We start from the raw sequence: 143,160 nt of genomic DNA on the forward strand, positions 1-143,160 counted from the left end.
TTAAGTGAGCCTGTGCAAGTTTTACAGAAGAGCAGCCACTCTGGTAGAGAAGAGTCATAGCAAACTGACTCAGTAATGTCTCTTATACGGCAATATGTATTTAAAGTTGGCTAACATTAGCCACCTTAAACTACTAGTCAGGCTGTAGCAGCAAAGAGTGTAGGAATCAACCAACAGTGTGGATTATTGCTTATGACATCAACTTGTCCTTTGTAGAGGAAGACAGTTTTCATAATTGTTGTCTACTGTACATATCTCATTTAAGAGTTAGTAGTACACCAGGGTTAAAAGGTGCTATGATTGCCCCTCAGATAACATTGTATCCTTCCACCAGAATCTCTGTCTAGCAAAAACAAACTTTGGGATTAAAAAAGTAACTTCATGGTCAAGTGAAATGACACGAAGACAGACTTCATAATCTCAATTGATTTAAATAACTTTTTCTCCTTCCCGACTCCAGACGAAGATGAAGCGGGGAGTTCTTGGGCAGAGGGATAAGCTTGTGCACATTTATAAAGTTAAATTTGCATTTATTTATGTCATATCACCTTACGTCCTCACTGCAGACGTCTTGCTTCGGCCAAAGGTGTCTGTTTTCTCCATGATGAGAGGGCCCTCTGACCATCAGCAGCAGGATGTGCTGCTCTCCAGGAGCCACAGCTTCACTGTAAACTGCTCTGTGGAGCCACAATACCCCGGAGGTCACTTCAGCCTCATCTTCACTGGCTTCAACCAAACCCACAGCCAACCAGCTGTCAATCACTCTGCCCGCTTCATGTTTAGTGCTGCAGATGAAGCCTATGGGAACGCCAGCTGTGTTTATCACAACTTTGTTTTCAATCACAACTTCTCCTCTGAGAGCCAGAGCATCTCTCTCATTTTCCAAGGTAGGCTAATGGAATGCTGTACAATTTATGCATATACACAATACATAACAGTATATATTAGAAAATACAGCAATAAAACAATGAAAAGTTGTTAGAAATCTCATCCTACTGGAACAAATGTACCTGCTTGTCCTGCTTCTCCCTGACAGAGTCTATGGACATCATTTTGGATGATGGAGTGCTCAGGGAGGATGACAGCGACCCCTGTGCTGGCAAACTGTTTGTGTCTGTGGAGGACCAGTGGGCACTGCTGAGCGCAGAGTCCACAGTCTGGGACCTGAAGCATGCGTCCATAGCATGCAGACAGCTGGGCTGTGGCTCTGCCGTTTCAACCAAAAAGATTGATCTTCTTCACAAGACACATGTGGGGCGATTTTTCTCTGACTGCGATGGATCCGAGTCTGCACTGCTGGACTGTGGAGCTGTGGAGCTGTGGGTTTCCTCCTCTGCTGTTGAGCTGGTCTGCACAGGTGAGATCTCAGGCCACATCCACACTAATACATTTTCAATTTATAATTACTTTTTAATACCAAAACAATATTAAAAGTTCAGAGAAGCAACAACTGTACAACTGTGTGGGAAACTGCTCACCGCTATCATTGTTTTCTTTGAGTGGAATGGATTGCTTCACACTCACTGGACTGCTGCAGTTAAACCTCCATAAGAAACCACACCTTCCTGCAGAGTCTTGAAAAGAATGGAAGGTTCTAAAGTATTTTTCTGCGTAACTTTTGGCCCAACTATTTAATCTTTTTAGTCCACATTCAGAAACTGCACTTATACAAGTGGAAATGGATATTCTGCTTACCATGAATTCAGATTCTACCTCAGAGCTTCTATGGCTGGATCTCAGTAGAGCTTTTGACACCACTGATCCACTATTGATTCCTAAACCGCCGTAATGTATTTGATGTCTCTGACCTGCTAGTTCAAGCTTTAAAACAGATTATTTGTTTCCTCCTTGAAGATTGCAACTGATGTGCTTTAACTTAAACGCTGTTGGAGAGCACACTAAAACCACTCATTTTCCTCCTTCCCTTGCAAATGTAAAATAACTCTGTGCTATATCTTTTCAGGCCATCAGGGGGCAGCAGAGGGATTATGAAGCTGGAGGTGTCCTCACCCTGAAGACACGCAGAGATACCGCCACAATGCACATGTGTTTTATCATTAAGGCAGATGTATTAAGTGTGTACGCTGGGACAAATCCACAGGGAAGATGCGATTATTACGCAAAACAAAGTTCACAAATGTATTCTTCATATTTGAATATGCAATAACAGTAACAACAGAATAATCAATTCTAACTTGGTGGGAAGTTGTAAATAATGTTGGTTCATTGTTTTAAGCCATGGATCCTTTTGCGTTAGCCTCAATGTTTTCTTTAAAGCATTTTCAATTTCCTTTACTGAAATAAAGGTACCGTGCAGACTTATTATGCATTTCAGACCTGTGCATACACTGTGGTTTGTGTATGAATATAATTGAGATGATTTGGTAAATATAACATTGAATGTTTAGTCTTCCAACACTATACTTTGATTAATTAAATGGAAATGTAGTAGTGTGAACTACTTAACAGAAAGGGCCATTCATACACTGATGACAGGGCAAACATGGTCAATGGTGCACTTTCATACTACTTGTTATCATTCACCCATTCATGACAGAGGCTAAGGTGCCACCTGCCCATCAGGGACATCATACACATATTCATGCGCCACATGGTCTGTGGGAGACAGCATGGCTGTCTAGCGGAGCCGGGATCGAACCACCTATCAGGTGCACCTAAGAGACAGAATGACAGCGAGGGAGAGACAGACAGGAGGCACTACAGTGCCTGAATATCTCCAAGTCTTAGTGTCAAACTTCACTTCTTAGCTCATATCATGTGTGCTGCTGAATCAGCATGTCAACAATGACCGCCACATTTCTTGAACAAGGATTCAGTTGGTAATTTAAAAAAGAAAATAAACGGTTACTATATCCTGATTAGTGCATGAAACACAATCGTAGTGCTCCTCATAGCATTGCATGATTCCACAGCTCCGTGCACATTTGTCACTTCAAATGTTAAGTCTGTAAAATGACAGTGAGCTCTTTCTCAGTTTAAACACACGGTGAAGATTTCTATTTCAAGTGTCGGCTACTAACTGAATCCTTCTCGCCGTTCACTGCGCCTCTCTATCGTCCCTCATTCCCAAAACACTCTCTGTAACCATAACATCATTTATTCCCATGTACTTACTGAAGCAGACGCACATGTGTGGGGTTGTTTAATATTGTGAATGTTACAAAGCCTCGGCGTGTTCGGGTTCATCATGTAGCATTTCTGTTTGGCCCAGCTGAGCAGTGTGGCCAGATGGTCGATCCTTCACGAATTTAAAACTTCTCATAATCAGACAATATGAATTTGAATTCACTTCGACTTTCATGAATTTGTACTGAAGAAGCATTTGTATTTATGCAAATCCTGGAGATGGTAGAGAAGATGGCTATCTGAGGTCTAAAAACATTCTGCTGCTTTATTAAATAATACAAAGTCTGAAAGACCCAATACATTGATGTCTTAAGCATTACTACATAATATTAAGACATTCACTGTTGTATTTCCATTTGAGTCAGGTCCCTTTAAAATACAATCAAGTTTAAAAAAGTATAAAGCACTAAACATGTATTTTCAACTGATGCTTCTTATTAGAAAACATTTGGAACACTTAAGTAAGGCCATGGGATCTTTTGATGGCTAATCCAGTTAAAGGGTCACCAAACACCAACATTTAAACAAACTCTAGTCAGTTCTATCAACCACATGCGTTTTCCGTGTTATTTGTTTGAGGACCTTGAGTCGGCTTCTGTTGGTTCTGAACACGGTTTCAAAACAAGAGAACAATGGGACTGTGGAGTTAAGAACAGTCATGAAAACGGGTCAGGGGTGAAAAAGGTGAGAAGGATATTACCCCTCTAGGGGGGTCTGGGGGCATGCTCCCCCGTAAGAAAAATTTAAATATTCCATATTTTAAAGCATCAATCTGATGCATTTTGAGATGCTTTTTTTGCCAACCTGGGGAGAGCTGGAGAAACTTAACTTCAGCCATGAGTCAAAAATGATTATGGCCTCCTTACTAAGTATTATGCAAGCCATTTCATGCCAGCCTGTCACTGGGTCTAACATTTACAGTCAGACCTGCAAACTCATAAGGGGTGAAAAAGGTGACACCAGCGGGGCGGGGCGGGGCGGGCGGGCGGGGGGGGGGGGGGGGGGGGGGGGGGGGCAGTGACGGGCGAGTCAGAGCCGAACAGCGTCACTCGTCGAGAAGCTGACAAACTATGATCATTATGGGTTTTAATTCTTCTTTTGTCAATACCCAAGTGTACATATACTGTACACACACACACACACGTTCAAAAGTTTGGGGTCGCCCAGACAAATGTTCAGTGTCTTCGCAATTTCTCGCATGAAATAGTCTTCATTTCTAAGAACAAGAACAGACTGGCGAGTTTCACATGAAAGTTCTCTTTTTCTGGCCATTTTGAGAGTATAATGGAACCCACACATGTGATGCTATGCATAGGAAAGCCAGTTGTAAAGCTTCTCTCACCAGCATAACTGTTTTAAGCTGTGCTAACATAATTGCACAAGGGTTTTCTAATCATCCATTAGTCTTCTATGTGATGAGCAAACACAATGTACCATTAGAACACTGAGTGATCGTTGCTGGAAATGGGCCTCTATACTCCTATGTAGATATTTCATTAACAACCCGATGTTTCCACCTAGAATAGTAATTTACCACATTAACAATGTATAGTGTATTACTGATTAATGTAATGTTATCTAAAAAACAGTGCTTTTCTTTGAAAAATAAGGACATTTCTAAGTGACCCCAAACTTTTGAACGATAGTGTGTGTGTGTATATATATATTGTAGACTTAATACTTACAATATGCAATACTGCTATACTATACTGAATATTGTTTTGCTACTACTACATTTCACTTCATAATATTACACGTATATGCCACAATATGTAGAATGTACCAGCCTTTTTATTTTATGTGACCATATTATGTCATACTGTTATACCACTTTACTTTGAGGAGACATCACTGTTAGTCTAGAACACTGAATAATGTTTCCACCAGTAAACCTGAACATGCACATCTCTCTCTGTGACAGTGATTATAACTGCATAACTCCATAGATTATAATTAACTAGAGGATACACTTTTTCCTACACGTAGATCTTAAACCCTTAAATATAAACAGTAGCCCGTCCACCCTACGGAGGAAACTCATTTCGGTTTTTTTATTAAACTAAAAGTTGGATAAAATCTCCATTGTCCTCTCCTTATATGTAGTGAGGTGTCTGTAGGCAGAACTGCAGCGCCGCTGACTCGCCGCTCTCCTGTCTGACGTCACACGCTGCCACGGACTCTGCGCTGCCAGTAATCTCACTCGCTGTCTCTCCAACAACGTTAGCTAACGTGTTAGCAAGCTGACTAGTTTGCTATTATTAAACTGGTGGGAGGGAAATGAAGCTGTAGACATCTTAACGCTGATTGGCCAAGACTCGCGACGTCAAAGATCTTTTGTTGCTAAGATGATCACGACCTCAGTTTTTTTCTGTGTCCCACTCCAATCTCAGAAACGGCGGACAGTTGACGCCCCCCCCCCTCCCCAAGACAAAAACTCTTCGGATCTACACCATTCACGTAGGTTACCTATTTTGGTTTCAAAACGGCGAATTTCGCCGAAAGGTGAGGGATTTTCATGTCTGTAAGAAGTGAGCCCAACTCACTCTGTAGCCGGCTGTTCATCTCTGCTTCAGGCCAGAGGCTACATTAGCTGCTACTAGCATAAAACCCAACTCTTTCACTAAACTACTGTACGCAGGCGATTTGCACTGAATACACGACAGAAGAATGCTGGGGGGAAACGACATCTCTGGTTCTGATGGTTCTTTTTTATATATAAACTGTCCATTATGAGTGTGACAATGTTGGAAGTGAAGCACTTAATGTATCACAATATTTGGTTCTATACTGTAAGACTGGACTGAAACACTACAAATAGAAATACTTTTTAATTTGAAGGTTCATCACAGGCATAATTGTAAACAAGATATTTAAAAATGCAGATTTTATTATAGTTGTCTTACTGTCTGTCCCTCATGCACTGCCACTCATTCACACACACACACACACAAACACACACAGACACACACAGACACTCCAGAAACTAAAGACAACGAAAAACAAGTGACAAGAGATTCTGCGGTATTAAAATTCAATCCACAAGAGATTCATCTCAAGAGCACATGCGCACACACTCTCGCACACACACACGCACACACACACGCACACGCACACACACACACACACACACACGCACACACGCACAAAGAAAGGTCTGCAGGTCTGTGAGGAGGGGGTTGTGTTGATATCGGTTGTAACTTCTAACTGGACAAAGAAGTGATCCTGTGAGTGAAAAGAACAAACTATTAGTATTTATTTTCATATTCATACGTGTGCACATTGTGTTACTATGTGCCACAACATTGAAATAACACGTTAATTCAAGGAGCTGGTTGCTCTGACGTCAACTGTATGTGACCAGTAAATAACTAAATTAAATAAAGCGCATGCTCGAACTCACAAAGAAGCAACATGCCACCTTTTGTGTGCGTTGATGAACTCACTGTAGCTTGTCCTGCAACAGCTCCAGCCTCTGCCGATCCACGTAGCGCGAGAAGAGGGAGAGCAGGTTGGGAGGCGTGAAGAGGGGAGGAGAGAGGGAGGAGTTGGGGACACTGAGCAACTCCCTCGTTACTGAAAACACCAACTCAGTCCTGAACGGAAGGGTGGTGTCAAAGAAGTAGAGCGAGAGAGAGAGAGAGAAGAAGAAGAAGACATGAAGGAACAACTAATAACTGATGGCAGTGTTTTGTCTCAGGGAACAGAACCATTTTGGGATGAGTCCGTATGACAACATTACTGACGCGCCAAAAGCTTACCATCGATTGTCATCCATGAGTTGACAGTTGGGATCCGTGCTCTGCATCCTCTCTCCTTCACTCAGGATCAGGTACAGCAGCGTCACACCGAACTAGACGGAAACAAACAACGGTGTGTGTATGTTTGGTGTTTTGTTGATATTTTCTCTCTTGGTCATCTACAGCTGCTGTTAAACTCATTTTATGTGGCCCGCGAAAAAGTGGGTCGCCCTATGCTTTTATTTTGAAGGGGATTTTTAATGCAGCGGAGTGCCATCTATTCACACTCCTCAATGCTGCGTTCACAACACGCTTTACTTGCATGAGTTTACATGACTTCTGATAGTTTGCGTCATTCCCGACTTAAAAAATAAAGTTTGTGCATGAAAGCACTGCTGAGTCAGTTTAAAGGCTGAAGTTATAAAAAAAATATGTGTGTTGTATTACCTTGTGTTCTTATGATGCACTTTGGGTTTAAAAGGGATTATTTCTACTAGTTTATTTTTTTTCTGTTGGCATATTGTAATTATGCTGTAATATCTCAGGCTCATTCTCGGCTTGTCATTCAGGGGTGATGGTGGGTCAGCAGCCAGACCAGGAGAACCGCTGGCCCAGACCAGGAGAACCGCTGGCCCAGACCAGGAGAACCGCTGGCCCAGACCAGGAGAACCGCTGGCCCAGACCACATGCATGTTCTTATTTGCTCACAATTATTTGTTAGACCAGAGTTATGTCCTTCTCAACTGTGACAAAAAAGCTTTGTCTTTGTTATTTTCTTCTGTTTTAAGTTTGATAGAGTAATGTGGGTTTCTTCACCCTAAATTAAATGGATGTATATCATAATAGAGAAATGTGCTTACATATATTTTTAAATTAATGAATATTTTGTACACTTATTGAATAAACAATAATCAAATACAAAGACAGACCCTTTGAGGGCGACCATGATGCTGTTGGGGTGAGAATGAAATCTACAGTATTCACCCCACCGTGCTGTTTTTTTTCTCTTTTGTTGTATTACAAATCCATTTTGATTACAGGTTGCATCTGAATTTTATGTTTTAGACATACAAAAAATTGTTTTAAAGCACTTTTATTTTTTAGAAATACAAAATGTGCATATTTATTCACTCCGTTTACTATGACGCCCCTAAATAAGATCTAATGCTACCAGTTACCTTCACACATAGATTGCTCACACATGGACTTTATTCAACTTAGCGTCACATGAAGAAAAGGTGTTGGGAGTTTGCCAAAAGGCCTGTGGGTGACAAACATGTTTTCTGATTTTATTCTTTAGTTATTGGCTTTTTTTCTGGCCACTCTTCTATAAAAAGTTCCATCTTGTTTGAGTGTGCAGCTTAAAGTGTTCCCATGGACAGATACTTTGTAATAATGGATCAGGTAGAAATTTCAACTGGAAATTCCGGACTTTCGGCTATAGTCAAAGCCGAATCTTGTTCTCCATTTTTCTTACCGTCAACAAATACCAATTTTTCTTTATTTAAAAAAAAAAGAAATTCCTATAACAGCTGGTCACTTTGGTTTTTAGCAACTGCTACTCAAATGGTAAATAATGTAATTGCTGGGTTGATTAGTAAAAAAGGCGTATTAGTGAGTATATACACCGCATGTGGAATTCACACAAAATAATGGTAATGAAGGAACATGTCACCCAGTGCACCAGTTGTGTTTAATAGTGTCTGGGAAACAATATGGAGGAATACATTTACAATAGGCAAGCGGTCAGTAGTCTCCTAATGGCACACAGTTTGTTTAACTAGTGCCGTGTAGCTCCACTGTTAACTAGTAGTCAGTTGGTTTAATGTTAGCGAGAACATTACCAACCAGTTTGACCAGAGGATCAACTTTCTCTGATCTTTGCGCCGAAGTTAATGAATGAGTTGTTTTAGATCATTTTGCTGTGTGTGTGTGTGTGTGTGTGTGTGTGTGTGTGTGTGTGTGTGTGTGTGTGTGTGTGTGTGTGTGTGTGTGTGTGTGTGTGTGTGTGTGTGTGTGTGTGTGTGTGTGTGTGTGTGTGTGTGTGTGTGTGTGTGTGTGTGTGTGTGTGTGTGTGTGTGTGTGTGTGTGTGTGTGTGTGTGTGTGTGTGTGTGTGTGTGTGTGTGTGTGTGTGTGTGTGTGTGTGTGTGTGTGTGTGTGTGTGTACCTTGTTGTGCAGTACTGTAGCCAGTTGGCCCTCACTGCCCTGAAGCTCCTGGAGCAAGTCTGTAAGGGCGGAGCTCGACAATGACTGGATCACTGCGGAAACCGGCTCCACTAACCAGCACAGCACCTAAACGGGAGAGCAGAGACGAGGATGAAAGCAGCTGATGGAAGCAGGAAGCATGTCAGAGTTTACTCCATTGTGTAGGAGACATGTTTTAGTGATAGAATGAGAATCTGCAGTTCAAGACAAACATTGAATACTTCTTAACTGTGGAACATTGCTGTCTTTAAGTGGCATTTAATAGATCAAACCTTGCAGTGCAGGTTGAATTGATTCGTTTCATTTCATCAGATTGTAACACAATGTCGTTTATAATTACGTGACACCAGCACAGAGTTTCCCATGGAGTTTTAAGATGGCTCACCTGAAAGTCTCAACTGCATGCATTTACTGAAAGTGGCTTTTGTTTAGGCCGTTAGTTACTTTGTAATGATCATGAGAGAAGGAGCAGCATTAAAAGGGTTTCTATTAAAAGTCAATAAAAACCCTGCGACATGAAACCGAATCATGAGGGAAGGAAAAATCTATAATGAACACTGAATCAAAACAGTTCCTATATTTTTAAATACTTCGATATAGTGCTGTATGCTGTAATTAAATTAGTTAATGTTTCTATCCAAATCGAGATGACCCATCAATCCTTTATATATAAAAAAATCATAATTTTAAAACATGTAATTTCCAAATCACAAGATGTTGAAAGGATTTTAATAATAATCTGAATATTAAAAAGGGTCTTAACAAGTGAAAGTTTAACCTGGTAACAAATGTCACACAGCTGTAGCTAATTAACAACAAACTACAAAAAAACTCAAGACCATTTGAAGTCAGCTGACTCGGGACCTCAACAGAAGCCCTGCCTTATTTAATCGGAAGTTTGATTTTGCTTGGGATAAAATGTATCTAGTGAACAAAACAAATACAGGTCTGGAGTAAAATTTAGAGTAATATATTAGAATTTAAATCACAATACCTGCATTACACATGTATGTATTACATCCTGTCCTCCTACATAGTGAGAATAAATAGATATATGTAGGACAACAGATAAGCAAAGAGCCTCTGTTAGGACCTGGCGTTTTCACTGGAACGGTCTGCATGTGTGACTATGATGTTGCAGCAGTTACCTGGTCCTGCTTGTCCTTCTTGGCCAGGGCCGGAAGGTTGCGGGAAATCGCCATGACAATGGCGGCAGCCTGCGGCGAGGGGAGGAAAGGGAGGAGCCTGGAGATGAGCCGCTTGCCCTTCCTCACTGACATGATCATCACACACTGCTCATCACTCACTCTTATCGAGAGAAAGAGAAACATCATTTATTTTAACATGCGTTTTTACTGAATAAGAACGCTCATGTAGTTAAGGCATTCTTATTTATCAATGTTATCGATCTCTCTCTCTAACCTGTCATCCCACTCCTTCTCTCGGAGAGAGTTGCACAGCTGCATGGTGTTGGCTTTATGCCGCTCCAGAAGAGCCTCCCTGTCCTCCTCGGGCGCCTGGACAAAACGTTTCTCAAAGTCTTGAACCTCCAGCAGCATACTGTACATCTGGTGGACAGAAAGGACAAGTGTCACACAAATGGTTACAGAACATCCGTAAGTCTAAGTCCCATCTTATTTCAGGTAGAATGACATTTAGGATTTTTACAGAAACATGTTTCCTAACAGCATTTAGGGGATATTTAGGTTATTATAGAACTGTACTAATTTAAGGATTACCCAAGTGAGGAATCGGCATAAACCCGGTCCTAAAATCAAAATAACTGCCAGTGCAGCAGCCGTTAGGTTTGTCTTGCAATGACAATAAAGATGAGGAACAACATGAACCCCAAAATATAATGATTTTAAGGCTACTCAAACATATGATGACTTTAAATTCCCCAGAACATGTATTAATTAGTGGTGTCAATTAGATGGTTTATTGACTTCAGAGCGATTGAAATGATTTTTGGGAGTGGCAAAAAAATGAAAGTAAAGAAAATAGTCCTGATCTTTGTAGATCAGCTGTATAATCAAACAAAGGGATCATCACCATGATGGGCAATTACTATCAGCGACAAACTAAAAACTTGATCAGGGATCTCTAAAAGTTTATTTTCTCCCTTTTTCTTTAGTCACGATTAATCACAAAATTAAATTGTGACCATGAGCTCAACATCCTACCTTCTCCACAGTGTAGAGAATTTGTCGCCTCTTGTTCCAAACCTGTTTCTCTCTTTTCTCCTGGAAGTAGACAGACAGGACTTAAACATGCAATTGTATTGTTACTTATGATTAAAATAATGAATCATACACCAGGATCTTGGAAAAAGATCTTCAAAATTAACAGGAATTACAATTTATGTATAACATGTTTTAAAGCAGCAATAAATTGCTCAAAACTTAAAACGGAACTAACATTCTAGCAAACAATGTTTATGAACACAGTATTCAACAGATGGTCACTAATAACCAATCAAGCTGTTTGAGTAGGTATCGGTCCAAAGAGAGACACAAAAAAAAATATCAAGGTTTACTGGATTATGGGTCAATAAATGTGGTCAACACACATCTCTCACTCGTTCCCTCAGTTTCGTTGTAGTTGCTCGCTAATCGCTCCCATAACAGCATGTCAGCAGTAGTAGAAGTATAATATGATGAATTTAACAACACGATCAGCAACGCCTGTAATGAGGTGTCTATGTTGAATTAACCACTCTTAGTCAAACGATAATCAAGGCAGGGTCAAGCGATAGGGGCGTGACTGCCAAGTCCCAATCAAGTAGCGACGGTGGGTGTCTACGCCATGTTTACACCCGTAAACTAGGAGTAGTTACTAGGAGTAACCCCAGAGTCTTGAAGCTTAGCCATCCACAGAAGCGTATTGTTTCCGGTGCTCTAAAACTCCGGCCGAGTGCGGACACTCCGTGTAAACGAAGCAAAAGATATGCGTTTAAAATGGAGACGTTGTAGTTTGGACATGGTCTCGATAAAGGCTGATCAGAACGGAGCGTCCTGGACAGCTCCATTGAAGCTTTCTTTGACACCCATTTTAAAATAATGTAAAGACCGCAAATTGACCTATATAGACAGACATGCATATATGTTCAGGTGGTTAACTGGTTTACCTTTAACATCCCTACCAAGAACCAATCCTGGGGCAGCTGTCTGGCTTTTTTGTCCATGAGGCAAACAATCAGTGTTTTGTGCAGCAGGGAGTTTCCACAACCTTTTAAACTTGCATTTGTTCCCCCAACTGCCTACAGAGAGTCGCTGTGCTGCTGATGTAAACTCAGCAGCCTCACATTGAAAGACAAGTTTATGACTACAACTGAACATTTCCTGATGCTGCTTCAGTAATGAACACTGAATTTGTTCTACACTATAGAAAATATTGCTCTTGAATCGATGTCTTACAAAAAGAGAACATTGTGTTCATGAAAAGAAACAATGAAACGTGCAGACAGACCTCGTCGTCTGTGCGGGTCGTCACCACAGCATCGATCATCTTGCGAGGGTTGTTGACGCTGGAGACAGTCAGCTTACCCAGCGAGCCTGCAAACTGAACTGTTGGCAAAAACATGAGCATTCAGTAGAGGTCTCCAGGATCATGCGTGTGATCACGTACTCTGGTGTGTTCTGTTGTCGTTTACCTGGTCTGTAAGTGTGTTCAACCTTGGCGACCTGTGGAGTGATCAGTTTGGTGGTGTATTCCTTCTTGCTGCTGTCCCGCTCTCGTTCCTGACGTTTCTCCATCTTTTCATAGTAGTTCTGCAACACATGCATCACAAGTTTCAGTGATCCTGAACCAACTTTGACTTGCCCGAGTAAATATATACATCGCCATGGTGTGACTATTTTCATTATTGATTAAACTCCCGGAAACCGGTGGATTGCTCCCTCCAGGTGGGGACAAACTGCCTACCCCAAGCGAAGGAATTCAAGTATCTCGGGGTCTTGTTCACGAGTGAGGGTAAGGTGGAGCGGGAGATCGACAGACGGATCGGTGCGGCTGCAGCAATAAAACAGGCGCTGTACCGGTCCGTCCTGGTGAAGAGGAGCTGAGCCGGAAGGCGAAGCTCTCCATTTACTGGTCGGTCTATGTTCCAACCCTCACCTATGGTCACGAACTCTGGGTCGTGACCGAAAGAACGAGATCTCGAATACAAGCGGCCAAAATGAGCTTCCTCCGCAGGGTGGCCGGGCTCACCCTTAGAGATAGGGTAAGGAGCTCGGACATCAGGAGGGAAAGGAAAGGAGTCGTGTCGAAAGGAGTCAGCTGAGGTGGTTCAGCATCTAGTCAGGATGCCTCCTGGACGCCTCCCATTAGAGGTTTTCCAGGCACGTCCAACTGGTAGGAGACCCCGGGGAAGACCGAGGACACGCTGGAGGGATTATATCTCCCGGCTGGCCTTGGAACGCCTCGGGATCCCCCAGAATGAGCTGGAAAGTGTTGCGGGTGAGAGGGAAGCCTGGGTCGGCCTGCTGGACCTGCTGCCACCGCGACCCGACCCCGGATAAGCGGCTGATAATGGATGGATGGATGGATGGATTAAACTCCCAATGATGATAGATTAAACATTTAGACTAGAAATTGACCATTTCAGTTCCAAAATGTACCATGACAATAAAACAGAAAATCAAATCCTCACACCTCACACTAGATCTATATTGAGCCATCTAAGCTTTAAAACAGTGTTCATGCGAAACGATTTGCATCCACACAATGTTTTAAACTTGTTTTTGTAGAGGGCTTGTAACATTTAAAAAGATGCAGGTTTAAAATAATGATCACAATAGAAACAACAGAAAGTCTTCTTAACTGAAATGCCCGTGCTGATCTAACCACTCAGTAAAAGCCCAAATGCAAGCACCTTTGTGGTACGATGATGATCATTTAAAAAAGTAAATAATAATCATTTCATTCTTCTTTCGGGGCCAAATATATTTCAAATGTTGATACTTTTGGTACCTGAATTATACACCAGACTGGATCTTTAAAAAGGAGGGTAGTGCTTGAAATCATTGTTCTGCCTCTGTTAACCATGGTTGCATGCAAGGAAACACGTGCAGTCATCATTGCTTTGCACAAAAAGGGTTTCACAGGCTGCTCATGAAACTAAATCAATCATTTATCGGATCATCAAGAACTTCAAGGAAAGAGGTTCTATTGTTGTGAAGAAGGCTTCAGGGCGCCCAAGAAAGTCCAGCAAGCGCGCGCTCCCGTCAGTCCAGTATCATGCCGACATTAAAGCATCCTGAGACCATTCATGTATGTGTGGGGTTGCTTCTCAACCAAGGGAGTGGGCTCACTCACAATTATGCCAAAGAACACAGCCATGAATAAAGAAGGATGCCAAAACCGAGAGCATCCAGGATCAGTGTGGTGACGAACAATGCCTTTTCCAGCATAATGGAGCACCTTGCCGTGAGGCAAAAGTGATAACTAAGTGGCTCGGGGAACAAAACACCGACATTTTGGGTCCATGGCCAGGAAAACCCCCAAACCGAAATGCCATTGAGAACAAAAACCCACAAATTCTGACCCCAAGCATTGATTATGCAAGAATGGGCTGCCATCAGTCCAGATGTGGCCCAGAAGTTAATTGGCAGCATGCCAGGGCAAATTGCAGAGGTCTTGAAAAAGAAGGGTCAATACTGTAAATATTGTTGACTCTTTGCATAAACTTAAGGGAATTGTCAATAAAAGCCTTTGACACTTGCTTGTAATAATACTTCAGTACACCATAGTAACGTCGGAAAAAAGAGCTAAAAACACTCAAGCAGCAAACTAATACTTGTGTCACTCAAAACCTTTGGCCACTGGTGTATAATTAAAAAAGGTTGGATATTTTAAGCTCCCTACATGAATGCAAACAACAGGGTAACTACAGCCTCTAAAAACCAACCTGATAGTAGTAGTCATCCAGATAAGGGTCGGTACTTTGCAGCTGCATCATCTGGATCTTGGTTACCCATTCCTTCTCTTTCTGAGTCATAAGGTTGCTGTAGGGGTCCCTGCTTCGCCGGTCCCCTCCCGTCCTGCCACGGTCCCTAAAAGGAGACAAAGAGACAAGATGACCCACTGGCCTTTGGAATGTAACATAAAAGCAACAGCTGCCATCTCTGTTCCGAGTGTGACCTTAACCTGCAACCTGCTCAGGGATGCGTTTAGGCTAATGTTGATGGTTGGTTAGCGACCCAGGTCAACAGTGCTGTGTAACCCTGCAGTACCATCATTGTTGACATGTACTGTGTGAACACAAACATACACATTTGCTTACCCTCCTCGGTTTTGCATGCGCTGGGTGAGCATGCGGCGGTGCTGGGGGTGGAGGTGGGTGGTGTTGTGTCGGATAGGTGGTGTGTGGTTGAGGTGGCCATGAGGGGGAGGTCCCATTCTGTGACCAAGTGGAGGAGGGGGCCCCCCGAAGAACGGCCTGAAACCGCCACCACCCGGTAACAAAGGAGGCGCTGGTCCACCATGAGGAAAACCAACCACCTGGAGAGAGACAGAGACAGTGTGAGAGAATGACTCATGTGATTTCGGGGGAAACTATTGAAGTATTGGAGATGGTGTGTCAGTATTAATCTGAGAAGCACTTTCTGCTTTATATAATGTTGTCTTAGTCTGAACAAACCCAAGCCTACTAGCTAGCTAATGAGACTATTTTACATTTTGATGGAAGTGAAGTGTCTTCTCTGGTTTCTAGAGCAAAGCGGGGCTTAAGAAATACCACACTAACTTGTGAAACACGGAGAAGAAGATTGACATTAGTATTATTTGTAAGTACAGCCTGGACAGCATTCACATTCTCAGTGTCAGCGTAGTCTTCCCCTAGTATTGTAATAAAAAAAACATCCTACTCTTTCATCTTCTTTAAGTGCTGTTAGTGTTTTGTGCATTGCCTCCAATTCGACTTTTCTTGTCCAATGATTTTAGTTTTCTGGATTTCCTTATCAACCCCATTTCTCTTATCCCAATGTTATTACCCACGACCAAGTTGAAACACTTAATTAAGAAACCAGGATGTATATGCAGCAATCTAAAGACTATCTATGATACCAACCTGAGAGTTGAGCAGCTGGGCGCGTTGAATCTGAGACAGGACCGTACCGACTCCAGGAGGAAACGGACCGCGACACAGCGGCGAGTTCTGGACAAAACAGCACACATTCACATACCCATGAATAATGAAAATTGAAGTTGGTTTGTCTCTCTTGTCTAATCCATTTTTCCATTCTTATTTGTTTACTTTCCAAGAGTTTTATGTGAAGATCAATAACACGTTTATGTCTGTACCACAAATATGAAGCTGCCATCAGCAGCTGGCTAACTTAGCTTAGCAGAATAGGACCAGCACCCTGAAGCTCACAAATTAACATAGCATGCCATATTTGTTTAATCCTTCAAAACCACAGTGTAAAAATGACAGTTGTTTTAAGCAGAGGTTATATAATTATTGGCTGTGACCAGTTACCAGGCAACGGTTGGAACGTTACTGGTCCCAGCCAAGATCTCATTTGGCACATAATTACTCTTCCATTAAAAAAGCAACTAATATCACATTTTTTTAAAGCTTCATTTCCCGACCTAACATTAAGAGCAAATCGGTTAACGAGGCGTGGCTATCGGTCAGGGGAAACAATCATAATTAGCATCCTTAGTTTGCAGGCGCAATGTTCAAGCGGTTCATGGATGAAATCACAGAAACAGATTTATTGAGATGTGTTGTGCCATTTCACTTTAAGGAACCCTAGAATATTTGAATCTACAAAGCTGACAAATCGAGGGAAGGATGGAGGAGAGGAAAAAAACACTCACAGCTATATTGAGGAGGGTGTTGGGTGACACGCGCTCAGGGAAAGGAGGAGGGTATCGGTGGTGAACCGGGGCTCTCACATGAACTGCCGTGGGATGGTGGATCTATACAGGACAGGGTTAACAGAGACAAAGCCAACTGCATGTTAAGTATAAACAACATGACGCAGCACGCAAAGTACTACAACTAACGAGACTGCCAGACACACTAAGATGTGAATAACTATAAAAATGGTTTTCGAGACATGACTTTTAGTGTTCATTCTAAATGAAATGTGGAACTTGTTAAAAGAGTGAAATGATGGAGGAAGAACATCAGTAAAACAGTGTAGCATAAGAACAACGTCTGTTATTCACCTGATGGTTTAGAGCGTGGCTCATTGGCTGTTTGGGCGGGGTCCCAATAGGCACTGCTCTCACCGGAGGAGAGCCAATCACCGGGGAAGACGAGCGTGGAGGCGGTACCCTCTCCGACAAATCTCGTCCTTCATCATTCCTACCCTGATGAGGTCGATTTGGAAGGCCCACCTCCTTGATTATGGACATCAGAGGATTATCCTGAGGGGGACAAAAGGACTAAATAAAAAAAAATATCTATCAACGCTTGGTTGAGCTCTTTCCACGTTGAGCCTACTATACACAATTGAGAGAAAAACATGTGTACAGTCGGTACACCATGTTAATTAACACTATTCAGAAAAAGAGATTTAATGTATTATGTGCATTTATTAGGGCCCCGGGCACCAAAAGCCAGGTTGAACGAAGGCCCTGTTGAAACTGTACTGTTTCTTAGTGATGTGTCGAGGCTCCGATGCGAGTGTCGAGTAATCCAGGTAGATTTTGGTGAAGCGCGTATCGAGGCTTGTGTCGATGACGTATGTGGTGACGTTGGAAGCCTCTGAGCCGGCCGTACCACGTGACTGATTCAGAAAATGGTTCGTGGGTTTGCCGTGCAATTTGAAATATAAGGGGCAGCGAAACTCAATGGATTCCCCCCTTCCTCTCTGTACCCAGCTTCATGTGTGCCTGTGAAAGGGTATTTTATAAAGCAGGCAAAATAGTCTCAAAAAGCCCAGCACAGTGGAAAAGTTCTTATTTTTACTTAAAAAAATTGGACACATCAACATGGACTAACGGAGCTGAGGCTCGAATCACCGATCCTCTGACTGAAAGTCGGATATTCTAACCACTGACCCACAGTCACATCACAACCCTCTCCCTATTTGTTTCGAGTTTCGATTTTGACCCCGCCAATATATTATAAAGATAGACACAATATTAATAAGTTAATAACCGATGTATTGGCATCACAAACATAATTTATTCAATTTAAAGCTTCACACACCAAAGCCATGGTGTCGTTATGATCACTCTGCCTGTTTTACATGTATTGTCCACTTGGTGGCGCAGTAGAGCAAATGAAGCTCCGTGAAGCGTCGGGACATGAGCGAACCAATTGGATGGAAAGCTTCAATGCTTCAGGAAGCTTCATCTCGCCATCACTACTGTTTCTTCTTTCGCTAAATTAATTGGGCTTTGGGGGCCACCCACCACTGTTCTCAAACAAATGTAATCATCTCATGTCTCTTGATTTAAATCGGCAATATTCTTTTTACCATGTACGTAGGAGTATCACACAAAACTGTCCTCTTTTTATCTTAAAGTAACAACTTCTACCAACACACTTTGATGCCTGCTATGTAAAATGCATACAGGTTCGAAGGTCTGCCATCATATAATTATCAAACAGTTACATGTTTATGGATTTAGATCAGGGGCTGGCAAACTACGGCCCGTTGTGTGTTTTAATCCGGCCCGCCGAATATTGGTCAACATTTGTTTTCAAATTATAGTAAAGACCGCATTCATTTAGCCTTTTTCCTGCAATACCCGGCGTTTCAGTTGATCCCACCTTGGATATGCACTTTGCATGGTAGCCCTTGCCATCAGTGTGTGAATGGATGAATGATGACATGTAGTGTTGAAGCACTTTGAGTGGTCACAAGACTAGAAAAGCGCTATTCAAGTACAATCTACTTACCATTCCCATTTAAAATGTGTTGCGTTAGAGATATGTTAAAGCAAAATAAAGGCTACATGTTCCATTAGGTTCATCTGAATCCATGCTTTAGTTATGCTGTACTACACATGCATGCTCAGTGTTTTGTAGAAGAGTGAGCGTCCCTCACCTCCATGTGAGTCACAAGTCCAGGGGTGACACTGACCGGCCCAAAACCCATACTGTTCTCCCAAATACTGTGAGAGTTCATCTAGAGATAATGAGAAATAATTTTTTCAAGCAAAAATATTTTACACAAACAACATTTAAATAAATGTTACTGCAAAATAGAAATATAGTTCACAGCTTTAACTCAAATCCAGACAAGAATCTGCGGATTAGTAAATTGTGGAAATATAAACCATGAATCCATCCTTCATTAATATCTTGGAGCTTTATAATAATACTTTATTTATAAAGCATTATAATTAAAGCACCACTCAACTGAAGCAAGGTTCTTCTCACACAGCATAATCCAACGTTTAATAAATATGGAGGTGATTGCATATTTACAAACTGGCAGGCTTTAAAAAATACTGGTATACAGACACCGATCTGTATAGTAGACTATAGTACCGATAGTGAGTTAAAAGCTCACCTGGGCCATAGGAGCAGTCCCTCTGCGCAGTAAGTGCTGCTGCTGTTGGTAGCTGAGCATTGACGAGAGAGGAGGGCCGGGAGGAAAGCCTGGAGGAGAACAGCAGGACACAGCAGATCTTATTATTTTTATTAGTCTTAATTAAAGAAGGACCATTCACAAAAAACATTAATCTCTCTCGGCAGGTACACACAGAACAATTCTAAGACACTTACACATTTACATTCAATAGATTACAGTCTCTATCTCACTATGCAGACAAATCTCAAGGTAAAAGTTGAGAAACTTGAACTCAGAAGATATACGTTTAGGTGTAAGAACATGTTTTAAGCGTGTATTTTGTATACATTTTGCTTTGTCATGTAGCAAACTAGATACTCGCACGAAAAGCATGCTGGTACATATCGGCACAGCCACAATTGCTAAATCAGCCGTCTGTCAGCACGCACTGGAGATTATATTTCTTCAGTGTACATTTACCATCAGCACCGATTGGACGTCTACATAAAATTTGGCACATTTTGTGTAATGTATAATACTTGGCCACATGCTCCAAACAAATAGAGGGCAGCATTTCATCCACTTCTACTATCTCTGTAACACATGGACTTCTTTAGCAAAATGCCAACACAGAACTGTAACATTCTGTTGGTACTGTTCAAAGTTCATGTTGCAGGCCAGATTTGACACATCACACCTTTAAGATGGCTATCTGATTGGTAACTGAAGTCACCAATACAAAACTATTGCGCTCATTCTCACCTGAGACAGAGGGCACAGGAGACAGCTGGTGCTGGGGGTGAAGGGGATGCTGGTGTGGTTGAGTGGGATGAGGGATGGAGGAGGATTGGGGCAGGACTCTGGGTTGGTCCAAGCCCTGCAGAGCGGACAGGCTGGAACGTGATGAGGGGGATGGCCCCGGCCTCTCAGCAGCTCCAACCCCAGCGATGGCCGGGTCAGCCTCCAGGATGAGTCGCGCCAAGGACTCAGCCAAGTCACCTCCTCCTCCTCGATCCTCAACATCTGAAAAGACAGTTTTAGTTCAGATTTTTCAACCAGGTATATTTTTTTTTATCCCATGTATATTATTGCTCTACATATGATATATTAAACAATATATATTAAACAATCAGTCAAGGAAACAAATCTGTGGCCAGTTATCCAATCAATTTGGCCTGTTGCCAAGCCAATTTTAAACTCTCAAAAATCAAACTAAGTACTTCAGATGATCTCAAGACCTAAAAATCTGAAGACAACTGAAGAGGATTCCTGAGTCGAGTCCATATTCCTCTAATTAGAAAACTGACCTGGAGGCAGTCCAGAGGAAGACAAAGAGAATTGTAGTGAAGGGAGGGAAGATGGAAGGGGGAGATGTCCCGCTGAGGAAGGGAGACGGGTGGAGGGTGAGTCCTCAGCTCCGCCTAGATCAAATTCTCCTCCAGTTCCTCGTCCTCCCAACCCCGCTCGTAGGCCACCCCTCTCCAGCCCAGCAAGGCGTTTGTGTTCCTCCTGCCAGTCGTCATCTGGAAGAAGAGAGGAAACTGAGTGGTTGTTTGTTCTATGGCGATATATATATATATATATATATTTATTTATTATGTCACACATACATATCTCCACGACATCGGTTTTGCAAAACTGTCTTTATCGTGATAGGTGTAACTGACCCGTTGGCTTGTTGTGCTTCGGGTGTGAACGTCTTTACATTCTAACATGAGGTGTGCTTGTGATACTTTTTTCCCCAGGCAAAAATACCATATTCTCTATGTCGTATAACTGCACAGCAATTTGGTCTATTGAAGTTGATTGAAATGTTTTGAGATTGAACAAAGAATCTGTTCACGATGAATTTGCATACATTTCTAATATAAGTGTGACTTTCGTTAGACCGCCTTCTTGAAACTAAACTTCACTGAAAGTGAATACTTATGAATGTGTATAAGAGCGATTATTTTGCACTCCCTGAAGTATCGTGATTTAATGCAAACGCATTCAAATTGTCTGCAGAACTCACCGATGGCTCCAGCTCCGAACGTGTCATCGTTGAACTGATCGATTTCATCTTCCCCTACCAGTCCCTCGTCTTCTTCCTCCAACGTACAGTCTTCATCCAGGGACTGCAAAGACAGCAGGGAAGACCGATGAAGGGACAGAGGAAGAGGAAGGTGGGGCATGATGATGTGGTCAAGGTTGTGGGAAGAAAATGACAAGAGAAGATAGGAGGAGGAAGATTAGAGTTGGCTCAATTTCTAGTTTTGCCGGCCAAATCTGGTGTTCAATCTTAAACCAATTTAATTTTAAGACATTTGGACATGTTATAAAAGCAAACATTTTTGATTTAAGCCAAAAAACATTTTAGGATACACTAAGTCTCTCTCTCTCTCTCTGACTCTCTCTGACTCTCTCTGACTCTCTCTCTCTCTGACTCTCTCTCTCTCTGACTCTCTCTCTCTCTGACTCTCTCTCTGACTCTCTCTCTGACTCTCTCTCTCTCTCTCTGACTCTCTCTCTCTCTGATTCTCTCTCTCTCTGACTCTTCAAAGCACATTACTAGCTCTACTCCTTCCTGGAAGCCTCTGTGCTTCCTCGCCTCAAGTTTCCATGGATCGTGGCAGGCTGGAGCTGGAGCTGGTCCTGCCTCCTGCCATGGCGGCCCTCCTGATGCCCCCCCTCTCTACCTCTTTCTGCTACATGGATCGTGGTTATCTGGATCATGGTCCATGGTCCTACCACTCATTATATGATTAATTTCTGTCATATTCATGTAATGTGCTGTAAACTCTGTTACGTTGTTCCTTTTGGTCACATGACATCTATTGCTTCTGTCCATCTGGGGAGAGGGATTCTCCTCTGTTGCTCTCCTGAAGGGTTCCTCTATTTTTGGGGGAGTTTTTCCTGATCAGATGTGAGGTCCCGGGACAGGGATGTCGTATGTGTACAGATTGTAAAGCGCTCTGAGGGAAATTTGTAATTTGTGATTTTGGGCTATACAAAATAAACTAAATTGAATTATGTATACTGGCTAATATGCCATATTTGTCAGATGGCCTCTGTAACGGCCTGTTATCTGTGCATATGACAATAACAATATCTTGAATCTTGTAAATGAACACAGGCTCCCAGGGCAACATTACACTATAAAAGTGTTTGAACATTTTGACTTAAATAGCAGACATAACCATTCACAGTATTTGCACAGTAATAAGAGTGGTGATTTGATAGCAGTCCCAGCTGGTGACCATGAGCCAAAACATCGAACTAGCCTTAGAGATAACGTGTTAGATTAAAACATGTTAAGTAGCATTACACTTATGGAAAACAAATATCGTGCTAAATATATTTTACAAAGTGAACATTGAGTCGCGTGAGAATCAGAATGACTTTACAGTCAAAGCACAGCAGTGAGTTAAACGCTGTTAGCCGTGACTGTAAATACATCTACGTGGTTTCCAGGTATGCTAATAACCGTTTCATTAGCTGGCCAAGTCAGCAGTAGCAGAGAATGATTTCACACTGAACACATAAGACTAGAGACACGTTAACTGTACAAGCTAGTAGCTCCTCTTTACTCATTTAAAGTCTCCAGGACCTTCTGCTGTGTCGTTAGCTGAATAACTAGTTAGCCGCAATGCTAATGCTGATGTTATATCACGCAGGACCACGTCGATGGAAAACTGGCACCGCTGCACGATAACTACCCAATATAAGACCGTTTAGACACCGCTTAGAACCATCACACATGTGCCTTTCACACAGGGCATCCATTTATTCAACAATAAGCGAATCCATGTCTCCATTGGGAGGTAGCGCTCACCTTCCTCCTGGCTCATGTCACCAGGCTAGCGGGCTGCTTCACAGGCCACCGACCGCATTGCATTACAGGCGCATAAACAAAAGACAACATTGCTCTCTACATCCCGCGCAGTCCATCATCACTACCAGTTCTCTCTAGCACATCTACAATGATCTTCAGGAAAAGGGCACATTTGTCTTGGGGTATACTCACTTGAAATCGGAACATCTATCTTTGGGCTTTCGGGAAAAGAAGTGCATCGGGAGCGAGCGGCGCGCAAATGACGCAGAAGGGACGTCGTCCACTTGAACGTGCGCTGCGGAACGACGTGAACGCGCACGCATTTGATACGGCACTGCGACTGTTGTCATCTGGTGAAAGAGATCAGACAGAGTTGCGACCTATTCAACACAGACAACGTGAGCACGGGTTCAGAGCAGGCGTGCCTTTTTCTCCATCATTGCCCACGTGAGCCTTGAAGTCCCAGATGGCGTCACCCAGAGGCCCCATGGGTTCTTTGAGGTGCTGTTTGGTGCATAGGCAGAAACAAGGTGACCCTCTTGTTGCCCACGATGGAAAGTCCAAACCAGCAGTGCTCAGCCGAGGCGTGTGAGTATCCTCACCCCTGCCTGGTGCCTCTCACACTGGGTAACTCCAAAAAGAGTGCAGCCCCTCTCCACACGTTTAGCCCCAGAAGTGCTCTAATGGAGGAAAGCTCCCTTTCCTTCCTTCTGTGACAGCAGGGCTGTTCCAATAAGTGTTAGGCCGTACATTTCCCTGAGCTGGTATTTTCATTAGGCTAAGTTTATTTTGATTGCAACACGAGCTGTGATATAAGAAAACGCATATTTGAAACTAGTAAGGCGCACTCAGTAGAGTGCAGTCTTCCCTCTTTGTTTCAGTGCAGCACTTTGTTTGTTATATCCCGTCTTGTTCCCTATTGAAGTTTCTTCATTTTTATCATTTCAGTATTTCCTGTTTTATTTTGTATTACATACCTCTCCGCTTGTTTCAGAGACGTCACTTCCTGTCTTTGTGTGTTTTCCCACCACTGCGATTGCCCCGCCCCTGATGACTCTACCTCTGCCCAGCTCTACATACCAGTAAACCCAGTTCGTCATCTTGCGGTCTGGGTCGTGCAATTGAGTTCGGTTTCAAACTTAAAATCAAATGCAGGCGATCTGCTTGAAGCCATAAGACAATTCATACCTCATTCATTGTGCAATATAAATCAAATGTATACATTGTGCAATACTGTTCAATCCACTAAGTAATATTAACAACCATTCAGTCGGATTACATACTATTTAATTTTTTAATTTTAATCTTTACTGTGATTATGTATTTATTATGTTTTAATCTTGTTTTTATCCCTATGTGCCTTGCTTTTGTTTATACTATGCTCTAATCCTGCTGTGGGACTAATAAGTATTAGTTATAATTATTAAAGTATTATTTTATCTTATCGCCAAAAACAAAAATGCTCACCAAGCTGTCAAAGTATAATATATGTTCATATGCAAATATACATATTCCTATTTGGGTACATCCATACATGCACTACTGTATACAGTAATATTCATAGTAGGGTATTTTATTGAAGGAGATTTTCACATTATTTAACATTTTGTGAAAGCAAAACACATGGACACCAACCAAACTGACTCGGGAAAGCTACTGACAATTCCTGGCACCAAGTACATTTCTGAAGTGTATATATAAAACCCGACGCTCAGGAATTATTTCCCTTACGCGACTGAATGGAAAGGATATTATGTAAAAAGTGTTTCTTGCTGACAGACAGCGAGGCGCTCCTTCTCTCTCTGACTTCACTGCATAATGAAAGTTAATGGGGGAAATAACAGATCACGCAAAGAGAAATCTTTCTCATAAATAAAGATGGGGTTTGTCGCCCTTTTGTTTATTAACAAGATGGTTAATCAGGAAACAACTTTACAATTTGGGAATAATACACTTTAGTTTAATCTGTAATCTGTTTTCGCTATGATTTATTACTGAAAGATTACAATTCTTCCTAAAAGGACAATGTCAAACTGATATAGCACCAACCTTATTATTATTGTGAATATTATCTGCTTATATTCTTTTGTTATTTGTAACAGTAGCAATGTACTTAGAAACTCACTTTAAATGGTAAATGTGGAAACTTCTTAATTTCCTAAACAGTCTGAGCTCTAACCATCTATTTCAATGCAGCGATGTCTAAGGACAGAGACCACGCAAATCATGTTTTACACTGGTCACACTAGTATGGCTTCTCACCAGTGTGGACACACAGGTGTTGCCTTCCAGCAGACTGAAACCTTTCCCACATTGGTCACGGCGGTGTGGTTTCTCTCCGGTCTGGACATGCAGGTGCACTGTGAAATTAGCCCACTGACTGTGTTTTGGGAAAGGGGTTGTTGTGGCTAGTGAATCTGGCTAATCCAGACTATCAATTGTTTATACACTGCAGGGACGCTTTGTCCTCGTCTGTGCATGAAGGAGTATCGGCCTTTCAGCTGAAATCCTTAACTTTACCAAATACTCGTTGCTTTTATAAAGGACAAACCTTAGCAACCTTTGTATTTCATACTTTTATTTAATTCTGCGGACTGAAAGTACTGAACGGGTGGAAACCTCAAGTTCCTCTTATTTTAACAAAGAGTGTGTATTTTGTCAAAAGTGTGTGTTAAACCGGGATGAAGAATGATGTCATTTGAACAACTGTAGGAGCCGAGGAGGATGAGAGGGGAGAATGAGTCTTTATCTTCCAGCTGACTGTCAAAGCATTGAGTGGGACTTCTGCTTTGGACAGTGCCTGACCCTCAGCTGAGGGCATCGTCCAGCACGAGCAAGGGAGGACTGTCTGCTCACGGCTCAGGATACCGAACGTGGGCAGGAAGTGGCTGACGGAGGCTCTCATATTCCCTCCTGCCAGTAAGGTGGAAGGATTCTGTTTTCTGTGACGTACGGAGTTTGGAGACGGTACTTCTATTCCTGGCAGGAGTCCGAACGGGTCAGTTCCCGCCCAACTACCACCAAAAGGACTCTTCCACCCAGCCTCGACTCAGTAGTAAATTAATGTCATGATCAATCGGTTATGTAATTAAATAAAGTAGAAGATAAGATCATGGAAATAGTCATTGTAATGCTATGTGACACTATATGCAAAAGTATAGATAGGATAGGGGAAGATGACACCATCTACACACTCTGTACAGGAGGTGGCGGTATGCACCTACTCAAGTTGGTTGCGATCCGCCATTTAAACTGAAGAAGAAGAACTTTATGGAACTTTCACACTCAACATTATTTCTCCAAGAATTTTATTTCTTGAATCAGGGTGGAAACAGTACAAAGACCATACAACTCTGCACTTACAGCCAAGATATTAACAATAATCCATGTATCTGGTGTGGGACATCAGAATGACGCTATCTGCAATCAGTGAACAGCACTGATGATGCCACAGTCTCGTGGGACTGGATGATCACTAACTGGAGCCTGCTGAGGGAGCTGGACTGCTGTACACTCATCACACAGACAGCTATCATTCTACAATAAATATGTAATCCAAACAGTGCCATGGTAAAATCAGAAACACATCAAAGTATATTCATTATATCGGAAGGGGACGACACTGAAACCAGAGGAAATGTGTTGGGGATGTTTGATTTGAAATAGAAGATGCATTGGCAAATTCAAATCCGACCCTGAAGCACATCCACAGCTGAGTCCGTCTTACAGCAGGTACAGTATGGACGTATGTGTGTGTCAGAGAGGTTATTCTTGTATGTGCTAACTGTACACTGTGTGTGTGTGTGTGTGTGTGTGTGTGTGTGTGTGTGTGTGTGTGTGTGTGTGTGTGTCTCTCTCTATCGGTAGAGGTAATCAGCTTGTATGTTGGCAGCTATCTCTGCTTCCCACTTGTCGCCATTGTTGAGGAGCTTCTCCTTGTTGTACAGCAGTTCTTCGTGGGTCTCAGTGGAAAACTCAAAGTTAGGACCCTGAAGAAAGAAGGAAAGATAGCAGATGGAGAGGGGAGTATAAGAGAGAAGAATGAGATCAGAGCAGGATTAAAAAGGAAGAGAGGAGAGAAGCAAAGATGAGCACATTCAGCACAGACAAACGATGGAGCTTTACCATGGAGCTGGTTCACCATTTGTCCTCCTACAGTACCTAAACAAGTTGTGACTTATCATTATACTCGGTAAGCATTAGTATCACAAGTGACCATACACGCACCTCTACGATGGCGTCCACAGGACACGCCTCCTGACAGAAGCCGCAGTAGATGCATTTGGTCATGTCGATGTCGTAGCGAGTCGTCCTCCTGCTGCCGTCAGCTCGAGTCTCTGCTTCGATGGTGATGGCCTGGATACACACATTGTTGGAGATGAAGAGACACACAGAGCTGCATCTCAGACTTTTCTCTGATCTGGTATTGAGATGGAAATTAAATGGCTATATTTATTCACACCAGACATTAAATGCATATTTATCATACATTGTGTGTTACTTCGCAGTAAAGACAGTTGCTTATGGTTTAAACATACATATGGCCAGAGTAGTTTTGTCCAGGTGATATTAAAAAGACAAGACGCAATCAAGCCACGTCTAGTTTGTGTGTGTGTGTGTGTGTGTGTGTGTGTGTGTGTGTGTGTGTGTGTGTGTGTGTGTGTGTGTGTGTGTGTGTGTGTGTGTGTGTGTGTGTGTGTGTGTGTGTGTGTGTGTGTGTGTGTGTGTGTGTGTGTGTGTGTGTGTACACACCTGTGCAGGGCAGATGGCTTCGCACAGCTTGCAGGCGATGCAGCGCTCCTCTCCTGAAGGATACCTGGTGAAACATCAAGGACAAAGACTTTGTTTAGGTTTGATCTAGAGTGCTGCACAAATGTAATTCACCTGGAGAATTTCAAAGACGCTTGCAAAATGTTTATCCTTGAATTAGCGGCGCTTTGTTAGAAGCTACTCCTAAATACAACAAGTGTAAAACAGCAGGGCGGAAGAGTAAGCAGCAGTTCGATCCCTGGCTCTGCTAGTCCATGTGGATGTGTCCTTGGGCAAGACTGTGCCTGCTGTGTATGAATGTTAGTTAGTCCTGATGGGCTGCATGGTAGCTCCTCCATCAGTGTGTAAATGATGACATATAATGTTAAAGAGTTTGAGTGGGCACAAGACTAGAAAAGAGATACACAAGTCCATTTACCATATATTTCGCACAGAACTGCACTGCTCAGCAGCACTTTACCACGGCTACCTGCCACCTTGTCAGATTTTTTTTGTTAAATGTTCATTTTACACCCATTAGTTCCTTTTTAAGAAAACCTATTTGGTTCACAGTGGTTATGAAGCTCTCCCTAATCTGACAGTGGAAAGGTTGGAGGGGAGGGGGTTTCCGGAGCTGTTAAATCTCCGCACAAATATTTGCATTTCTCAATTTGGAGGAAGAAAATGTTCACGCCCCACCAAAATGGTCCATGTTGTATTTTGATTGAAATGTGATCATTTTGTGACTCCTCCATCCGTGCTTTTTAAAATAATAGAATAAAGAAAATTGCAATCACTTTCAAGTTACCCATATTGCTCTATCAGACAAAACAAAATGTACAATCACTTTGTAGAACAATGCAAATAAAATTCCATCTGTGGAAAAAATTACTTCTTGTGGCTGCAATTAACGTGTTTTACACTGGATATCTTTTCGAAACAACAATAACGTGCAACCTGTGCAAAACAAAACAAAATTAGTACAGATGTGTGAGCATCAAGTGTGATCAGTATTAGTGGCTGCAGTGAGCTACTTTCCACTACAAAAACGGGGTTGTAGATTTGATACGGACGCTCTCAATTCATGCTCAATATTGAGCGTACATCTGTATTCTGTTCTGAGAGACGCAACAGCAGAAAAGCCGACCTCACGAAGGTAGGATGGGGCGAGTCGCCAAGAATCTTAGTCCTTGCATAAGCGTAACCTGTTAACGGCGTAACAGAAACATTTACATGAAAGTACAGGCATGTCATGTATTTATTAATGACTTAGTTTTATGTAAGTGTACTTTTGTAATATGTAAAGTTCTCAAACAATAATAATCTGCATTTCCCCCGGACCCACCTGTAATACCATAGTTTGAGTGGTCGTCCTCACCTGCGCAGTGCGTGTTCTCCTCTGAAGCGGGGCGACAGTGGCCCTTTCTCAAACGGGTAGTTGATGGTGGCCGGCTCTCTGAACAGGTAGCTCATCGTCATGCCCAGACCTGACATCAAAACACAAGCATTCATGCTTGAATGAGAACAAAACAACATTTATTTAACTGACATACAGAGTACATGGACAAAGAACATGTTCCAGCAGCCTCCAGTGGTGGAGATCCATTTGGTCCGATTTACTGTGTACATACAATAACCTCCTTATGAAGCATCTGACTGCAACACTTAGTGATAAAAGAAACAGTCAGGAAAGGCACCGGATAAACAAATAGCTCAGCGGTCACATACCCGTATGGGAATGTGACCCATCAGTTTCCTCATGCAAAGGAACATCACAATAATGTAAAATCTGCGCTATATGATTTTGTGCCATATGTATTGAAGTAGCCAATGTCTGTATGTAATCTGCCACCACTGACTTAAATTAAAGAAAGAAAGTTCAATTGAATAACATCTAAACAATATTTATTATTATTACAGATTTCTAATTTAACTGGATTAATTATAAACAATACATACATAATCTTCTCTTATTTGAAGTAAATAAAGGCTGGATTTAAAACGGAAAGCTTTTGAAAAATGGGACTCTTAAAATAAAATACTTAATTTTAGGAAAATTAATTTGACTGAATTGTCCTGCAGCTTTAAAATCAGTTTATTTGGGTGTTAAGCGAAGTCAATCAAGAGCCAAGATATTATATTCTTGTCATCTAAAAAGAGAAATGTGAGAAATCTGTTGTTATTAAACCACTTTCCTTTCTCCTCTCTGTTCACATCATTGTTGGTCAGTTAATTAATGCTTTAAGGTTCTGATCATATTGGCCTCTTAGGTTTATTTTTCTGTGCCTTAATTTTGGATGCGAGTCGGTCCGTTTGCTCTAAAGATCTGTGTCTCGTGGTGGCGCTTCACGTCGCTGCTTTTAATATCGCTGAACATGAGACATACTGCTCTTGAACTGGTTGCGATAATGATAAACATATACGAGTCTGTCTATTCCTGGTTCAAGGCTCTGGATAAGCGGTCCACATTTCTCTTTTTGCAGCGCCAAGTGAAATAACTTCTGACTCACGTACTTGTTTCCAACTATTCGCGCTCTCTCTCTCCTGTCGCTCCCGTGTGTGAATATGGCACGCGAGTCGAGGGCGGGGCTTATCGGAATACACACACGTGATTGGCCGAGTAGCATCAGTGAGATGATTTACAACGCCTGCAATTGGTCGGTGTGTTTCCTGGACCACTGAACCTAGAAAAGCTGCGCCGGTTAAATAGAAGTAATCCATGAAAGTGTACCAATTCTCAATTATCTATCAGTTTTTGGTCCAGAGACAACGGCGTCCGGACCCGGACCAGACCGCCTGTTAGTGAGCCCTGCCTTATGAGATAGAATTCAGCTTGCATTCATTATCTTTGGCATGCCTACTAGCAAAAATTAAGATAAATGCAAGATTAGTAGTTTGTGCTATACTATGTGTGACATTCAGCTGACCTCTGAAGAGCTCTGTCCACAGCAGCGTCTGAGCAGCCCGGTCTGTGATGGACTTCATATCTGTGGGGACCTCTTGGGCATTCACATACTCTGGACACACAAACACAATTAGGTCAATACGCTGGTGTTGAGAGTTGTTAGTGTAAACTGTGAGGGGATTAAACAGATTACCATACAGCATACATCACAAAAGATTAAATCACTTTCATCAATCAAGTCATTTGGTCAGATGGTCTAAGCTTTTTTTTTTTTTAATACATGTTACACAGCAGGCTGCGTTGTGATTGGGTACATGTATGACATATCCCTGATGTATACCATTTAATGGAATCTTCATAATTAGTGGATTCACTTGCAGAGGAAAAGACAAATACATGCACATTTTCATTACCAACCTATAGTAACCAATATTGAAAGTGTGGATGTGATTGTTTGTCAACTGCTTCAAAATTCTCTGAGACAAAAACTGGTTTCAGGAAAAATGATGCATTGAAACACATCTTTCAGGAAATGAACCACACTGTTATGTGCCACAATAGAAAAAGAATAACTGCACAAAAATAAATGGAAATAAGTTTAGGAATTATCAGTAGTATATGCCTTTTTAAATATATGACTTTTTCAACATGTTCAGTTTTTGTGCCTTGCAATGAACACACTATTATGAATAGTTAGTTAGAAAAGTTAAAAGGTACTGCAAGACTGTTTATGCTGTCAAAGCAAAGTGAACAGCGGAGGAAAAGGCCGTGATTGGGTCTTTCTGACCAAATGCTGCATCTATAATTTATTGAGAGCTGAAAGGGTGTGATTCTTTCACCTCATAAGAGACTTACTTTTGATTTCCAATACAACACATCAAGCTGTGTTTTGTGTGTTGTTGTGGTACTTACTGAATCCTTCCCTCTGCATGGACACACTGAAGGACCTCACTAGAAGCTGTCTGGCCACAGAAGTGCCTGAAAGAAAAGATAAAGTGCATATCATTAAGATGCTACATCCCATTGACATACAGCCTGGTGTGTGTGCTTAACAACAGCAACTATAAAGAAGATGCATCTTCTTGTGTTTGGTCTTCTGCTGAGAGCAGGCAGATCTGTTTTTGTAATCCGACATCGTATTCTGTCAATCGTATTGACACACCTGTGTGAACAGTTCTGTTTTGTTTGTTATTTCTTTCTTATTTTTTTTATTTGTAATTGTAATCGCACTGGAAATACTAGTATTTTGTTTTAAGTACAACTGTTACAACTGAGAAATCTTACCTGGCCTTGGCACGGAGTAAAGTAAACGCAATGTTGCAGCCATCACGTCTTTGAATCTGGAACCAAACAAGAAACCATTAGGAAACCATCCATCCATCCATTATCAGCCGCTTATCCGGGGTCGGGTCGCGGTGGCAGCAGGTTCAGCAGGCCGACCCAGGCTTCCCTCTCACCCGCAACACTTTCTAGCTCATTCTGGGGGATCCCGAGGCGTTCCAAGGCCAGCCGGGAGATATAATCCCTCCAGCGTGTCCTCGGTCTTCCCCGGGGTCTCCCACTAGTTGGACGTGCCTGGAAAACCTCTAATGGGAGGCGTCCAGGAGGCATCCTGACTAGATGGAAACCGTTCACAAATAATGGCTGCATGAAAACATAATTGAATTATTTGAAGCAAACATGCATCTCTACATATTAAAGTAAACAGTCCTTCGATAGTCCCAGGGTACATCCCAAGTCTCTTATTTGTCAGTTATTTGATTGGACGCTGCAGCTGATGTACTCTCCGTGCATCCCTGGTGGGAGGGACTACGATGCAGGGAAAAGACAAGTAAGGAAATTCGGAGATTCAATTCAGACTCGAGATGTACCTCCGTCAGGAAAAACATCCCACCAGGGATGCATGAAGAGACGCAAGGAAACCATGCGAGGAGAGGGGAAACATCTTTTAAAATATATGAAAAGTCCTTTCCTCTAAGTCTAAAGTGTCATGTGAAGCGACTTCTACTGGTGGAATACGTTTGTATTATTTATTTACAACATCTGTATGTTTTGAAATTCTGATTGCGAAGCCATTACTAAATAACCCATAATATGATTTGGTTTTCTCTTCAACACAAACACATCAACTAGGCTCAATGTGTCGGGGGAAATTTAATTTGCCTTAAAAACAATCAGATCAGTCTGATCTGCTCCAGCGTCCAATCAAATAACTGATGAACAATGAGGGGGCGTGCTAGATGTTATTGCAGTGGGCAGGAAGTATCTCCTTATCTCTCCTTGTGACAACAAAGCTGTGTACAGGCATGAAAACGGGTCAGGGGTGAAGAAGGTGAGAAGGATATTACCCCTCTAGGGGGGTCTGGGGGCATGCTCCCCCGTAAGAAAAATTAAAATATTCCATATTTTAAAGCATCAATCTGATGCATTTTGAGATGCTTTTTTTGCCAACCTGGGGAGAGCTGGAGAAACTTAACTTCAGCCATGAGTCAAAAATTATTATGGCCTCCTTACTAAGTATTATGCAAGCCATTTCATGCCAGCCTGTCACTGAGTCTAACATTTACAGTCAGACCTGCAAACTCATAAGGGGTGAAAAAGGTGACACCAGCGGGGGGGGGGGGGGCAGTGACGGGCGAGTCAGAGCCGAACAGCGTCACTCGTCGAGAAGCTGACAAACTATGATCATTATGGGTTTTAATTCTTCTTTTGTCAATACCCAAGTGTACATATACTGTATATACACACACACACACACACACACACACACACACACACACACACACACACACACACACACACACACACACACACACACACACACACACACACACACACACCCGTTCAAAAGTTTGGGGTCGCCCAGACAAATGTTCAGTTTCTTCGCAATTTCTCGCATGGAAAAGTCTTCATTTCTAAAGAACAAGAACAGACTGGAGAGTTTCACATGAAAGTTCTCTTTTTCTGGACATTTTGAGAGTATAATGGAACCCACACATGTGATGCCATGCATAGGAAAGCCAGTTGTAAAGCTTCTCTCACCAGCATAACTGTTTTAAGCTGTGCTAACATTATTGCACAAGGGTTTACTAATCATCCATTAGTCTTCTATGTGATGAGCAAACACAATGTACCATTAGAACACTGAGTGATAGTTGCTGGAAATGGGCCTCTATACTCGTATGTAGATATTTCATTAACAACCCGATGTTTCCACCTAGAATAGTAATTTACCACATTAACAATGTATAATGTATTACTGATTAATGTAATGTTATCTAAAAAACAGTGCTTTTTTTTTTTTTTTGTAGACTTAATACTTACAATATGCAATACTGCTATACTATACTGAATATTGTTTTGCTACTACTACATTTCACTTCATAATATTACAAGTATATGCCATAATATGTATAATGTACCAGCCTTTTTATTTTATGTGACCATATTATGTCATACTGTTATACCACTTTACTTTGAGGAGACATCACTGTTAGTCTAGAACACTGAATAATGTTTCCACCAGTAAACCTGAACATGCACATCTCTCTCTGTGTGACAGTGATTATAACCGCATAACTCCATAGATTATAATTAACTAGAGGATACACTTTTTCCTACACATAGATCTTAAACCCTTAAATATAAACAGTAGCCCGGCCATGAGAAAACTCATTTCGGTTTTTTTATTAAAATAAAAGTTGGATAAAATCTCCATTGTCCTCTCCTTATATGTAGTCAGGTGTCGGTAGGTAGAACTAACAGAGCCGCTGACTCGTTGCTCTCCTGTCTGACGTCACACGCTGCCACGGACTCGCCCTCTCTCTCCCAAAAACAAAAACTCTTCGGATCTGCACCATTCACGTAGGTTACCTATTTTGGTTTCAAAACGGCGAATTTCGCCGAAAGGTGAGGGATTTTCATGTCTGTGTTTAGTCTGTTGTAAAAAGTGCTCCGCTGTCCTGCAGAAAGTGGAGTACGGGTTTTCCAAAATGGATCATAATTTAGATGTCCAGGCTGCAGCCAGTGATGGAGCCTTCCTGGAAGGCTGCTGTCGCGCATCACTCCTCAGAGCCAAAACAGGTTTGTTGGAGATGAGCCAGTCCTGCACAGAATCCATCACCAGTGATCGTTGCACAATGCATGCCGGTTAGATTTGAGTTTGACTTGATCTGACGTCATGAATACAAAACAAAAAACAAACAAAAAAGACTCAGAGGGCTTTACAATCTGTACACATTGGACATCCTCTGTCCAGGGACCCTGGCATCAGAACAGGAAACACGTACCCCAAAAATGTTTTAACGGGGAGAAGGAGGAGGAGTAATGCCATGTTCACACCAAAACAGTGGAAATATTCGCGCGTCCAGATTACATGTTAAGTCAATGCACAGCCGTGTTAGGTTGCGAAAAAGCGGATTTTTCGCCGGGCGCCGCGATAGAGGCGAAACGGCGTTGCGAATATTCGCAACTCCGCTTTTTCGCCGGCGTTCAAATATTTCAACTCCAGCGAATAATTCGCATGACGCGGAGTTGCGAAAGCCAATCAGCGTTGAGAAGCTCCACCCGGCATCACCGCCGTTACTGAATCAAACTGCTGGTCCGCTAACTCAGACACTCGTCCTGGAGGAGTCGAGCTGTGTGCGACTACGGATAATGTTATGAACCCAGACACGGGGGTGGTTGATGTTCCGACGTGTGTGGGACTTCCTCAACAAGTATAAAGCAGAACTAATGGTTATTTACCTGGTGGATGAAGGAAATAGTAAATGTTTTCAAGACACAGCGATGGTTGCGAAAAAACGGATTAACCACAGAGCGAATTTTTCACCTGCGGCGCAATATAGGCGAAGTGGCGTTGCGAAAATTCGCAACTTTTTTGGTGTGAACACGGCATAACAGGGTGGGGTCCTGTATCAGGGTGGACGGAGGGGGGGGTCCTGTATCAGGGTGGACAGAGGGGGGGTCCTCTATCAGGGTGGACAGAGGGGGGGTCCTCTATCAGGGTGGACAGAGGGGGGGTCCTCTATCAGGGTGGACAGAGGGGGGGGTCCTCTATCAGGGTGGACAGAGGGGGGGTCCTCTATCAGGGTGGACAGAGGGGGGGTCCTCTATCAGGGTGGACAGAGGGGGGGTCCTCTATCAGGGTGGACAGAGGGGGGTCCTCTATCAGGGTGGACAGAAGTGAGATGGATGTCGTGTCCTCGTTTAAGCGAGGAGCGGACAAATAAGAGACTTGAGATGTTCCCCCAATTGTCTGCCATAACCCGAAATGGCGCAAGGTTGATTCTGACAAATACTATCCGGTGACATTGCGACATTTTGGACTATAGTAGGAGCCCCATTGCGAACTGTTAACGTAACTGTAACGTTAGGTTCTATCGTTAAACCCGCTGAGACGTTACCTGTCATGAGGTTACATTGGTGTTTAACAGCTGTTAACGTTAGCCTCATCTTACTCACTATATGACAAACTTTAATATTGAGTCACAGCAACCTAATTTTGGTGTTAACTCTTAAAGTAAAATAGCGATTCCTGACCTAAGTTTAGCCCGACGGAACTCGCAACTCGCGCTAACTTACGCCAGCATGACATTGTTTAGCTAACGTTAGCCAGCAGTACCTCGCTAAAAACACACAATATTGTGACCACTCAGCGCATCATAACTGTGCTGTGAGCAATACAGGTAGTCTGGGTTTAATTTGTGTAAAGTAAAGGCGAAGTATTAGTTAATCAGTAGCCAAGTACCAGAACATAAGACACTGTCAAGGACTTTTGCACAAAGGTCGCGTGAGGTGATTTAAGGGCTATTCTGTTTCTTTCGAGGTCAAATAGAAAATATAATTAATCAACAATTCGATGTGACGCAATAACCCTTGTAATAAATAACATGTTATCAATTTAAATGGTTTTAAACTCACCGAAAAGTCGCTATTTGGCCTTCTAAACCAGAACAGCGGACGATTTGCGGAACGGACCCTGCGTGTACAGGAAGTGCCCCAACGTCATAGCGTCATAACGTCACGGCGTCATGGGCGTGCTTATCTTCTTTGGGGTTTAATAACGACCGCTTGCGTCCTTACTATTTAATTACTGCCATCTTCTGGATTTAGTTTGCTCCTACAGTGACCGGTGTGTCGGATTTTCAGTCAAATTATCCTCGGGAAGATGAACAAACGTCTTGTGCCATGTCCACAACCAGAACTCTGCAGGATGCTCTTTGCTCTGCTCATGTTAGCCATCATCCTTTCATTCATGTCCACTACCAGAACCCTGCAGGAAGCTCTTTGCTCTGCTCATGTTAGCCATCATCCTTTCATTCATGTCCTTTTCTCTGCTACATGTTTCCTGCAACTAGTTTCTAGTAACACTTACACATAGACTGGTTGGATATTTCCAGATAATGTGAAGTGTGCTGTTCAGATTACTGTTTCCTATTCCTAATCTAGTCATTATACCTCCTATGTTGTATTCCTGCTGCTTCCTGGGCTCCACCATAACCCAAATCCTCAAATGGGAGCTAAACATCAGCTCCAAAAGGCTCAGCAGAGGATGTACTTTCTGAGGTAAGAAGTTCAACCTGCCAAAGACCATGATGGTGCACTTCTACACTGCCATTATTGAGTCCATCCTCACCTCCATCACCATCTGGTGCACTGCAGGACAAGGGCCGACTGCAGCGTATCATCCGCTCTGCTGAGAGGGTGATTGGATGCAATCTGCCTTCCCTCCACTTGTTCCTTGTTCAAAGTTACACACCTTTGCACAACTTTTCTCTATTAATAAACACATGGGCTTTAATAACATACTTGTTTACCTCTTATTTGTATGTTTGTTTCCCATATTTTATTGTAACTTTTCACCCTCTCTCTCCCTCTCTCTCTCTCTCTCTCTCTCTCTCTCTCTCTCTCTCTCTCTCTCTCTCTCTCTCTCTCTCGCTCTCTATCTATCTATCTATCAATTTCGGTTCAAAGTTATTTCCATAAAATCTCAGATTATTACCAGTCCTGAGATTGAGATACATAACGTTTGGTTTTCTCCACTGAAAATTGAAATCTCACTTTTTGTCCCTTGGCAAACCCTTCTTCTTTTTTTCCACAGAGCCCTGCCATCAACGATCTATCCATTTTCATTAGGATATTTACAAATATATCAATAATGTATCATCACAATGCAAAAGCTAATGGGGATCTTAATAAACAAATAAACAAACTCTCTGTTCCCCCTGACCTGGCTGCGTCCTTTCTCTTTCTTTTTGGCTAGTCGCCTCAATGAATCATCTTCCTCTCACCACCTCTTCCCACCAACTCTCCATCCTCTCATCACTACAGATGAATCTTCCTCACTAAACTTCATGCATTGCTGTCACCATCTGTCTCCCTGTCTGCCGTCCTGTCACAGCTGTAAAGAACTGTATCAGAGTATTGTTGCAGGCCTGCAGACCGTGGGTTGGTATCCAACACAATGTTCCCACAATAGCCAAACCGAAAACTATTAAGTCCAGATGACTGCAAATCCGAAGTCAATAATAAAAAACAGCATACATGCAACATTTCAAACCTTCCACAAAAATTTGGGTTCCACAAACTTCTTTTCCCCATAGCTGATCTTTCTACTCCAACTATCTATCTTTCTGCTTGTCTGTCTCTTTACCTCTCCCTCCCTCTCCACTCTTCATGGGCTGTGAGTTAACTCTACTTATCCGGGAGTTTATTCATTATTATTTAGAAAGAGACATTATACTTATTACAAGGTTATCAGTGTAAACCTGCAAGCACTGATATAAGTGGAAAGTATTAATAGTTGTAATTCTGGCATAACTTAAAATACAACTGCACAGGTGTTTAGAGAGAAATAACTCCATATTCCTGCTATACAATATTTTTTCTCAACACATTATCTGCATCTGATTCCAATAGAAGCTTCTTTTCTGTACTGTTGTTATTGTCACCCACAGGATAATGAAAGCCGTAGTTAGTAATAGAAGCTGAATTACAGGCACACACAACGTGCGTCAGAGCAATTATTGTTGAGTTAAATGAGGCATGTGAATTTTAATTGAAAATGCTTTTGATGACACTTGCATTAGAGCTCTACGCTATAACACCTGTTGTTGAAGGCTGTGGACTGACGGCTCACCGTAAAAGTAAGTGTGTCCTTTTCTTTATCAAACAGAAAATATTGTCAGATTGAGGTTTAACAATGTGGCTGTACAAGTTTACATACATATTTTAACTAGGGTGCTAAATGTAGAAGTCAAGTCAACTTTATTTACATACCCCAAATTCTCAAATCCTAAATTCACCTCACAACACCTGTACAACATACAACACCCTCACCAAACGGTGGCTAATTACAGTTAGAAGAAGTATTGACATTGGTATTGAACCTCTGTTCGCATGCTGGTGGCTACTTTATAATAAACTCTGATATGCTCTGTTTCCCTCATCTTCCAGTGAGCGACTGGTTTAATGGGACGGTGTTCATGGAACGTCCGTGGCCAGAGGCAGAGAAGTGGCTGCTGGTTGTTGTGTTGGGACTGGAGATGGTCATGGGAGTTGTGGGAAACTGTCTTGTTCTGCTGGTCAAGGTCAAGGTAAGGTGTTATGGTTGTTCCTTATATTGGTGTGACATGGTATTCATGTTAGTTGTGTCTGTAAGTACAGAAGATCAGAATGGACCATAGTGGGAAATAATGTAAAAATGTTTTGGTTTCGTGTGATCTCTCATTTTTGTGTCATATCATCATATGTTCACTTCTCCTCTTCTGTCTTTCTTTTCAGTGCAGGGGTCAGTTCTGCTGTCGTTATTGGCTTCCTTTCTTCAGCCTCACCATGTCAGATCTAGGTACAATTCACATTGACACCAATGCCAGTGCATTACATGATTACATGCAGTAATGTACTTTCTTGGTGTATAAAACTATCTTACAAACCCACCCTGTTTGATTATAAATATATATAAACATATAAATATATATATATATATAATCACATCTGTCACAGTTTGACATATAATCTCAGTGAGGGAAGTCATCATTTCTGATAATGAACCTTGTGTTGTGAAGGCTGCTCCCTCCTCATCATCTCCGGCTCTCTGTTGGCTATGCTGACAGGAGGTCAGAGGTCACCGTGGTGTGAGGTCGTCAGCCTGCTCAAGTTTGCTTTCATCACCTCCTCCATCGGGAGCATAGGTACTAGTTCACTCTGCACCAGACAATATGAAACAAAAGATGACAAGCTGCCCGTCACAGAGGCTAAACAACACAGTATTGTTGAATCAAGCTAATACTGAACGCAGCATCACTAGCATCTGAAGCATCTAACCACTTCACTCCACCAGAACTTGATTACTGTCCTTGCATTAGTACTACAGTAGTAGCTGAAGTACAATGCTGTATTAACGCTATAGACCATTAATTGTCCCATAATGCCTTTGAAACAGGTCTGTTTTCCTTTACAGCTATCCTCTGCGTGCAACAGCTGATTGGCATGGCCTCCACAAGAAGTCCTCTCTTTGTTGTCATGGTAACGGCCTGCTCGGCTTCTTGGGTAACAGGGGTGGTGTTTGGGAGTGTCCCTGTTGTCTACGCCTGGATCAGGTATGACGCTTGTTGAATGCTTTCACTTGGTGCTCCAGGGTCAGCATGTTGTTTCATCATCATGTCCTCTCCCTCCTTCAGGTACGACCCTGCAGAGATGCTGTGCGCTGTCTTCTGGGAGAACAGCTACTCAGACATGTTGGTTTACATTCTCTGCGCTTTCTCCATCTGTATCTTCCTCCCCTTCCTCGTCATTGTCTTCTGCTCTCTACTGAGTGCCACTGGCTGCCGCTCGAGATGGAACAGGTGAAATACCTGAGAAAAGATCATTTCAAGTGACATAATATAAGATGGAAACTGGTCAGATTGAGGTTGTTTATGTCGGTCATGTCCAATAAAAAGTTCCACTTCCCTGCACACAGCTAAAGTCAAAGACTCTTTAGTCATAATTAGTTTGAATTAATTGTGAGAATTGGATGCTTTTTGTGGTCATATAGGGTTTTTAAATGTAATGCGTTTGGCACCGTTGGTCGGATAAAACAAGCCGTTTTAAGTTGTCACCTGGGACTCTTTTCTGGCACTTTGAAGACAAAGCTATAATCAGATAAACAATCATCTTACTAATCAATAATGAAAATAATTTTCCAACTGCAGACCTGACAACGTTGACAAGTTAGAACGCCTTGGTTTGAGACTGATCCCTGGGGTTCGGGGAGGCGGGTTTACCAGAAAGCCTCTATTCCCACTACTTTAATACAGACATGTGAATAAAATGCATGAAGTTTAAATTAGTACGCTGAGAAAGGAGAAGTCAAAAGAGAAATTCTATGTCAATCTAACAAAAATGGAAGGACTGTCAACAACTGTTCAGCCGGTCGACTTCACACTTAGCAATGTATTGTCAGTGTTGAGTACGAGCTCTTGAGATACACAGGACATGTGCATTAGTAGTGCGTTATGTACACTGTGTGTATTAACGGTTACACCACCAAAGGCATGCTGGGTACACATTCTCTCCATCTTGTCCCCCCTTTGTGTCAGTGATGAGGAGGCAGATCTGTCAGCAGTCAGTCCTCTGCTGGTTGCCTCCTACATGCTCTGCTACACCCCCTTCGTTGGGTCTGAGGTGAGACATGCACTCTCTCAAGAGCTTTTGTATCTGCATGTTCACACATAAAAGCCACAGATGAACACATTCTTTGTTTCTTTCTCTCCATCAGCTGATCCTGCTGGGTAGGATGGACCTGTCCCCGGCACCTGATTGGTTAAGGACACTGTCATCAGTAATGTCATACCTGGACTGTAGTCTGAACCCTCTTATTTACTGCTCCAATCAGAATTTCCGGGAGGCGGGCCTGGCACTGCTATGGACCAGAAGGAGACCATCGGCAGAGCCGGTCCTCACTTCGATCACGAGAAATGACGTGTTCCACAACTATTCCCCTGAAATATCAGGAACTCAACAATGAGACATCTCACAAACAGCTGCATTTATCTAAGGTCAGTATGTGTTACTGGCATGTTTTTATTTTTCCAACTTAGTAATCCTTTTAATATATATCGAGTCATTTCTTTTCGGCATGTTGAAAGTAAAGAAATACATATTCTAATTGCTACATTTTGGTTTTGTTGTGATAACTCAACTAAAAGTTGAAATCATAAACCATAGATTACATATCGAAAGAGTTCAACTTCCCTCAGTGCACATCCCGTGAATTTGTGTTAAATATTTAGATTTTTCAAATATTTTATTCATTCAAGTCAAGTCTTTTATTCTTTTTCCCCAACTTGAAGGGCAGAATGTCTCCAAGCCCTCGCCACATTGCCCGGAACAATAGTTGTGTCTGTACAATCTGTATGTTTGTACAACACAAGTTCATTTATCACAAGAAATAGCTCAATTCAGCACAACACATTGTAAATCATGGTTTATGGTTAAATGTGTATATGGCTCTGGGCACCAGAGTAGTTACAAGTGTGTGAGTGCACTTAAGACTCAGCTAATTTCTATAGCAGGAAGAGTCAACAAATAAGTCTTTTGGATCTTTATCCTTAAAGTGTGTGGGGCCAAGATGTGGAAGAGCTTCCCAGATGTCAGATCTTCTGAATCCATTCGTGCAAATACAAGAAGACATTTGTTTTTAATAGAAAATGAAAAGAGGTCAGATGGGTGAATGGATTTCAAGTTTAAATGCACCATTTGCATTTCGATTACAATCTAACATTACACATCACAGCTTTCATTAAATTGAGCAGGCTATCAAGACATGTGGTCTTTGGGCTTGTGGGAATATTTACTTTCACTCTTTTTTGTTGTTCTGTGTTTCTTTGTTCTACACTGTGCCATGTTGGACCCAATCTGTGATTTTGGTTTTCTTCCTCTTTTTTCTTGCTATGTGAATAATTGGACAACTACACTATGTGTATCAAGGCATTAGCACATATGATGTTGGTGCTATAATCAGGCCTGAGAGTCAAATCACACTGTGAACGCGTCTCTCCACTACTTCTCTCCTCGGCCCGGTCGCTCACTCCTGCGCGCGGCGCGCAGCGCTCCGCGGCAGCGCGCTCAGGAAGCAGAAGCTGAAATGGAACTGCATCACGTCGCACACTTTGGACCAGAAGTGTCCGGTGAGCCGCTGGAACAGCCGGTACCGAGCGAGACAGTGGTCCAGCAGCTTCAGTACCACAAATCCCGCGCATGACAGCACCGCCAGAACGAGATATCGCCGCGTGCGAGAATCTCCGTGAGCGAGCTGCACGCGAACCCCCTTGTAGACCGCGAGGGCCACGTGACAGCCCAGCGTCAACTCGAAGCCGCGCTCGTGCACCAGCGCCAGCCCGTAGCTGAGGATCGAGGACAGCACGTGCGCTGCCGCGTGTGGCGCGCTCCACTTCGCTGGCCCGCGTTCGATGAAGCCGATCCACACCGGAACCCACGCGAAGATCGGCAAGGTGAACCACTGGTCGAGCACGGCGGGCGCGCGCCGCAGCAGCGCCAGGCGCGTCCACTGCACGGGTCCGTACAGGACCGCCATGAGCGCGAACACCTCTCTCATGTAGCGGCTCCGCGACGTCTCCGGGCCGCCGCCGGGCCGCAGCAGCCAGTACAGCCCCATGCAGGAGTACGCCAGGTTCACCAGGCAGTTGCAGGGCATCGCCAGGAAACCCGGCAGGCCAGCAACCCTTTGCTCTGCGTAATGCTCAGAAGACAAGTCCACCTGGACGCCGTCGAACAGGCTGGTGTTCGCCCAGGCGACGCACAGCACAAAGGGCACCGACACGTGGAGCAGAGCCGACTTCATGCCTGCTTCTAGACAACACAACATGGAATGACTGACGCTCTAAACGCTGGAAGGTTTTCTGAGAGACTGGGGTCAAAGTTGGAGCTGTTGTTTATATTCCGGGTTTCAAAATCACATGGTTGAAGGTGGAGGGTTTTGATTGGCTGCATTGCTGTCATGCAGTTATAACAGAAACTATTTATTTAACCCTAGCACACTAACGTCAGGTGGTTTTCACCCGAGCGATTGTTGTTACGTTATATTCATTGTGTTGCTCACTGACGTTAGTGAAGGTGGGCGTGTCTTCCTGCTCCAAACGTTTGATAAAAACGTTGTTTTATGCATGCACAGACATGAAAATCCCTCACCTTTCGGCGAAATTCGCCGTTTTGAAACCAAAATAGGTAACCTACGTGAATGGTGTAGATCCGAAGAGTTTTTGTCTTGGGGAGGGGGGGGGGGGCGTCAACTGTCCGCCGTTTCTGAGATTGGAGTGGGACACAGAAAAAAACTGAGGTCGTGATCATCTTAGCAACAAAAGATCTTTGACGTCGCGAGTCTTGGCCAATCAGCGTTAAGATGTCTACAGCTTCATTTCCCTCCCACCAGTTTAATAATAGCAAACTAGTCAGCTTGCTAACACGTTAGCTAACGTTGTTGGAGAGACAGCGAGTGAGATTACTGGCAGCGCAGAGTCCGTGGCAGCGTGTGACGTCAGACAGGAGAGCGGCGAGTCAGCGGCGCTGCAGTTCTGCCTACAGACACCTCACTACATATAAGGAGAGGACAATGGAGATTTTATCCAACTTTTAGTTTAATAAAAAAAACGAAATGAGTTTCCTCCGTAGGGTGGTCGGGCTACTGTTTATATTTAAGGGTTTAAGATCTACGTGTAGGAAAAAGTGTATCCTCTAGTTAATTATAATCTATAGAGTTATGCGGTTATAATCGCTGTCACAGAGAGAGAGAGATGTGCATGTTCAGGTTTACTGGTGGAAACATTATTCAGTGTTCTAGACTAACAGTGATGTCTCCTCAAAGTAAAGTGGTATAACAGTATGACATAATATGGTTAAAATAAAAATAAAATAAAAAGGCTGGTACATTCTACATATTGTGGCATATACGTGTAATATTATGAAGTGAAATGTAGTAGTAGCAAAACAATATTCAGTATAGTATAGCAGTATTGCATATTATAAGTATTAAGTCTACAATATGTATATACACACACACACACACTACCGTTCAAAAGTTTGGGGTCACTTAGAAATTTCCTTATTTTTCAAAGAAAAGCACTGTTTTTTTTAGATAACATTACATTAATCAGTAATACACTATACATTGTTAATGTGGTAAATTACTATTCTAGGTGGAAACGTCGGGTTGTTAATGAAATATCTACATAGGAGTATAGAGGCCCATTTCCAGCAACTATCACTCAGTGTTCTAATGGTACATTGTGTTTGCTCATCACATAGAAGACTAATGGATGATTAGAAAACCCTTGTGCAATTATGTTAGCACAGCTTAAAACAGTTATGCTGGTGAGAGAAGCTTTACAACTGGCTTTCCTATGCATAGCATCACATGTGTGGGTTCCATTATACTCTCAAAATGGCCAGAAAAAGAGAACTTTCATGTGAAACTCGCCAGTCTGTTCTTGTTCTTAGAAATGAAGACTTTTCCATGCGAGAAATTGCGAAGAAACTGAACATTTGTCTGGGCGACCCCAAACTTTTGAACGGTCGTGTGTGTGTGTGTGTGTGTGTACAGTATATGTACACTTGGGTATTGACAAAAGAAGAATTAAAACCCATAATGATCATAGTTTGTCAGCTTCTCGACGAGTGACGCTGTTCGGCTCTGACTCGCCCGTCACTGCCCCTCCCCGCCCCGCTGGTGTCACCTTTTTCACCCCTTATGAGTTTGCAGGTCTGACTGTAAATGTTAGACCCAGTGACAGGCTGGCATGAAATGGCTTGCATAATACTTAGTAAGGAGGCCATAATAATTTTTGACTCATGGCTGAAGTTAAGTTTCTCCAGCTCTCCCCAGGTTGGCAAAAAAAGCATCTCAAAATGCATCAGATTGATGCTTTAAAATATGGAATATTTAAATTTTTCTTATGGGGGAGCATGCCCCCGGACCCCCCTAGAGGGGTAATATCCTTCTCACCCCTGACCCGTTTTCATGCCTGATGCACTATTGACAACGTATACACATGTTAATACTTAATAGTTCAGAATTCATGTGCTTTTACTTTTGAGAATGAGAACAAAAAGCAGACCTTTTTTTATTATTTTTATTAGCTAGTTACCAGAATGTCATACATCAAAACAATATGGTATCTTAATAAAACACTTAAAATGTTCAAAATGCTATACATGTTTTAACTTAGTTCATTAAATGAAGGCAAAGGAGCACATAAAGAATGATAAATGTGAAGAAAAACAAACCTTTACGGGTTCAGTAATTTGTCATGATTCTTGCCTCTGGTGTGTGCATACTCTTTCCTATATCTGCCTTTTATTTTATGTGAATGCAAAAGGTGCTACAGTTTTCATAAATATCATGTCAACAAGTCCTTAGAAAAAAGACTGCAGAGAGAAAACATGGACTGCTATTTTACCCAAACAGACTGCATGAAAACATTGATTAAATGAAATGGTGAAATGGTGCTTTTGTCCCATTTGACCGTCCATCCAGCCAACACCGAGCCCGTCTTTTAATGTTCTTAGTTTCATCCATTAACTGTCCACCTCCACAACTTTTATCTTCTCTTGGTTCCTCCAAAACCTGGCAAACAAAGATGTTAGTCAGCCAGCTGCACCGCCAGCATGTCTCTGGATGCTACTGAGACATTCATTATAAACTCATTGCATTCCCCAAAGAAAACTTCTTAAACTGTATGTTCTGTATGTACTGCTCTGATTAATGCTTAAAATGTTTTGTTTTTTTCTCAATAATATAATAGACTCAATATAATATTCATTAGGGGTGGGTGACATGAATAACATCACTGAATGGTCGACAAACAATCTAAAAGGAAAAAAAGTCAATGAGATATTAAGGGTGTTTTCCTTTCAGCCCTTCTAACTTACTCAGAGTGATTAGTCGGCATTTCTTTGCATTTCTTTTGGAGTGTTCACATATGCATGTGAACACTCCAAAAGAACTCGGGCCCCTCTGCAACTAACCATACGAGAACAAGCTAAGAATCGGACATATCTGACATAAAGACAGTCAAAAGCCGTCCCTTTTTTTGGTGGTCCACTTTAGGCAGTCCTACCTGAAGCAGTGCGCATCCCAGAGGAAGATGGGGCTCCAGCAGCAGGGCGTCTGCTGCTGCTGCTGGAAGCGAAGTGGTCATAGTTGTAGGGCTGGCTTCTGTAAAACACACACAGCACAAATAACCAGAACGCTCTGAATAGAGTAGCAGTGGAAGAATTCCTGCTTTGCCAATACAAGTCATGTATTTAAATGTTTTACTCATTTCTCTCTCTTTACAGACCTCTGACGACCAAAGAGATATCCCAGCACCCCTCCTGTTCCCATGCCGGTCCAGAAGCCACCGCCTGTGCCAGGACGGGCTTGGCCTCCTGGGTACTGTTGTCTTTGAGTGTAGCCGCTGTAGAAACCGTAGCTTGGGTTGGCACCAGGTGTGTTGCCTTAACACAAGAACAGATTCAAAATTTCAGCAAGGTAGTTAGAATCTGTATTCATACTACTTATTCGCTTATTGCGAAGAGCGCTTATTCAGCTATTTCCACAATAAAAGAAAGCATAACAATCCTGCACATTCTCCTTGTGTTACTTTTAAGGAGCGTTTTCCAAGGAGCAGTGCAAAGCAAAACATCTATTGTTACTCTATCCTCACTTTTTTCTATCTGCATCAGCTACCTGTGAAGTCCGGTTTGAATCCCGGGGGCGGCGGTCCTGCGGTGGAGCCATGGTGATGATCGCCGGGGTAACCTGCCTGTCCCTCAGTCGGCCCCCACGGGGCCGTGTTCCCACTGAGGAACAGCTTGTAGACGCCGTACGCCAAGAGCAGCAGCACGCCGACCACCAGCAGACCTCCTGAGTCCCCGCTGCCTGAGGGGTCGGGGCTCTGATGGCTCTGCTGGCTGGGCTGATGGCGCTGGTGCTGGTTTCCAGAGAATGCGCTGAAGAAACTAGAGGCATAGCCACCGAGACCTCAGAGAGAGAAGAAAAGAAATCGCATGTTTCTAAATATCTAGTCTTTGTATGAAGATTAAATCTCATTAATTTCACATCATCCGTCCTCTTACCTCCAAATCCCTTGGATCCACCTTGGGAACCCCCGCGGCCTTGTGATGTCCTCCGGCCCTCTTCAGTCAGCTCGAGTGTGTACTCCAGCCCGCAGGAGCCCTTCAGGATGAGGGCGTCAGCAGGGTGGCTGTAGCCCTCACAGCTCACCTCAATGCGACCAAACCGGAAGCCGTTGTCCATATCAGTCTTACACTCCCACTGTGGGGGGTGACCGCATCATTCAATACATATTCTCATATTCAAATACACAAAGGATGAGGGTTCTTTAAACAATTACACACAAATGCTTACTCTATAAACAGCAGATATGAGTTCTATTACAAGTATACCTCAGTTTACACCTATCTGCGTTGGGGGAAACTAGAATGAAAGTCTGAATGAGCAGCACCATGACTGATGCAAGGACAAGTTCCTTCACTGGCTTCCATCAGCAAATACAGCTAATGTTAGTACACTATTTCTCATTACTTTTCGGTTGACATATACATTGATATTGAGGCCCATATATCAGGATTATCAGTCAGGGGTGGCCAAACGTTTTGGATTGTGGGCATATACACAAAATTATAAGCAAAAGGCCGAACAGTAGTGAATGTGTAGTTGTCAACCAGTTACACTTAAAGAAGATCAATGTCCTCGACCAGAAAACCCCATGTGTCATAGAAAACTAATTTTCTGTCAAAATAACTACACAAACTTTTCTAGTTTATTTTCTTCCACCTTTTTCACCGCAGTCCATTTAAAAAACATATTCAATCTATGGTTGTCTGCAGGCTGTAGTTCTTTTACAAAAAAGTTCAAAAAAGTTTATTTTTTTGATTTTCATTAACTTCTTTGGGTTTTAGAATGCCGGTCGAGTAAATTTAGCTATATCAAAACATCAACTTGGATTTTGGGAAGTGTGACGGTAACTTTTCACAATTTGATTACATTCTGTACCACATTATTAATCGAGAAAGATATCTTTTGCTTTAGCCCAAATGTTATACTCCATAACCTCGTCTCCTTGCTGCCCAGCAGACCCTCCTCCCTCACCTGTACGTCCACTCCGTCCCAGCCTTTGTTCTGACATTGAACCACTTCTGGGACGAAGGCCTGGCATCCCGCGGAGCCTCCAACACACTGGAGCTGAGGCACTGGGCTGGAGCGCCTCGCTATGGCGTATCGATCCTTGTACAGAGTCAATGCCTGGACGTCACGCAGCAGCACGCTGCCTGCAGTGGGAGAGGAGAAAACGACTGGTTTCCATCATGTCATACGTCACATTACAAATACAGGGCTCTCAAGTGTCACGCATTGAGCGTGACTGTCACGCATTTCGGTCTTAAGTCACGCCCTCCCGCCACACATCGTATTTCTCACGCTGAAAAAAACTCTAGGCTATTTAATGTGCCGCAGCGCGCAAACATGACCTGGTCGCGCTGCCCTCACCATGGGGGAATCAAGCACGTCTCCCCCGAATCTCCTGGAGCTCTGCCGCGAGGTGCCACTCATCAGCCAATCAAAAAAAAGAAATGGGCTACACGAATAGCCAATCAGAAAAACGTAGGAGAGAGATAGAGATAGAGAAAGAGAGAGAGAGATGTCACTCTTACCTGTCTTAAAAACTTGAGAGCCCTGCAAATATATATATATATATATATATATATATATATATATATATATATATATATATATATATATATATATATATATACACACACACACACACACACACACACACACACGTATATATACTATATACTATATTATATATAAAATCCCGCTAGCATTACGAATAGACGAATGTACATTAGACTAGTCTGTAAACTATTTAATGAACATATTACATTTGATTTGGTTGAAAAGCTGTTTGCGGAAGTTGTGCGCTCTGGTCGGCGCGCATGCGCAGTGTTACGTTGTTACATTCACACTACTATCAACTATCAATTATTAATTAAAATATTACTGAAACAGAGGTTCAGCAATGAGGTTACTTACCGTCATCCCAACTCTTGACGTGTCCCAACAACAACAACTGCAACACAACTATAACGTCACGCCGAGCCATTCTGGTCTTCTTGAGTTGTGACTGAAGCGGAAGCGTCAAACATCAGTTACACCTAACGTTACTGCTGGTGCACAACACAACAACCCACAGGAACAGATCATTTATTTTCCGGGTTGCGTCATCTGTTGCTGCCCTCGCAACCAATGAGGGACGTGCACGACTGATCCGGAGCGGAAGCAGAGCAGAGATCCCTGTGATGTAAAAGTGTGAAACCTGTAACAAGCACTTTCACATCTGGACGGAATGCAGTTGTGTTCTTTATCTTTAGTAAGTTCCTTCACTACTACTTTTGATAAAGAATTGAGGGCTTGAATCTCATAACTGTTGTAGATAGACCGGTAGATACATTGTGAGACTACACATTGAGGGAATGAGGGGCTGAAAGCACAATGAACACTTAAAAAAAGAAAAAAAGGTTGAATATAAAAGCTCTCCTCACCAACTGAATCATAGCACAGAGCAGGGGCGTTTCTAGGATTCAAGGAAAGGGGGACACACACCGGACGCGACGCAAATTTGCGGCGCCGCATCCACCGCGGAAGTTTACTCGCGCGAGTAGAAAGAGGGTGTTCACACCAAACGCGAATTTGCGGCGCGACCAAAGGGGCGTGGCTTAGCTCTGTTGCTTGCCTCTGTGAGAGACAAGCGACGAAGCTTTCATTTCCGCTATCGACCATGGAATAAATAACCACTAGTTCTGCTTTATACTTGTTGTGGAAGTCCCAAACATGTCGGTACATGAAACGCCCTCGTATTTGGTCCATAACATCATCCGTAGCCGCACACAGCTCGGTGAATTTAACCGACTCCTCCAGGAACAGCATCTCGCGTATCTCCGTAAAACGATACCGATTATGCCATCCACCATGGAAATAACCACCAGTTCTGCTTTATACTTTTTGTGTAAACTCCACATATGTCGGAACATCAAACTCCATGGTGTCTGGGTTCATACTATTATCCGTAGTCCCACAACAGCGTCTCAATCAAGCCGCTGTCAGCGCTGGTTCAGCGGAGCAGCAGCAGTTTCATTCAGAAACGGGGAGACGGCGGTGGTGACGGGCGGAGCTTCTCAACGCTGATTCTCAACGCTGATTCTCAACGCTGATTGGCTGCCGCAACTTTGCGTCACGCGATTTCTCCGCCAGAGTTGGGATAATTCAACTCACGCGAATTCGCGCCGCGTCCTTCGCTTTGTTCGCCCCAGGTCAAACGTTCTGTTCGCGCCGCCTCCAACGCGTCTAACTCGCCGCACATTCACAAATTCGCGCCGCAGCGCGTCTGTGGATTGACTTTACATGTAAACTGGTCGCGCCGCAAATTCGCGTCGCGTCCGGTGTGAACACGGCATTAGAGTTATAACTAACTTGTCCATGTGAGAAACAATAGTTTAATTTTATGACTTTATGAATTTTAACTTTAATTTTTTTTAATTTTTTGGTGATAACTTTATCACCAAAAAAATAAAAAAATAAAAAAGATTTTCTTTTTCAAGCCAAATTATTTGGGGAGGCTGAAAAACATTTTAGGGGGGGCTTCAGCCTAACGACGCCCAACGACGCCCCTGGCACAGAGGATCAATACCATGGCACTTTTAATGTTACTTCCAACCTGAATGAACATATGGACAGCTACTGGGAAAAACCATAAAAAGAAGAGAAAAAGTAAAGTGTGCCTAATGTGCTGAGTACTTGCATTTGCAAAGCTTTCCTCTGGGTGGCAGGCCTCACCGTCAACTTTAGGGCTATTTTGCTGTTTTTGTTGAACAGCAAAATAGTTCAAATTCCATTGAACTACATTTGATTGGGTTAAAGTCAAAAATCTTCTTTTTTTATGATTTGGGTTATGATTTTCTAAGACCAGCATGACCCCTCATGTAACTTATTTTCTTGAAAATCACAATAACAAAGAGAGAACATAGTAGTAGTAGTAAAAACCAGGTCTTTTATTTGCTCAATCATCCACCGTTCAGCCCATATCATTAAATTTCTACTATAAGTTAGATATTTACAAAATCATTTAAGGCCCTTCACAAAATGCACCATGATCGTCTTTACAGAGAAATATATTTACATTGTACAAAACATCGCATACATGTTCATCCATACACCAAACCCTCTTTCCCCTGCAAAAGCAAATAATAAAACCCACACACATTTTCTTCATTTGTTGTTTTCCCTAACATAAGTTGTGTATTTCTCACTGGTTTCATTCCCCACAAACCCCATTTGCACACAGGCAGTTACTCACAGACAACTGGTCAGCTACTGAATTACTCATCAAGACTGTCAGTAAGGCAGGCCGTTCAAAAGTCCTCAGTCAGTCAGATCACTATTAAAGATGTGCTCTCCTTGAAATGTTCAGGTTTCTCAAAAGCATCTTAGTGTCTGTGGAAGTTGATCAAACTAAATTCAAGCCAATGTAAATATCAACAGAAGTAAATGGCAACCATTTGAATTGAACAAAATAAAAGAAGTTACTTGTATTCATGCTATTGTGCATTTTAAAGCATATTCTAGGTATGCTATGGTTTCAGGCATAGAACACAAGGAATGTCTTGTTTTGTTCTTCCTATTTTCTGTCCTGGTCAGACTTTTTGATATGCTGTGCGGAATTGAATTCTGCTTCTTCATTAAACAATGTAAGCCTGTTTTATTAGCTTCAGGCTAGAGGATACAAAAAAAAAGTCCTTTCACAGACTCTGGAGTGTAAACATGAAGAAAACATATATATAATTGAATATGATAACATTTCAGTGTCCAGCCTATTCAACATGTGCCAGTAAGACCTTTACATACATCTCACTGCTGAAATTTGGTCAATTTCGCTCTTTAAGAAACAGATGACCGAACAGGACAGAGCAGAACAATGCTAAAGGTTTGTCCTCTTCATTTCTTTCTGTATATTTCCAATCCGTGTTGATGGTAAATGTAGTTGATTCCTCAGTGCCTGCTATATTGACTGAAAATACCGAGTGTGTGACGTAGTTGGAGGCAAGAAAGAACAACAGGCAGCTTTCTGCGGGGCCCACAGGCTCAAGATGCCGCTCAAATAAACCTATTGTAAATTCCATTATATAAATAAAGTTTTAAAAAAAGTTTTAAAATTGGTCCTGTTCTCTTTGCTTGTATTGGTAATTAGCTAGGTTTCCAAGTGCAGAGGACGTTATGGACGAGGCTACATTTGACAGAGTTTACGCTGACTGGATTTTTCCGAGGCAGAAGGAATGCAGCGTCGAGGCTGCAGGACAGGATGAGGCTCTAGAGTCTGAGCTGCCAGGAGCAAACACCGACTGGTGGTGCCTTTGCACAAATTACCCTCCCATGCCAACAGAAATGGAATCATTCTGTTGTAATAATGCTAGCGTGGGCTAGCTGTTGTCACACAAACCCGAGACTGAGTGCATTACTATGCATGAGAGGTTTATGAGAGATAAGCTGGTAGAGACAACTAAGACCAGCAGGGGAGGAGAACCCGGGACAACTCAGAATTCTCAGTTAATATAGCATGCACCGAGGAACCTATTGCTTCAATGAACTACATTTACCATCAACATTGATTGGACATCCATATTTAAGGTGCAGGATTTCCCCTTTAAAGCCAGAAAGCCTTCTTAACCTGGCTTGTAGACAAAAGCAAGCATTATGCTTCACTGAAGGTATGTAGCAAACACTTGATTTTAAATCAAGTGTTTGCTACATACTTTCAGTGAATCCTCCACAAAAAAAGGACTCTTTAGTTGGTGAACTAATCAGTTTGGCCAGCAGTTGATGAAAAGGTCTAATAAGAGCATGACGGTTCAAAAGTCAGAGTTGATGTGATAAATTCAATAAATCAATGGAGTGGTTTAGAAAAGACCTGAGAGCCCAAAAGAACAGATAAAGAGAAACGGTGTAAACAAAACCGCTATGAAGGACAGACAGAGCCAACGTGTTTCCAGTTCAGTGTTCAACACCAAGTCATTCGGAGGACCAGTAGCGTCAGCCTCCAAAGCAACAAGTTCTCTTCTGCTGCCACCTGGAGTGTCTATGTGTTTGTATAATGCCTGACCATAAGACCAACAGTACCAACCAACAGTTTGGGGTTGGAGCTGTTCATTGTCGATACTTAGTATCTTTAAATTGGACCATTTTGATTCCATCGTGTTGGAGGCACTGATGCTAATATCAAAACACATTTTCATTAAAAGGACAGTATCAGTTTGATATATCTGTAAACGTGAAGAATGGATGTATTTCTTGGTGTGTCCTCATACAGTCCCATATTTCCCTCCATGCTGCCAGTGCTTTTCTTTGTGCGAGTTGTTGAGTCTTCACACAGCCACTATGTTGTTCATCTCCCATTTCTGAGTAGTTTTACTGGTGTCACACTCTGATATGAAGACTTTGTGGAGCAGGTCGGAGCGGTCAAGACATTGTCCTGTTGGAAGCAGACAGATCATTACTATTAATGCTTGTTACAGGGTTTGAGAAGCCCCTCCCTTCATCCAACGGGGGTTGTGGTCCAATCAATATCAGAAAGATGCCTTCAAAAGGCCCCAAATTATGGGACTAACGACGTTTGAGGTGGTTTCCGGCTTTAAAGTTTTTGCACCCTCATCTTGGTGTGAGCTTCAGACACCTTAAAGTAGATTATGGCATTTCTGCTGGAGGCTGGGAACTACGCCTCTGCAACAACAATTGTTGGAGAAAATTGTTTTCAAACAAATACAGGATTATTTTATTGTGAATAACCTCATTATTAGCTCCCAGCATGCATACAGACCGAATCACTCAACAGCAACTGCCCTTGCCCAGCTAACTGATGACTGGCTGATACAGATGGACAATAAGAAAATGGTCGGCACAGTCTTGCTGGACTTTAGTGCTGCATTTGATGTTATTGACCATACAATTATGATTTCCAAACTTGAAAGTTATGGATTCAGCAATACTGCACTCTCTTGGATGGTCAGTTATCTTTCTGAGAGATCGCAAAGAGTCTTTTATAATGGCAGTTTATCAGACTGTAGTTACGTTAGCTGTGGAGTTCCACAAGGAAGTTGCTTAGGCCCTTTACTCTTTTCCATTTTTACAAATGATCTCCCTTTATCAATTAAGAATTCCAACATGGTAATGTATGCGGATGACAAGACTGTACAGCCAGGCTTCAAGCAAACTAGAACTCGCAACCATTCTTAATCAGGATCTGGAGAGAGTGTCTGATTGGGTGAAACTTAACAAATTAGCCCTGAACATTTCCAAAACTAAATGTATTGTGTTTGGCTCAAGGAACACACTTAATGGTGACACACAGCTTCACCTGTCAATGTCAGGTTCAGCAATAGAACAGGTCAGGAAGTCCAAACTACTGGGTGTAGTGTTGGATGAACAGTTGTCTGGTCTGAGCACATTGATGGCTTTGTTACCAGAATGGGCAGGAGCATAGCTAGGACCAGAAAGTGCTTTACTTATTTAACACTCTATTGTTTGTCAGGTGTTACACTCCCTAGTCTTTTGTCACCTGCTATACTGTCCACGCATATGGTCAGTAGCTGCTAAGAAGGACATACACAAACTACAAATCGTTCAAAACCGAGCTGCCAGATTAGCACTCCAGTGTTCAATTATAACTAATATAGCATATATGCACTCTCGCCTGTCATGGTTCTCAGTAGAAACTCTACTTCACTATAGCCTCCTCACGTTTTTCAGAAAGGTAGTATTTAATCAGACCTCAATATTTCTTCAATCAATCTGTCTTGTCTTCAATCTCACAAGGAACGCTAGCTCAGGTCACTTGATCCACCCCCAAGAACAAACCTCCTCAAACAAACAGTTATTTTTCGTGCAATTAATGCTTGGAATTTGCTACCTCCTCATATAACTCACACTGGTAATAATCTGTCATTCAAAAAACAATTAAAGGCGCACCTCAGGACATCAATCACTTAACGTTCTCCTTTGCTTTTTAGTCATCTGATTTTCTTGTATTAGTTATGGTTGAATTGCACTAGGTATCTGACTGTACTATTTTTATTCTGTTTGTATTATTTTTTAACTGTTTGTTTCACGTTATGTTTTGCATGTTTTTGTATGTATTTTGTCCTTTTCTTTCCAGGAAGATTAGCGGCCGCTAAGGCGTCAGCTAATAGGGATCCAGTAAATAAACTAAATTAAACTAAACAACGCCGTGAGTCGGAGTGGGGCTATCAGCCAGCGGCACAACAGAGACACTCACATGCACACATGTCAACAAAGCACATAGGTGAGCGACTTCATTCTCTGGTCAGGTAGACATTACTACACTATATCGTCACATTGACAATAGTTGTTTTGCTTTTACTGTTAAAAGAATATACTTGTCAAGTTCAAAACACACACATACTAGTATATACCTGCAAAGTGTAAACAGTAAACCCCACTGGAAATCAATTTAGTATCAAGAACTAAGGACAACACTAGCAGTGTGACACCATCAGTGACTGATTGTTTATTAGAGTGTGTGCAGGTTTGATACAACTTTATTCAAATGAAGGCTTCCTAATCTTCCTTCCACTTGTGACATGATGATTGCCCACGATGACAATAAATCACTGTGTGAGAAATCTGTGGTGCGTGGTAAAAGGTGCAGATATTTACCTGTTGTTACATGAGTGAACCGATGGAGATCCTGGAAAGAGACAGAGAGTGAATTCTTCTTCATTCCAATACTTTCTAACTAGTCTGTCTCAGATTTATCAGTGTGCTTCCATCCTTTTCTGTTTGTACACACTGCTGAGTATAGCAAGGTCAAATACAAGCACTAAAGAGATGTTTAGTTTTGATCAGTAATGTGTATTTGTGTGTGTGTGTGTGTGTGTGTGTGTGTGTGTGTGTGTGTGTGTGTGTGTGTGTGTGTGTGTATACCTTGAAGTACGTCCACTCATTGTGCTGCTTTTGATCACAATGTGTGATGATGACAGCTAAGTTATCATCTCCTCTCGTCAGGCACTGGTCATACTGCATCAGCTGGTTGGCTTCATTGATACGAAACAACTATACACAAACAAATGCACACACACAGTTTACACTGCAGTAATTAACATATCACAGACTCAAGTGTAAAGTACTATAATTCAAAACCATGTCTGACCAAAACAACCACTACTACTGTACAATAAGTTCTTGTGAGAGTTAAAACCAAGACAGAGTGTGTGTTATTACCTGGTTGCCCCCCATCCTGTGGCACGGTCCTATTTCTACATTGCCCCCATTGGTGTGTCCCATACTGTCAATACAGTAACTTGTCTCAAAGCCTCGAACCTACGCAGACACAGATGCACATACAACACCTTAAGACACAGGTACTTCACAAAATGAAAAAAACAGAAACGCGTGTGTGTGTGTGTGTGTGTGTGTGTGTGTGTGTGTGTGTGTGTGTGTGTGTGTGTGTGTGTGTGTGTGTGTGTGTGTGTGTGCCTACCTCCCCCCATTCTACATTTTTAGGAGGCAGAGGGTAGTACTGTGGAATGTCATAGGCTATTTCCTCCATGAACCACTTGAAGCTCTTGCATCGATGTTCCTCCCTGACAAAATTATTCAGCCAAAAAACAGCACAGTCAGTGTACAGGGGCTTTAAGGTGGGTAACTAGATTAATAATAATAATAATAATAATAATAATAATACAAAGTATGCATATTTAGATTGTATATTTGTTATACCTGAAGCGTTTAAGGTCACTGATGTCTCCGTAGGCTAGAGTGAGAGTTTCAGGACGGCTGGCGTAGAAGTAGTCCTTATAGTCATCCCACCATGTCTCCACCACACGGACATAGTTCTGTAGACACACATATATTATACTTAATATGACATTAAACATATTTTTCCACATTCTGACCTATAATATTATGCTGATATTATCTGCTGTAATAACCGAATACATCTAGTAGTTCTAATTACACCAAATAATATACAGCAAGTGTTGAAGAATACAACATGTTACCGTACAATTGATTTGTGCTACACTGGTTCTAAAACCACACACCTGGGTTCAGATGAATAAACAATGCATTTGCACACAAAAGATGCCATTTACCACAAAAAGTATAATGGAAGAATGAGAAGTGAGAATGTGTGCAACTCACTCAGACTTCAGACCAGGTCAGCACACATATGCTTTATTACTAGAGCAATCGGGCTGATGATAACATGGAGACTAAAGTAAGATGGAACATAATAATATGAATTGTTTATTCGGGTTGATACGCAGTTTTACTGACTACACAAAGTAACATGTATAAACTTCTTTACATTGGAGGTATCATGTTATTCCTCCCGTTTATGAGCTTTACAAGTTATCTTATATTGTGAAACTGCTCAGAAAATCTGTTTTGATACGAGTGCTGTAAACGTAATAACCAATTACCTTTCTGACTTTAAATGATTGTTAGGTCGAAAGACAAGTGAAGCAGATACAGGTAGTACGTATTATATACATATCATGTAACATGATATACAGCTTACACACAGCTTTATACATCTGATAAAACAAATGCATGTGCACATTTCTGTCTTTGGGTTTTTCTGAGTTTTAGTCACGAATCGACACGTATCAAAGCACGAGCCACTCTACCTTCAGAGTAGGTGACGATCCAACATGTGCAGGTGGAGGGTTGCCTTGCCATCCCTGAAGTCTGTAGATATGTCCGATACGAGAACAGGGTACAAAGAGCAGCTGGCCACCACACTGCCAGATCTACATAAAAACAGAAATAATAATATATATAAATAAAAAGGTGAATATTGGTCTAAATGCTTAAATGGGTATGTGGCCATTCAGCCTCAGTCTGTATAAAACTGGCCTACCTTGTATGATATTTCAAAATTCTCTCCTCCCCATATCTGCAGTCCTGGGTCATACAGACCCAGCTCAAAGAAGAAGTCTCTCTCTATAGCAAAGAGACCACCCGCCATTGCTGGAGACCTGCAGGCACAAAGACAGATAGACACATCCAGAAACAGACACACGCTCAAACAGGTGCATTCCTAGCCGTGTTTCCATTCAAATTTTAAGTAAACTTTTGAAATGTCGCAAAAAGACAAAGAAATGCACATGTCCATCAATAGGTTTACAGAGAATAAACTTGGCTACATCGTAATTTGGTCAGAAGATGGCGCTATAGGCTACAAATGGCTGTCATCCACCAGTAAACAGAGTGGAAGAAGTAGAAGTTGTGAACCAGAAACAAAACAAGTCGCTTGGCCATTTGTACCATAGAAAAATGGAGAGGTCTTTGAGAATTTGTTTCAATTGGGCTAGTTTTACATGCTCTTTTATGTCAACTAGTACTGACAATGTTTCATGCTGTCCGGAGACAAGATACATATTCACACATTATGGGAGTATCTAAAAAGACGCCGATCAGTCATGAGAGCTAGATGTTCTCTACGTCAGAATTTATTCGACAAATGCGTTTCAGTAATCCATTTAGTGGATCTACTTTTTTTCAACTGTTTTGTTGAATTCTGCCATTTCCATCAAACTTCCTAAAGATATGGAAACACGGCTACTGTGTAGCTCAACATTAGTTTTCACACTAAGGTTAAAAAATAATAATAATCATCATCTATTCTTTTAAGTTTGGTCTGAAAGTTACACATAATACATTTAATTTCTGAGTAGACTTTGGCATCTACATTGCTTTTAATTACAGGTGTGGAAATCTATATTCAGAGCATGGTTATGATTGAGGGATTACTCTCCACATGGCTCTCATCAAAGGCCGAACCGGCAGCTATTAACAAACGGCACGAACAGCGTTGACAGAGCCAACAGTGTTTACCTTGGGAGGAAAGTGCTATGCTCCCATGACTACGTTGTTGACCAGGACTTTGACTTCCTTCTCTGCTCAGGATGACATTACTTCACTTGCCTTTACATAGCTAGAGCTTGTTTGGTGCTATATTCATGCTCTGAATTTAAGATTTAGCACCTTTAAAGCACATGCAGTTAGAGTATTAATAACAACACAGAGAACATAAGATCAGACTGACAGAACAATAACAAATTCGCAGAAGTAAAGTGGAGGAAAAAAGACTGACAAGACACGATGCATGAAAGTGATTGGGAAAAGGTGGGGTAATGGTTCCCCAGTCAGAACCCGATTCACACCAGAAGTTCCCCTGTAGACCCGACAAAATGTCCCAACACAAACTCATCACTTCATCACCTCTGCTTTTAGATTCAGACCCAATCATTTCTCACTGAAGACCATGCCGTAGATTCACAGATCCCCAGACTCCCAAAAACAGGAACTGAGTTAGCCTAAATTACAGTAGTTACAGCAAAAACATCAAAGTCAAGTTGGAGTAGAAGACATACGAGAGTAAATCCCAATAAATGAAACAAACGGGGCGAAACATTGAAGCACAGGAAGTCAGTAGTTTGGGTTTAGTTGGTGAGTTTAGATATGCAGTATTATATATTTGATATATTTAAAGTTTTACAAATGTAAATATTTAAAGAGAGTTGGTATTAAATATCAGATGCACCATGGTACATTTCCGAAGTTCTACTGAGAGGAGTTGGTTTTCTGTATTTTCATCCCTATGGTTTATGATTAGCATTTCTTCTCATTAATTGAGGCAGTCATAGTCTGAATGTCAGACATATCATTAGCACCTGTCAAGGTTAGTTGGGATATGTTTGTTTTCTGTGTTGATGACACTATCCAGATTAGTTGGTAGGGATTGTTTTTCCTGTACCTATATGGCTCAGTCTTAGTTTTTCTGAGTTTTTTTTCTGCTTCTCCCAGAGGAACTCTCTTCCAGAGCATGCTCCAATCCCAGGCTCCTCTAGCGAAGCCGTCCCCGTCTCCTCCACCCTGGGGCTCGATGGTGAACTTCTGGCCGTGGATGGAGTCAATCAGAGGCACGGTACACACCGTTCTGACAGAGTGGGGGTGGGGTCATGCATACAGAATACATGGGGGAAGAGGTGGTGTAGATGAAGGGAAACAAACGGACAGCAGTGCCAGTAAAAGACACAAAGACATTGGGTGGGGTGTCAGAGAGAGACACAGTGGGAAATAGGTGAAGACAGGTGGGATGGAGGGATGGGAGATGGAGAAAACAAACAGAACAGGGATGAGTGTTAGCATGCTGGCTGCGGTGAATTTACCGGTAGGGCTGGGTGGTATGTTTTCTCTGGGCCTTCTCTCTCTGGCTAAGCGGGACTCTCTTCCAGAGCAGGCTCCAGTCCCATGCTCCTCTAGCCAGGCCGTCCTCATCGCCACCTTGCTGGGGCTCCATACTGTACTCATTACCGTCTATATAGTCTATCAGTGGTACTGTACATACTGTCCTACACACACACACACACACACACACACACACACACACACACACACACACACACACACACACACACACACACACACACACACACCTGTATTGGGCTGATTCCTCTCATGACCTGTTCAAAATGTTGAAGATGCTAGTTTGCAGCTGAGATATGGAGCAAAGAGCACGTTGACTGATTTTTTTTAACAATCTAGAGGCGGACTGAAGGACCAAGAGTTGGACTTGTTCAGTGCCGGTGCCACAAGTGCAGAAGGGGCACATGCTGCAGGGTTTCCTCCCTGAGGAGGGAGTGCTTGCAGGTTAAGGAAATCCCATATTCAGAGAGTATGGTGATTCCATCCTTTTCAAAATTCCACGTCTTAATCCATATTTGTTGGAATTTAGCCATTAAAAAACAAAATTTTCACTGCTATCAAAAACAGTTTGCTCTCCCACATACACAAAGGGAGGCGTGCAACGTTGAAGCTCCATTAAAAAAACTTTAATCAAAGCTTTGAATGTAAAATACAAACAAACGGTTCAGTGTGAATGAACACACAGAACTGACAGCTAGCGGCCCGTGAAGAGATAATTAGACAAATAGTATATTGGATAAGAAACACAGGCTCCACCTTTAAATAGGCTATGTTGTATAATAATTGATTAAAAATGACGGGTAATAATAGATTATGAAGGAATTTTTACAGCCCTGTAAAACGGAGAACAAGTTCCATGTGTCTTGTGTCACAACCAAATCTAACAGCAGGGTTTTTGTTTTGCGCTCCAGATCAAACAGTTCTCTGGCTCACACACAGTGAAACCTATTGTAGAAGATAAGCAACAGGAAATACACGACACATTAAGTTGCACGTCATATCACACAATCATTCCTGGAATATGCAAGATCGATGCAGCACTCAATAAGGAGAACCTTCTTATGCATAACTATACTGTATTCATGGTACAGAATACTGTATGCATGGTACAGCATCAATGCTTTAGTACACTGTTGCAGCTGAAAGCAGAAGCAGATTTAATGCAGTGAAACATCTGGAACAACTGATGGATATGTACACATCTGTAAAATACAAGCAACCCATAGATCTCTACCACTGGATCAAGACAGAAAAGAAACTCTAAAAAGTGATAATTATGTATTTGAATGAGCTGCCTTTGGACAGCTCAGGTAAGAGCACAGATCTTGATGGCATTGCTGGCATCCAGCACCACCGTAAAGTATCTCGGAGTTATCTTTGAACAGGACTTGTCCTGTAGCTCCACGTAAAAATGTGTTCACGCATTTGTTACTTCTAGACTACATTACTGTAACTCCTTATTATCAGGCTGCTCTAATAAATCTCTTAAATCTCTCCAGTTGATCAAGAATGCTGCAGCTCGTGTACTAACATAAACTAAGAAAAGAGATCACATTACTCCTGTATTAGCTGCTCTGACTGGCTCCCTGTAAAATCAAGAATCACATTAAAAATCCTTCTCCTCACCTACAAAGCCTTAACTGGTGATGCACCATCATATCTTAAGGAGCTCAACTATAGAGCTTATAGTACCATATTACCCCACTAGAGAGCTTATAGTACCATATTACCCCACTAGAGAGCTCATAGTATCATATTACCCCACTAGAGAACTCATAGTACCATATTACCCCACTAGAGCGTTTATAGTACCATATTACACCACTAGAGAGCTCATAGTATCATATTACCCCACTAGAGAGCTCATAGTACCATATTACCCCACTAGAGCGTTTATAGTACCATATTACACCACTAGAGAGCTTATAGTACCATATTACCTACTTGAGGTTCCTAGAGTCTTAAAAAGTAGGATGGAGCAGAGCCTTCAGTTATCAAGCTCAAATTCATGTCTCTTCAATGCACATTACCTGGATCATGTGTGTGCCGCTCAACAGGTGTGTGTGTGTGTGTTACCTGTCTTTTGAAATGGGAGCAACTAGTGGAGGATACCAGTTGATTCCAACCTCACAATGCGCATCCAGGTAGATCAGCACCTAGAAAACAAACACAAATCCTTTGTTTGACAAGTGAACTATTGACACACTAGTGACAGTAGGAGCAGTAGAAGCATTATGATCTGATACCTGTCCTTCAGTGGCCTTGTTGGCTCCGATACTCCTAGCCTGGATCAGTCCTTCTCTCTTCTCATTTCTGAAGAGTTTTACAAGACCGTTCCATTGCTTGATGTACTCCTCCAAGCGCTCCTTCAGATGGACTACACACACACACACACACACACACAATTATTTTGTCAGGGAGGAACATCGATGCAAGAGCTTCAAGTGGTTCATGGAGGAAATAGCCTATGACATTCCACAGTACTACCCTCTGCCTCCTAAAAATGTAGAATGGGGGGAGGTAGGCACACACACACACACACACACACACACACACACACACACACACACACACACACACACACACACACACACACACACACACACACACACACACTTTATAGTTTGTTGGCTGTGTGTGTGTGTGTGTGTGTATGTTGGCTGTGTGTTGGCTGTGTGTGTGTGTGTATGCAAACGAAGTAAGCAAACATAATTATCGTTTTTGTGCCTTTGTACACAGCTCTTACTTTGGTTTTGGGAATTTATCAATACATTTGAAATCATCAGTCATGTGCAGGACTATCTTTCGGAGGGGTATGCGACATTATATATATTGTAGGAGCTATTTACTAATATTATAAGTTATTTTTCTTTACAGGTAGTATTTTTTTTTTAATAGTTGTTTACTTAGTCTTTAGTTTGTTACATGGGTAATGCTGTGGGCACCTGGTGTACTTAATGGAGTAGGTGGGTACAGGACCGGGAAGCACCTGGGTAGGCGTATGGTTTTTTACCCGCGACAGGGACAGGTCAACACGAGAGAGGCAGCATGGGGCATTTGTTTGTTTATTTGTTTGTTTGAATATTTGAAGTTACAATAAATAGCAATAAAACCGGACTCCCGCTTGGACCCTGCATTATTTTGGCTGCGTCAATAACCAAAGCTACGGTGCATCAGTGGCTTTTGATATGGGTTTATTTTCTTTGATTTATATTTATTTCTTTGATTTACAGGACAAATGGCCACTACAACATATATATATATATATATATATATATATATATATATATATATATATATATATATATATATATATATATATATATATATATATACACTGAATTGTATTAGTAAGATGTCCTTATTATGTCAAAGTGTTGGAATAAATGTTAAATATTTAACTGCAAAGTAGTAATGCGTGATACTTTTTTTTTTGTTGCATTGAATCATACAGGGATGTTTGCTGAAATTGATTAGATGGCCCTACCAAAAAAAAAAGCCACCAGCCGCCACTGCTGTAAACCAATAATGGAGGCACTTGTTTGACACCTGACAATAGTTGGATTGAATAAAGTGAATCCAGAGCAGAGATCTATCATCTTAACCACACTGCCACTGTTAGAGTTACACAACATCACACACATCCATGGCCATTTTGTCTCTGTCAATAAACCAGCAACACGCTCTACACTGGATTTTATGATAAGTTGTTTTCCATTAAAGCAGTGTGAGAAACTGGAGATTTAGCGAGACTATGAATCTCATGGTCCACTTGAATGGCAGCCCTGGAACACAGTGTTGTATGTGTACAGATTGTAAAGCCTCTGGGCTATACAAGATAAACTGATTGAACACCTAATGATCTTCCTTCTTGGGGCACAAAATGAAACATATGTTGCTTTTGCACCATGCAACAATCACAATCGGTTAATACACCAGGTCATACACTAGTACTAAGGGAGCTCTCCTAAATTTCATTACTTATTTTTGTGCTTTGGTGCTGAATTATTCAAGAGATAATCTACGATTACAGTTCCCCCCACTCGTATACAATATGTAAGAAGAGTGAACCCACCTTTGTTGCTGAAGTCATCTATCATGACTATCTCAGCCAAGTATTTCCTGGGAGTCCTCTTGATGAGACTGTGGACAGTTCTCATCAGTGTGGACCAGCCTTCATTATGGAAGACTATCACCACACTGGAGGTCAGCAGTCGGTCATCATAGTCCCAGTACTTACACCTGGAGAGGTGGGACAGAGTACCAAGTCAGTTAGACTCATTAATTACAGCTTCCCATAAGGAATGTTGTAGCTTTGAACTTCATGTCACTCATATGATGTGTGGTTGTGTCCAAAATGTTGTTAGTGGAGAGGTGTGTGGGTACTGAGGTGTGTGCTATGTTGTATTCTGTTCTGTATTAGTTGGGTTTTTGAGTTGCATGGCATGCAGAAGATATTAGGGGAGTAATATGAAGCTTCTATTGCATCCGTTTCTGTGTCCGTTTCGGTCACAAATATATTTGGATAATACTGTAAATGGGTGGGGCTTATATTGGGACTCGTTCGAAATTGTCTGATCTGCAAATGTTGTTGCATTAAAAGGATAGCTTGGGTGTTTTGAAGTGGGGATTTATGAGGCTCTTATCCATTGTCTGTATATTACCGCCAGAAGATGGCAGTCAACCTTTTCAGAGAAACAGGCAGGAGTACTGACACAAGTAGCAGAAAAACATATTTTTACTACCTCAAAAAGGTCCTAAAAACCAATAACCGTTTAAGTGTACAATATAGAATATTTTCCTTGCTTTATCTGGCCGTCAGACAGCTCTTTCTGACAGGGAACTGAAACTTATCTATGCTCTCTTCGAAGCCACCAACTCCGTTGACAAAAGCAGTGTGGTGAAACCTTTAACTGGTCTTTAACAGTCTTGATTTAATATGAATGCCTCTATATGACCTACATTATTAAACAAGACCATCAGCAACAAGATTGGCTATTTTGAATTAGTCCTTCTTAATGCTGATCATCCTTGAATTCCACGCAAAATCTGATGAAATCAAGCAGGTTCACCAGAAATTCCTGACCTGATAAATGTGTTTAGTGGGGGACTAGTATGCACTCCAAACACAATGAGTGTGCGATTGTTCAACATACTTTTGTGGAAATAAACAGTAGTATTTATCTTTTCAGACGGATTGATTGTAATTATCACGTCACTTCCTGAGAGCCTACTTGCTGGATGGGGACACATTACCATGGTAACCCGTGAAAACTTAATTTGAGCAAACGATGATTTGTGAGAAATCTGAACTAATTCTAAAGATATAATATGTCTATCTTAGTAAAATCCTATTTGTACACTTTAATTGACACGTTACTGACATAACAGAGCTGTCCACCATTGTCTTTTGTAAACATTGTTGTCACTAGTGCATTGAATTGTGAGATATTGTAGTGTCCAATGTTTGCATATACTGTATTATTTCCCAGAAATGAAAAAAGAAGCCAGTCGAATTAACAATCTGTATAGCTCTGTCGATCTCATCCACGCTTTTCAGAAAATTCTTATTCTTATTCTCACTCAAAGGCTCTTTTTGGCTGACTATCTCTCAAACTGGTGGAACAAATTAGAGAACCATGTTTATAACTGCTTTCTGTTAAGACTACTATGTAATTTAAGGCCTGCCATAGTTGAAAGTTGAATCACAAAAAACCTGCTATGCAGAGGGATCCTCTGCATAGCAGGTTTTTTGTGACGCACGTCTGCCGTTTGTCTGAAGAGGCCGTGGAGTATGTTGATCCATAAATTTAAGGTAACAGCAATCTAATGAAAAACAGTGATCTTGTAATATAAAAATGTGATAAACAGTAAAGAAATATTGCTGAAATACATTGTGAGCCTTTGTTGGAGTTTCTAACAAGGCTGGGTAAAATAAAGAAAGATGGCAAACATGGTTCATCCGTCATGTTGTAATGTAAAGAACTGGTTTGGCAATGTGTAATCTACGTCAGTCAGACCGGTTAAAGGGAGATTGTTTAGTGGGGTGTGTACGAGTCACACCTGCTGTGTGTCTGTGTGCCAACCAAGTCACGACTGTTTGTGTCCTGGCTCCTCAATGGTGGAATGAGCTCCCCATTGACATCAGGACATCAGGAAGTCTCTACATCTTCCATCACAAACTAAAAACACATCGACTACACCTTGAATAAGGAAGGTAGCGCCGTAGTAGCACTCTAGTAGCACTTAAATGTTACTTACTGATAGCACTTTGTAGTTTAACTTTATTGAAGAAATTGTACTTTCTTGATTCTTGTTGTTCTGAGTTTGTCCTCATAGTTGAATGCACTTATTGTAAGTCGCTTTGGATAAAAGTGTCGGCTAAATGAAATGTAATGTTTTCTTAATCTATCATGAAGTGTTTGGCCTAGTTTGGTGCTAGATAAATTAGGCCCTGTTCAGACCTGCCATTACATGCATCTTGGGTGATCCGAAGTGGATGGCTCTCGGTATGTCAGTTCACACCTGGCACTAGAATGCATCTCCACATGACCCACAAGGGAGCACTTACGATTGGATCTCATACATTAACACTTACAACATTTCAGTTTGTAAAGACCAAATGCGTAATTGTTGAAAAACAATTACGCAGTTAGCAAGTCAAATATTGCTAACTTATTGTCGTTTTTACTATGATATTCATATATTTTCTTGCTAATTAACATGTCAGGAATGATATATTTAGTTCTGAATAGTCCTTTTATGAATGTCAATTATAGTGGACAGCAGGACAACATTAATGTATTTAATGACTCAACATTGTTGTCGGAGACAGAACTCAAGCTGTATTATAATAATAATAATAATAATATTGATGCTGTACCAGATAGTTGAGGGAGAATCAGATTTGGAGCTTTCAGATGATGAGTGAGATGAGAAAGAGTTTGAGCCTGATGAAGAAGAAGAAGAAGAAGAAGAAGAAGAAGAAGAAGAAGAAGAAGAAGATGATACAGGGGGCTCAGATGAGCAGACTCATAGACAGACAGGGTGAGCAGGAGTAGCACGTAGGCCGATGTTTGATCCCAATGATGCACTACGACCTGACTGCATTTAATCCAAATAGATTTGTGTGAGGTTTAATTATTATTCCTGTTATTAGCTTTCATTTAATGGTGTTATTTTCCATCATAATAGATTCACACCTGTGCTACCTGGGCTTCCATACTGTCAAGATGACTCTACAACCCGTGCAGACTGGAGGCCAATTCAGTACTTTTTCAAGTACATTGACTACAAAGTATTTAAAGATTTAGTAGTATTCATTTAAAGATGAAGAATTATTTTGTTTTAATAATTTGCAAAAAGTCTAAATTGTAAAATGTTTTTTTTTTTTAATATGTAGGAAATCACAAAAATATGAATTTGGAAGACACTATTTCCCCTCAGTTCCCAGGAGGATGTGCTGCTGTTGACAATGTGGGAGTTAGAACGTTTTTGCTATCTTGGTTCAGCTCTTCCATATTATCATTTTATTACCTTCATAAAGTATAGGCGCAACATTACCCTCGGCTACAAAAGCCACCTTCGAATGTGGTCTGAGCAAACAGACCTCAATGAGTCCTCAAAGGATTTTGGGTGCATTTGTGATCGGCTCACCCAGTCATGTTAATGCCAGGGCTGAACAGGGCCATAGACAAACAATGTGTTTGCAGATAATGCATAAATTAATTCCTCTTCATTTTGACTGAATCCCTGTCATTCCTCAAATGAACTATTCAAAATCTAAATAGCGAATCAAAGCTTGCTTTGATGTGTTCACTTACTTAAACTAAACATGCAGAGGGATATCATTTATCTTTGCATTCAGTTCGCTTTCCTTTGATGTTAAAAAAACTTGGCTGTTTTTTGTGTTATTTCATCTAGGATTTGGGAGAGATCATTTAACGGTTCCTATAAAACACAGTGTGGTGGTAAATTATTATGACATGTTATGACAAATTAGGATTAAGATGCAAATTGATGAAGTGGTGTTGTAATAGCAATCTAGGGTGGATTCAGTTCAAGCACAGTGGCAGAATTGTAGTCATTATGAACAGCAGTACTCACTCTTCGTGCCGTATATCCTTGATGGATCTGTCCAGTGAAATCATGTCACTAGCTACCATGTTGAAACCAAACTCTTTGATGGAACTCTGGACGGCGTCTTTGTACTCTGGACCCAGGACAAAGGGCACGGCTACCTCTCCAGGACCACCGAGGACCCCCGGAGGCTCAGGTTCCTTGGGCTCAAAGTTTCCCAGGATACCTTTCTTCAGGACGGGGCTGGTGTAGGCTTGTGTATGGGGCTTGAATGTCACATACTGCTGCTGGATCACCTGTTTTTGGTTTGGCTGCTGGTCAGGATTATGGGGATGGTTGGCCCCACCTGGAGACGACAACCAGACACCAAAAGTAAAAAGTAAAACTGTACCTAATGTCTTTTGGAAAATGTTAGAAAACAAATTGTTTTATCCAGAGTGAGATGTCTATAGGGTTTCTGCAGGCTAATCAAGTTAAATTATTTACTTTTAATACCTTTTTAATACCACAAAGGATGTAATTTAATACCTGTTTCACCATACAAGATTGCATTACATTGACACTTTCATTTGAGTTGCCTTCATATAATGAAATATCTTAACTTTTGAAAATGTATCAAATGATAAAAGTAGAACAGATCTTTGTTAGACCATGCACTCATTGTTGTAAACAAATCATAAACAAATGTAAATGCAACAGTTTCTAGCCTGCATTTACTCTCTTAACCTGTTTTGATACAGTGTTTAACAGTCTAACTACCTTGTAAACACTCTTTCCTGGAAAAAGGCATACATATACAACTTGTACATGTAATATATGCATCAGGATCTTTACAATTTAAGGTAAAATGTACTGCCTAATAAAAGCTTGAGTCTTTTTCTAGAGAATGTAGAAGCTGGGTTTGTTTATGAAATGGAACTGTGCCTCACCATTTTTGAGTCTGATGGAGTTAAGGTCGACCTCAACCCCTTCTACATGAGGCCAGGGCACCACAGGCTTAAACTGATCCGCTAGGTCTCCTTTGGGCAGCACACCATCCTGCTGTATGGAGGATACGACAGACATTACACAGAATGCTAATTATTAACATTACATCAGAGAAGAATAATGGTGGTTGAACATGCTGGGATAAAGAAATGAACAAGTAATAATAAAACAATATGATTAACCAGCTACGTGTATCACTCGGGAAGATTAATTAGAGCTGGTAAGAGCCTATCACAAGTAATCGCTAACAGGTGGATAAGCAGGCTACATGGTGCTCCGTGGGTTTGTCACTAGGAGCTTTTAAAGTTAATTTTTTTTTAATATTTGAAATATTTAAAAATGTGCACATTTATTGTATGGTTGAGTCCGACCCAATTAACCATTTAGGGAACCATAGGCACGTTAAAAAAGGTACCTTGTGGATTTGTTTACCCCTCGCAGCATTATGGGAGTAATGCATTGTTATCCGTTTTGTTTGTTCTCATGTACGCACACAAGGTTTACACATGCACATTCCAACCAATGGTGTTACACAACATCTACAGTAGTTCTTTTTGGCATCAAATTTGTTTGGTGAGCTGTTTAGTGACCTTGATCTTTGACAAACAAATAATAATGGTAAATGGACCTGTATCGCGCTTTTCTAGTCTTCCGTCCACTCAAAGCACTTTAACACTACTTGTCATCATTCACCCATTCATACACTGATGACAGTGTCTAGGTACCACCTGCCGATCAGGAGTAACTATTATTCACACACATTCATACACAGTAGGCACAGCTACGGGTGCAGTTTGGGGTCAAGTGTCTTGACTAGCGAAGCCGGGGATTGAACCACCTGATTGAAGGACGACCATGCTCACCACTGAACCACAGTCACCTATAATAAGTACATCTTTGAGTCCAAGTGGCCGTTGTTGCCAAATTTGAGGGCATTTGCCAGTACTTTTTGTGAGTACAGATGATAAAGTCTAAATGCAAAGGCAATATTGTGAATCAATATTGTACTATATAGCATGTGTCCTCCACCCCACCGGTGGCATCGTAAAGGTGGGAACAGTACCAAACACAACCAGCTCAATGTCAATGTCTAGTAAATGTCTACTTCAATTTGAGTAAGTAAGTATTGCTTTATTATCAAATGTTTAGATCGTTATAGACTATTACACTATGCTACTTAATATATGTTGGAAGTAGGAATCTATAATATGTTATAGGCTTTTAGGAATACTAACATATGTTGGTAGCACAAGATTCTGTATATGTTGACTCAAGTACCTCTTCAGAAAATACTCCCTACATAAACTAATCGGCTGTATCGATAGTTCCTCATCTGCCATTCATGCTTTGAAGCAAATGCCAGTGGGGACGGATTTTCCTTATCAAAAACAAAAGACAACAGAACGAGACGGTCCAATTGGTCTTTTAAGAAAGTTATATCACAGGACGTACTTGCTTTAATAAAACTAAACCAAAAATGTATATTCCTGGTTGAAATAGCAGGACTTTTAGCAAAGGCAAATGTCAACTTTCAAGACATTTCCGCCTCAGCGAGGCGTGACACCATGGTGACATATGCGGATATGTATCCGGGTGATTTAGGAATACAGAGCTAATGGGAACAGTAACAGTTTAATAGAGGTACTGTACTCGTATTAAACGTCGGGAGATGCAACTGTTACGTTACATACAAATGTGTGAAATTACTCCAGAAACAAAACGTATCGAAGCAGCCAAGTTAGCGTTAGTATGCTAGCTAGGAACAAATCTCCATGACAACCGATGGAAGTCAGTAAAGCTAACCAAACAGCTGCATTAACGCATTTCACTGCAATAGAAATGCTGTCTTTACTATTGAAGACACACAATCTGCTCCTATGACCCCGCTATCATTATCAGTTCCCAACCCTGTTACTCATTTCACATAGTACACGTTACGTTAAGTGATGTGTTGGGTTGGAGTTATGCTAGCACGGAAATTGTTCCATGCACTTCCCCGCTGGACACTTCAGCTGAACTGGGTTGCTGTTGTCAACTCACCCGTTTGTCAAAGGGGTTGTCGTCGTTGGGTTTCGGCGTCAGAGAAGACCAGAGCACCAACAATCCAAGAAAGGTCCCAATGAAAAGCAAACTCCGTATAATAAATCCAACCTTCAGCCTCATTTTAGAAGCTCTTCCCGGGTAGCGAGGCTGGAAACAGCTACACTAAGATAACTAGATTAACGCTAGCTGCTAACGTTACTGTCCCTAGCGAGGCTAACCGGCTGCAGGATAGCCAGCTAACAACTAAGCTAACGCTAGTTTCTAACGAGACTGGCACTAATTCGACAGGCGGTGGTGCTTTCCGCTGAAATGATACTTTGTATTCCGATGGAAACGGCTCCTTCCCGTTTCTTAACGTCGTGTCCTTCTCCACAGTCGGTCTCTCTGACTTGCTACCGCTGAGACAGCCAGTGCGATCACTGACAGTGGCAAGTCTGTGGCAAGCGTCAGGTCGGTGTTAGGACAGCAGCAAGCGAACGGCACTTGTTCCAGCAAGGCCGAGCTCCTCCTCGTGGCACAGCGTGTGGCAGGCGTCAGTCAGGTGTCAGGACTGTGGCACCTCTCTGACTACTGGCCCTCTAGTGGTGGCACCTCTCTGACTACTGGCCCTCTAGTGGTGGCACCTTTCTGACTACTGGCCCCTCTAGTGGTGGCACCTCTCTGACTACTGGCCCTCTAGTGGTGGCACCTCTCTGACTACTGGCCCTCTAGTGGTGGCACCTTTCTGACTACTGGCCCCTCTAGTGGTGGCACCTCTCTGACTACTGGCCCTCTAGTGGTGGCACCTCTCTGACTACTGGCCCTTTAGTGGTGGCACCTCTCTGACTACTGGCCCTCTAGTGGTGGCACCTCTCTGACTACTGGCCCCTCTAGTGTTGGGACCTCTCTGATTACTGGCCCCTCTAGTGTTGGGACCTCTCTGATTACTGGCCCCTCTAGTGGTGGCACCTCTCTGATTACTCGTGGCAAGTCTCTGACTAGTCGTGGCACTCCTGTGACAACTCCTGGCACTGGCAGCTCGTGGCACCTACCGACACCTAACTACATATAAGGAGAGGACAAGTGGAGATATTATTCGACTTGTATTTAAAAACATTTTGATATAGTTTTATTATATTAAAAAGGATGATTTATTATACTCGTTCGGCACCCCTGGAATGTTAGTGTATTTCGCCGTTTCATGTTGACACTTTATAAATTGTACACGTGCAATTAATGATTAAAGAATTATAAAAAATAAAGTAATAATAATAATCATAATATTTCACACTTATATACCATACTATTTAAAATGTTTTATTAATTTTTACCATATCATGCCATACTGTTATACCACCACTATGTTACTTTAATTTGAGGAGGCTGCAATGTTTGTCTAAGCACAACACTGGAATTATTTTTCCACCAGGAAACCTGAACACACACACCTCTCTTGAGTGTAATAGCGATTATAACCACACAGCTATATAGATTCTAAATTAACTGGAGGATGAACTTTTTTTCTACATCTTAAACCCTTGAATGACCCATTCAAATCGTATGGGAAATCAGTATGGTTATGTCATGGATCATTTATTCATATTTACATAGTCATGCAGACACCTGGAGGCCAGCCCTTGTCAATGGGAAATAAATTCCAATATTTACAAAATGACATTATGCTGAACCAACATGGTAACACAAATATTTCAAAATGTGGGTCACCATCAGTCACAAACATCTGTCAGGGGAAAAACAAGTCCTAATAAATAAACATTTAAAATAAACCAATTATGGCAACATCAAGGCTATGTTCCCAGAGTACAGCTTGCCGCAGAGTGAATCTTCAGCGCATTTTAGTGTAATAAAGCTGTAGAAGCCAAACTCAACCATACAGTTACTTTTTTTTATGTGTGTTGACATTAATTGATTAATAAGGGGCTTGGCACATTGACATTTTAAATGTTAAAGAAATTTCATCTGCTTTTCCCTGTCATGCTGCATCATCCTATACATGCTCCAGGTAGTCAGTGAGCAGGGTCGGAAGAGGAAGGAGGGGGAGCATTTTCAGTCTGGATCGACCAATCAGGTTCCTGATCTGAAGTCGACACAACTGGCAGAGACTCCTCGGAGAAACTACAAAGAGACAGAGGGATTTCCGCTTACTGTTGTGATACAACTTGAATTTTGAGTGGTTCTATGCATCAATGTTGAAAATCACTGCAGGAGAAGATATTGCAGTACCTTCAAATGTCAGTAAAAGCTGTTGTGTTTTTCCACCAGCAGGCGCTAGCTCCACAGGCCGCTGATTGTTACCATCTCTGATGTTGACATTAGCTCCATAGTCCAGTAACACTGACGCCTGATCTGCACTGTCCTGCCTGACAGTGGCATGCAGAGGACTGTCACTTCCTCTGCCTACATTAACGTTGGCTCCTAGAGAAGATGCAGACAAGAAGAGAGGAGAGAAGATGTTAATCATACATTTACTCATACTGTAGATAGAAGATAAGATAAATGGCCACTCCAAGGCCATAACCAAGGGGTCACAAATAAACATTGCTTAATTTCAAGGGGGTCACAATACAAAGAAAGTTGAGAACCACAAGACAAGTGTTACAATCAAGTTTCCTTTTTGATTCACTGCCTTGTGCCCTGAGTCTGCTATTGAGTCCTTTGTCGGTTGGCTCCACTGTAATCTATTCAGTAATGAGGATTACAAATAGACAGAGAAGAACATTGGGATGATTTTGGGTGGTAAGGAAAAGTTCCAGATGAGTCTTAATCAGCCATGGATGATAATAATAATAATAATAATAATAATAATAATAATAATAATAATAATAATAAGTAATGTCCACACTCACAGACTTTGAGGTGCAGTCACGCAAAGTCCTTTATGCATACTTTCTGTCGGTCCGTATTTCTGAAGACTTTCCCTGATTGAATTACTCAATATTCATAGCGTTGTGACATTAAACACGAGGTTACCAGGGAAAGCCTGGAGGCGTAAAAAAAGGTAAACAAAGTGGATGTATTGTGCCTAGCATATTACATTTACACTGAAACATTACCAGAAACGATTTCAGATGATGCATTAAAAAACGTAAAATCGGAGGAATGCAAACATAGACTTTATTACATACCTGGTTTATTCAGCAACCATTTATTAAAGTTTTTTTTTAACAAAGTAAATAGATTACCTCTCATCTCATAAGGCAAGAGTCTGCAAGACATTCAAATCAGGGAGTATTAAAAATGGAAAATAAACCCCTCCCAATTTGGTGTCATCAAGTAACGTGATATGCTGACCCATTCATATTTATACCATTTCAAGCCCTTGCTGTCTCTCTCACTCTACCATTTACCAGGTGGCGTCAGTTAAGTCCCTGAAGGTTCAGGGTTTCAGGCCTTAGGAGCCTTAGCCACAGCCCATTTTGCAGCATCAATTTGGGCATATTGGCTAAAGCTGATCATTTTCTGGATCAAAAAGACCAAAACAATTAGAGGCCCAATCCCAATGTCCCCCTAAAGTCTTAAACCCTGAAGCATCAAGGACTTTTCTGATGTCATCTGTTAAATGTGTGAGTATGAGAGGCTGTAAGGGCTTGAAATGGTGTAAATACAAATGGGACAGCACTTTGCTGCAACATATCACGTTACCGTGACGTCATAGCATGTTATGTACAAGTGTGGGTATTTATGTTATACTCTTTACTCCCTGATTTAAATGTCTTCCAGGCTCCGGCCTCACAAGATCAGAGGTCATTCTTAAATAATCCATTTACTCATTTTTGTCAAAACAGCTTTCATAACAAAATGAAAAGAAATGGTTAATAAATAAACCAGTTGTGTAATATAATCTCTGCTTGCAATCCTCTGCTTTCATGTGCTTTTATGTTACATCTTTAATCCTTAATGTTTTTGTGCCGGCTGGCTGAACACACATGTGCTCACATATATGTCTATGTACATATATATCAATGAAGAAGAATGTTTTTTAAAAGTTTTTAAATGGTTTAATCAATCAGTTTATAATCAATCAGTAGTTATTGTCAAACAATATCTTCCCAATCTCTACATGATGTTTTTGTCAACCTTAATTATTTTGTGATGGATTCCCTTTGTTTACCTTTTTTTTCTTACGTCTCCATGCTTCCACTCATAACCCCGTGTTTAAGTCACATTGCTATGAATCGTGGTTAATTCCCTCAGGCAAAGTCTGCAGAAATGTGTACTTAAGGAAATGGTTAATAAAGGGCTCAACATGTCTGCCAGAGAGCCCTCAAACACTTGATGATTTGACAGGCGGACAGAACTAAACCTTCAATGTCTATGAGTCTGTGAGAGTGGAGATTGGGATTTGGCCATAGAAAACTGTGGGCACCTGCAGGTAACACTGGTGTGCTTCAAGTAGAAATAGCAGAAAGTTTCAGTAAATGAGAAACACCTCTGTGCAGCAGGATCTTTGAGCATGCCATTTGTCGGTGTAGACAGCTTATGTAGAGAGGAGTGCCCAAGTGGGACACTTCATAGTCTGGATCTGCTCCATGAGACAGCAGGGACTCCACACACTGGCTATTGCCTGGACGCACACACAACATGATGAAACATTCATAAACTTAAAACGTAGGGTAAATATGTTGCTTTTGATTTGACAAGTTATTTAGTACTCAGAAAGTTGGTTACTTCTACCAACTTTCTCAGTTGGTCGCACAAATACTGGATTTTTTTTGGTAAAGCATTGTTTTTCAATGAATCAGATCGCTGCTTAATTTGTGTAACATGTTAACTGCTAAATGGATGTTTCGTGAAGGTCTACACTGCTACGTACACGCGCATCACAGGCTGTGTTTAACTGGCAGACTCACAACACATGGTTGCAGTCTGGAGCCCTGGTGCCTTTGTGCTCTTTGTTATCAGGTTTTCATCAGGATCTGACCTTTCTACTGGAGTTAAACATTACAACCTGACCTATAAAGGTTGCAGATCTGTTTTATTTTGAAAATGCAACTGTGCATTTGTGAGATGAGACTTTCAGCCAAATTTCACTAAAACTGGACGATATGGAGAAAATATCATGACATTTATGACCAAATGATTTGAAAACAATATGGCAACAATATCTTAAGGCTGACCATTGGTGCTTTCACAAAATATTTACACAATAGTCACCAGTAATGTGCAAATAATGACTGGGTGTTTAAAGGCAAATCATAGAACAGCTGGACCAATCTTTAAAGCAGCCTTTAGAACCAGGAAAAGACATGCATGCAGTATTACAATATCCAAAATCTAAGTGGATATCTAGCCTCATATCACGATATCTATAAAATATAGATATATTGCCCAGCTATAGATGTGGTGTTTGGGATATTGTGCCTGGACACACAGACTAATCCGACGATAACTAGGTATAATGGATACTGAGCTGTGTATTTACCTCTCTTGCAGGCTTCATGCAGAGCCGAAGGGAAGTGTGTGTGGGTTGTGTGTGTGTGTGCTCCATTCTGCAGCAGCAGTTCCACACAACCGACACTCCCAGAGGCACAACAGTTGTACAGAGGAGTGGCACCATCGATGGTGGCAGCATTCACCTAGACACACACATATATGTGAGAAACACTCATGATATCAAGTAAAACATGCATCGGTGTATAATTGTGATAATGTGTTTTGGGATGGGCACATGGTGAACATGTAATAATGGTGGTGATAAGAAGATGAATACTTACATTAGCGCCAGCATTTATTAATGCTCTGACACAGGCCACATGTCCTGACAGGCAGGCTTCATGGAGAGGAGTCACATGATCAATGGTGACAATGTTAGTGTGATATCCCTAAAAAATTCAAAGCACACAGCGTTATGACTTCAGTTGTTTAGGAAGCACACTGCCTTGTTTAGATGTATCTCTCTGTTTGACTTATTAGAGTCAGTCTTTCTGCTTTGAATTAATTCAAAGTAAACGGCAACTGGATTTTTTCAAGTTTGATGTTTACTTCACTTTTCTGTATGTTTTTTAAAGTTGAAATTTGAGTATATCTTGAAGACTAATTCAAAGTAATTTCACTTTCCCATCCTTGTATGTAATCTATGAATCTGGGGTGTAAGGTTATGCGGGGGCATTGAGGATAGACCATTTGCTAGAATATCTTGTATGCAGTGCAATTCAGCTACAGACCACAGCATTAAACAATTTTACACATTAAAATAATACATCTATTAACATATTCAACTGCAAGTGTAAGATGGTTTTCACATTGGAGTTTGCTGAAGTAAACTGAGTTTTCTGAATCCAAAAAGTATTTTCTGGACTACTACAACCTAATTCAACAAAGGTATCCACACACACAATGTACCAGACACAAAGTGCAAAAACTAATCTCTACCAAATGTCCTGTGTGCGTGTGTGTGTGTGTGTGTGTGTGTGTGTGTGTGTGTGTGTGTGTGTGTGTGTGTGTGTGTGTGTATGTGTATAAGGACCTCACCTGGGCCAGCAGAGTGCGCAGGCCAAGCAGTCGACCCTGAGAAGCTGCTTCATGGAGAGGGGAGCGATCTGCCCACGACCCTGGACACACACACACACACACACACACACACACACACACACACACACACACACACACACACACACACACACACACACACAAACAGTTTGTTACAAGTTTATTCTCCAATGCCTCATTGAATTTCACTTTTTTCCAAAGCACCATGATTTGAAGATTCTCTGACTTTAGTGGTTCCCAGAGGTGGCAACCAAACAGACACTGTGATGCAACACTGATTTAGCTGTCAGAATCATCTATATAGTCACATAGAGAGTCTACAGGGCCTTTAAAGATTATTTTGGAGTTATCTGCCTCATTCCATGGTGAAGAACGACTGGGACCGTTGTTCTAGGTGCACAACCAGTAATTACATTTTCCAACTATTACAGGGGCTTTACATAGCAGTTATGGATTGTCAGGAGTCTAATGAAAAACATTTGTAATAAGTCAGGGGCATTGGGATGAGCTGAATTACACCAAAAACAAGTTCAATTCTACAGCGCTACAAGTTTTCATCATTTAGCGAATATATTTTTAATTCCACTATTTTGCTGCATCAAATATTGAGAAGCATGAGTGTTTGTCCCATTACATTACATTGACCACATTTTGAGTGAAATGGAAGTGAAAGGACCTCCACACCTGCTTGTCCTGTCCACACCTGCTTCCTGTCTGTCAGACTGGAAGATCACCTTACCGGCTCCACTGAACACTGACAGCCACTGCAAATACTAATAATAACTACTAGCTTGCTAACTGAATTAGTAGCTGGAGTACTCACACCACAAGCAGAGCAATCATATCAGTATGTTGAGATCACCCCCCCCCCCCCAAAAAAAAATCTAAACTCTCTGCTTAACCAGCCAACTCATCACTGAATCTGCAATTGACTATGTTTTAAAGTTTTTTTTATTATAATCCAATCTGCTAAGACTAGAAAGTTTCAGAGACAGCGGCCATATTTAGATGGTCTGTGAGGTCTGTGCCTGCCCTCTGTACACATGCTTAGTTTAAACGGGTGGCTACAACTATCTGATTGGCCCCAACATTTCTGCCATGTTGTTGGCCGGGCTGTGACGCGGCTGTTTTTCCAGCAAGTTTGTTTGTGCCTGTATGATTTTGTTTTAACAGGAAGAATAATTTGGAATAAAAAAGACGATATCTCCGGTTGTGTTGCATCGATTTTGACCCTTTTTAAAAACTGTCTGTCATATGTCAAAAGCATATTTGACCATAAACTTTATAAAATATAGAAATAGTGTCTGTGACATAACCCGTAGCTCTCTGAAGAGCTGCTGTGACGCTCAAAAGTTGCTCCGACTGTCACCATCCTGGCAGTAACGATACAGCCTAACTAACAGACAAAGAGGTGGACCTTTGGAGGAGTTGAGGCTTTGGTTGACCAACAGAACAGGCAGCTAGCACCTGAGATGGCACCCACCTGTCTCGCCCTCAAAGTTGTCACAAACAGGGATTAGATTGAGAGACCGAAACCTTTTTGAAACCAGGCTGTAAACATGTTTATTTCTGCTGTAAAGTTGAGCATTTTAACATGAGGGTCTATGAGGACTGACTCCCTTTTGGAGCCACCCTCAAGTGACCATTTGAGCTACTGCAGTTTTTGGCACGTCTGCTTTGGCTTCATTTCTCAACAGCTCGAGGTTGCCGCTTGTATTTGACATGAAAATGACAATGTTACAGTAGTGTAATGCTAAATCTGCAGAGTACAATTTTAAAGGGAGAGTGACATTACACAGTTACGCAGTATAAATACTAAAATCTCTCGCGATAGATACATATATATATATCTTTGAATATGACATTAAATAAATGATGGTGCACACGGATCCTAGCCCAACCTAAATCTGAGTTGTGCATGTAATTCTCAGCTGTACGCACCAGTCAAGCTCCCAGGAAGAGTACCACTCTTTGAAGCACATTTTACATAGTTGCAGTGGAACAGTGGAATTACACCTTTCGGTCCACTCCATTGGCCCTAAAAAACCCTTTCCTCATTGACTTACATTGGGGAAGAGATGTCAGTAAATTAGAGGTAATTCTTTTTGAGGTAAATCAACTTCCCAGTACAAATATTCCAATAGACCTTATGACATTAGGTCCTACAAGTTGGAAAATTCCCTAATAGCCAAGTTATTTTACCTGAATGAGCCCGACACAAAGGATGGACCCGGGGGCTGAGAGGCCACGCTAACGCGCTTGCTCTTTGGGCCCATGGGTACGAAAACATTTACAGAAGATCAGGGTAATCTTAGATGAATTTAAACAAATCTTTTAAAGATTCAAACTTTTTTTGCTTCATGAAAATGAATGGGGCTCCAACAATCAGGTTATATATATATATATATATATATATATATATATATATATATATATATATATATATATGGCATTGGGGCATGTAACTTGGTGCAACAAAAATATTCTGCAGGGCTGCAAACTCTCAAGCATTGGCCTTATAGACTCAAAACAAATTCATAAATGATAATGTTGTGGCGAGATAAGAAAACGCTGACAGTACAGATACATATAGGTCTCCATTTTAGATTTGCTGAGAAGCACAATGGATTTAAATACTTTTACCATGTAAAATCTGATGTTATTTTACTGTACAAAGGTGGGAGAATGAAAGTGAAAGTCGGCTGAATATAACACAATATAATACAGACAATTTGCTCATTGAACTGTCATGGGTTTTCCTTCAAAGGTTTGCTGAATTTCTCTCTAGCCATGTTCAAAATCACAGTTATTTACTGTACAGTGTTGGAAAAAATTAAAGGGAAAGTACGCTCAAAATATATTATCACATTGAAGGTTTCCTCATATTTGAACTCTCAATTTTGGATTTGTTTTGGTTAGATCCAACAGTGAAAGACAAATATACCAAATGGTGCATTAAAAAAAAAGCTTATTTCTAACCCAGAGGTGGGCAAACTACGGCCCGCGGGGCATTTTAATCCGGCCCGCCGATTATTATAATTATTATAACATTAAAAAAAAAAAAAAAAAAAGTTGTTGTAAAGACCGCTGTAGCGCTTCTCCGTTCCCAAGTTCAGTTTCCCGAAGCACGATGACCACAACAGACCAGCGTTGATGTTTCTTCATGCTTATTTATTGCACAGCGCTCTTTTAGGCTTTTCGTGTGTGTGTTCTTCTGCAGCAGAAAAACCGCTGCAATGCCTTCTGCTGCGCACACGGCCCTGCTGCAGAAGAACACACACACGAAAAGCCTAAAAGAGCGCTGTGCAATAAATAAGCATGAAGAAACATCATCGTCATCGTGCTTTGGGAAAATCAAGTCGGGAACAGAGAGGCGTTACAGCGGTTTGTAGCGCCGTGCGGACCGCTGCCTGCCGAGTTCTGCTGGACTAGAGCGACACGCAACACTTGCTGTGCTGCGCTGGTCAATTCCACCCCTCCTCCACTGATCCCACAGACAAGGGCGACACTTTTTTATTATTATTACCGTAATATACCGCAAAACACTGAAAAGCTCCACTTTTTAGCGGTCAGAATCCTTTTTAATTATGTCGTAAAGCGTTAACTTTAGAATAATTACGGTAATATGAATCACTTTCTGTCGCCGGAGACAGGGTTTGTACTACAACAGTTTTAGAGTTGTAAAATGAACTGACAGCTGCATGCAGAGTATTTTTCCTCAGTATAACTAACATAACTAACCACATTCCACCCTGCGCGCTCATGTCATGTGACATATAGGGTTCTGTCTGCCAGCCTCCTGCAGTGATCCCTTCTGTCACAATGAGTGGACCCAAGAAAAGACAAGTCCACAGTGAGTGCAGAGTCTTTAATGAGTGGACTGCTAAGTATTTTTTCACCGAAGTACGATCAGAGGCAGTATGTCTTATTTGCCAAGAAACCATTGCAGTATTCAAAGAATACAATATTAGCCGCCACTTTTCCGCCAAGCATGCTAACTATGCTAGCCAACAGTCAACGACAGAACGGGCGGCTACTGCTAAGACGTTGGCAGCCAATTTAAAGAGTCAGCAAAATATTTTTTTTTATTTAACCAGCGAGTTGAACAAAAAAGCCGAGTCATTTACGTTATATTCTCACACCGCCCCCTGCCGGCCTCGCCGTCCTCCAGTGTAGAGCCACGGGTCTCACACCGCCCAGCGCCCCCTGTGGCGGACCGCAGGCTCCCCACCTTCCCTTTGGCTCCAATAATCTGTTTTACCAGATACTCATACTCTCATGTGGTCTGCATTTGGGTCCGCAACATTGTCCTCCCGTGACAGGTTCACACAAACACTCTCCATCCATCTGATACTGGCCCCGCCCGTCTGTGAATTTTTTTTATTCAATGTGGCCCCTGAGCCCAAAAGTTTGCCCACCCCTGTTCTAACCCCATCATTTACATTTCAGTTCTGATTATGATAAATACGACTTGGCCTAAGCAATATAATTTGCTGCTGGACAGTAATGACATGCACGGTGTTTTAAACATGTTTATAAAAGCTTTGTTTCTTGTCATTTTGCAGTGTGGTATAGACGCCTGAAAGCCAGTTGTAGTATGTGTAGCAAAATGAGTTGTCCCAATATTAAATGCCAAACATAACCTATAGCCCACAAAACCTATAGTATACATTATTTACGCTTTGACTCAGAATTATTCACGACTGTATTTATAGGTTTCACCGCCCTCTGGAGGAAAGCTCTACCTGTGCCCAGCACATGAACAATCTGCTTTGAACGCAGCAGTCTACCGACCTTGGCTGGTCAGAATGCCCCAGCAGGCCTTCTTCCTCTCCGGGACCTGCTCTGGTAGCGGCCCGGGCTCGGCGCTTCTTTTCCGGGACATATCCTGAGCTCCGGACGGAACTTCTGGCATCTTCCCGAGGCTGGAGCTCACGCGCTCTGCTCAGAAGAAGTGACTGCAGCAGCTGAGCACGAGCGAGGCAGAACACGGACGAGCTGGTGAGGCAGGGCTCTGAGCGGATGGAGACATCTGACTGGCTGAACGGCTTTGTTGTTGTTGTGTTCCACGCACATGACCGTCTCACGTGCGCACCCACGTGTGGACGAGAGAAACTATTTCTGTCCTTGAAGTGGACAGCCTCCACACAGCCCTTTGCTGTATGCAATGTAGGCTATGCGCGTGCAAGCGGGGTAGCTAAACCGTGACAGCTTGGCAGATTTAATCACAAGTCATTAGTCTGAGCTTTAACTCATAATATTCTAACTGTATTACATCATCACATCTGACATCTGACCAGGTCTCCACCACATATCAAGTGTCGCCCACATTTATTGTTGAACTGGATTTGCCAGTGATCAAACAATATATCTATACCATATATATATATATATATATATATATATATATATATATATATATATATATATATAGATGGATGGATGATAGATATGTAGATGGGTATAGTGATAGATATATAAATGATGGATAGAGAAAGTTGGATGGATGGATGGACATAGACACATGTATCATTAGATAGGAGGATGGATGGTAGTCAACTGTATACCGGCCTGCCTTGAATAGATAGTAACATAACTTGGTGACAGAATATCTTACTTACATCCTTCAATCAACAGTTCGAGCCATGGCTAGTCAATGTTTCCTTGGGCATGACAAATTGGATAGATAGATAGTTGGACAGAGTAGGGACTTCATGCACTTCTTTAATGATAAGATTCTAATTATTAGAAACAAGATTAATAATTGCCTGCCCTCAATCAGGACCAATGTATTCTCAAATATAGAAACAGCTGTAAACCCTGATGTATATTTCGATGGCTTTTCTCCCATCAACCTACTTCTAAACCTTCTACCGATCTCTTAGACTCCATCCCAACTAGGCTGCCTAAAGACGTTTTACCTTTAGTTAGCACAGATATGATCAATATGTCCTTAGTAACAGGTCATGTGTCACAGCGCTTCAAAGTATCTGTAATTAAACCTCTTTTTAAGAAGCCCACTTTCGATCTAGAGGTGTTGGCTAACAACAGACCGATCTCTAAACTTCTCTTCCTCTCAAAGATACTGGAGAAGGTAGTCGCAAATCAGTTGTGTGACTTTTTACATAACAATAGTTTATTTGAGGAGTTTCATTCAGGATTTAGAAAACATCATAGCACAGAGACAGCACTGGTGACAATCAGTGCTGTCTCAGATAAAGGACTTTTCTCTGTACTTGTCTTGTTAGACCTTAGTGCTGCATTCAACACTATTGACTATGACATCTTATTACAGCGACTAGACCAGTCGATTGGCATTAAAGGTACAGCACTAAGCTGGTTTAAGTCCTATTTATCAGATCGATCTCAGTTTGTAAACGATGAAACCTCGATAAACCCCAATGTTAGTCACAGAGTTCCACAAGGTTCTGTGCATGGAACAATTTAATTCACCTTATATATGCTTCCTTTCATTAATATTATCAGAAAACACTCCATAAACTTTCATTGTTATGTCGATCAAGCCAGATGAAACCAAACAGGTCGCTAAACTTCAAGCATGTCTTAAAGACATTAAAACCTGGATGACCTGCAACTTCCTGATGTTAAACTCAGAAAACAAATATTTTACTTGGCACAGAGCACCTAAGAAATTCAAGCATTTGTTACTTCTAGTCTAGATTACTGTAACTCATTATTATCAGGCTGCCCCCATAAATCTCTTAAATCTCTTACATTTGAAATCCTTCTCCTCACCTATAAAGCCTTAATTGGTGATGCACCATCATATCTTAAGGAGCTCATAGTACCATATTACCCCACTAGAGAGCTTATAGTATCATATTACCCCACTAGAGAGCTCATAGTACCATATTACCCCACTAGAGAGCTCATAGTACCATATTACCCCACTAGAGAGCTTATAGTACCATATTACCCCACTAGAGAGCTTATAGTACCATATTACCCCACAAGAGAGATCATAGTACCATATTACCCCACTAGAGAGCTTATAGTACCATATTACCCCACTAGAGAGCTCATAGTACCATATTACCCCACTAGAAAGCTCATAGTACCACTAAAGAGCTGCTCTCACTGAATGCAGGGCTACTTGTGGCTCCCAGAGTCTTAAAAAGTAGGATGGAGCAGAGCCTTCAGTTATCGGGCTCCTCTTCTGTGGAACCAGCATCCACTTTCAGTCCGGGGACAGACACAGTCACCTCATTTAAGAGTAGACTTAAGACTTTCCTCTTTGATAGCTTATAGTTAGGGCTGGCTCAGGTTTGACCTGGTCCAGCCCCTAGATATGCTGCTATAGGCCTAGACTGCTGGGGGACATTCAATTCAGTTTATTTTATATAGCCCAACATCACAAATACAAATTGGCCTCAGAGGGCTTTACAATCTGTACACATGACATCCCTGTCCCGGGACCTCACATCAGATCAGGAAAAACTCCCCCAATAAAGATAGTAAAAACCCTTTCACAGGGAAAAAAAGGGGAAGAAACCTGAGGGAGAGCAACAGAGGAGGATCCCTCTCCCCGGATGGACAGAAACCTGAGCCAGCCCTAACTATAAGCGCTATCAAAGAGGAAAGTCTTAAGTCTACTCTTAAATGAGGATACACTGAGCTCCTCTCTCTCTCCTCTCTCTAGCCTCTTCTCTCTCTCTCTCTCTCTCTGTCTCCTTCTGAATTCATGTCTCTTCAATGCACATTACAAACTCTGCTTCTTCCCTGAAGTCTTTGTGCTTTCTACAGTCTTCCTGCCCGGTTACTACCCTCACCCTCCTGTCCTCGGATTCCCCGTTTTCCATCACAGTTTTCCCTTTGTTCCATGACAGTTTTCCCTTTGTGTCCTCCCGGAAATAAAACCCTTACGTTCATACTCTCTGGCCTGTGTCTGCGTTTGGGTCCGACACCACACCCCGTGACAGAAACAGAGTTTTCCAACTTTAATGAGTTGATTAATAAATATGAATATGATTTGAACTTTTTTGTATGAAAGATGGCCAGATGGATAAAGACGCCATTTAAAAAAATCAATGAACAGTTGATGGCATTGGTGCATTTACATTTTACAATAACGGAATAGTTTGTGTCTTCTTGGCTGAATTTGATAAACACTCTTCATCAATGCTTTATAATTTCGGTCAAATGTATTGTTCGTTCATTTATTCAATGATGTTAGTTTGATCATTTATTTCACCTTTTTAATCGGGTTTTGGGGAACAAGTGGTTTCAGGTATAACATTTAGGAATTTGGATAAATTAATACTTTTGTTCACAGTTTTGTTTTAATGCAATATGTTTGAGGATATATGCTTAGGACTGTTTGTTTAAATGTAATATACAATGGTAATTTCTTCAAGAATTTGATTTCATGAAAGTAACATTTTGCTAAAATAATGAGCAAATTAATGTAATATTCTTCTTTTCTGGAGAAAATAGGTTTGTTGGATAACAAATCACATTCTAGAAACATAAATATAGAATGTAAAGAATTACAATAAATGATTAGAAAATTCTATTTCATTTTTTTTCCTTTCAAATATGTAGTTTTTTTCTTCTTTCAAAGTGTTTAAAAAGGAAGAGCACATTCTAGGGATGTGCAAAGGTCCACAGTATTATGCTATAGTATATATGTATATAATTGTATACCTGATCAATATCATTAGGGAAAATCTCTCAAATAGTACATATTATCCAGAAATAAATGTAATGTTATATTTATAATGTTTTATTCGTATTAGTATACCTTGAGTCGTATACGTTTACTGTAATGTATTTAGCTTATATGTCTTATACATACTTATGTATGCGTTCTTTAATCCACACAGTTAAGATTATTATATTTGATTTAATATTATTTCTACATCCACGATTGCATTCATGAACATATGTTGTTCTTAAATTGGTTATCAATAAAGTTGACAAATTAAAAAAAGATGGACGCCTTCTTCCGCTTACTCATCGCTCGCAGTGCGTCAAGTTTGTGTTGCGTCAAGAACACAAAACCGGAAGTATACAAAGAGTAAAATATCTTAATGACGCTTAACATTTCCACTATAAGGAGTTGGATAAACTCCTCACTACAGCAGACTATTTCGAGTTGCTAGTAGAAAATAGGTGTTGGAGAATGATGTATGTTTCTCATCAGCCTCCTGCAAACATTAGCTAGTCACATAGCCATAGCGTTAGCTTAGGCGAGGAGCTTCCTCTCGTGGCTCAGTTTACGTAAATGTACACAACTAAAATCTAATTTTAAGAGTGTATCCATGTACAAAAGTATTCCTTTAAATTACCTTTGAAGACTAAAACCCCTCATTCAAAATACACTCAAAAATCATTTTATTTTGAAACGCATGATCGGGAAGTAGCTACGTCTTCAATCTGTGTAACTTGGCACTTCCTCTATCACACTAGCTAGCAACCGCGCACATCCTGTGCGAAACATCTCTTTTTGAATTACTGTAATTCTTATTACCCTAGAGTCGTAGCTGCTGTTTAAAGATGAATACGGTTCTGTCGAGAGCTAACTCTTTGTTCGCCTTCTCCCTGAGCGTCATGGCGGCCTTAACGTTTGGATGTTTCGTCACGACAGCGTTCAAAGACAGAAGAGTTCCTGTGGACGTCCACGTCTCTAAAGTTATGCTGTAAGATTGGTTGTGGACTATCATGTGTAACAGCTGTTAGCGTTCATCGCTATGTAACGTGTGTTGCTGATGCTGTAACGTCCGTACAGTTGTTAGCACAGCGACAATGAAAAGTACGTAGACATCCGGGGCTTTTAGACGTTATGGCGTTAAAGACGCCAGCAGCACGCGGCATGGTGGTAAACGTTACAGTTTGATATCCGGCGTTACGTCACCAGCTCGGTCCTCTTTGTTTGTGTTAGTGGATAACAGTCCCTGAGCCCAGTCTGAGTCTGTGATTGTAACGTCCGCTGAAACCAGACGAGCCAGAAGCTTTATTGATGTGACAGACAGGTGGAGATGTAACTGTCAAGCACTGAGACTGCATTATTGGTCCCATTCTTATTATTGATCCTCAATCAGATCAAAGCATGGTTCATTTTAGACAAATCTATTGAATGGAAGTATGTGTAAAGCCATTACATCGGAATACATATAAAGTCATTTAACCAAAAGCTTATTTGATCAAATGTCCTCATGAATTCATTTGCTATTATGTGATCAGAACATCTGCAATCAGAACGGTTTAGAAAACTAATAACTAACGTCATAAACACCAGCCAGTTTCTTTCTTTCTAGCATATTCCAAATCCTTCACCCTCAGTCTCATGTATTTTCATGAAGCTTCTTTTCTAAATTTATTCACCAACAGCTCTATCATGTTGTTCTTCTTTCTCTTTTAACCAACACTTTAGTTTGAAGGCTCTTCCTGTTTCCACCCATAATGTATCCTCCTTCATCGCCCTTCTCTCTTGCTGTTGAACAGGAAGAACGTGGATGACTTCACAGGACCCCGAGAGCGCAGTGATCTGGGTTTCATCACCTTTGACCTCTCAGCTGATATCCTTTTCGAATACTGCTACTCAAAGTGACATGTAGAGTGCATCTTTAAATGGGCTCTCGTTTCCGTAGCGACTTTCTAGTCTCATGACCACTCAAAGTGGTTATTACCTGTAAACATTCATCCACGCACACACACGCACGCTCACCAAGGCATCAAGGGAACTGTAGTTCCAAAGCTTAAAGCGTAGTTTAATAAACAACAGTTTATCAGAGCCCTGCCCTAATAGAGTGGAGATGACAGAATTTTACTTTTGCTGATCCAAACATTAAAATGCCATTTAATAACCTCAACAGCGACCCGTTTAAATCGGTGTCCCTGTAAATCCACATATCCCACTGAATTTTCCTCACTTTTTTTAATTTTATGATTTTTGTTTTATTGTATTTTATTTATCTATTTTGTTTCTGTTGTGCATCATATTATTATTATCTACTACAAAAGTCCCTTAGAAATAGACCCATCTCTGTGATTATAAATTAAGTTTCTATTCTGTTGGTACGGTGTTGACATGGTCCAGTGTCAGACGGACGTGAACTCAACCCTCTGTGGTTCCTGAGGGTGAATGTTCTCTTGTTCCTTAACTTGTCCTACATCTGCAGCCCATTTTTGACTGGAACGTGAAACAGCTGTTTCTCTATCTGTCTGCTGAGTACACCACAAAGAGCAATGTGAGTCATAGTGCACGCACGCACGCACGTCAACTCTTGTTGGAAATTTACATTGTAGAAGTAGACTCTGCATAGTGGCATATATATATATATATATATATATATATACATATATATATATATATACATAGCCTCCATTGTACTGCAGAAAAAAACATGCAAGCATTCCAAACTGCAATCCACTTTATTAGGTCTACAGTATAATAAGTGTGTGTGTGTGTGTGTGTGTGTGTGTGTGTGTGTGTGTGTGTGTGTGTCAGTCTCTAAACCAGGTGGTGCTGTGGGATAAGATTGTTCTTCGAGGTGAAAACACCAAACTGAACCTCAGAGACATGAAATCCAAATACTTCTTCTTCGATGACGGCAACGGACTTCGGTTAGACACACACACACACACACACACACACACACACACACACACACACACACTCTTTTATATTTTATGGCAATCTATCTACAGCGGTGCTAGATGAAACATCAAGCGTTACCAAAATCATATTGATTCTATTTTTTGGCACCATGAATAACATTTTTTAGGCACTTATATATTTACTTGAATATTTAAATGTATTGCTATTTTATATACTTATACTACACACTACACAGCATTATTTAGATAACAACATTTGTACTGATTACTTCACTACATTTATCATAGATGCTCATGACTTTTCAGATCAAAATTTGGCATATTTTCCACAAAGTTTATGAATGTATACAATAAACTACTCATCAGGATATAAAATAAGTATAAATCTGCACCATCTTGACCTTCACAACATGAACGTGCTATTAATGTGCATACTGTGTGTGGGAGCATCAGTGTTCCAGCTGTCAGCATTAGCTGAGTGAAGATTGGACCAGTGCACTGAGAAACTCCTGAGGTTGTCACTGGGCCTGCTGCTGTTGGTCCACATTGAGGACAATGCCCTAGTGTTGTCTCGTGTGGCTCACCTTTAGCTGTGCCGTTCCCTAGGCATTCATCCAGGTGGATGTCAGGAAACAGAACAGCCCTTCTCTGACTGGGCTGTTAAACCTGACACCCTAACATATGCAAAATTAAACCAAAGCATCCTCACAAATGCGGCCTGTCTTTCTGAATAATACTGGCGTTAATACTTGTATTGTGAATGCTGATACAGAGGCGTTCCTTTGTGAATAGCTTACAACATGCACAGACAAAAAAGTATTAGTAAACATAGTGGTATCTAAATTTAGACAACAAAACATATGTTTCTCTCTAAAAAGATTAATATGTATTTACATCAGACAGTTCCTCTTTCCTTTCTTTGTGTCTGGAGGACACGGTATTCAGCAGTGTGAGCGCACAGCGCTAGACTTACCAGAGAGCCTTTATAACGGCTCTGTTAATCACGGTTTCAGTTTCAGTCATTGTTGAATGATGGATCCACAATATCAGTTAATTTACAGAAAATCAACTTCTTGGCAAGAGAAAAAAGCTACAGATGGGTGATTAGGCTCCTTTCATACCACATCGGGTTTTATTCCGACTTTCGTCACAACAGCAGAATACATGGAGCCAAAACCACCTTTATTTACTGGGATTCCAGTGAGAACGGTGTTCACATTTTGAGCTGCTTTGTATCATCACAAATGGTTTGACATGAGTGCTGACTGTGCAACAGATTCTTTAGTAAAGCTATGTGGCCTCTTCCAGATAAAATAGACACAGGATGACGTGTGCCCAAAAGGGTACAACATAATAATAATATCAGACAAATTGGGGTTCAATATTGCCGCAGTATCGGCTGACTAGATCTGACTGACGATACTACCAAGAGGCTATACCATTCAGACTGTAATCAGTTTGGAGTTTTCTGGAACTAAAAAACTGCTAAATTTACTGGACTAATCGAACAAGTTAGTCTTCCATATAATAGTTGTGGGACCAACAGGAGACGAGAATGTCATCACCAAAGCTGCTGAGGCTGATCTGTCCGTACATTTAGCGCCAATATGGGAGTCTTTTAAACATAATGGATCCTACATTTCTTATATTGCAACTCAATATAATCTTTTATTTGAGCCCTCATGTCTCAAACCCCACACCTTCAGTTTGTCACAGACCTTTTGCCCAAGCTGAGATAACCCTAATGGCATCATTATGATCATCAGAGAGGTTCTATTAGACAAAAACACAGAGGTCATTATAGCACTTTAAATGTTATGTTATAATGTAAATGTTTAAACAAGCTTCTGATGAATATCATTATAAAATGTGAGGTTTAAGTTTGAACGTGTGTGTCGTCTCCAGGGCCAATAAGAACATCACACTGACGCTGTCATGGAACGTTGTTCCCAACGCGGGAGTCCTGCCTCTGGTGGCTGGAAGTGGACACGTCAGCCTCCCTTTCCCAGACGCATACGAGAGCACCAAGAGCTATTAGTCAGACTAAAACACACACTGATGACTCACACACACTGGAATGTGTGTTTCTTCGTAGATGTAAATGAATTTTTGGTTTGTAATAAAAGATGATTGGAATATCTGTGTTTGAAAGGATTTTTTAAATAGCAAGAGCAGTACACTGTTGATAAAGGATCAGTCCACCCAATCCCAAGCAACTACCAATACCACTTATTGTATGTGCAGACATTAATGGTGTTGGTTTCATTTCAGAACATGAAGCGGTCAAAGTGCAGTGTCATTAACAGCGCCTGTATACTTTTGAATACCAAATTGAGTCCCATTGTGAACAAGACAAAGAAGCTTTCATAGTCAGTTAGAAAAGGTGACGTATCTAAAAATGTGTGCTCATATTGTTTGTGTTGGTTGACTATCAGTTCAGAATTGGGTCTGGGATCCACTGTGTTTAACATCACAGTGAATGGATCCACGGTGTAAATGAGAAATATTTGTTTGTGAAATAAAAGTGTGTCTTATATTTTCTTTTAAACTGCTTTTGGTTGAGACATTTACACATACTGCTCAGTCGTGTCCTAATAGATGACGTCTGTCAGCTCCCTCTGCTTCCCACTAACTAAAGTGGAAAAGAGAATAGCACCTGGTTTCTCTAGATCCAATTCTGCGTGTTCAGAGTGTGTGGATGACGGATACCAGTTGCACCTCAGTGAACGTACACGTAAACAAGGCCTCAACTACTCTAGTCCGCATGGTTACATATGTAATACTTCATATGTTTGTGAGAAACACATTGCTTTAGCGCCTGAACAAATGAGCCTACAAGTAGAAAGTCAAAACATTCACATTTACTTCTTTTTTTTTTATTACAATGACAAACATACACATGGAATTCACTGTATACACAGAATCTTCTCCAGTTCAGTGAGCTATTTTTGCTCCAAAAATAATTGCGGCCTCTTACAAGCAGTGCTCTATCCTGCGGCAGTCAGCACATCGTAAAGGTGGTTTCATATTCAGTCAAACTTCTGGTTAAACATGTATTCTAGCAATGATAGAAGATATACAGAGACAATTAACCTTCAGGTCACAGAACTCGGAGGCAAGACACTTGTATTGACATTTTGTAAAAAAGATTGTACTCTTGCCAGATGAAACGATTAATATCAAGTTCAAGATAGCACCACGATTAGAGGCCAGGAGAAACTGCTGACCAGGCTCCATCAACACAACTGGAAGGTCTTTATTTCAGTTTAGTCAGGTTCAATGTTACTGACAGCCAACTTTATGTTTTGAAGAACAACCTACACAAAAGGTCAAGCATACACACTTTTTTAAAATCCTCTTCATGAACGTAACTCCCTTCAACCTCACTGTTGCGTTGAGAAAAGGTACAGACAGACTGGGTGCGCAAACAACGTGTTTTTGTTAATCCAGGCGCTGGATGAGCTTCTCCTCCATCATACAGTAGAGGGCAACGTGGGACAGGTCCGAGATGAAGGCGTCGCAGGCTCGTCTGCTGACGCTCTTACAGCCTCTGAGGTCCAGCAAAGTCAGAGAGGAGAGACGCTTCAGGTAGGACAGACAGCCGTCTGTCAGCTCACTGCAGCCTGCACACAGACAGGCGTCAGGAATGCTTTTAACAACATTGTAAATCTAAATAGCTTTTATACTTTTAGAACATAGGATTGATTCAATGTATTGTTTGAGTTAATTCTCAAAGATTACAAAGGATGGTTTACAAAACACTGGTAAAAGATCATTCATGGAGGTAAAAACAAATATCCAACTGAATGATGGGAGAATGCAACTCTGAAACTTATATTGTTTGACAGATTACTTCAAATAAATGTCTTAAAATTAAAATGTTTAACCAAGACCTGCAGTATTTGGGTCAAGTAGCTCTTTAAAAAAGGTGCCAGATATCATCTGTGGCTTTGTAAATATAATGATTGGATCTAATTAGCTATCAGCAGATGTTAAAAGGGGATTAGGAAGGTGTCATAAAAGGAGAATAATGAGAAGTTTTAACTAATCAAACACCCACCTGCCAGTGTGAGTTCAGTGAGACTGTTGCGGGTGTGAGTCCCGGCTGCAGCCAGCAGGGCGATAGACGAGTCGGTGATGTACTTGCAGTGAGCCAGGTCCAGTCTCTCCAGCTGGGGCATGTGGCGCTGAAGCAGCCTCAGAGTGGACTCGCTGATGTCCAGACCGGACAGACGCAGCGTCACCATGTTCTTCAGTCTGCTGCGAGACAACTCTGCACCTGCAGAACAGACACCACGTGAGCTGGGTCCATGCATACCGGAGACACGGGGTCGCCGTGACCACGACGTTGCATTTCGTTGTGAAACAGCAAATGTGATGTACAGATACACATGGAGGTCTCTGTGGTTAGTTTACAACAGTCCGGTTCTGGTTGCACAGCATTTAACCAATGGATCTGCTGTGTTTAATTGCAGGAACAGAGATCTACTGCCTTCAGACCGCTATAAACAAAAAAGGGACCAGAATAAAAGGAAAGGCCTTCAGTATAAACTACTAACTGCTGTGGATCAGAGAGCTCGTGGATCTTTCTTCAGCATTATTGCATAATTGGGAATACAGCGCTCCACAGCGCTCATTTCTGCTGCTACTGACCAGGCGGGATGATGAGCTCTTTGATTTGGGCATCTTTAAGGCCTTCACACCAACGCAGGTCCAGCAGCCGCAGGTAGGGCACAGTGGGAGAGGCCATCGCCGATAGACAGGACCAGGACAGACCAGTTACCCTCAACTCCCTCAGACCTGAAGACACACAAAGACAGAAGAGGGGGTGTAATGAGACATCTAGGGACAGAGTTCCTGTCCATATATACACATAATATATGCATACACGTGCGTGCGTGTACCTGGCAGCCTTGTGAGCAGACAGTTAAGCTGCCTCTTGGCCAGCGGGGTCCAGGACAGGTCCAGAGAGGTGGGCAGGCGTTTAATGATGCCTGCCAGGGCCGGGTTACTGAGCGGGCTGCACCGGCTCACGTCCACATGAGTCCACAAGCGCTTGTCACAGCTCCTGCACAGGACAGTCACAAGCCGTGTGGGAGCGCTGCTTCACCTTCACCAGCTGAGCACAAGACTCAAACACATACTGCATGTGGACGAATAGAAGAGGGCGACTTACCACTTGTACCAGGCCTTACAGACGGTCATGCAGGCCAGCAGCTCGGCTCTGTTCAGGTACCTGAACACAGACACCCACACCTCCTTCTCCCCGCCTCTTTCGTGGCCCACGTCCTTAAAGGACGGCAGGGACAGCAAGGACGGCGGCGACAGGGAGGAGTGCGCAGGAGGAGCTTCCTCTTCCTCTGAAGAAGTTGCAGAGTGATCTCTAGGGCCTCTGTTGCCATGGTTAGCCCGCAGACGTGGCCTACGAGATAAAACATATCAAATGAACAGGGGAATGTCACAGACGGCCATTAGTGGTTTTGATTGGTTGCCAGTCTCTCTCGGGCCTTCCCTAATATAATATAATATAATATATAATATGAGCCTGCAAAAAGCCAGATGGCTCAGAAAAGAGTGGAGCTCATGACGCTTGTAAAACTTTTGTCAAGACCGTGATGGACAATGCATGATGACACTCACCCAAACAAGTTTCAGAGTAGCTCTGTCATCTGATGCTTTCTAGAACTTCTTCTAAGCAAAAAATGTAAAAAAACTAAAATGCCCCTAAACACAATGAAAAATGAACGACAAAATGTCAGAGACACAATGTTTCAGTCTCAATGGTTGAGGTCGACTGTCATCAAACCAATTGAGAATCTGAACTGAACAGAATAATAAACTCCCATGTGGAGTTGTGATCAACACATTTGGTTGCGGTCACTGCTGTAAAATGAAGTTTAACTAGTTACTAAAGCGCACGCGCTTTCATGTACTAAAAACATATTGGACTGTGATCACAAAACACAGTACTTTGCAGATACAACCTGGGATGTAGTAATAATAATAATAATAATTCGTAATAATACGAATACGTCTAACAGAACCGTGTCATGTGACGTGGAGGGTGTGACAAATTAACCCTACCCAGATATCTCCTGCTGCGAGCCATGTGGGCCGTTTGGTCTCAAAGTAAATGTGTATGTGAGTTTGGGATGTTTTAAGGTTTTATATGAATTAATGAGTAGTAGTCATGTATAACATGGATTTTGCCTGAGCTCTACCTGCCAGGTCCTCTTGGGGTTATGCTGTCAGCTGAGGCGTCGGTGCTCCTGAGTCGTGAAGCTTTGGACAGCGCCGTCTTCCTCTGGATGAAGCCGTGCTGACCAGCAGCCGCTGCCGTCCTCAGACCCATGGCTGCTTCTAGCTTTGGCACTATGGAGCCTGGAGAGAGCACAACATGTCTCGGTTTGAGTTTATAGTTACATTATGGGAAGATAAATAAATAAAACAAATACACATATACCAGCATGTCTCTTGGCCTTGTGGGGGCGCTGCAGAGTGACGGTCAGGTAGGAGCCACTCAGCAGGTCATCGTTCAGATCAGACACCAGAAGGACGGGAGGTTCTGGGTCTGAATCCCAGCGCCCTTCCTCCTCCACCTCCTCGTCGTCGTCCTCTTCATCTTCCAGCGTGTCCATGTCCTCCTCTTCAGGGTCAAACTCCTGCCCCTCACTGTCCTCATCATCGTCATCTTCATCATCATCAGTCCTGCGCCTCCTACGCCGGCAATGCAGTCGTTCTTTGTCTCCTTCTTCGCTGTCCCCTTCTTCCTCATCTTCATCATCATCATCATCGTCCTCGTCATCATCGTCCTCGTCGTCGTCCGACTCCTCGGATTCGTCTCCTCGTCGCTGCATCCTGGAGCCTCCCCTCAGCCTCACCCCTCGCCCCCTCCGCCCGCCCTCCCTCATGCCCATCCCTCGCTTCAGCTTGAGGGCGGAGGCGGAGCCAGAAGAGAGGAGCCCTCCTCTGCTTCCTCTGTGGGCCGCGCCTCTCAGCAGGCCTCTCCTGTTGGCACCGAACACCCTCCTGGAGTGGCTCCCCGCTCGGGAATGGAGGGCCATCTTTCCTCTCTGAGAGGCTGCAGAGAGACGATGTGATCAGGTCAGAACAATCACACCAAAAGATGAAATTCAAAGACTTTGATTTTGGAAAAACATTTTAAAAAGTTGTTTTGTGATTATTGACAAACAAAGTAACTGGTGGGCAGTAGGCAGTAAAAATGTTGTCTTTTTTAGAGAGACAAACCTTCATCGTCGTCATCACTGGCAGAGTCGTCTCCGTCGCGGCTGTGTCTCTGGCGTCGGTAAATCTTAGCCATGCGAGCGTCCAGCAGGGTGGAAGACTTTCGCTTCTGGAGGGAAAGAAGGAAAAGGGAGCGAGGAATGGAAGGAAGGGTAGAAAGAACAATAAAAGAGAAACAAAATGACAAAGAAAATGAGGACATTATGGGGAAAGAGAGGTAGAGAAAAGAATAAACTTATATAAATTAAGAGTATTTAGAAATAAACAAGTCAAAGTAGGGACCCAAAAACAAAGCACTCACCGCTGGAAGACCTTCACCTTTGTCTACTTTAGACTGCTGGAGGAGAAAGGAAAAAAAAACTGTCAATATCAGAAATGACTTAAAAAACTGACAGTTTTGGCTCGACATTAGAGGCTGGTAACATTTTTGGACATAAACAGGGATTACGTGCTGATGATGTTCAATGATAAATGTTGATAATACCTGTAATCTGAGACCAGAACCTCTTGCTATCCTCTACTCACCCATTCAGTCATAGTATGGTTACATGAACATAGTGAAGCCACTAAACATCATCGTGCTCATACAATGGACTAAACCATCCCACAAAAACAGATAATCGTATACAGAGTATCTTTGGTGTAACTGTTAAGCATATGCATATTGTTTCCGTTAGTGGTTAACATCAGATTTTGAAAGTCATCATTACAACTTATCACACATTGAATGACCCTTTACTTAGAAATAGCCCCTGAAACAAAAGCTTTTTAGTTTAGCAATGTTGTACAGCTTGAACATATAACAGCGCTACAATGACAAAGTGAAGAGAATATTCTTATCTCCGTTATTGATATTTCAACATGTGTGTGTGTGTGTGTGTGTGTCTCAATATAATGACGTGAAACAAAGCAATGAAGTCAGTATTAGATTGTTTTGGACTTTTTGTTCATGAAAATGGTTGTAATCAGAGAAAATCCTCACACAATCACAACACCATTTCCCTGTTCAAGGATCTCTCAACATTGAGATCATTAATATAGCAGCAAACAACTATTTGCTATGTGAAGATAAAGAGGGGTAATGGGTAATGTCGGAGTGTGTTGTAATCAGAGCTTCTGTGTTTTGTTTACGTAGCCGCGGTGTACCTTTTAGTGAGCGTTCCTCCCAGTGACGAAAACATAGCACCCACCCACCAAATCCTTCCCAGGTAAACCCTGTTAGCTCCATCAGCACTGCTTATGTTAACACCCTTAGCTGAAGCCTCCAACTCGTAGTGAGCACCTTAACAACTGACAGGAAGTCAATCAGACAGACAGCAGAGATGAAAACCAAAAAATGACCCAGGGGTTCAAGTTGAAAGTTGAGTAGACGGGGCCACTGAACAACATCAGCTCCTTTAACATCCTTTTAGACATTAAATAAGTGGAAACCGATGTGTCCAATAACGCATCGACAACACTTATGATTTTAAGATTAAACATAATACATTTATAAATGCACTGAAAAACACAGATTATTTATCTCTATTAAAATACAAGTATACTTATAATTGGCTCGTCACCATACTTCCTGGCGTTAACTTAACGTCAAATAACAAACGTGTCCAGGCTACACATTGTTCATGATGAGCCATGAGAAAAATCATTTTGAAAGTATGGAAAAAGGAAAACAGCACAGAAACGAATCTGAGCTCAAAAATTAAAAACAGATAACAGTCAGAGAAGAGGCACTAATCTTGTATTAACTATGAAAACAGAATTCTTAAATAGGAAATTTTGTCAGCAACAAGATTATTTAAACAGAAACATTTACATCAAGAGTTGTGTCTGTTCTCTTGAAAGGTGGAATGGGAAAAGGGGTGGGGTGCACTCGACAGACGGGTGGATGTACTCAAGAGTAGGCGGCACCTCTCACCAGTCTCGAGCTGATTGGCTGAGAAGGCAGAGGGGCCGCAACCAATAGAAGTGACGCTGAGGAGGAGGAAGAGCAGGAAGGAAGAGGAGGAGGAGGAGGAGGAGGGAAGAAACCACAGCGAACCACCTCCCCATCCTGCTGGGTGCCCACAGGACCCCCTATGGTAGCAGAGGGCCCGGGGCCCAATCTGAGAACCAGGGGCCCATGGGGACGGAGGAGCTGCTGGTGGCCGGCAGCAAACGAGTCATCGCTGCCCGACGACTGACGGAGTTAAACCACACTCAAAAGAAAATGGAAATAAAGCAACCAAAAAAACAATAAAAAAAACAAACAGACAGGAGACACACAAAACCCATTAGCGTTGACAGACTGCAACCAAGTGTGTGTGAACGGCAGGTTAACAGGCTGCGTGCAAGAGAGAGCGCAAGCAAAGGTACTCAACGTCTGTGTGCAGCAGTGGAATAATATACAAACAAGTAGGAAACCCTGAGACCGAGTGTGTGTGAGTGTGTGAGTGTGTGAGTGTGTGTGTGTGTGTGTGTGTGTGTGTGTGTGTGTGTATTTGTTGATAAACCTTTGCGTACCTCAGGGTCAGTAATCCCTTGGACACACTTTGGACACTCCCAGCAACTAGGCAGGTCTTTATTCACCACTCCTTCACCCTGAACCTGTGAAAGCAGACATAGCATTAGTCAGCTGGGAATGAAGGAAGAAGAGAAGTAATAAAGGAAACTGTATAAATTAACAAGACTAGTATATACCTGGCTACAGTACATTTATCTGACTTAGAGAGAGCATTCGTATTGAATACATGTGTAATATGACCCATATATGCTGTATGTGCTACAGTATAAGAGGTGTGAAAATGTCTCGATTCTAAGAAGCATCGCATGCTGTGTGAATGATTCTGCATTGATGTGTCCACGAATCATTATCAGGAGGCTGGTTTAATGTCACTTCAGTGTCTTTACTGCCTTTAGCTGTCATTTACTGAGCCGCTACGCATTCCTGGGCTCTGTACTACAAAATTAGTTCCAGCATTCCCAGGGTATCTTTTTGCTCCATAGTGTGAATTGTTGAGAAAAGCACATACAGGTTCCACTAGGAATTCAGACACATAAAGCAGCAGTAAATATAGTGTACTGTGTAGTAAACTGGGAGCGTGTGCACATCGTACCGTGAGGCAGGCAGGATGGACTATCTGCGCACAGTTGGAACATTCCATCAGAGTGAGGGCGGGGTCTCCGGTTTCCTCCTGATTGGGCTCCTTGCAGATCTCACATACTGCAGACAGAGGAAGACCCGGCTGGAAGAGACGGAGAGGAAGATTATGACACGCATCGAACATGAATACATAAATAAAATATAAAAGGTTACCTACAGATAAACACTGTCGGAGCACACAGGTCTGCTTGAGTTTCCCTGGTCCTCCAAACTTTTTCATGTCTCTGCAGAAGTTACAGTCTCCACACTCTGGTCTCATGCAGGCTTCACAGCGCTTACACCTGCAGAAAAGCAAAACAGCAAATGGATGATCACTGAAGACAGATGAGTCATACACTTGCACAATTACATTAATTATAAAACGTTCAGAATGGTAGAATATTGGCATTGGCTCCAAACTGGGTTTTGCTGAACTTATTTACTACAAACAACATGTGACAAAAATGACATTTGAGCCCATCTTTATTTGACATGACAGAATGCGTTTCTCACACATGCTTTGTTACCTGACCCTGCGCCGTCTCAGCACCGACATGGAGGAGGCTGGTTTCTGTGGCCGTGGGATGATGGGAGTGGAGGAGAACTTAGGACGAGGAGGAGGTGGAGGAGGAGGAGGAGGCTGGTACCATGAGGGCTGACGGAGAGCAGAACGTTTGAGAAGGGACGGCTGAGGTAACAATACTAAAAATAGAATAAACACAACTACAACTAAATGTTTTATAATGGTCATTAGCAAACATTTGATAAATCAAGACTCAGATAAATAAACACTTCTTCTAAGTATTACTTAATTTAAACCCTGTTTAGAAACGTGCTACTATTATTCTGTAAAGCCGTTCAGTCATCCAGCACCAATGCGTGTCTAAAAGTGAAGCCGGCTTACTCTCTTTGGCCACTTGACGATAGGTTTTCCTGTGTAGGATAGGTTGGGATTGTCATTGGCATGTTCCTTCAGTAGAGCCTGAGGACAGAAGAGACCAAACGGAGAGAAAGCAGGGACATCCTTAACATTGGCCGTTTCCATTTTTATTTATCCCGCCAGCAAAATAACTGACACGCACCCAAAGCCCAGTCATACCTTGATGTGTGTGATGAGTGCCGGGGCGTTGTGTATGCCCGCTGGGACGCACTTCTTGTTGGAGGGCAGCGCCTCCAGTTTACCCAGCAGGTTCCACATTCCTTCCAACTCAAGGGGAGTCAAATTCACTTGCACTGCAGGCTTGTCAGACTGCTGCTCTGAGGCCTCTTCTTCACTGCTGCTCTCCTCCTCGTCGTCGTCCTCCTCTTCCTCATCGTCCTCCTCCTCATCATCCTCCGCCTCCTTCACCTGCTCACTGGCTAAATCTGAGCCAGACGGCTTTTTCAGACCTGACCGAAGGAATGAAACGCACATTATATTTAAAAACAGTCTACAGAGCAAACCCCCATCATAACAATATGAACATCTATGTTTGCCTGTGTTCATACCAATGCCCAGTGTGTGCTTCTGAAATTCTGGTGTGAGGTAGGAGGTCTTTGTCGTGCTGAAGACGTAGCGCTCCAACACATACCAGCACATCTCATAGTAGAAAGGGTAACGAAACTTCAAAGGAACCTGTGGTTGAGGTAAAAGAGGCACGCTATCATTACAGAATCCTCCACTTCTTGTCATTACACCTTACGAGAGATATTGTTTTCCCGACCCGTGTTCTGTCTTCTATATTGCAGATGTTAAGTTGCATGGGGATGTTGAAGCTGTGCAGGAAGTTTCCTCCAAACACCATTGAGTCCGTAGGGGTGTAGACTGCATGAATCCAACCTGAGCATAAAACACACAATAATATATTACATTAGTGTCACGTCGCTGAGCAATACAGTGAGTGTGTGCATGTGAGAGAGATTTTAAAGTAGACCTGAAGGTATGATGAAGGTGCAGCCCTGCTTCAGCTCAATCCTCTGGCAGTCAGATGCTCTGTCTCCAAGGAAGATGTCTCCCTGTTTCCCCGACAGCACCCAGTTCTCATACAGCTCCAGGTTCTGAGGGGTGGGGGGGATCAGCCAGAAGACCTGAAAAGATTTTTAAACATAATTAGTTTAACACATAAGATCACGTTTTTAGTTCAACATCCACCCTTTTAATGACCCTGAATCAGAAACTGTGAGGCCACTGGATGAACCCCTCTGGCCCCACCTTGCCTCCTCTCAGGATGTGGTACCACACAGAGGTCCCTCCAAAGTCAATGTGAAAGTCTGTGTAGCAGCCCTCCACGCTCATCAGACAGTATCTGCAGAGACACGCAAACATCAATGTTTATAGTTACATATCATTCAATTTCATCAAAATTAATAATGTGTTTTTCCTCTTAAAGACTTTTAAATGAAAGCGAACATGGGGAACTTACTTCTGAACTTTGGGGTATTGCATGTCAGTGATGGAGTTGGTTGAGTCTCTCTGTCGCTCCTTCAGGTGACGAGGCCACATGTTGTCCACCCAGTCTATTAGATCTACCTACACACAAAAACGCAAGGCAGACACCAGAGATAAGAGAGACGGAACGACAGAAACTTAATTTACTGCAACTCTCAGGTAACAGTAAACTCTCCCCTGTAGCTGTGTTTGCATGGGGTTTGTAGAATACACACATGAATGTGTACTTACCGTGGCAGGTCTCCGGACCAGGTTCTCCAGTTTAGTGTGGCTAAACTCCAGGCTGATGACATTATAGAGCTTCTCTCTCTGACACGGAGGCGTCTCGTAGTAACGAGTCCACTGGGCCATGGACATCTCTGTCCCCTTCTGCGTGCTCACGTCCATCACATCGATCATACGTCTGCTGCCTGAGAGGTTGTTTTGCCAATGGTTAGTCACAGCATGACAAAAGAAAGAATTGTCAAAACAGCAGCTGGATACAGGATGCATTTGCAAGACCAATTAAATACCTAGCAAATACATACTTTTCAGTAAAATACAAAGCGTATAACATCAAAATCATTGATTTAACTCTAATTAAAACGGGTGGACATGGGCGAGTACACATTGGAATTACAGGTATTGTCTCCAAATTAATACAATAAATAAGTCTGGGGCACTGTTTTTGCCTTACTTGTGTAAATAGAAAAAAGCAGAGTGAGTAGGATTTCCCTAAGAAACAATGTACAAAAGACTCTTGTAAAATAATCCCTCTCAATAATAACGTATGACCTCATGTATCGGCAGAGAGCCTGCCCTTCAGATGTTGCTGTTTGGGACGGAGCAGTCAGGAGCCTAATCGTAAGCAAACATCCAGAAGAAGTTGCACAAATAGCGTAAACAGTAGCTGAAAACTCATTCATTAGAATTTGAAAGATTTCAATTACTTCTCAAGAAATGATCCTATAAAATAATTGAAAGTTTAATTCTCATTGGTTTCATTTTTCCGACTCACATGGATGTTATTGGTCAATGACACGTTGATAGGAAACAGTTGCTGCCCGGGTTAAACTACAAAGACGTGTAGCTGCATGCATGCATGCATTCATTCATTCATTCATTAGGAAGAAAAGTCTTACCAACAAACATCTTGACGTCGTTAACACTGAAGTCAGGATCGGGCATCCTACAGAATGATCATCATGAGGTTACTAACATATTGAAAGTCTGAGAACGAACAAGTATGTAAACAAAAAGACTTTGTTTACATACTTACATACATAAAAAAGAATGTTGACGTATTGTAGACAATAAAACGAGGAAGAGGACAATAAAGAGGATGCCTACTTGAGTCCCAGGCCATCGGGCTTCTCAAACATGATCGGGTCCCTCAGACCGCCTCTCTGGATGAACTCGTACGTTAAGTCTAAAAAATACAAAATGTCAAGAGAAATGTTCAAAAGTCTTTTCTATCAGTCACTCCTGGTCGTTTCATTTTCCAAAATTCCTGATTGTGACTAAGTGTTAGTTGTGAAGGAACAGTGTCCCAGCAGACATGATAAAGCGTCTGTCAGCCATCAAGAAGGCAAAACACAGCCATGTCAGTCTTAAAGTGGCTTTACTCGCCATCTATCTCCAAAGGAGGCAACACAATGGTCTCTGGCCACTAGGGAAAGTATTGCAATATTTATATTTTTGCAGTATTTAGAAGAAATTATGTGTAGAGTTAATACAAATATTCCTGACTGCTGCAGCTTCACATTTAAAGCAGATAACTGGCGGACCATGTGTTGACTGATATTAGGAAGTAGTCACAGGAAATGCAACGCATTTGTCAATCAAAAATTGGTTTAAAAACACAAGACAGCAGTCTTTTTTTTTTTTGGACAGCAGATCAGTTTGTAGCAGAGTTACAATTTTCAGAAGTAACTAGCAACTTGTAACTAGTTACTTTTTCTGAGTAACTACCCCAACACTGGCAAGAAGTAAACGGAACAGAAAACAGCCGGCCTGGAGGCTGCTGCTGGAAACCCAGAGCTACTGAGAGAGGGACTAACCGTCACAAGCTTTGAATTAACTTTTCTAGGCCATGAAAATATTGAAATTGTTCATCTGGACGGTGCTTGCCTACCTCTTCCCGCCATGCGCAGGATCCGGTCAGAGCTGAACCTCTGACTGTGGACTTTCTCCTCCAGGTCAAACATTCTCCTTCCATCAATCTCCTCATCCGATATGCCGTCGTCATGGTAACGTCGCCGAGTACCGGCCCGCTAGGGATATGGAAGGACGGGAGCATGGGTTAAAAAATATATATATAATGAATGAATGAATATATACTTTATTAATCCACAAGGGGAAATGTGTTGTTGGAGTTGGGGACATTTTAGGATACACTGAGCTCCTCCTTTCCTTCTCTTCCTCTTTTTGCTCCTCCTCTCCTCCTCTTCACCTCTTCTTTCTCTCCTTCTGGATAAATGATTGTCTCTTCAATGCATATTACTAACTCTACTTTCTTTTTCCATGGATTCGTGGCTTCCTGGAACCAGGGGGAGGACCCCGGTCCTCCCCCTGGCCCTGCTGATGCAACCATGGCCCTGCTGATGCAACTGGCCTGGAGCCGTCCTGCCAGCTGCCATGACCCTGCTTTCTCCTCCCACTGCCCCTGGGATGCCCCTCCTCTCTACCTCCTTCTGCTTAATGGGTCGTGGCTATCTGGATCATGGACCATGCATACTACTCATTATATGAATCATTTCTGTCACATTCATTGAATGTGCTGTAACTCCGTTACGTTATTCATTCTGGCCACATGACATCTATTGCTTCTGTCCATCCGGGGAGAGGGATCCTCCTCTGTTGCTCTCCCTCAGGTTTCTTCCACTTTTTTTCCCTGTGAAAGGGTTTTTACTATCTTTATTGGGGGAGTTTTTCCTGATCCGATGTGAGGTCCCGGGACAGGGATGTCATGTGTACAGATTGTAAAGCCCTCCGAGGCAAACTTGTATTTGTGATGTTGGGCTATATAAAATAAACTGAATTGAAAAAAAATTGAATTGAGTAATGAGACATCGGTGACAGAGGAAAAACGAATGGTCGAACGAAGAGACAACCGAATCCAAATGAAACCAGTTTATATTCCCAAAACAGCTTTGCCGACCAACTACAGTCCGTAAAATGGAGGTTAAAGCTCTACCAAGAGTTGCTCAAAACATTAGGACAGCAATTATTTCTTCATAGTCACTGTATATTAAATAAACACATGCGGTGAGTAAATACAGTGGAAAATAGTCTCAGTGGAGACCAAATCAGGACACAAAGATAAATGTAAACACCCATCAGGTACAAGTAGTGACTTATTTTATTTTATACATGTGCTCCCCTTCAACCAGACAAACTAAATATCTTAACAATTCTTTCAAACACCCTCATCCTGACCAAGTACTACATTAATTTCAGTCAGCGTGTTCCATACTTTTCCCCTGCCATTCCATTTTATTAGACATAATTTATTCGTTTGGTTTTCTTTGCATGTCTGGATCACGTGGGTTGTTACCGACATCTGGTGAAGATGATATGTCAATAGCACCTTTAGAAATATTTTTACTGAGACAAATGGTGACGTGTTCAATACTTATTTTACCCGTTGTATAACTGATGTACCAATCTATAGAAAACCTGCAAGTCAACACACAGCACCCATTCTTTGTATACGACATTAATTTAGTTGAATTAATAAATGAAAGTGTTCATAAGGGAGAACATACATTATTTGTAAACTTACCAGCCTTTTGCTGCACCTTGCCTTGGAAGCATCCATTATCACTGAAACCGCGCTCAGGTACCCGTGTTCAACGACTCATACATAGTCTGCGCAGACCCGTCAATGTGCGCCTTTACGCAGCGGCTCCATTCGACGTAAACAAGCAACTGAAGGCGCGCGTTTACAATGGTGGCTTTACCTGTCAGTTAACTTTGCTTAAGTTATAACAAAATAGTTGGGAGTCTCAGTCTCCTGACTAGCGAATTGAGATGATAATAAGCGACGTTATGTGTTGGCTTTTCAGAGCTTTTAAACTTGTAACGTCTCCCCCCAGTCTGCTGGAGATGGGAAGCTCTAAAGAGTCCAATGTCTGCGCCACACTGAATGGAAGTGTACTTTTCAAATACAATTCCCACTATCATAACATTAAGACTGCCTGAAGACTCGAGCTTTGTTCTTTGCCTTCACAAGTCGTGTCCAGCTAATGTTTTCTTTTTCAACGCGTCCTGCAGACATCGACAGAAAACTCAACATGAGCTGAAGTCGCATTAAATAGCAGGATGCAGATATTTATAATACCCGGATAGTAAAAATAATTACATTGTTTGCTGCTGTTATTCCTAGTATGGTATAAAGTTAATGCGGTTTCTGAACAGCCGCCATTTTCCATCCCATCACAAAACATCACAACATCCCACAACAGTAGATTGGACCAATCACAGCTCTTCCGGCGAGGCGTTCATTGGACTACAGCAGTGTCACTCACAAAAACGATTTGCAAACTGTGATTGGACAAGTATAACCAATAGACATATAAAGTAGCTGGCAAGCCACCAATAACAGCACAATTCAAAAACAGCCGCATACTGCATTGGTTCACTTATCCCACTAACCTGATTGACACAATCAGTCCAGAGAAGAGGCCACTCACGCGCTGACCACCACCCCGTTATCAATACAGCGAGGCATCACTCAGAAATAACAAGAATTACCTTTAATGCCTTTAAAAAAAAGTCTGCTGCAATATGCTTACCCCCATATCCACACAGGTCCGTCAATGTACACACGCCGTCAGTAATCCGAGATGTCTGTGACGTATCTCCGGCCGGTGTTGTAGCTCCCAGAGGCTCGCGTCGGAGAGACACGCTTTGTAGCCTTCACGTCAACTAGGAAGTGCTCGTAAGTCCAAACATGGAGGTGGACGTTGCACGCGCTATCAGCGATTGGCTGGAAAACGTTGCATCGCTCTTGTGATTGGTGGCCGGGACTGTCTTTCAAAACGCCTCCAGTTTGAGTACGGCGAGCGAGAGGAACATGGCGAATGCGCAATACGTATATAACACAATGTAAATAATCGCTTACACGCAAGGAAAATAACAGTTTCATTTTATTTTTGTCAACAATGGACACACCTACAAAAGAACAATATAACTACTCCCTAATAAACTGCTACAAACTGACGGGGCTTAAATAATGCAAGCAGGAAAGGAACGTTACAAGTTACAAGTGTCACACGAGCTAATAATAATAATGGTGAACAGAATGGTCAAACCATGGTTGACCATTAGTCTTTCTTCCTATTTCCAGATCATAGAGCATCAACCATGAATCATCTTTTAATCAGTTCAACATCAATACTACAATAAATGAACAATCATCCTTCATTTCATTGAACATAATTTGAATAAGGCCCACTATGGAGTCATAGCAGGTATCATTATATGCAGTCAGTCATCATAAGTACTAAGTGTGTGGGGATATCAGCAAGAAACAACTGCTATTTTTTGACAACATTCTTATCTTTTCACTGTTTCGATGTATTTGAAAAGAAACTCCTCTTTGACAGCGTTGTAAGGAATCTTTCCCTCCCAGTAAAAGGAAGAATGAGAAGTCGAAACCTGCTTTTCTCATAATGTAAAAAGTGGACAAAGATGTAAATAAATGCAAATAAGATAGCCTACTAGGACTGGATAGCATAACATTTGACATAAATCGTAAACTATTTTTGTGACCCCTTGACCTTTCATATAGTGCCGCCATCTGGTCATCTTTTCTACTTTTCCAGCTGATCTAAACTCAACAGTCCGCAAAAGTCCTATACATATACAATATAATTTACTGACAAATCCTGCACATGACACCAAACAAATTAATATTAATACTGCAACAGTAACTAGTCAAAAATAAAAAATAAAAATATTTCCCAAAATGGAACATTATCTGTTTACAGTGTGTAAGGGAGAGACAGTGTACTGATGTGCAGTGTAATAGGCATTGCTCTACAATGCATCTCACATTTATCATGAATTAATGTGATTTGTGTTTGGACTATTGTCTGGTTTAACTATGCCTGAGGTAATTTTGTGGTTGTGGTGTATTGGATGGTATGCAATGCAGTCATTGAAAGGTGTCTCTAATATTTTGTGTTATGCTTTGTTTACCTAGCTAACATCATGTGACCCTCAATGAATTCTGAAACTGACCATGACTGCTAATCTAATTATGTAAGAGACAAATCAATTCAATTTAAATGCACTGGATTCATATTAAGGTCTCTTCTTAGGCCAGAGTTCCATTCAGATTATCTTTAATTTAATTCATTAAAAGGTGAAGGAAGTTGTCATAACTGGAATGAATGCAAATATTGGCAGCCTCTATTTCTATTTTGATTGAGTTGAAATGACAGTAGGCTCTATTTGTGACCATCTGAGAGCAATGCTGCTCTGCCTCATCCTGCTGTACTCTGTGGACTCGTTCTATTTGAAGAAGCTGAAGATAAACGAACCCAGAATCAAGGCCAAGATCACACAGCAGCAGAAGATCATCATTTGTTTCTGGAGAACAGGAGGGAAAATGATAGAGACAGAAGGAAAGAAGGTGTTGCATTATATTTCTTCTTCAGAGTCATATTATATCAATTATAACATTTCTGATGGAAAGACAGTCTTGAACAATTTTAACGAGTTGGGTCATTTCATTCCAACTTTGTGCGTAAAATATAAAATCCAAAATGATTATGCTTGACCAAAGTTGGTTTCCTGAGAAAGACATGTTCGTGAATGAGAAAACAATGATGACAATGAAAACAAGGACTTATTTATGAATATCTGTATTCAAGTGTGGATACATTCATTCTCGAAGAGGCAATCAAAAAGTCAACAAATTGGCCAATTTCAAAGTGGCCTCCTCATATCACAGGTACATGCAACTCCTGGCTTTATCTTGGATTTGTGGTAAATCAGTAAATGCATGTTATATATTAAAACCTATCGGCCATGGGGCTGTTACGACTTTAACAATGTTTCAACAGGTCATTACATCAATGTTACCGCTGAATCAGTCTCAACTTACCCTGCGCGCCTCTTGCTGGAATTTGGCTGCCTTTTTAGTGTCGGCCACTGCTCTCTCTACAAAGCCCACTGACTGGTCCATGTTGCCCTCAATCCTGTCAATCATGCCACCCTGGAAGAGGACAGGACCAGATGGAATAATGCCAGAGAAGAGAACAATGGTTGTTTTTTATATTGACCATTTAGCTAGAAAGTGTTTTGTCTTTTAACTGAAGTATGAGTTGTGTTGTGTAGGTGGACATCTGCTGCTGGTGGTCTCCTTTACCTGCATTTGATCACACAGCTGGAACAAATAAACAGGCCACATGAGGCCAATATTGATTTGACTTTTAACCGCCCAGGCTGCCTGAAGCCTTAAAGTTCCTATCTAGTGGATTGGATATCAACACCAGTATTCTACATGTTCAATAGTTAGATGAAAATAGGAAAATTCAATTTTTTTTTCAGCTGGACACTTTTCCTGAAAACATAAAATACAACTTGTATTACGCTAATTGTATGTAATAGTGGATACACTTTATTTGGAAGATTCCAAAAGGTGGATGACAGGGCTTTCTTTAAGAAAAAGGAAAACAATTAAAGGCAACATAATCCTCTCTTTAACTTTAAACCTGTGTAGAGCAATAGCACTAAAAGCCCTGTTAATATTAGTGGTATTGTAGGGAGAGAGTTGTCTTGAAATCTTTGTTCAAATTAGAGTTTTCAGACTTTTGCAGTTTCAAAACTGTAACATTTGAACCTCCATAATGAGCCGTTGTTGTTGTTGTTGTTGTTGTTGTGTGTACCTGATTCTCAACCAGCATGGCGATATCTACAAACATGTCATGGAGCTCTTTGATGCTGCTTTCCAGCCTCATGATGTCTTTGTGACGAGCCTCAATCTCATTCAGGGCCTGCTGGTTGATCTTAGAGTCCATAATCTGTGGAGGGAAGGGATGTGTGGAGAAATAAACACAGACAAAATGAAGCAGAAGAATGAGAATACATTAAAAAGATTAAAAAAGATTAGAACCAGATCCTCAGAGAACAACTTCTTATTGTGGCTGATACAGTTACTCACATGCTCAAACACCGAATGAAATATCTGGTCAAGTTGAACATTTACTTCAATAGAAGTAATATTTGTAATATATTTGTCTAGTAATCAATTCAAAAGTCTTGTTTTGGCTGAAAAACTGTTCAAAAACCAAACATTTTCAGGTCAATATCATGTAAGAGAGAGAATTCTCACACAATGAATTGACTATTGACCTTCTGGGCCCCAAGTACCCCCTAGGAGGGAGAAGCCCTTCTAGAGGCCGTAGTGAGGTCTGTTCAAGTAGTCGCATGAACCCCAAATGAGTTCTAATACTTGTGTTATTTTATATAATTTTTTCAGAATTTATTTATGAAAAAAAGTATATTTTCACTTTTCAAAATCACTTTTATAACATATTTTGATCATAACTATGAATACCCAGCATGATATGAGCAAGATTTCCCAAACTGCCTTCTCGAGCGATCCCCGAGTTTTTCAATCTGTATGGTTCAGGGCCTGAACAACATCCCACATACTAATAAGACACCTTTTTGGAAAGATTAGGACCTGCAAAAATATCACAATAAAACAAAGCATCCAACAAAGCATCCAACTGTGCATAATTTTCTGCTAAAGACGTGTGAAAAAAACAGACGAGAGGTGAACAGAAGAGGTGTCTTTTATTGAAACCCGTCCTTATTAACGTTCTAGTAAACGTTACGGCCGCCGCCCGGAAGTGACGGCGAGGTTACGGGGTTTATGTAATTACATAAACTTACCGGTAAATAAATTTTTTTCTGAGCCGATAGAACTCTTCCCACAAGGATTTACTGTATTTCAGCAATTTAAATTAAGTTAATCAACGTTGTGGTTCCGGAGATCCTTTAGATAACGTCACTTGACTTATTCGTCTCTGTTCTTGTCCGATAATGGGCGCCGCGGGGCTTGAGGCTCAAAAGGTTTTAAAGATTGCTAATTGATTTTCTGTTGATTGACTTATTGCTACCTGCGCCAGACATAAGCCTGGGAGGGGAATATGCATTCCTGTGTGTTTGTGCAAAGACCTCTCGTGTTTGCCGTGATTCACACAGTTTGAAAAACACATTTTTTTGACTGTTATATACGGTCATTCACAGCTGACTCCTCACTTCTCTTAACCGGCTGGTAGGGGCCACATGTGATCAACAACTCCTTCCGTGTGGGATATTGTCTCCGGTAGGGATTAGGAATGATTCCTGCTCAGATCTGCACACCTTGGTAAACCCGCAAAAGTGGGTTTGGTAGTGTTCCTGGTCTGTTTCTCCATCAACACTGATGCATATGATGGTGGCTCAATGGGGCAGTGCTAAGTGTGTGTGTGTAGTGAGTGTGTGTGGTTGAACGCACTCTATTGAACGCACTAGTTGATTAATTGTTTCAGCTGTGGTCGTGCTATTTCCACACAAAAAGGCAGATCCACACTAATCTTCTCACCCCGGCAGTAAAGACAGCTGAGTTGCCTCCTTCCAGCATCTCTTCCAGTTCCTCGTCAGTCGTTGCTTTCCCCGCTGTGATGAACAGAAAGAACAGTTATAGTCGTGTTTTAGATAAATACCTGTTAACAGCTGGAAGGCCTGGTTCATACAGATGGTGAAGACTGACTGAGAAACAAGGCTGCCAGTGCTTTGACTTGCAAAGGTAGAGGCACTTTACACTGAAGCGTGGCATGTTAAGTGACAGCAATGCCAATATGTCTGTGTATGATCAAACTAATGTTACAATAATGATGACAGCATGTTTAAATTGGATTCAACCTGACTCACGCTAAAGGTTACCATGTGAAGAAGATTTCCACAATGGACAGAGGTGACATATTTATGCATATCAGCCAGAAACTCTTTTGTGTCACTAAAACGATACACACACGAGAGAGTCATGAAAATCTCAGGAACCGTAACAAACTGTCAAATAAAAAATCTGCACTAGTGTATACTTATATATCAATTGAAAAGTAATATTAAAATCTGACTACAACAGGTCAGAATTGGATATATCATCCTTACTATAACCCGTAGGAAGTGGTTAGTGGCGGTCATTGTCATGTTAAAAGCAGATATACAACTTTTGACAACACCAAGCACGCTGCAATGGTGTAATAACCTCCATATGGTAATATATATATATATATACATATATATATATATATATATATATATATATATATATATATATGTATATATATATATATATATACATATATATATGTATATATATATATACATATATATATATATATATATATATATATATATATATATATGATGCCATGTTATAAGTTCACATAAAGCCATTATGCTTGAAAATAATGAAATGTTCAAAGACCCAGTCATGTTTAACAGAGTAATACCGCGTACCATGGCAAATTACAAATTAAATCCTTTAAAAAAGGACAATAACTTTTTTACTTTAAATGAACTTAATAAGAGTAGACACCCTCCCTACTTATTGGCTGTGCTAAAGTAAGATACTTGCTCAACACCAAAACACGTGTCCTTTTCCTGTAAGTAAACAATGAAAAGGAAGTAATCATATCATTCTTTTGTCTGATTGCAGCATGTAACAAATTCATTGTAACTTACTGATTTCCAGCTGTCGGGCGATTCTTCCTTTACTCTTATCTCTGAAGTCAACCTGAGCCTCGTTGTATTTTGTCATCACCTCTACAAACTTCTTGGCCAGGATAGCGTGCTGAGAGAAACAAGAATGAAGTCCTGTCCATTTACTTTAAAAAAGTGAGTAAGTATACTGGGTTTTGAGATTGATTATCTCCACACAGAGGGAACAGGGGCCACTGCAGCTCAGTGGTGAGCAGCGTGTCCCTCTATCAGAGGACCAGTGGTTCCATCCCCAGCTTCACCCGTCATGTGTCAAACCCCAAATTGCTCCCGTTTTGTGCGTATGAATGTTAGTTAGTCCTGATGGGCAGGTGTATGAATGGGAATGAAAACAAGTAGTGTTAAAGTGCTTTGAGTGGTCGGAAGACTAGAAAAGATCTATACAGGTACAGGTCCATTTACCATTGTCATTTTGGCACTACATTGTAATATACCAACTGAATGTAACACTCAGGGCAAGTTCATTCTTTAAGTATGTGTAGCTTGCAAAAAAGCCATAGCTAAGAACGGCTAGGCAAGGACGCAACAACAAAAGGAGAGTGGATAGTGATTGTAAAGGAACTCTGTGTCAATACATTATACAAGTATTGCAAATGCTAGTATATATGGATATTTCACAAAAAAGAAAGGAATACTTGGTATTGTGATCTTGCTGCCTTCTACAAGAGGGAGGAGGTTTGGAACTTCCACCTAACACTCATATCTAAACTCAGTATCCTTTAATGTTGATCCCCAGTTGTATTTACTGCTGAAGTTAGGTCACGTGAACATCATTTAATGTTATTATATAATATTGTCAGACCTGTGATTTGCGTATCCTGAGGTCGGCTGAGGCCCTCTCTTCTGTCTTTGACTCAAGCTGGCGCTCAATACCTGATATGCACACACACACACACACACACACACACACACACACACACACACACACACACACACACACACACACACACACACACACACACACAACATTTATTGTGATGAGCAGTGGTAGACGGCTAGTTTACTCTCACACTGCACTACCATTCTTAAACAATGTATTTCCATGTTTAGCATTTATGTACCACCACAAAATAATGGAATAATGTTTGGAAAATCTCTTCTTCCTATTGTTTATACACACTATATGCTGTTTGAAGTGGGAAGTACTTTCTAGTCAGGTTAAAAAACAACAACAACAAAGGGTAGGTCTGTGAGGAATAAATACTAACTCTTAAGTTTGTTTCTTGCATTGTTGGCTGACTTCTTGATCTCATTGGTGAGGGCTTCAACGTCATTTTGTGTTTCTGAAAGAGAGAGTGAGAGCGGAGATTATAAAACAGCCATAAGTAACTGAAAGTATTAGAGTTGAAGGTGCATATGTGTGTGTTTGTTACTCTGTTCAGATGTGGGGGCCGACAAGATGGTGGAGTAGAGTTTTTTTATTTCTGTGACGCTCTCGTCAATCTTGTCAATGCTGCTGCGGATATCTTCCGACTGATAGACACACATACACACATGCACACGCACTCTTTCATCAGTAAGCAAGAAACACATTTTCTTTTGGAAATGTGAGAAATAGACAGACTGACACAAATAGAACACCTGATTGAAGAAATCATCCATGAAAGCCTCGTTCTCCACAGGAACCTCGATGTCATCGCCTCCAGCATCACTCTTCTGTTAAACACACGCACATTTAAAAGAAGGTCAATACTGAACTTGAGGATGAAATATACACAGGGAGCTCAGAATAACTACAAAACATTTACTGAGTACTTCCAATGTCTTTCAAATGCAGAAAGCAAACAATACAACATATTTTTAAAAAGGGCCCCTGAAGTAATAGTCTAGTTCGGCCTGGTATATATATAATAACAAATGGCTTGGCCCTATTTCTATTAAATAACAATGTATTTAGCTTAAACATTAGATGTCCCCTCAATTTTGTGAAAGTATCTCTGGACCGGACCAGAAATGAAGAATCTTTGTGTTTTTGTTACTTTCGAGAAGCAGATATGGACATACTTTTTGTAATGTGGCACAGCAATAAACTGCTATGTCAAACAATATTGTTTAGTGGTTTAATTAATGATTTATTAAAATCTTTTTATTTTTCAAATTCACATAGGATTTTCCTGTCTAGAAACATAGATGTTCCTGCAGCCAACTGGTTGAAGACGTGTCATTTTTTTGTTTTATCTTGTAGTCTTCCCAGTCTCATTTAATATGATTTAATGGAGATTTGAATTTGATTTGGCTAACCCTGTTCAGTTCATGTGCAGCTACGTCTGCGTACAAGAGCGTGGAAATATAAGGTCCTTCTGTGTGTATATATATATATATATATATATATATATATATATATATATATATATATATATATATATATATATACATCTATATATATACAATCATTATTATATCACTATGCTATAATCACTATTCTATGTTTTAAAGCAGATACTATAGTCCTAAAGTCTTCGTCAACTATACTATTAAGTAAAAGTTTGTTATATTATATAAGACTGAGTAGTTAAATAATAATTCACTGTTTAGTCTCATGTGTGCAGAAGGCAGTAGCGCATGCGAGGTAACGTTAACCTGCATTGCCCTCACGTCACAGTGGCACGCACACGGAGTTTGGGTCAGTTACATATACTTCAAATATTCGGCAACAACCTACATTTAAAGGGTTATTTTGAATGCAGTTTTCATATTTGGTGAAATATGCTATTGTTTGATGATAGCAGGTAAATGAAATACATGCGGTTCTTTAACTGTCACTAGAAACATTCACCTTTGCCAGATTGTGCGACCGTGCCTACACACACACACACACACACACACACACACACACACACACACACACACACACACACACACACACACACACACACGCAGTGACCTAACATTCACGTTACAGGCTCGTGGCAGTTGGAGGGCCTGTGTGAGCAACAAGTGCACCACAGGGGACATGAGACCATGACTGAACGAACATGCCTACCTCTTTCAGCTGCGCCAAACGGTCCTTCATCTTGAGGAGTCTGTGGTTCAAGTGCAAATTAATAAATAGATAGATACAAAAACAAAAACCACCTCAGACAACAAGGCTCTCTCTTGCCCACAACTGCTAGTAAACTGTCCTCCAAATTAGCCCAGTGGAAATGATTAGCGGATTCAATTAATCCTGGAGATTTGACCGGAAGAGAGCTGTCAGAGCCAGAAAGGAGCCGTAGACACGAAGGTCAGTTAGAATAAGGAATAAATCAAAACGGTACATGAATAGAAGGCCTTGGTTGTTTAGATGTTTCTCCTTGAGGCAATAGTTGTGCTCAACCGAACCGGAGGTCCCACTAAGCCTCTATCCTCTAAGAACGGATTAGGACAGCAGCGTCCAGCCCGATAAACCTGTCTCCCCTCACCCCTCCCTCGTCTCCCAGCACTGTGTGTGCGCCTTTAGGTGTTCCTAGACTATTGGTCTATACATTGCAAATTGAAATGGACACTGAGTGCCCAAAAAGAGTATTATATTATTAATACAATTGTATTTCTTACTATTAACTGTAGAAAGATTTTTAAGTGGGAATGCTATTGTGAAAATAACAAATGTATTCATTACATACAGTACAAACGTATTTTGACTGAGCCAGAAAATGCAATACTACACACATTTCAAATAAAAGGCAGAACAATACATTTTATTTTGAATAACCACTATACAACAATATATTTGTGTTTTCTGAAAACAAGTTCATGGTTAATGTTAACTCTTTACAGATCAACCTATAACATCTCATCATTTGTATGAACAGAAGTTAAAAAATGTTTTTTTGACAATACAAAGGTTTTTCACTTCACCAAATACTTGTGTAAGATATACATCAAGTACGTTGGGTTGCATCTGCTATTTACTATTGTTTGAATGGTCACCATTTCATGTTACGCTGAGGACACCAAAGGGCTCTTATTGGTTGGTAATGTTGCTTTAGACCAGTTTAGTGGAAGGAGCTTCATGGCCTCTAGGGGGTGCTAACATAGTGTATAAAGAGTTTAAAGAGACCAGAGGTTACACTATTATAACCCGAGTGGCAGGGCCACCTCGGTATAGGACTATGCTTACAGATTTTGGGTTACAATATTGTAGTCTAAGTAAAGTGGGTGGAGCCCAATTAATGTACATTCTGCTGGGACATAACATTGCCTCAACCACAGTGATCCTGACTGACAAAAGATTAGTTGTAGCAGCCTAACTACACTTAGTCGGGGGCCAGCTAACCCAGGTGGTATATTCAATTAAATTAGTAGTACAAAGTACAATACATGTCATGCGTACAGAATGAACAACGTAACAGAGTTACAACACATTCAATCAGCATATGACAGAAATTATTCACATAATGAGAGTAGTAAGTGGAAAAGCTATGACTACCAACAAGAAGTGGATGTAATAGAATAATAGTGATAGTAAAAGCACCAGTGGTGGGCCGTCAGGGCCTGCTAAGCCTTCTCTGCTGGCCTAAACAGAATCACAAAGTTATAGCTATTTTATAATTTAATTAAAAAATAAAAAATGTAAATGCGCGCCGAACAGCATCCCGTCATACGATACCAGACAGTAGGCCGAGGTAGGAAATGCACGGCCTGCCACTGAAAAGCAGCAATAGTATTTGTAATAATAATAGTAATGTAGTAATTATTATTATTATTATTATTAATAATAATAATAATAATAATAGTAACATTGAATGTCAGGCAAGACCACCGTCTAGATACAACCACGTTCCATGGAAACCGGTGAGGAGAGAAAGCACAAAGATTGACGTCAGGCTAACTCGGTTTCTCAAAGGCTGATCCACGCTCAAACAGTCTCGTTAATTCGAACAAGACGTCAGTCATCTGGATAATTGCGCGTGCCCGTTCCTCTTCAGAAGGGAGAAGAGTCAATCACTGAATCCATGATTTTCTAACAGTACAATGGCAAATAAACTCAAAGGACAAGACACTTTTTAATAATAAGGTACTATGATCTCTCTAGTGGGGTAATATGGTACTATGAGCTCTCTAGTGGGGTAATATGGTACTATGATCTCTCTTGTGGGGTAATATGGTACTATAAGCTCTCTAGTGGGGTAATATGGTACTATGAGCTCTCTAGTGGGGTAATATGGTACTATGATCTCTCTAGTGGGGTAATATGGTACTATGAGCTCTCTAGTGGGGTAATATGGTACTATGAGCTCTCTAGTGGGGTAATATGGTACTATGAGCTCTCTAGTGGGGTAATATGGTACTATGAGCTCTCTTGTGGGGTAATATGGTACTATAAGCTCTCTAGTGGGGTAATATGGTACTATGAGCTCTCTAGTGGGGTAATATGGTACTATGAGCTCTCTAGTGGGGTAATATGGTACTATGAGCTCTCTAGTGGGGTAATATGGTACTATGAGCTCCATAAGATATGATGGTGCATCACCAATTAATGCTTTGTAGGTGAGGAGAAGGATTTTAAATGTGATTCTTGATCTTACAGGGAGCCAGTGCAGAGCAGCTAATACAGGAGTAATGTGATCTCTTTTCTTAGTTTGTGTTAGTACACATGCTGCATCATAACTGAATCGGGTAGAGCCATCGCCTGGCTGTAGGAGTCAAAAAGACAAGCGGTCGACACCCTGCACATCACATTATCCTGGTCATTAAAGGGAGGTGGGGGTCAGGTGCAACACAACCATCTTTCCCCAGTCCTGAGTCGCTCCAGCGAGCAGAGGCCCTGAAAAGGGTTTCTTCCCTCCACATTATCTCCTTTCCTACGTTAAGTTTTCCTTTCCTGTACTCTTTCATAATATGCTTTCATCTGCCTTTTTCCCACCTTACTTGGATTCCTGTCTTCTTTTCTTTCTTCTTATGTCGTTACTTTTTCTTTCCTTATTTCTTTCCTTTTCTCTTTCGTCTTCCATTCTTTCTGACTTATTTATTTCCTTACAGAGTTAACAAGTGTTGTGTTCATATGTTAGCTGGTTCACATTAGTAAACAATCAGGTATGATAACATTTAACTGCATAGACCTGTTTAGTATTTACCATGTTAAAAAATATTGTTTTTATTATTGGAAATAGTTTGGCTACAGGTATTTTGATGATTCAGAAAATACTTTGATCCAATTTTTCATTATTGCAATGACGTTTCAGTATCAACTTCAATACAAATATACCTCAACATTGGCCTGGACCAGCTCAACTCTAATTAGCCCTGGACCTGTTCCTGGTGCCCCCCATGTTAATCCCCATCCACACACTCACTCCCCTACTGTGTCAGCCCATTAGTTCACATCATGTCACACACAGCCCTCATGGTGTTTGGCACACACACACACACACACACACACACACACACACACACACACACACACACACACACACACACACACACACACACACACACAGCCGGACATAACTATAAACATAAAACGCAGGGCTCCATTATTGTCCATGTGTGTGTCTGTGTGTAGCTGTGTGTGTGACAGTGTTATGGCTATATGTATGTGTGTGTCCACCTTTAACCAGGTTTTATGTGTGTTCCCAGACCTGCTGATCAAAAACATGCAACGCTGGACTGGTCGGCCTGGTGGTCTGCCCAGGCCCGGGTGGTCTCAGGATTTATAGCAAGCTGTGTGTGTTTTCTGGGGGGGTGTTGTTCGCTACAAGTGTTGTTGGATAATGTGTATCTCTGCGCAAACAGTTTAATATCCAGATCTAGTGTGAAGGATGGGTGTCACCGACCCTTTGGTGCAACCCTGTATCCTAAAAATGACATTCCCCCAGAACTAAAACGCATTCTCAATTACGTTTGACCAGAAACGTATGTTTGTGTTTGACGTATTAGAAATACGTTGATTAAACACCTATTCTTGTTGTTATTGTTCTTATGTTTGTGTTTGACATATTACAAATATATTTATAATCGTGTGTTTGTGTTATTGTTTTCTTGCTTTATTTAAGCATATTTTAATTTCTAAACTCTGCGGAAAAAAACAAGGATTCCCTCAGTAGCGGCAAGCAAAGAGGGGCGGGGTGAGGCCAGTAACGGCATCAAATTGTTTTTGATGCTTTGTTTTCATGCTCTTTTCTTATTCAGTTTAAATCTTGAAGGACCATCTTGTTCGCAAAAAAGTTAAACAAAACATAATGGTAACTAAAACGTATATTATGGACAACACTAAAATAATAGATTCTCAATAAATTGCACTGTATGCACGTTCGAATTTAAACACTAGATGTCGATTACATTTTGTGAAATTATCTCTATCTTCACCTGTTGGTACAGAAACCTATATTTTACAATTTCTGCCTGTTCTGTTTCTTACATCTTGATATTCGACAGCTTTACATTCTACATTTATATTTACATCGTAATATTTAAAAGGGCTATGAACAGGAAACAATATCCATATTTGGGTAGTTTCTGCCTGTTTAACTTTCCTCAGTTACAGATTTAAACACATACCATTATTACATTTAAGAGTAGCAGATGCAGAAACACTTTTTGTAATATGTGGTCACACCAGTAAACGACTCTAATGTTGATTGTTAAAATGTTTAGTGTATGTGGCACATGGGGCTTTCTGGTCCAGAAATACAGATTTTCTTGCGTTGTCACTGATTGATAACTACACCTTCACTATTGTTTGGCCGGTGACTTTTTATATTGTTCTGAATAAGGCCCACAATCAAAGAGGTTTGGCCACCATATTCATACTTAATGAACTTAATAAACCTCCCACTGTCAGCCTAAAGGGTTCTACTCACTGACCTAAAGGTCTACTCACTCACCTAAAGGTTCGTTGGTTAATTCTCCGAGAGGCCTCTTGAGTTTAAGTCTCTCACAGAAATGAGCTCTACTTTGCTTTTCAACAGCTGGTTGCATGAACACGATGTAGTCATTTTGAGCAATTCAAGTTGTATACAAGAAATCGATGTATTGCATTTAATCATTACATTTTGTGAGCAGTGGACATCAAAGAACTATGTTTATATGCATGTGAGTATTTCTGCCACAATTTGTGCCACTGACTGACAATGTTTGTGTGAAATTTATGAAATAGTGCAGCTAAGATGTGCTTTCCCCTCAGACAAACTCCAGGGTTTGACTTTGAAGGCGGCGGAGGTAGGGAGAGGGCCACCCAGGATTAAGAGGTGTGAGACCTGCCAACATGGCCACTAATGACCAATAAATTGCCAACGCGACTGACCTGCACACACGGCAGTAAATCAAAGGAGAACGCAGGAGAGACAGAGGAGGAGGAGAAAGAGAGTTTAAAGTAGCAATGAATTTGGGTCATGGATTAATTTTCAATGATAATTTGAATTAAGACAAAGATAAACTTGATTTGCAATAATGCCAAAATGAGACAAGGGATTTTTGAAGTTGAACCCAAACAGAAAACACAGGTGTCTTAAATAACAGTTGCTTGAGCAAATATTTAAGCATTCATTTTTTTATTCAACCTCCAGAACACACCAGTTCTTGTGAAGAAGTTTGATTTTTTATAGATGAGACGTGAGAACATTTTTCTGAAGGAGCTTTATAAACATTGATATAGTATTTATTTAAATATTTTCCCAATTATAAAAACTGGTACAATTGCAGGGAACCTATTTATTGACCAGGTTTGCTTAACCATCAGCACATTGAATTCTAAAACACACTTTTTACTAATAACTAAACACGGTTATCTACATTAGACACAACCTACTAACGCCTGTGCTGGATGCTAAACACTGAAACACCTCATCAATCATCAATCACCTGCACCCAGAATGCACCTGTGAAAACACCTGTAAAATACAAGATCTCTTAAAAATCAGGGATGTATTCGAAAAGTCCAAAAATGACTTCCTAACATCTTGTCCTCACCCGTTTACTTGACCTTGAAGGAAAGGTCACGGGGACATGAAGTATGTGACTCCATGTGCTGAGAGCATCCGGCTGCATAACTACATGTCCTGAAGATGGACGGCTTCACCTGAGCGAAGGACAGATTCCACTTCCTTCCTTTCTGCTTCGGTCACTTCACAATCAATAAGTAGACCGCACACAGCAAAGCTGACAATTCACTCATGGGCAATATCAATTGCACTGTTCAATATCAATATTTCTTATATTCAATAATGTCAATTCAACTGTTCAATTATATATTATATATATATATATATTATATATTGTATTATATATATATATATATATATATATATATATAAATATATATATATATATATTTACTGTTTATTTATTATAGGTCTATCTTGTGTTTTTTACCTGATGCTTCTTGTCTTTGCATTGTACACTTTGCTGCACAACGTTTGGGGTACATTTCCCCGCTGTGGGACTAATAAAGATGATCTCATCTTAATTGTCGACAACCCAGTGAAAAATATTCAGACATGTCATATTTATTTATAACGATTATTTATGTTGTTTATGAGAATCTGTTTTTCTTGAGAGCTTGCTATTTTTACTGTTTATTTTACTATTGGTTGTTTACTTATTTGTTAGGCTACATATTTGAAATAAATATATTTAAATAAAGTAAAACTAAATGGTCAAACTAATTTATCCAAAGCGACTTACATGTTTGCTCTGTACACCGCAGACACAGCAACGGGGATCAGTTAGGGGTTGAGTGTCTTGCTCAAGGACGCAACGACATGGACTAGCGGAGCCGGGGCTCGAATCACCGACCCTCTGATTGAAAGAAAGGTTCACTGTATACTATAAAGCACTTTTCCAAGTAGCATTTAGATAACTCATATCGTGGCTCTAGATGCTTCGGGTCATTTCACTCACTCTAGAAACCTGGAGCATGAAATAATCTTCGACCAGATACCGTAACTATGTTGATGACATTGTCAATTAAAGTAATTGTATCTGATACTGTTATGAGTATATTAGAATAAGAACATTGCTTTTGTTGTCATAGTTTGTATTTACAGTATTCTATAAATGGAAACGCAAAGTCTTTCATATTTAGCATCCACAGTGTGCATTCGGAAAGAGCTTTTTATTTGGTGTTTGTGGATAAAGTTGTGATGCAAAAACAAAATTTTTAAAAGTTTGATTTTGCAAGAGATGTAAGATATTAAGTACTTAGTTTAAATATTTATTTTTTATGTATAGAGTTAACATGGTAACATGTAATGTTACATACACATTCAATGTCTATTATTAGTAATATAAATAAATAATATGAATTGTTATATGAGGTTTTAGCAGCAACTAGATACAGCTACAACTGAACACTGTGTGTGTGTGTGTGTGTGTGTGTGTGTGTGTGTGTGTGTGTGTGTGTGTGTGTGTGTCTGTATGTGTGTGTATGTGTCTGTAAACCTACCGATAAACTCAATCTCTCGTACGTCGCCTAACAGTAAACAGGCCAGGCACATGTACTGTACTCACACATGCACAAACTCTAACACACACACACACACACACACACACACACACACACACACACACACACACACACACACACACACACACACACACACACACGCATGTGAGCTTGGGCAAGACACTTTCACCCCGAATTTCTCCCGCAGGCTGTGTCTTTGTATATGAATGTGTATGTAAATCACAGATCTGATGGACAGGTGGTTCCTTCATGGTAGCTCCTCCCATCAGTGTGTGAATGGGTGAATGATGTCATGTAGTTAAAGAGCTTTGAGTGGTCAGAAGACTAGAAACAGTCCATTTACCATTACCATGTTTCTCTATTTAATTCCATGTATTTTTGTTATAATATATATATATATATATATATATATATATATATATATATATATATATATATATACACACACACACACGCACGCGCGCGCGCACACACACACACACACACAAACACACACACACACACACACACATAGAAATGTAAGCCTGATGGCCACATTTTTCACAAGTTTAAAACCAAAAATATAAAAATATGATAGCAGATCAAGTAAAACAAAACAAAAAACGAAATCAGTAAAAGTGAATGACTTCTGGTGAGTGCTTCAACGAAAATAAAGAATTTACTCGATGATATTAGAATAAAATCACGACAAGTATGAGTCTTTTTTTGTTGTCAGAACACGATTTCTAAGACTAGGGCCCTCTTTGTTAAAACAGAAGACACACAAACCAAACATTTACACAAAATACAAAATATATCTTGCAAAAGCAACCACCTCATTCAAAACGTATACACTCTGCTAAAAATGCAACACAATTTTACACACAAACACCAAAACAACCTCTATCCTCTCTAACACACATACACTGTTTATTGTCAATACTCATACACTCATAACAGCATCAGACACTATTACTGTAGCTGACGATGACATGAACATAGTTACTGCATTGTGCTGTAAACTAAATACAGTATTTTAGTTATCTTATTTTCTCTACAAAATTGTCCTCCTTTGAACAACAAAGAACAAACCTGAATCTTATTTGTTCACACTCTGATTTCTAAGAGAGCTTTAACTGTTACAGGTCTTTTCACAGGTGCATTCTGGGTGCAGGGGATTGATAATTGAGTGTGGTATTCCTTTGACAGTGTTTAGCAAACAACACACAAGCTTTTAGAATTTCAATGATGTGTCTATACTGTTTATAGTTATTTGCAAAAAAGTGTGTTTCAGAAGTTTGAGTTAAAGGATTCCACTTGTTCAGGTTTTGTGTTTTGGCAATTGCAAAAAAGTGTCATCATCATAGTGTCTGACCTGCTCACCTGTTCAGTGAAGTGAGATCATGACAACGGGAGAAAACGAAGTTTGATGTTAAATGCATTAAAGCGGTGTTGCGTTCCAGTCCCTCAATGATTGAATGGAATTCTTCCCAGTGGAAGTCAGAGTTATTAACACATGTTGGCTCATGACTGCAATGAGGTAAGCTGAATACATGCTGCAAAGACCATACATTGCATGGTCAGGCAACAATGTCACAAATGAAAATAAATGGTTAATGACTGCTGTATGAAGTTCATTTATATAGAAAACTGATGCTAAAAGATTGAACTCGTAGCATCAGTAATGTCACAGCAGTTAGCCAGAAATGTACATAAATACAGTATTGGACAGTATAAACAGTTTTAAATACTTATTTAACAAAGAAAAGTTAATTAAAAACTGTATAAATGTTGATGTATCATGACAGCAGTGGATATTTTAGTGTTAGACAGTTATTGACAGCATACAGATTAAACTGGCCAAATATGCTAGCTGGTATAAATAACAGTGGGTTGATGATATATGGACTTAAAATCAGCTCCGTATTTAGAACAATTAAATGAATATGATACGGAGAATGATGTTATTTTGTTTATCTATTACTGGTGTCTTGTGATCCCATGTGAGATGTTCTAAAAGTTTGACGTGACACAGAAGTAAAAACTAACAAATTGATAAAGCATAAAATACAAAGGCTGCAAATAGTCAGTATAAGCAAAGGTCCGTTGGTACTTGAATTGTACATTGATATGTACAATTCAACGGACTAAAGCCATGTACATATGCACATATACAGTAGATAATGGAGTATATTCTCCATGATGGAAGTGTAGTGTTTTTTAAGCTTAGTTTGTCACATGTGGACTTGCACATCTATGTAAAGTGAGTTGTTTATGTGTAGATTACAATGCATGAAATATGATGATTAATAAGGATTATTATTATGAAGGATTTGTGATTGTATGCATATGAAGGTCACTTTATTACTGTGTAATGATGTCCATGTGTACATTGCAATGCTTAAGATAGATTATTGTTAATCAGGTCACAGAGTCACTAGTATGCTGAGGTCACATGAACTCTGTGCTGCAGAGTGCAGAGGTCATTTACACACAGACAGTGGTTAAGGGTTTTACAAAGGAGCATTTGGTCTTAAGGAACAAAGAGAATGGACCACCTGTGGTTCGTCCTGTGGTTTATGACACGAGATAAGGAACTGGAGGGGGATTCGAGCCAGCCGAGATGAAAGGTTTCTGGGGAAGAATTACTGTAAACTGTAGTAAGATTCTCATAAGTTGTAACGTATAGAACTGAATAACAATTCCTTCTAGGTCAAATACAGGAGGGCGGAGTGAGGACTTCAGGTACCGGAAAACATGAATGTTATGGAGCCATTTTCAAAACCCGTGCCAAAGAGAGACTCCGCCCCTGTGGGACTTTTAGCCAATCGCATGCCGTAGATTTGAACCAATGAGGCGAATGAGCTGGGATGTTAAAACCAGATTGTAGATTCCTGTTCGAGGTCTTTGAGCTGAAGCGAGACAGGAACGGTCTGTGGAGCGGAAGCTCGGAGACCCTCAGCTGAGTAAATGTACACTGTATCACCATTTGAACTTTAATTAAACCGTTAATCATAACTCTTTGATTTTCCCGTATTTCTTCTCTCCCATGAGCCCACGGGGTTCTACGAATACTTTTCAGAAACCACTGCTCCAAGTGTCTCATGCTGTCACCACTGTCGCTCCTTCACTGGCTGCAAATTAAAATTTAACTGAGGAAGTCATTCTCAATAAAAAAAAGAGAATGAAACCCAAAGAAACAAGAGTGAGAGAATGCTTTTTGTTCACTGTGTTATTACTGAGCTGGAAAAAGCAGCTGACCCATGTTGTGTCCCAAGCAATGGTCCCAAGTTGGCTGAAGACATGCCGGCTGTTGATTTCTCCCCACAGGGCTCATTGAAAGAAGGCTCCATATGGTAAGAAACTATAAATTCTTCTCTTTTTCTCTATTCCTGTTTCTTTCTTTTTCTCTTTTTCTCTTTTTCCCTTTTCTTTACATCTATAAAAGGGGAACAATGGGCTGGCTGTCTTTGGCTTGGCTGCTAATGAATTCAATACTTCCCCCTTATGGCAAGGGCTGATTAGAAGAGGAAAAAACACATTCTGTCATAGTCTCTTTTGATGGAAAGCCCTATCTGTCTATATGTGGTGGGCGTGCATGCCTGTGTGTGTGTGTGTGTGTGTGTGTGTGTGTGTGTGTGTGTGTGTGTGTGTGTGTGTGTGTGTGTGTGTGTGTGTGTGTGTGTGTGGCGTTATAGCAGTTATGGGGTGAATTGAGTGACCTGGGGGATTGTTTCAAAGGCTGCCAAGGGCCCACCCTCTTCTCGGTTTTCCTCCTCTCTTTTCTTCCCCTCCCCTGCCTCCTCATCTTTTTCCATTCTACCCGCAACATGCTGCTTTTTCACATTGAAAACACATTACATGTTTTTGTAATTGCTGATTGTGATCTCTATTCACAGGCATCAGTTGTGTTCACTGTTTGGCTGATAATGCACTACTCTAGCCACTAAACAATGTGTGTGAAAAAGATTCACTGTGTTCACTAATGTGGTCCCGGAAGCATCATCTGTAGCCTTAAGGACTCTCTCTGTTGCCAGTAATGCCCAAATGCAGTTTGTCTTTATTTAGGGGTTAGTAGCTGCTTAAGCATCATTTATATCTTTCTTTTTCAGGGACAAAGGTCCTGGACCTTCAAAGAAAAAAAGAAAAAACATCCGGGTCTCTCGGTAAAAATGAGGCCCCCTGGTGGAGGGTAAACACACCAGCACAAAATGAATGTGACAGAGGAGGAGGGGTGAGGGAGCAGGGGAGGCTTGAAGTAATGGCTGCCAGATGTTTTGGTATTATCGCAAGGAAAAATTCTATTCCAGCCGTAGTCATCTATCATGTTTGCCAGTCGACTGCACTTAGAGGCCGGCAGATAGACAGACAGGAGACATGAAGAGAGGTGTGTGTGTGTGTGTGTGTGTGTGTGTGTGTGTGTGTGTGTGTGTGTATGTGTGTCGGTGGAGGTATGCAATTATGAACCTCGATATTGATATGTGATGTTGAGTACTTAATATCTTGAATGCAAAAAACTGTTGAGTTTATTAGTTTTGGGAAATCTTACATAGCCTTTCACAGAGCAACCTGGAGTCTTATTTACTAATTATTATCTCTATTGAGCAATTTTATACAATTACAAATTAATTCAATTCAATTTATTTTGTATAGCCCAAAATCACAAATTCGGCTCAGATGGCTTTACAATCTGTACACATACGACATCGGTTCAGGAAAAACTCCCCAAAAGCGGAAGTGGATGCAATAGAATAATGATGATGCTAAAAGCAGTAATGGTATTGGCAATAGTAAAAGCAATGTAAATAATAATAATAATAATAATAATAATAATAATAATAATAATAATAATAATAATAATGATAGTAGCAGGACCAGGGTCCAGATAAAACCATGATCCCTGGAAACCTGTGAGGCGAGAAAGCACAAAGACTCTGTAAAAGAAGCAAAGTTAGTAATGTGCATTAATTCACTGTTTTGAGAAATTTAATAACATTTAATAAATATTGGAAATAGTGGTCCCACTTTGTTTTCTTTTCAGTATAAATGCATATGTATGTATATGTTGGTTCCTGAAATAAATCATACGCTAATAGTAAAGCATTTTATGTAATTTGTGTTGAATAAACTCAACGCTGTCTATTCCTGCTGTGGCCGTCAAACACGTTGCCCACCGGATGTTTTCAACATTTGAGGCTGTGGACGTGTTCATAATTGTCATGGGATACAGCCTCCACTGTGCATTGGCATCTTGATCCAGAGCAATTACAAAAAGTTGCAACATTGAATAATTGTTCTGTTTCTTCGTTGTTTCAGACTAAATATTATCTGAATGAATATTATTGTATTTGCAGATAGGCATGCACATTGATGTATGCGTGTGTATGTATACAGTACTTTCCCATCCTTGAAAAACAGGGCTCCCCCAAAGCCACGGTACGATTTAAACTCTGTTTAAAATGGACAGAACAGTCCCAATCAAATACTCTTTCAGAAAAGGTCTTATTGGATATACATATACAGTATTATAGCACACAGTGTCATTTCTGTGTGTGTGTGTGTGTGTTTGTGTGTGTGTGTGTGTGTGTGTGTGTGTGTGGCATGGCTTCCATCAACCAGCACCTGGGCTCATCTCCAACACCTGTCTTCAATCCTGTTCATCAAACCAGCCCGTGATATACCCGGCTTCCTTCGACTAGACTCCAGATTATTTCGTCAGCTCAGTGGCAGTGTGACTCTCGGCCTCTGAGTCCTTTTAACGACTATAGGAGTATTTTGAGATTTATCTCGTATAGACTTAACCTCTGATGCCTGTGCCCTGGATTCCCGTGCCTGCACTCCTGCATGTTAAAGTGTCCTTGAGCAAAAAAAATCAAATGTCACAAATATTTGCAAATGTGCCCCAATGCAAATTTTGGAGACCTCGCCTTAATTTTCTCTGTACTAAACCCTCTCTAACTTTGTTCTGCTTCACTTTATCAAAGTCAAGCTTTGCAGAGAGAATGTTCACATATTATGCTATGATTTGTGTTAGAGAATGTTCACATATTGTGTTATGATTTGGGTTAGAGAATGTTCACATATTGATCTATGATTTGTGTTAGAGAATGTTCACATATTGTGTTATGATTTGGGTTAGAGAATGTTCACATATTGATCTATGATTTGTCTTAGAGAATGTTCACATATTGTGTTATGATTTGGGTTAGAGAATGTTCACATATTGATCTATGATTTGTGTTAGAGAATGTTCACATATTGTGTTATGATTTGGGTTAGAGAATGTTCACATATTGATCTATGATTTGTGTTAGAGAATGTTCACATATTGTGCTATGATTTGGATTAGAGAATGTTCACATATTGTGTTATGATTTGGTTTAGAGAATGTTCACATATTGTGTTATGATTTGGTTAGAGAATGTTCACATATTGTGTTATGATTTGGTTAGAGAATGTTCACATATTGTGTTATGATTTGGTTAGAGAATGTTCACATATTGTGTTATGATTTGGTTTAGAGAATGTTCACATATTGTGCTATGATTTGGTTAGAGAATGTTCACATATTGTGCTATGATTTGGTTAGAGTTGGACCTTACAGCTGCATCATTTCAAAGAAATAATCTTCTTAATCTTCAAACTAGATTCATGGCAGTTGTTCTCCATGAGAGGTCCAGTAACCTCCAGTTTCAGTTACTCTGTTTAACTCCTGAGAATGGATCTCAACTGGAGAATGGTATGGAGAGAACATTGTAATCAGCACGAGTGGAAGCTCTATGTAGTCTTTCTAAACAACCACTGCATATTCCTACAAACACTTCATCTGTGTTCAACATGCACTGCAGAGCTAATTGTCCTGAAGACTGAACCAGACCGGGTCCATTCTCCTGGTCCTTCAGGGGACGTGATGCTTTGTTTCCTCTATTGTGATGCAGTTGGTGTTATTTTAAAAAGTGCATTTGATAAATAATATTTTTTGTGCATTGTTCCTTAATTGGCATGATCAGGAAAGGCAAAGATTACATTTATTTCATGGTCTCTTGGAGAGGAAGGACGTTGGACTGGGATTATTGAATGACTCAGGAAAGATTTACCCTGAAAGGTGACTTATAGCCCCAGGCAGCTCCCTACTTTCTGTGCTGGTCCGACCGTACCATTTAGCATTATATGTACCTGCATAGTATACAGTTTTTTGAGTTGCACATCACCACCATCCTGGACGTGTTCATCAGCTACCAGGAGCTTGAGGGGCACTGGGATCTTCAGATCACAGCTGAGCTGAGATTTAACCCGAGCAGGAAAGGAGTTGGAGAAGTGTTTAAAGTCTTTGTGCTACATGCTGCAATACTGAGCGGGACATGACCCTACAATCTCCTCGCTGCTAAAAGCAAGGAGAGTGGCGATTGCATGTGGAGTCAAGGCAACAGCACAGAGTCCTGGTGGCTGTGGTGAGCAGGAAGAAGCAGGAACGTATGCAATCCCTTTCAGGACAACATTACAGTAAAGGGTGTAATGGCCACTGGTCCTAGGCACGGTGAGAGCAGTCAGCACAGAGACTAGAACCAGCACTGGTACTATAGGATCAAGGCGGTGATGGGCAAAACTCCACTGCAGCACGTTTCAGGGGTTGGCAATATTTGATTTCCTCCCCAACCATTTTTTTTTTTTTTACAGCTGAGGCTTGATGGATAATCCATTATGTCCCCTTTGTCAGAGAAGGAATCCAAGGGATTCCACTGTAGAGTCACCTGCTGTAGGTCAGACACAAGAAATATGATTATTGCCAGGCAGCCGAACACCAACGACAAGTGTGAGGCTCCAGACCCTGATCCTGCTGCCAGAGCCTGTTGGGTTGGTTGAGGAGTCCTGTGAGCAAAAGGCAATGAGTATAAAGGCGTGTATGTACTGCTATGGGGCGACTATGACTTAGAGCAGGTTGTTCAATCAGAGGATCGGTTAGCTAGTCCTGATGGGCAGGTGGCATCTCACATAGCAGTCCCTGGGTGTGAATGGATGAATGGAGTGTTACATACATACATAGTGTCAAAATGCATTGAGAAGTCGGAAGTCTAGAAAAACGCTATACGAGTCCAGGCCATTTACAATCGACCATAGATGAGGGGAGTTACTGCTGAGTGCTTAGACTGCTCTCAGCACCAGATCCTCTACAGGCCAAAAAGAAAAAGCCTCAGAAGAGCTTGAGGTTGAAATAATCAACACACCCCGATGACCAGAGACATGACAGAGAAGGAGACATCTACAGTATCTTAGACGAGGCTTTGTCCCCCTTCGCCCCACAATAATTGTTTTATAACGTTCCTTGGTCATTAAGCACAGTTGACAATAATAATATGTTGTATGTGCATTGCATGCATTTAGTTCAATGCATTTGTTGGTAATGTTTAAAAAATAAGGTACGGGAGCTACACATCAACATGGGCGAGCGGAGCCAGGGAATGAACCGTCGATCCTCTGATTGAAGGACAAGCCTGCCACACTGAGCCACAGTCGGCCTTAGTTTGTAGTAGAAAATGTTACCATTAATATACTGTAAATGCATTAGCTCCATTGCTCCCTGTAGCTGACTCAGAGAAATGTAGTCCCTTAGGTTGAGTTGTGTGTAGTGATGTGTGTGCATCTGTTTGTGTCCCAGCCATTGTGGGGTCAACTCTGTCTGACGCCAGCTCTTTTGCTAATTATCTGCTCTCCTGTCTTCACCTGAGGGCAGACCATTACATCTCACGTTAGTCTTTGTCAGGACGAGAAATATCCTCCCAAGATCTCTTTCCCCGTCTCCCACTAACGGCATACCGACTGGGATGCCAGAACCGGCCTCATCAAAGGATGAGTGAGTGACAGCTCCATCAGATACCAAGGAGCATGAAGCATGTCAATGTTCTATAGGTTCTATAGGTTCTAAATGTGTCACGTTTCAGCTGTCAACTGGACACACCTACAGTTGTAGAGTTTATTTGTTTTGGGTTTGATCAGGACAAGTTTAGGATTAATTATTGCCCACAAACCTCGAAAGATTCTTTAAATTAATTAAGGACTCTTAACGCTCTTGTTGATCATTAAGGCAGTTAGCTTTACGCAGGCTGACCTCATCCCAAATAATGTTGTATGTTATGCACGTATTTATGAACAAGGAAATAGTATACAGGCGGGCAGGAGGAGTCAGCTTGCTTTTCGTTCCTCGTATGGCATGAGAAGTGAACATTGATGTATTGCTCATAACTTGCGTACTTCAGTAACGGCACTCTGGTAGTTATTTTAACCCAAACCACAATCTTTACCGAACCTTTTGATGCCTGAACCTAACTTAGATTACCAAATCTTTTTTCTGAAACCTAACCTTTTGTCTCCTCAACTTATCTGAGATGTTTCCTGTGAAGATGGACATTTATTTTGAAAACACTGTATGCATGTTACGTGCACAAATTGATACACATTAATGGCTTTCGTAGGAAAGAGAAGAAATGTGTAACTTTTTGTAAGATATCACACGAACCATCATGCAACTATGCATTTTTGAGAAGGTGCACATCAGCTCAATATAACATAATGGCACCACAAGAGTTTGCAACAGAAACAGTTGCAATGGAGAATGTGGCCGGATTTGCTGGCAGGAATCTCAGCCGTTCTGTAACGGCAGGTGCAGCTGCAAACATCACCGTCAAAGAAATCTAGAGGCTGTAATGTTGACCAGCACATACTGGTGATTATTGGGAGGTAGTTAGTGGGATGTGAGAACATTTGACTGTCCCTGTGTCACTACAAGAAGAGAACACAGCAACAAATCCACCCGCTGTCCAAAGTGATCTGTAACATTTACACAAATACACTGCTTACAGAATGAGAGCAATAGCTGCTGAATGTCATTCCTATTGATATTACTATCTATCAACTTGGATCTGTTGCAAATTGTTAAATACATCATCTCTCCAGAGGCATAACAACAAGATGTCATCCTGTCCTCCTTCTTCTTGGCGGCAAGAGCGATAGACATCACAAAGTCCAACAGTATGCAGATACAGAAAGTATCAAGCTAACTGATGACGCAAATCTGATTGGCCCCTGAAGAGCTCCTGTTCAAGACACTTCAATGGCTAAATTTTGAAAGATACACAAACTTGCAAAACAATACAGTGGAACCGTTTCTTTCAGCCCTGTGTGATGCGTATAGATGGAGACAGAGAGCAACAGGTCACTCTGACAAACACGCCTACACAAACAGAATGCCTAGTCAGCTTAAAGCGTTAGATTTCAGCATGTCAAAGGATTACTCAACCTTCTGTATTATTAAAACAAACAGGACTTTCGTCGAAATTAAGACCTGCATTTGTATCAGTCGTGAAATCATCTTCTCACCATTTGGACAAAAGGCTTGATGCGCATGTAACATTAGTGTGAGCGTCCCACAGCTCCTCGTTCTGCCTGCTGATGCCTCACGTCTCACCCTCTGTGTCCTCAGGTGTTTTCTGTTCAGCAGCTTACACAAACGTATTCTTGGTTCTCTACCCGGTTGGTAGTGCATCCCACCTCAAAGCAGCGTTTAGGCATTCTACTGTTGACAAGGAGGCTTCTTCACACAATGCAAAATCAGTCATTCTAATGTTCAACCCTGTATTTTGTATGATGTTTAAGTGCCATCGTTACCTGTGTACCTGTGTAAAACACAATGAAACAACAAAGAACCCAACAAAACTTCCCTTTTTCATATAAACAATTATATTTGAAATAAACCTGGCCTGTTAAAGACCTTAATTGTAATTAAAATGTTAACAAGGCACATGAATGGTACCTGCACTCTGACATTGATTGCCAGGCATGGTATTGGTATGTTGTAATATTGTTTGTGTACTCCAATAATAGTTGTAAACAGAGGTACATTTCTCATTTTTAGATACTATCATTTGAGAAAAACTATTGTTACATAAGAAAGTCAATATTTATGGGATTCAATAAAACTCTTGAACTTTATTTGTGTATATAACAAAAATTCAAACAGTTAAAAAAAGTGGCTTTTAAATACACTAAATACATATATATATATATATATATATATATATATATATATATATATATATATATATATATGTATATATATATATATACATATAGAAAGGGAGGTGGCAAGAAAAAAGTAGGAAAATGAATTGTATTAGTCCACACCACAAATAAATGATGTATGTTTTTCCTGTAAAAGATGACTCAAAATATATGTACTCTATTTGTAATATACCCTTTCAGTATGAAGCAGACTATCCGACTGATATACTAAACCTAGGCTCAGTTCCTGTCATGGCATGAAAGTGAAAATTCAAAATGTTTTTTGGGTTTATCTTTTTGGTTATCTTTTGAAATATGGAGCTGCCATTCACATCAACACACGACATTAAGGCCGACTGCTCATGAAGCCAACACAAGGTTCAGGACCACTCCTCTGTTTCACCTGGAAGAAAGACATCAGCCATTTGCACCAGTTACACAGAACCAAATGGTTTATTCAATTCATCACACTGATTACAGCCCATAATAATAAAGCAGTATCTAGACTCCACCACAACATGGACACTTCATCATCATTGTGACGTCATTACATTTACAGCCAGAGAGAGAGGGCGAGATGGAGATGAAGAGGGAGAAAGAGAGAGAGGGAGAGAGAGAGGGAGAGAGAGAGAGAGAGAGAGAGAGAGAGAGAGAGAGAGAGAGAGTACTTCACATACACCTTGTCGTTTGGATCAAAGGTAGTAATGTCCGCTGTCAGACGTCATAGACCTGTTTGGGTCTTTCTAACGGCCGCATTGCACATAAATATATTCCGTTAAATAAAGCAGAGAGCACGTCAACACCCCGCGCGTGCGCGTGTGTGAGGGTGGTCACGTGGTGGGTGTTTCGAGGAGAGAGAGGACTGATTCAGCCTGGCTCCGTGTTCACCATCTCGCTGCTGAGCACACATCCGGTACAGAACCAAGAGGTGCTGAGCCTCTCGGGTTCCGCTGCATCCCATCATGCGCTCGAGAGGGCTGACAGTGTCACGTGGATCTATTCTCACGTGCAGATCATTTTAACATGTCATCCCCTCAACACAAACAGACACTGTGAGGCTTTACACACATTATCCCAAAGTTCACCGGCATCAGACAGCCTGTTGAATGATGGGGAAGAATGCCATCAATAATCATAATTGATTGACAATTTCCATCTAGAATATGTAAATGTACTGAATCCATATGCTACTATGTTGATTTCATTTTTGTATAAATGTTTCTCAATTAGATTAAACATTTAAAAGAGACCATTGATTGCGGGATATTTTCATGAGGTACAATTTAAGGAGGAAATCCGGGTGCAGGGTCAAACCCTCGCACTGAACAGAGCTGCAGAAACACCTTCTGCCGGTGAGAGGTGGTCGTGGTGGTGAGGGGTTATTCATCTGAAGTTATGTTCTGAAGTTATGTTCTAGAGGAGCCATCGCTGCATGAACCAACACAGCGTCCGCCGCTCAGTGGGAAGGGAGCAGCCTCGAGGTCCAGAGAGATCCCGATGACCTCATCATGGCGTCATCATTGTCCATCCCTCTCCTCGAGGACAGAGGAGGAGGGGCTACTGTTTGAGCTCCAGAGCCCAGACATGTTGAGGCCAACCTGTCCGACCTTTACTCTTCTTATCGCTCGCTGACGAGCCGGATGACGATGAGGATGATGATGATGATGTTGTCTTCGGGATCTCCACCTGCAGACACATGAGATGTTCATTTATATATATGCGTATTGACCCTTGTTCAAAACATAGGCTTTATCGTATATAAAGCAGAACTAGGGCTTTTCACCAATGGAAATGGTTTCACTTTTAGAATTTAATTTAGAAATGAGCGTCTCTGCTTTGCCGCGTGATACGTTGTTGCTTTTTGTCACACCTCATAATGTGTCCGTGTTTGGAATCCAATAATATTGTATTTGGGACAACACCAATTTGGCTGATGCTCCAGAATATTTACAGTTTACATAGACCAGTGATTTTTTTAACATTACGATGCTGAAGTGTTTTGGGGAGAATACCCTGGACGTGTTTACAGCTCCACGCAGCTCTGATTGAATTCAACACCTTTTAATTCCCTTCTTTCAAAATAATGGTTTCCTGTTAGCCGTGTGGAAGACATTTAAGGATTTAATGTTGTAAAGAGGTTCAACTAGAACTTTAACAGGTAGTTGAATTATCAAATAATGAAAATAATAATACATAATACAAATATAATAATTTTAATAATAATTCATGTTGTTGTATTTATTTATATTGTATTATTTTCTGAGCCTTTCTCAGACTTGCGGTTTCCATCAGACACTCATAAAGCTAGCCTTATCAACTATATATATATATATATATATATATATATATATATATATATATGTATATATATATATATATATATATATATATATATATATGTATATATATATACACATATATATAATACATGGAGATTAGCATAATAATATATGTTTTTGTTTAACGATGTAAGCAGTTTTAAAAGAAGTTGTTTCTTTTCCACAAATAACGCACAAACGTGCGCATGAGAGTTAGATTCAGTGAGAATACACGTATAATTATTATAATTATAATCCTCCCTTAATAACAATAATAATAATTTTAGTATATAATTATTATTATAATATATAATAATTATAATTATGAATCTCCCTGGTTGAAGTGCTTTGATGTTTGTATTAAGAACAACGCTGCAACGATGAGACATTATTAACTTCAGAAACAGAACCAGGCCGACAGGACATGAGCACATATTGAATCTAATCATATGTTTAATGGATATATATATATATATATATATATATATATATATATATATATATATATATATATATATATATATATATATATATATATATATACACACATATACGGCGAGTTATCTTCCTGATATTGTGCAACCTGGAGAAGCGTCAGTAACGTTGATGTTGTGTTTGGTGACACTAACACTACACTAACCTGCTACATTAATATAATGGATGCTACATTAATATCATGGATGCTACATTAATGATGCTACATTAATATCATGGATGCTACATTAATGATGCTACATTAATATCATGGATGCACCCCCCTCATTCGGACCGCATTCACGCTGAAAGGCGGGATGTCCCGGGACGTTCATAAACACGTGACACCGTCATGTCGCGTCGCTTTCAGCAGAGAAGCGGTCAGTCTGTTCAGATCGGTAAACTCAGTAATCCTGAGGCCGACATGTACACTGAAGCCGAGTGGAGTGGCTCGTGCGTCGGCCTCGTTCCTCCCTGCGGAGCCCTGCGGGACAGGACAGATCCACGCAGCCTGCGGCGGACCAGTAAACGCATCAATCACGTGTTGCTCTGTAAAGTGGTGCGTTTACTGTCACGTTTAAATGCTTAACTTCTTACGATTGTAGAATGTATGATTTTCTTTCTGTTTTGTCAATATTATATGTATTTATTTATAATTTGTCAATATGCTGTAATTTCTACTTTTCAGTGGTCCAGCAATGCGCCAAAGCAAATACATCGACCCAATTATAGAAAAATAAAGAAAGAAACAGATACGAGTGTAATCAAAAGGAGCTCAACCTTGGGGCTCTGCAGAAGGTCCTATAATACATAATAATAATAATAATAATAATAATAATAATAATAATAATAATAATAATAATAATAATAATAATAATAATAATAAAAGACCAGACAGTTTAAACAGAGCCCAACAACTGGCTGATGAAGATAGTTTTTAGACCAGGTGTTAATAAATCCGCGAGGTCAATCCGTGCGACTTGTCTGTAATTATGAAGCAGACCGAGGCGAAATGAGACGTTCAAGTCCACCCGACTCTTTATTGTGTTCTTTATATCATCCTCTCTGGACCGCAGCATGCGTCATCACCGAGGGCGCGCTGTTCTTTTTACGGAACAAACAGTAAAGGTTATATCAAATTATAAAAGGGGCAATAACAACAACAGCAGCAACAACAACAATACTAAAAATATCAGTGGCTAAAAAGACTATCTGTGAATAAGGAAATGCGGTTTTTACGTTATAATGTTATAATATATGTTATAATGCCAGACGTCAGATCATTTTGACACTTCATATAATCATTTGATCAATATGACATAATAATAACAATTAGAACAATTATTATCTAATTTAATAAGTCACAACTAGTTTGAACTAGTTTGAAGTCACAACTAGTTTGAGCTACTCATTTCAACAGCATGTAATATAAATACATATCAAACCAGTGATGCTCTTTTAGTATATATATATATATATATATATATATATATATATATATATATATATATATATATATATATATATATATACATGCTCTTATATATATGCTCTTATATATATGCTCTTTTAGTATATATATATATATATATATATATATACATATATATATATGTATATATATATATATATATATATATATATATATATATATATATATATACTAAAAGAGCATCACATATATACATATATGAAATGGCACACGTCTGAAGCTTAAACTGCACTAAATACATCAACAAGCTAACAGCCATAGATCTTGTAGGTGTGATGTTTATATTAGCCATACGAGTTTGTCAGTCTTATTATTTACACACGCGTAATTGAAGGATTTTTTAAGTTCCTTGTGAGCCCACACAGTCACGTGACACCAGTTTCTAGCAGTTACTTGTCAAGACAGAAGTCCAGGCTGTTAGTCTGCAGGCTACACGTCACTGAACGTGATACATATCACTGCACGTGATACATATCACTGCACGTGATAAAACATCACAAGCAGAACTTGCATGTACAATTACAGCTCTCTAAATCCAGCACATTTACTCTAAATCACTTAAACGCCACCAAGTATGACACAGAGGAAGCAATGCAAAGTTTGTTTTTCTGAAAAATTGCAACAAAATGCAAAAGGTGTGCCATAACTCACGTGACATGCTGGTCTGAGGATGTTATATTGTCTAAATCTTTCTATCAAATTCTAAATCTAAATTAAATCTAAACGTGCGATCAGTTTGCCGCTGCACTGTAATCACATTATTATTTGATATAGAAAAAACATGTTTCAATTGTGCAAATATTGGTTGTCTGCCTTTATGAAGTCTATTTTACACAAACTGTAATTGTGTCGTTGCACAATATCCACATTGAGCCGCCTGAACAACGCCATAGCTGTAGTGACGCAAAACCGGATGAATTACAAACACACACACACACACACACACACACACACACACACACACACACACATATATATATATATATATATATATATATATATATATATATATATATATATATATATATATATATATATACATATATACAAAATCTGCTGCAAACATAGCTCAATGTAAGAGTGTTTAGCTTTGAGGTCCCTCTCATAAATGCACTTTAAATTCACTTCTGAACCTCTTCAGCAGACTAAGCAGCAACACAGAGGAGAAACTCACTAAGTTCCTCCTCTGATGTTTCATCTTAAGAACAACGTTAATGATTCCTGTCATATCTGTATCTGTGTCTCAGGTGTAGCAGGGCAGTGTGTTTGAATCCAGAAGCTTTCATCACAGAGCGGATGTATTATTAACAGGACTACGTCCTTCTAGTAGCGATCGCAGTTTGAAATGTGAGGGAAAAAGTATTTCTGGCTTCAATTATTCGGCCACACTTCCTATAGCAGGGAACGATGCTTCTGTTGGAGTCTCTTCTGCTGCTCGGTGATCAGTCTGAAGCGCAATGTTGCTCCATTTCTTATGAGATAAATGTGTCAAGACAACAGCAGCTGTCAAAGCTGTCACATCACGACATGGTGCTTAGCTCTGTTTGCATGTCGCAGTAAATAAAGAGAGCGTAAATTATGACCTCTAGCCAGTGATCATAAAGAGGATATGCAACTCAAATATAAATTAAATAGCAATGTAATACGTCCTCCTCCTGTGTTTGAAATGGGTTTAAATGTCTTGGATGTGCCAAACTATAAATCCTTTGGTATTATTGTATTACTCAAATCTCTTTAGGAATCAATGTTTAATAAGTGAAGTGTCAATTATAAAAATTGGTAAACGCACTTACACTTGACTGTTTACTCACTCTGAAGCCGTCTTCATTGGCTTTTAAAATTCCTCCCCCAAATACATTGGGCAGTGAGATGACCCTCATTCTGTGTGCGCAGCTCCGCAAAGGAAACGCCTGTGTTGCTGTTTACTTGTTGACGTTTTATTTATTTGGCTGGGTTTATAGCTCTGTGGCCTCTGCAGTTAAAGATGACAAAACATCGTAAGTATTGTTCCCTTAAGATGGGTTGGGAGGTCTAACTATCTTTGCACGGTCTGCGGGGAACATGGTGACGGGTGCAGGTATATATGTTTATAAATAAACACGTTATGATACAAATCTTAGAGAACAAAGTTCCCTCATTTACATTTCCGTGTTGTCTGCATGTTTAATCTGATTATTTCTGCTTTGGCACCAAGTGTAAAATACATCAGAGAGTTTACCTTTAATATTCCTTGTTAGTCAAATCAGATCTGAGCTGCTCAAACGTTATGTGTTGTGTCATTTTTGTCATGAAACAGAAATAGTTATGAAACAGGGATCGTAGATCATAAAAACAAACCAACAAAAACACATTTAAGTGAAGTGAAATCGGTCCGTCGTGACTTCAGCAGCACGAGGCCGCATCGTTCTGCTTTATAATGCAAAAATATCGTTCTGCTTATAATAAAAACTCATCGTTCTGTTTATAATAAAAACTCATCGTTCTGCTTATAATAAAAACTCATCGTTCTGCTTATAATAGAAACTCATCGTTCTGTTTATAATAGAAACTCATCGTTCTGTTTATAATAAAAACTCATCGCAAACATCGCAGACGTGAAGGCAGGACGACCCGAACCTCCCCGGTCCTATACATTTATTCAGTTGACATCCAGCCTGTAATTCATAAAGCGGCATCATATTTTAATAAGATGGTCATTTATATATTTGAACAATGTGTGCACGCCGCTCTTTATGTGCACATAAAGGCAAAAGTAGTTTTATAGCATATGTCAAAATACATAATCAAATATTCTAAATAGCGAAGTTGAATACGTTTAATAAAGCCAATAATGAATGCTGTTATATTCCACAACACGCACGCCGACTTTACACCATTTTTTTTATGGGTTTGTATTCTCTTCTATTGGCTCCTACAGCGTGAATGGCAGTGACCAGAAGGGTGTTGTTTCTGTCCCGGTTCCTGTTGCTGCAGGTTTGTTCCACTGCGACCTCTGTCTCGTTAATCTCCGTGAGATTAAACATCCAAAGAATCTGCAATAGGCCTCATTCAAATTAGCAATACACAACGTGCCTTCTGCTACACACGCTGAGGTCATGACTCACGTCAGACACATTGTTTTCCTTCTTTTTGCTCATTTCTAAAAATAAAAAAGGTGACTGCAATGGCCAAAGTTACGAGTGCGTTTAGTGTATAATCCACTGGTATAATGAAGAGTTTATCTCTGCAGCACATTGGAGAGCTAGAAGATAGCTGCAATAAACTGTTTCAGCGGTTTTTATTTGACTTTACCGGCCTGCAAAATGAGTCTACTCCACACATGATGTAGCATGAAGGCCTTTA

At 41.0% G+C, this 143,160-nt stretch overlaps 11 protein-coding genes across 14 annotated transcripts in view; 2 read left to right on the plus strand and 9 right to left on the minus strand.

The window, feature by feature from the left end:
* Window positions 1–5,889: 5,889 nt before the first annotated feature.
* Window positions 5,890–23,872, minus strand: patl1 (PAT1 homolog 1, processing body mRNA decay factor; the record flags this gene model as incomplete). The annotated part of the gene is made up of 20 exons (XM_079219270.1): window positions 5,890–6,369; window positions 6,548–6,740; window positions 6,906–6,997; window positions 9,053–9,178; window positions 10,240–10,399; window positions 10,514–10,659; window positions 11,275–11,334; window positions 12,560–12,657; window positions 12,744–12,861; window positions 15,000–15,144; window positions 15,375–15,592; window positions 16,161–16,247; window positions 16,916–17,017; window positions 17,270–17,470; window positions 19,102–19,182; window positions 19,570–19,658; window positions 20,332–20,592; window positions 20,877–21,092; window positions 21,584–21,686; window positions 23,831–23,872. 19 exons carry the CDS (start codon window positions 23,870–23,872, stop codon window positions 6,587–6,589), a joined length of 2,499 nt encoding a protein of 832 aa, XP_079075396.1. The 3' UTR covers window positions 5,890–6,369; window positions 6,548–6,586.
* Window positions 23,873–26,680: 2,808 nt separating this feature from the next.
* On the minus strand, window positions 26,681–37,029 carry ndufs8a (NADH:ubiquinone oxidoreductase core subunit S8a). Its single transcript, XM_079220312.1, has 8 exons — window positions 36,960–37,029; window positions 32,322–32,377; window positions 31,950–32,015; window positions 31,060–31,149; window positions 29,511–29,619; window positions 28,136–28,199; window positions 27,611–27,739; window positions 26,681–27,372 (listed from the first exon to the last, which is right to left on the minus strand). The coding sequence occupies exons 2-8, from the start codon at window positions 32,362–32,364 to the stop codon at window positions 27,241–27,243; spliced, it is 633 nt and encodes a 210-aa protein (XP_079076438.1). The 5' UTR covers window positions 32,365–32,377; window positions 36,960–37,029; the 3' UTR covers window positions 26,681–27,240.
* A 604-nt stretch (window positions 37,030–37,633) lies between these two features.
* On the plus strand, window positions 37,634–42,048 carry LOC306737538 (parapinopsin; the record flags this gene model as incomplete). The annotated part of the gene is made up of 9 exons (XM_079219271.1): window positions 37,634–37,689; window positions 38,440–38,486; window positions 39,495–39,634; window positions 39,822–39,885; window positions 40,106–40,231; window positions 40,501–40,639; window positions 40,721–40,885; window positions 41,621–41,705; window positions 41,800–42,048. The coding sequence occupies 9 exons, from the start codon at window positions 37,634–37,636 to the stop codon at window positions 42,046–42,048; spliced, it is 1,071 nt and encodes a 356-aa protein (XP_079075397.1).
* Window positions 42,049–42,280: 232 nt separating this feature from the next.
* tmem187 (transmembrane protein 187) lies at window positions 42,281–43,884 on the minus strand (the record flags this gene model as incomplete). The annotated part of the gene is made up of 1 exon (XM_079219420.1): window positions 42,281–43,884. One exon carries the CDS (start codon window positions 43,882–43,884, stop codon window positions 43,108–43,110), a length of 777 nt encoding a protein of 258 aa, XP_079075546.1. The 3' UTR covers window positions 42,281–43,107.
* A 1,839-nt stretch (window positions 43,885–45,723) lies between these two features.
* saraf (store-operated calcium entry-associated regulatory factor) lies at window positions 45,724–50,241 on the minus strand. Its single transcript, XM_079220035.1, has 7 exons — window positions 50,137–50,241; window positions 49,192–49,370; window positions 48,156–48,354; window positions 47,767–48,060; window positions 47,378–47,534; window positions 47,156–47,253; window positions 45,724–46,662 (listed from the first exon to the last, which is right to left on the minus strand). Exons 1-7 carry the CDS (start codon window positions 50,204–50,206, stop codon window positions 46,637–46,639), a joined length of 1,023 nt encoding a protein of 340 aa, XP_079076161.1. The 5' UTR covers window positions 50,207–50,241; the 3' UTR covers window positions 45,724–46,636.
* A 1,892-nt stretch (window positions 50,242–52,133) lies between these two features.
* On the minus strand, window positions 52,134–72,612 carry galnt7 (UDP-N-acetyl-alpha-D-galactosamine: polypeptide N-acetylgalactosaminyltransferase 7; the record flags this gene model as incomplete). 4 transcript variants are annotated; one of them, XM_079219115.1, is made up of 15 exons in its annotated part: window positions 52,134–54,625; window positions 56,827–56,857; window positions 57,094–57,222; window positions 57,391–57,489; window positions 57,650–57,752; window positions 57,889–58,004; window positions 58,800–58,922; window positions 59,033–59,150; window positions 60,932–61,114; window positions 63,460–63,539; window positions 63,630–63,760; window positions 65,459–65,625; window positions 69,490–69,808; window positions 70,392–70,500; window positions 72,490–72,612. In XM_079219115.1, 15 exons carry the CDS (start codon window positions 72,610–72,612, stop codon window positions 54,519–54,521), a joined length of 1,938 nt encoding a protein of 645 aa, XP_079075241.1. In that variant the 3' UTR covers window positions 52,134–54,518. The 4 variants fall into 4 exon arrangements, with proteins under 4 accessions (XP_079075241.1, XP_079075243.1, XP_079075240.1 ...); XM_079219117.1 differs by lacking the exon at window positions 60,932–61,114 and adding an exon at window positions 61,347–61,529; XM_079219114.1 differs by having other exon boundaries at window positions 70,392–70,503.
* Window positions 72,613–74,048: 1,436 nt separating this feature from the next.
* On the minus strand, window positions 74,049–84,087 carry asb5b (ankyrin repeat and SOCS box containing 5b). Its single transcript, XM_079220208.1, is given in 8 exon segments — window positions 74,049–74,607; window positions 74,716–74,907; window positions 76,922–77,056; window positions 77,915–78,068; window positions 78,207–78,314; window positions 78,964–79,043; window positions 83,776–83,926; window positions 83,932–84,087. Coding segments are annotated over 8 exon segments (1,074 nt in total). The 5' UTR covers window positions 84,058–84,087; the 3' UTR covers window positions 74,049–74,479.
* Window positions 84,088–88,410: 4,323 nt separating this feature from the next.
* Window positions 88,411–92,701, plus strand: spcs3 (signal peptidase complex subunit 3). The gene is made up of 5 exons (XM_079220033.1): window positions 88,411–88,640; window positions 89,446–89,519; window positions 90,115–90,191; window positions 90,452–90,567; window positions 92,467–92,701. Exons 1-5 carry the CDS (start codon window positions 88,498–88,500, stop codon window positions 92,597–92,599), a joined length of 543 nt encoding a protein of 180 aa, XP_079076159.1. The 5' UTR covers window positions 88,411–88,497; the 3' UTR covers window positions 92,600–92,701.
* Window positions 92,702–93,468: 767 nt separating this feature from the next.
* On the minus strand, window positions 93,469–107,151 carry kdm2aa (lysine (K)-specific demethylase 2Aa; the record flags this gene model as incomplete). Its single annotated transcript, XM_079220057.1, has 26 exons — window positions 93,469–94,184; window positions 94,622–94,840; window positions 95,215–95,361; window positions 95,466–95,629; window positions 95,738–95,983; window positions 96,783–96,942; window positions 97,025–97,642; window positions 97,810–97,915; window positions 98,108–98,143; window positions 99,722–99,982; window positions 100,306–100,389; window positions 100,899–101,027; window positions 101,103–101,226; window positions 101,452–101,579; window positions 101,829–101,906; window positions 102,024–102,313; window positions 102,413–102,539; window positions 102,628–102,743; window positions 102,838–102,991; window positions 103,116–103,209; window positions 103,327–103,433; window positions 103,584–103,762; window positions 104,474–104,520; window positions 104,682–104,760; window positions 105,466–105,604; window positions 107,116–107,151. 26 exons carry the CDS (start codon window positions 107,149–107,151, stop codon window positions 94,003–94,005), a joined length of 4,050 nt encoding a protein of 1,349 aa, XP_079076183.1. The 3' UTR covers window positions 93,469–94,002.
* Window positions 107,152–109,850: 2,699 nt separating this feature from the next.
* Window positions 109,851–117,129, minus strand: stx3a (syntaxin 3a; the record flags this gene model as incomplete). The annotated part of the gene is made up of 10 exons (XM_079220199.1): window positions 109,851–109,928; window positions 110,446–110,556; window positions 111,230–111,364; window positions 112,936–113,009; window positions 114,081–114,189; window positions 114,919–114,989; window positions 115,325–115,399; window positions 115,490–115,589; window positions 115,698–115,772; window positions 117,100–117,129. 10 exons carry the CDS (start codon window positions 117,127–117,129, stop codon window positions 109,851–109,853), a joined length of 858 nt encoding a protein of 285 aa, XP_079076325.1.
* Window positions 117,130–137,091: 19,962 nt separating this feature from the next.
* The window catches only part of hand2 (heart and neural crest derivatives expressed 2), a gene marked incomplete at both ends in the record, with an annotated part of 6,835 nt that continues 766 nt past the window's right edge, over window positions 137,092–143,160 (minus strand). Inside the window, one exon of the mRNA XM_079219755.1 lies at window positions 137,092–137,220. Coding sequence (XP_079075881.1) covers window positions 137,092–137,220 — 129 coding nt within the window. The remainder of the gene's footprint in view (window positions 137,221–143,160) is intronic.

This window comes from Taurulus bubalis (assembly GCF_910589615.1).
Source record: "Taurulus bubalis genome assembly, chromosome: 6".
In the NCBI taxonomy this organism is placed as follows: Eukaryota; Metazoa; Chordata; class Actinopteri; order Perciformes; family Cottidae; genus Taurulus; species Taurulus bubalis.

Excerpts from the sequence above, each read along its gene's own strand:
- ndufs8a (XM_079220312.1), bottom strand. The coding sequence starts at position 32,364 with ATGGCTGCAACATTGCGTTTACTTTACTCCGTGCCAAGGCCAG. Across the intron at positions 31,150-31,949 it reads CATGCAGAGGGAAGGATTCA|AGTATGTGAATGCCCAAGAG; the intron begins GTAAGTACCACA and ends TTGTGTGTCCAG. Across the intron at positions 28,200-29,510 it reads GGAGAACACGCACTGCGCAG|GTATCCTTCAGGAGAGGAGC; the intron begins GTGAGGACGACC and ends ATGTTTCACCAG.
- saraf (XM_079220035.1), bottom strand. The coding sequence starts at position 50,206 with ATGGCTCGGCGTGACGTTATAGTTGTGTTGCAGTTGTTGTTGTTGGGA. Across the intron at positions 48,061-48,155 it reads TGGATCCAAGGGATTTGGAG|GTCTCGGTGGCTATGCCTCT; the intron begins GTAAGAGGACGG and ends TCTCTCTCTGAG. Across the intron at positions 47,254-47,377 it reads TATCTCTTTGGTCGTCAGAG|AAGCCAGCCCTACAACTATG; the intron begins GTCTGTAAAGAG and ends TGTGTTTTACAG.
- spcs3 (XM_079220033.1), top strand. The coding sequence starts at position 88,498 with ATGAATACGGTTCTGTCGAGAGCTAACTCTTTGTTCGCCTTCTCCCTG. Across the intron at positions 89,520-90,114 it reads CACCTTTGACCTCTCAGCTG|ATCTGCAGCCCATTTTTGAC; the intron begins ATATCCTTTTCG and ends AACTTGTCCTAC. Across the intron at positions 90,192-90,451 it reads AGTACACCACAAAGAGCAAT|TCTCTAAACCAGGTGGTGCT; the intron begins GTGAGTCATAGT and ends TGTGTGTGTCAG.